Source organism: Vitis riparia, chromosome 4, assembly GCF_004353265.1.
Source record: "Vitis riparia cultivar Riparia Gloire de Montpellier isolate 1030 chromosome 4, EGFV_Vit.rip_1.0, whole genome shotgun sequence".
In the NCBI taxonomy this organism is placed as follows: domain Eukaryota; kingdom Viridiplantae; phylum Streptophyta; class Magnoliopsida; order Vitales; family Vitaceae; genus Vitis; species Vitis riparia.
This window is the reverse complement of record NC_048434.1, coordinates 18,065,839-18,209,452: the sequence shown is the minus strand read 5'-3', so window position 1 is coordinate 18,209,452 and position 143,614 is coordinate 18,065,839. Positions and strand designations below refer to the sequence as shown.

General features: G+C 34.3%; 12 protein-coding genes, 1 non-coding gene and 2 pseudogenes across 25 annotated transcripts; 10 read left to right on the top strand and 5 right to left on the bottom strand.

Annotated features, from left to right (window-relative positions):
- The first annotated feature begins 7,590 nt into the window (after window positions 1–7,590).
- On the top strand, window positions 7,591–10,202 carry LOC117912928 (BES1/BZR1 homolog protein 2-like). The gene is made up of 2 exons (XM_034827736.1): window positions 7,591–8,055; window positions 8,880–10,202. Exons 1-2 carry the CDS (start codon window positions 7,831–7,833, stop codon window positions 9,603–9,605), a joined length of 951 nt encoding a protein of 316 aa, XP_034683627.1. The 5' UTR covers window positions 7,591–7,830; the 3' UTR covers window positions 9,606–10,202.
- A 21,536-nt stretch (window positions 10,203–31,738) lies between these two features.
- On the top strand, window positions 31,739–34,579 carry LOC117912045 (anthocyanidin 3-O-glucosyltransferase 5-like). Of its 6 annotated transcripts, none has more exons than XM_034826472.1 (3): window positions 31,739–31,847; window positions 32,612–32,698; window positions 32,823–34,579. In XM_034826472.1, the coding sequence occupies exons 1-3, from the start codon at window positions 31,762–31,764 to the stop codon at window positions 34,219–34,221; spliced, it is 1,572 nt and encodes a 523-aa protein (XP_034682363.1). In that variant the 5' UTR covers window positions 31,739–31,761; the 3' UTR covers window positions 34,222–34,579. The 6 variants fall into 6 exon arrangements, with proteins under 6 accessions (XP_034682363.1, XP_034682362.1, XP_034682365.1 ...); XM_034826471.1 differs by having other exon boundaries at window positions 32,817–34,579; XM_034826474.1 differs by lacking the exon at window positions 32,612–32,698 and having other exon boundaries at window positions 31,763–31,846; window positions 32,814–34,579.
- A 3,431-nt stretch (window positions 34,580–38,010) lies between these two features.
- On the top strand, window positions 38,011–49,272 carry LOC117913561 (dolichyl-diphosphooligosaccharide--protein glycosyltransferase 48 kDa subunit-like). Its single transcript, XM_034828559.1, has 13 exons — window positions 38,011–38,392; window positions 38,464–38,600; window positions 38,692–38,817; window positions 39,322–39,375; window positions 39,520–39,633; window positions 47,026–47,081; window positions 47,168–47,209; window positions 47,623–47,698; window positions 47,854–47,925; window positions 48,013–48,138; window positions 48,229–48,333; window positions 48,755–48,838; window positions 48,937–49,272. The coding sequence occupies exons 1-13, from the start codon at window positions 38,125–38,127 to the stop codon at window positions 48,982–48,984; spliced, it is 1,308 nt and encodes a 435-aa protein (XP_034684450.1). The 5' UTR covers window positions 38,011–38,124; the 3' UTR covers window positions 48,985–49,272.
- Window positions 49,273–50,942: 1,670 nt separating this feature from the next.
- On the top strand, window positions 50,943–52,523 carry LOC117913533 (geranylgeranyl pyrophosphate synthase, chloroplastic-like). Its single transcript, XM_034828525.1, has one exon. The coding sequence runs from the start codon at window positions 51,238–51,240 to the stop codon at window positions 52,342–52,344; it is 1,107 nt and encodes a 368-aa protein (XP_034684416.1). The 5' UTR covers window positions 50,943–51,237; the 3' UTR covers window positions 52,345–52,523.
- Window positions 52,524–63,461: 10,938 nt separating this feature from the next.
- LOC117913294 lies at window positions 63,462–70,960 on the bottom strand (annotated as a pseudogene).
- On the bottom strand, window positions 68,311–68,382 carry TRNAD-GUC. Its single transcript has one exon. It is a non-coding gene; the product is annotated as a tRNA-Asp (tRNA).
- On the top strand, window positions 70,490–78,219 carry LOC117912285 (UPF0496 protein At4g34320-like). Of its 4 annotated transcripts, none has more exons than XM_034826815.1 (2): window positions 70,490–72,363; window positions 78,132–78,219. In XM_034826815.1, exon 1 carries the CDS (start codon window positions 71,209–71,211, stop codon window positions 72,349–72,351), a length of 1,143 nt encoding a protein of 380 aa, XP_034682706.1. In that variant the 5' UTR covers window positions 70,490–71,208; the 3' UTR covers window positions 72,352–72,363; window positions 78,132–78,219. The 4 variants fall into 4 exon arrangements, with proteins under 4 accessions (XP_034682706.1, XP_034682708.1, XP_034682709.1 ...); XM_034826817.1 differs by lacking the exon at window positions 78,132–78,219 and adding an exon at window positions 74,299–74,833; XM_034826818.1 differs by lacking the exon at window positions 78,132–78,219 and adding an exon at window positions 72,685–72,927.
- Window positions 76,499–80,288, top strand: LOC117912286. The gene is made up of 6 exons (XM_034826819.1): window positions 76,499–76,791; window positions 78,132–78,276; window positions 79,180–79,316; window positions 79,406–79,468; window positions 79,664–79,732; window positions 79,921–80,288. Exons 1-6 carry the CDS (start codon window positions 76,573–76,575, stop codon window positions 79,990–79,992), a joined length of 705 nt encoding a protein of 234 aa, XP_034682710.1. The 5' UTR covers window positions 76,499–76,572; the 3' UTR covers window positions 79,993–80,288.
- Window positions 80,289–80,358: 70 nt separating this feature from the next.
- LOC117912284 (pentatricopeptide repeat-containing protein At2g01390) lies at window positions 80,359–85,998 on the top strand. 2 transcript variants are annotated; one of them, XM_034826813.1, is made up of 4 exons: window positions 80,359–80,442; window positions 81,153–81,287; window positions 81,697–82,448; window positions 84,509–85,998. In XM_034826813.1, the coding sequence occupies exons 3-4, from the start codon at window positions 81,731–81,733 to the stop codon at window positions 85,513–85,515; spliced, it is 1,725 nt and encodes a 574-aa protein (XP_034682704.1). In that variant the 5' UTR covers window positions 80,359–80,442; window positions 81,153–81,287; window positions 81,697–81,730; the 3' UTR covers window positions 85,516–85,998. The 2 variants fall into 2 exon arrangements, with proteins under 2 accessions (XP_034682704.1, XP_034682703.1); XM_034826812.1 differs by lacking the exons at window positions 80,359–80,442; window positions 81,153–81,287 and having other exon boundaries at window positions 81,294–82,448.
- Window positions 85,999–89,507: 3,509 nt separating this feature from the next.
- On the top strand, window positions 89,508–91,603 carry LOC117912000 (calcium uniporter protein 2, mitochondrial). The gene is made up of 2 exons (XM_034826400.1): window positions 89,508–90,171; window positions 90,969–91,603. Exons 1-2 carry the CDS (start codon window positions 89,614–89,616, stop codon window positions 91,461–91,463), a joined length of 1,053 nt encoding a protein of 350 aa, XP_034682291.1. The 5' UTR covers window positions 89,508–89,613; the 3' UTR covers window positions 91,464–91,603.
- Window positions 91,604–96,817: 5,214 nt separating this feature from the next.
- On the bottom strand, window positions 96,818–98,207 carry LOC117912148 (elongation of fatty acids protein 3-like). Its single transcript, XM_034826638.1, has one exon. It carries the CDS (start codon window positions 97,998–98,000, stop codon window positions 97,092–97,094), a length of 909 nt encoding a protein of 302 aa, XP_034682529.1. The 5' UTR covers window positions 98,001–98,207; the 3' UTR covers window positions 96,818–97,091.
- Window positions 98,208–100,497: 2,290 nt separating this feature from the next.
- LOC117912158 (E3 ubiquitin-protein ligase RNF185-like) lies at window positions 100,498–102,049 on the top strand. The gene is made up of 2 exons (XM_034826648.1): window positions 100,498–100,682; window positions 101,104–102,049. Exon 2 carries the CDS (start codon window positions 101,135–101,137, stop codon window positions 101,813–101,815), a length of 681 nt encoding a protein of 226 aa, XP_034682539.1. The 5' UTR covers window positions 100,498–100,682; window positions 101,104–101,134; the 3' UTR covers window positions 101,816–102,049.
- A 9,303-nt stretch (window positions 102,050–111,352) lies between these two features.
- Window positions 111,353–112,856, top strand: LOC117912137 (probable galacturonosyltransferase-like 1). Its single transcript, XM_034826619.1, has one exon. The coding sequence runs from the start codon at window positions 111,527–111,529 to the stop codon at window positions 112,580–112,582; it is 1,056 nt and encodes a 351-aa protein (XP_034682510.1). The 5' UTR covers window positions 111,353–111,526; the 3' UTR covers window positions 112,583–112,856.
- Window positions 112,857–115,040: 2,184 nt separating this feature from the next.
- On the bottom strand, window positions 115,041–118,347 carry LOC117913624 (probable vacuolar amino acid transporter YPQ1). Of its 4 annotated transcripts, none has more exons than XM_034828642.1 (12): window positions 117,943–118,345; window positions 117,767–117,809; window positions 117,492–117,518; window positions 117,217–117,315; window positions 116,979–117,085; window positions 116,723–116,894; window positions 116,252–116,353; window positions 116,058–116,156; window positions 115,925–115,945; window positions 115,778–115,836; window positions 115,611–115,701; window positions 115,041–115,504 (listed from the first exon to the last, which is right to left on the bottom strand). In XM_034828642.1, the coding sequence occupies exons 1-12, from the start codon at window positions 118,164–118,166 to the stop codon at window positions 115,400–115,402; spliced, it is 1,149 nt and encodes a 382-aa protein (XP_034684533.1). In that variant the 5' UTR covers window positions 118,167–118,345; the 3' UTR covers window positions 115,041–115,399. The 4 variants fall into 4 exon arrangements, 3 of the variants coding, with proteins under 3 accessions (XP_034684533.1, XP_034684535.1, XP_034684536.1); XM_034828644.1 differs by having other exon boundaries at window positions 116,058–116,153; window positions 117,943–118,343; XM_034828645.1 differs by lacking the exon at window positions 115,925–115,945 and having other exon boundaries at window positions 117,943–118,346.
- A 15,100-nt stretch (window positions 118,348–133,447) lies between these two features.
- On the bottom strand, window positions 133,448–138,048 carry LOC117913293 (annotated as a pseudogene).
- Between the last annotated feature and the right edge of the window lie 5,566 nt (window positions 138,049–143,614).

Here is a 143,614-nt window from a genome sequence, read left to right as displayed (position 1 = left end):
TTTGAATTTGGGACATCCCCAATTCCATCCATTAATGTTCATCATCTTTATTATCATCTTCAAGATTAGGCTTCTCCCCTTTTTTTTTTCACATTACATCGCTAATTTTTCCGTGAGGGTTTCAATATTGAAAAAATTAGGAGGTCAAGAATTGAGAGCGTAAATGGATGCGATTGATAGGGTTAAAATAGTAAAATTAAGTGAATAAAGAAATGATTAAGATTGGAGGATGAGATTAAGGTGGAAAGAGGAAGGAGTAATGAAGTCACCCGTCACCCCCACGTGCTCTCACGTACCGATGGAAATGTACATCTTTGACTCTCTTCTCGAGGAATAATAAAATAAAAATGGTCCCCCGAAAATGGCACGTTCATCAATTCAAACGCACGTGTGGGGGGAAGGGAGTTGGCATTTCAATGGCATCTGTCAATTGCCAGCTGTCGCTCCCGTCGCATTCGATCTTAGCTGGATCCGCACGTGCCTTGGCCCCCCTGCTTTCGCTGTGAATCTGTGATTTGGTTGCACCCTTAATGCCACCGACCCAGTAATTTGACACAATAGCATTTTCGGTTTCCCATAATGGGACGGATGTGGGATTGATACTTTTTCTCACCACTTTTTGTATGTTCAGCAATAAGAAAGTAATGAGAATAAAAAATTGAAATTAAGATTATTTTAAATTTAAAATGTTTTAATCGATCACATTAGGTGATCGATGCCACCAGAAATGTTGAATTTGACATTTCTTTTATGACCTTATTAAAATAAATGTGATGATAAAAAATATCAAATTTACTATTTTGCCCATCTTGTATTGTAAATCATAATATTGTTCTATATACATAAAACTGAAAATTAAATGCTTTTTCGGTATTTTTTTTCATTTTTTAAAATCAAAGTAGAATTAATTTTTTATTTAAAACGTAATTAACTCTTAAACTTATTTTATGTCCTTTAAATTATGTCTAATTTTTTTAAAAAAAAATTAATACCTCATTTTTTCTAAAAATCATTGACTTATTTTTTAAAAGATAAGTCTTAAGGAATTCTTATATTTTAAACAATATTAAAAAATAAATTTTCATCTTTAATTTTATTATATAAATTATTTTAAAAAATAAGTATATGATAATAATTAATTAAAAATTCATATATTTTTAAAATTATTTAGATAAAAAATAAAAACAAAAGTAAAATAAGTTTAGAGTAATATATAAAAGAATTTATTAATTCAAAATATTTTTTTTTTCATTAATTTTTTTTTTTACCCAAATAGACTGAAAAACAAGGGATTCCCAAATAAAGAAAAAAGGGAGAGAGAGAGAGAGAGAGAGAGAGAGAGAGAGGAGAAGGGGAAAGAAGAAGATGGGAGCTGGGAGCTGTTTTCTTATATCATGCAAGACCTGTCAACGTGTGATTCGTGTGAAGGACGAAAAAGATTTTGATTTCCTTTTTTTTTTTTCTTTTTTTTAATGTTTGTCGAATGGTGTATGAACCTGAACGCGGAATGTCAAAAACAAGACCAGGTCCCAAGTCACGGCCAGCCGGGCCTCACAGTTGCAGGTTTTGTTCAACAAATAATGGGAAAAAGGAAAATGAAAGGAGCACTAAAATAAAGGAAGGAAGGGAGAGGCAGGGGAGGGGACAGGGGGGTAGGGGACCACATTCACGTGTTAGGCGCAGTGGCGGACACGTCAAAAGCGACGGAGTGCAGTGGTCCCCTGGAGCAGGTGGGGTTGGGCAAAACCCTGTGGGGGTTTGTGTGTCGCACGTGTGGAGCCGACTGAAGCTGCAAAAGTAGCGTCTAAGTGTAAACATGATTTTGAATAGTAGGGAGTGTGTGGGGGTGGGCCCCCCCGCCCCCCACCCATCTGACCTCTCTCGGTTGTCCCCTTGTGTACCGTTCAAACTGAACATCACGTCATATTTACCCCAAATACCGGAGATGCCATCTTGTAATCATCCCCCCACCTTTCCCCATAAATCATCACATGTGCCCGCCCTCATCACGCTTTCCCAACTTCCCCACCATCATCGCTCCACATACCCATAAATCCCATGACTATTCATTCCACTGAAATGACCCTCCTACCCCGTGTGGGATGCGACTTGGTAACGGCATTGGTGTAATTAAGGGGAGAGAGGGAGGGTGGTTTGTGATGATTATGATGTGAGAGCCGAGTTCACAGAATCAGGACCTATGTAGCATAATAATGATGATCGATGAAAAGAAAATAGTAGAAGTGAGGGGCGGAGGCTGGCGGTGATCCCTCCTAACTGATACATCGATGATCATAATAATAAGAGGGAGAGTAGGACCATGCTATGTCCCCGGTACCTAATGGTCCTTATCTAGTTGAAATAGCATTGGGAGCCTGCAATCTTGTGCAATATTTGTCAATAATGGTGGCGCCCATATCACCGGCCCCATTTAAAAGCGTCACTGTTCCCTTTTTGCAACCAGTTTTGTTTTCCACGGCTTAGGTTTGACTCATTCTCATCTTTCAGCACGACTCTGGGTCTACACGCCTCCATAGTTTTGCCTCACTTTGCTCCTTTTCTTACGACTCTTTTGTTTACTCATTCTTTCTCTTTCTAACGAACATTTTCCTGTTCAAATTTTGAAATCTTTTATGTTTCTAATCCACTCTTAAGATTAATTTCATTTATAAGTAAGCAATTTGCTGCGAAAATTTTATATTCTTTTTAAAACTGAGTCGGATATAAAAATACAGCAACGTCCTACATAGTTATTATGGGCACAAAATCTCAGCGTGTATTGTTAATCTTAGGATGCAGCATCCAGCACACTGTATGATATGATCCCCTGGACCCTTACATTATTGGAACAGTTGGGCACACAAACCAGACCATGCAGTCCTATAAAAAATAAAATAAAATTTGCAGACTCTCTAAGACTAAGAATTAGACACAACCCCACGTGCATTATACGTGGCGGCCAACTTATCTTAAATTGCTTACTATAACGCGCTTTTGTCAACTTGTATTTTTATAATTAGTTGCTAACAAAAGAGCGGTGGTAGCTCAACTTTATCTAATTTAATTTAACCTCAAGAAAAGACAAGGCAAATTTACAACTTCACTCAACGGGGAATTAAAATTGTAACGCCGTTTTTAAGTATAATTTTATATTCTTTAAAATAAAAATATAGAAAATATATTTGATAATTGAAAATTATTTATATTTTTTGTTATTAAAAATAAAAAACATAATTATTTTTAATTGTTTTTAATAATTATTTTAAAAAATAATTATACATATATATAAAATGATTAAAAATAAAATATAGAATATATTTTTTAAGATTATTTTTTGAAACAATTATCAACACAAACACGTAATTTTCTTCATTTTTTTTTAAAGATCAAAACTTGTTGGTTTTTATATTAAATATCATAAAATGTAAGAAATATAATTCTCTAACAAAAAATTGTTAGTGAAAGAGAGTAATTAGAATTCAAAATTTCTGAAGACTTTGATATCATACAATCAATGATGAGGGGGGTTCAAATAATGGAGGTGCTAGGTTCTCCATCTTATCGTGTATAGGTGACAGTGTGTCGCAGGGAATCTAGGAGGCATTATGGGGTTTCAGAGCTTTGTATATTACAAATATATTAACAAATTAATTGACAAATATTTTTTCAAATTTATGATATGAGAAGATAAAGGGAGAATTTTAATTTAAATATTTGTTTGCATGTATTTCTTGTGTCTATGTAGAAGTAAAATCTTTAAACAAAAATATAGATTAATCTAATATAAAAAAGATCGAGGTAGTGAAAACTTCTTAGTAACTCCATTTTTTTAAAAACATGTCTTATATAATTGTCATATTATTAAAATTTAAAAATAAAACACTTTAAAATAAATAATAATAATAAGTCAAAGTTAAATTAATGAAAAATAAATTAATATAAACACGGTAAAATTGTTATTTAATTAAAATTTAAAAAATAAAAATAACAATAATTGAATGTTAGAATAATAATAATAATAATAATAATAATAATAATAGTTGTCACTTAAAAAATAAAAATAAAAACCAAATAAAAATTATATGAATATTGAAAATTTTTATTTGTTATTTTTAACATTTTTCTTGAATTCTTAATATATAAATTATTATCGCTACTTAATTGTCCCTTCCCATAAAAAAAACCCTCTGAGGGTTATTTTGGGTGTTTTTAGTTAACAAAATGAGTTTACATCCTCTAACTCTTGAAACTAGCTAATATAAAAATTTGCATCTTTTAGGGCAATTATCAACACTATCTCCCCCTTAAACTTAATTGCCCCTTCATAAAAAAGGCTAATTTTACCAAGAAATTGATGGAAAATGTAAGAAAAAATCTACAGAAAATATAAATGGAAAGAAAAGGTAAAAAAAAAAATAAATAAATAAAGTTAATAATTTTTTTAATATAATTTTTCAAATTCATTTTATTTATTTATTTACTTAGTTTTATATAATGATTAAATAATTTTTAAATCATATAATTTTAATAATAATATTTAATTTTTTTATGTTTTTCACAATAAACCAAATATTAAAAAATTCCCCCCCCCCCCCTCCCCCTTTTTTTTCTTTTACTATTTTCCTCTTGTAACCAAACATAGCTAAAAGATATGTTGACAACAAATTCCATAGGTATCAATGAATTTTTGTCATTAGGCCATGTTTATTTATTTATTTTATCTGAAGTTTTAATAACTTAAGATGTTTTAAATATTATTTATATCTTAAGTTAAAACTTTTGAGATATTATAAATTTATAAATTAAATCATTTTTAGACTTTAATTTTTTTTCTTAATTTCACGATATAGTTAAATTAAATTCAATACTTAAATTTTGAAAAGTGTTTTTAATGCTTGTAAATTTTAAAGTTTATTGAGTCATTGTTAGTAGTATTTAAAATGTGTTTGACAGTGATTTTAAAAAACGTTTTTACAATTTTTAACATTTAATTGATAAAAATTTTCAAATGTTATAAAAGTTAGAAACGTTTTTTAGAATTATTACCAAATGAACTCTTAGTTTTCAAATATCACCTTAACAGTATTTAACATTAAGTATTCCATGATCTAAATCTCTTTGAGATAGACATATATGGATTGTTTGTTAAAATTGTATAGAGCCTATCTAGTTTGTATTGATTGATAATTTTCTTAGAGTGCGCTCACTTTGTGAAGTAGTTATTAACCAATGTAGCATGAAATGCGGATGAGGGAGAACAACATGGAGTGAGTGGGAGGAATGGGGCATGCGACAACCCTGAAGTCTAGTGTGGAGCCACATAGTTGTAGCTGCCATATTCATCCTCTATAAATTGAAATGAAAAAGAGAAAAAAGATTTAAGACTCTTAACACTTTGGTGTTGTTTGTGAGAAAAAGTAACGATAGGGATTTCAGCCCATGAGTTCTCCACAAGCCCAAGGCTTTATGGAAGAGAAAGAATATTAATAAATTGAAAGAGAAGTAGTACAATGCCTTCAACAGGAAATGGAAGGGCAGCAACAATACCTTGACGAGATGTTGATGTAGAGGAATGAAGCATTGACATGTGACAAGTAAGGAACTTAGAGCACAACTAACTAGGCAATATTTGCCTTTGTATTATACCTACTTCTACCAAAAATTAAAAGGCCCTCTTGAGATAAATGAATTGAAAGTAAAAATATATGCAATCAAGGATCGAACTACAAACATACGATGGATCGAATAATTTGAGGCCTCATTGGTACTCTATTTGTCATGCACATTGTGCAAGCTGAGGATCCTATTAGATTCACATTTCCAAAGTTCTAAGTTTATGATGGTATGAGAGATCCAATGGACTACTTAATGCACTTTCGTTAGCATATGACCTTGATGCAGGGTGATGATGCACTTCTCAAGGCCTTTCCATCAAGCCTTCAAGGCCCTATTTTGGTATAGTTTCTTATCTCTTAGAAAGATCCATTCACTTTTTTTTTTCCAAGTTAAGCACTGTTTTTTTTTATCCGTCCATGTGCTCTTCTCAATAAATAAGGGACATGGATTCTTCGTTTAATCTTAGGATGAGTTGAATAACAAAAGGAGAAAGCCTTAGAGAGTACTTCCATTGCTTCAATATTACTTTGGTCTACGTCCAATGCTATGATAATATTATTGCCAATATTGTTTTTGAAAGGGAGTTTATTAACAAGCTCCAATTTATATAAATCTCTTCATAAAAAGATGTTAGCTAGATGGAGGAATAATTTTTCGAAGGATTACAAATATGTGATTAACATTTGATTGGGATGCAATTAAAAAATAAAAATAAAAATAAAAAAGCGATGATTAGTGGGTGGAGTGAAGAGTAATTTTGTTATGGCTATCAGTTTCAAACCTGGGATCCTCTATAGAGGGAGTGGGTGAATCCTTGTTCTCCTATCCACCTCATATATTAAGAAAAACATCACTACTGGAGTTTCAAGGTTTCCAAGGTTTACTATCAATGTGAATACAAGAATAATTGAAGGAGATAAAATGCATAAGAATGAAAATACCAAACCAAAAGAAAGGAGTTGAGGAAAATGCAAAACCAAAATACAAAGAGAAATTTTCTTGAAATCTCCCTCGGTATGTAAGAAAGAAAGTGCTTAGTAGAACTATAGTAATGAAAAAAAAAGAAAAAAGAACAAGAACACTAAAAAAATAGATAACATCGCTAGGAAAGCTAAACAATCGGTATAAATGATAAGAAATGCAGTATTAATAATACATAGAAAATTATTTCAAAATTAAAAATCATCAAATGTATTGTGTTTTCTAGGATAACGATTTTCTTTAATAGGAAACATTTTAGCTCCAACTCAAAACTATTCATAAAACCAAAGTTTGCAACTTGCACAAGATAAAGAAAACATGTACAATCCATGCTTGTCGGGGAAGTAGTATAATAGTTGATCCTAAGTATTCCATAATTTGGTATTCTCGCTAATAGAAATATGTGGATTGTTCTTCAAATTTGTATTAGAGTTCGTTCAAATTACATTGGAAGATAACTTTTATAAAGAGCCTATCCATTATCTAAAACAATTACCCTATATATAACATAGGAACAAGAGAGGGAAATATAGAGTGAGGGAGCGAATGGGACATGTGGTGTCCTTAGAATCTAGTGTAGAACTACCTCACTTTACCACAAAAGGAAAAAAGAAAGAAAAAAGAGATTTAAGACCCTAAAGACCACCTATAAAAATTAGCAATTAATATAAATTACATTTTCATAAATATTAAAATAACATTTATAAAATAACAAATTATATACTCAAAACGATGAAACGCCGTGGATTTTAAGGATAATTTGGAGGCATAAAATTAGTTTACAAAAAAATTCACTAGAAAAAAAAGAAGGCAAGACATTAGTTGGCATTAATTAACTTATGATAATTTGTGAATTAAAAATATTAACTAAAATATTTAAAAACACTACATACATAATATAATAAAGAATAAAGATATTAAAAAAAAAGAATAAATTAGCCTAAGAAATTGCTGGGTCTTTATTGCCGGAGGCTGAATGTGATTGTGCGAGTGGGCGTGTGTGAAACTGAAAGGGGTCAAGAGAGAGAAAAATAAGAAGAGGAGCATCCAAAGGGAAAAGGCATTTCTTCCACAAAACTCACAGTAAACAAAGCGTTGTTCTCGTGAGAGACTAGTCTCTGCTGCGCTGTGCTGTGCAACGCAACACACCCCTCTTCCACAGAAAGAACACAAGAAAAATACCGAAAGGATAGAGAGCCTAGAGGGTGGAGGGTGGAGGGTGGTCGCCGGAAAATGGCTGGAGGCGGATCATCCGGGAGGTTGCCTACTTGGAAGGAGAGGGAGAACAACAAAAAGAGGGAGAGGAGAAGAAGGGCCATAGCTGCTAAGATATACTCGGGGCTTAGAGCTCAGGGCAACTACAAGCTTCCCAAGCACTGCGATAACAACGAGGTCTTGAAGGCTCTATGTTCTGAGGCTGGTTGGACCGTTGAAGAAGATGGCACCACCTACCGCAAGGTTTCTTTTTTTGCATCTTTTTTTTTTTCGATTCACGTCTTCTTATTTCTGGGTTTTTCTTCCTATATCATTTTTCTTTTTCAATTTTTTGGGGTGGATGATGAATTCAGATGTTAGATCTCCTTATTTGGGTGTCTTCGTTTCTTTTTGCCTTTCCATAGATCTACATGCATGCTTTGCTTTTATTTTGTTTTCTTTCCTCTTTCTTTGTCTTCATCTGGAAAATTTGTTGTTTTGATGTGGGATTTCAATCCCTTGTTTTTTTTTTAAAATTATTTAAGATGAAGTTGAAGTTTTCGTTCTTATTGATTGAATAGACGAGAGTTGTGATTTTTTTTGGCTATTTAGTTCTATGGATTCATTCCCTTGGTGGGTTTTGATCAGGGAAATCCCTGCAGATCAGAAAGGGTAATGAGATAAGGGATTTGAACTTCAGGAGGATCTGTATTAGGGATTGGGGATTTTCTCCTATAATCATCCCCTTCCTTTAATTCCGTGTTTCATTTTGATTTTTTTATTCTATGATTTGACGAGGTGGATTTTTGCTTTGCTGTTTGGGCTAGTTCTGATTGGAAAGGTTGAGTTTTCAATCTTTTTCTCTCGTATTGCTTTACATTCTTGTGTTTTAATCGGATACCGTTTTTGTTCGGCGTTTTCTGAAATTGATACGCTGAGAAACACTTTCCTCAAATCCAGTAATGGTACTAAAATCTGATCTATGTTAGAATCAATCTGGAAAAAGGTGATCGTGTTTTCCGTTTTCTTCAAAGCAATGTATATGCTTCTTCATGCTGATTCTAAGCTATATGTTTTATGTCTCACAGGGATGCAAACCACCCCCAACGGAAATTGCAGGCGCTTCGGCCAACATCAGTGCATGTTCGTCCATGCAACCAAGCCCACAGTCCTCATCCTTCCCAAGTCCTGTACCCTCTTACCATGCCAGCCCATCGTCCTCCTCTTTCCCGAGCCCAACTCGGTTTGATGGAAACCCCTCTTCATACCTCCTCCCTTTCCTCCGTAATTTAGCCTCGATTCCTACATCTCTCCCACCTCTTCGAATATCCAACAGTGCTCCTGTAACCCCGCCTCTTTCTTCCCCTACTTCGAGAGGTTCAAAGCGGAAACCTGACTGGGAATCCTTCTCAAATGGCTCCCTGAATTCCTTCCGCCACCCTCTATTTGCCGTATCAGCCCCCTCTAGTCCTACTCGCCGCAACCATCTTACACCTGCCACAATACCGGAATGTGATGAGTCTGATGCTTCTACTGTTGATTCTGGTCGCTGGGTGAGTTTCCAGACAGTAGCACCCCAGGCAGCTCCATCTTCCCCTACATTTAATCTTGTAAAACCAGTGGCTATGGAGTGTTCTATCCCCAATGCAGTTGATGAGCATGGAGGTCTGGGCTGGGGTGCAGCAGCAGAGAGGGGCCGGCCAGAGTTTGAGTTTGAGAGTGGCAGAGTGAAGGCGTGGGAGGGTGAGAGAATTCATGAGGTAGGAGTGGATGAACTGGAGCTTACACTTGGGAGTGGGAAGACTCGTGGTTAAGCTTTGTGCATGATCTAATCTGGTAATATAAGAACAAGAGGAAAGAACTTACCATATGTTCTGATTTCTTTGTGCATTCTCAAAAGTTCCTGGTGTTACTTAGCCACTCATGTGGCATTGCTGGAGTTTTTCCTGTTGCTTCTGCCACCCCCTGGGACACCTTGATTTCATATTTGGTGCATCCTATCTTTTCTTTCATTTGTACAGTCCTCTTTCTCATGGGCTCATTACAGGAATCTATACCTATTGGATTCTATGGCTGAAGTGCAAGATTTTGAGGCAAGCTTCATGTAGGGACTGCAGTTCTCAAATCTTCAGAGTGGGAAAGACTGGAGCTGAGTGAAATGGGAGGTTATAGTCTTACTTCCTTGCTTATGTTTTAGAGTTTCTTTCTTTGGTCCATTGATAATAGGAACCTGTTTAAATTATCATTGGTGGATGGTCTCACAAGCTTCAAATATAGAGATTGTGTGCTATTTCTTTTTTGGGATTAAGGAATTTTATCACTTAAGTAGACCCTTTTGAAGAAACACAAACTCAAACCATTTGAAGTTAGTTTGTTATTGGTTTATTAATACATTTCTTGTTGGCAAGCAACCCCTTTTCTTCAACTTTACTTTATGGAACTACACTGGTAATTGGCACAATCAATTCTCAGTTCATCTCCTCTAAAACTCCAAACCCTGGCTTGTGATGGGACACGCATCTGCCAGATTGAATTTATGGCTGAAATTAATCTGTTTGGATACTTGAGATGTTGTAAATAGCTAAGCTTTTGGAAGTTATTTGCCCATCAGTGGCTCTTCAATTGGGTTGTCCAAACCAAAATAGGAACACAGAGTGGTAGGGCAGGGAAAAGTGAATAGAGATTGAAATGAATTTGAAAGGGGTTTCCCCAGGTAGGGCCGTCTCATGCTGTTTGAAGTTTTGGTTTCTTATCGAGAGCTCATACTGAGCTTTCTGCAGTTTGTTGCCTTTTGTGGGTCAAAGAGCATCTTGGAACGAAACCTCCTTTTGGGCCCTCTCCCATGTGATATGTGTTTTCTGGGTGCATGTGACCTATGTCATGCTTGATGTTGTTATGTACCAACCAATATTATAGCTTCATTTTCTATATTTTAGTATTTTAATAGTTCTACTCTGACCATATTGCCCCCTTGACCAATGCTTTCATTCCAAAAAAAAAAAAAAAAAAACATCTGTAATCTTATCCTCTTACTTTACTCTTGTTTCACAAATAAAGGACCTGTGGCGTTTCTGTGCTGTTTGGCCTTTCCTAGAAACCAAGCTAGATGACTCCCAAGAAAGTGTTCAGAATTCACGTGAGGATACAGAAGTATAGACATTTCATTCAAAATGAGTGATGTCTAAAATGATGGTGAAACTATTCCACTAACTAATTTAGGGTCCTGTTTGGGCTGTTATCAAATATTTCTTAAAAATGATTTTTATCTATAACAAATTTGTATATTTTTTTTAAATAATCCCTAAAAAATAAGTAAAAATAGTTGAAAAGAAATAAGATTATGTAGAAAACTTCATAATTTTAAAAAAAGCCCCGTATCAGAAACAATTGATTATTAAACATGATTTTTTTTTTTAACAAGGAAAAACAATTTTTAGCAACACTTTCCAAACATGGCCTCAACTTAGGTACATCGATTTACAATTCTATGATTCTACATATCCCCCAGAGTCAACCTGAGATAGAGAAGTAAGCAATTAATTTTGCAGACAAAAATATCACGAGTGGAGTCGAGGACTAAAACAAAACCATATGGTAATTTAAGAGCTGGCGGTTGACCTACTTTTCAATATTCAGTTGTTATGAATTTCCAGAATGATAAGAGGCAAATGAGGTGAACTACATTTTCGAGTTTGCAGATTTGTTGGATTAAACGGTGTCAAAAGATTTCTTTTCTATCAATGCTTTCCTCTTCTACTTCTTTTAATTTACCTAACCTGTTGTGCTCTCCATGCGCTGAAATCTCCTATTAACTCAAAAACATCATGTTAAATGTTTGTGCTTATGACTTTTTGCCACTCTTGTATCATCTTCTTATGGATCACCTTATGAGATAAAGCCATACCCAAACTTGCCCGAACCTGTTTATCTTTATCCCAATGATGAGATGGGTATCCGAACAAATCCATCCCATTGTCATTCCTAAATTTGATACAATTCTTACCTGACTCATATTTCAAGTTTGTTTGAGCTTATATGGCTTATTCTTGGCCATAAGGGATTCAAATCTCATTTTTTGCAAGTTAAATTCATGCCAAAAACAGTCCCTTTTCTTAGTTGATTTCGTTTTGGAAACAATTGAATCAATATTAAAAATAAAAAAAAAAAAAAAATTCTTATTAAATGATTTTAAATAAGTTAGTTTAATTTCATAACTATTTGTTTACATAACTCAATAGACCCTTTTATTTAAATATATATACTTTTTTCAACCAGAAAGTTGATCTTTTGCTTTTATCTCTAATGCTAGAGAAAAGGGAAAGTTATAGGTGGGAAGTGGGTTTTTAACGACCTTAAAGTGATGTTGTTGGCGTGGTGGGCTCTCCACATGGGCTTATGTCTGGAATGATTTGTGGATTTTTTTGTGTCAAAACGTGGCATGAGCATTTTCCAAGGGAATGCTTGGCTAGGAGAGATAGAATCCTGAAAAATGGAATATATTTGGAAATTGGAGAAGACCTATATGAAAATCCTGCCTATTGTGCTACTAAAAGTAAAGGGAAAAAGCAGTTTGTATTGATGAAAAGGATATACATGTTAAGAAGAAAAAAGATCTATTGGTGAGATGGAAACATAAGAACTTGACCAAAATCAGAGTTTAAGATCATTTATGAGACCAAGAATGCACGAATATAAGGCATCTCACAATAATCTCCACCTAAACTTGAAATATTTCTTCAAGTCATCTCGTTGAGAGCCTATAATTTTTGTTACCTTACCGAGAAATAGTAGGGCGATCAATTAAGTCCAAGATATGTTTGAACATTCTTCTGTATTCAATTTTTTTGACAATACTTCTTTCCCGGGGTATACCAGCTTGTATTCACTTTCCAAGCATTGGCTTTATACCGTGCTTTCATCTTTCCAACTATGAATATGAAGGAAGCCTTATTACTCTTAAAGCCAAATCCCTTCTGTGCACTGGGAGCTTATTTCTCTTTACCTAAAGCTCCATGCTTCCTCTAATTAATGAGGTTTTAACTCCATTTCCATCATGTTTTCTACAGTACTTATCTCAAGTATTTGCTATCTTGTTCCGTTCCCAACTGTTTTTCCAGCAACTACTACAACTTATTACGTTTCAATGGTTTTCATGACTCCATTTTTTGTTGAACAACCGTAACCCCAAGAATCCAATGTGCCCGAAGGATCAAAGTGGGAAGACAGGGATCAGTACTGGTAAAAGAGAGAGTAGAAGAGAAGTTCACTATGGGTTATATCAAGATTAATTTAGCTCCAATGTTAACTTCAGGTGAGAAATAGATAACACCATCCCTACTTCGTAGTTATCTAAAATCTTGAAAGGGTGTTTGCCAGATCAACTTAATAACTTAAATTAATAAGCATATTAAACATATTTGGTAAAATATCTTATTAGAAAGTGTTTCCAATTCATATATATATATTAATAATAAAGTTATATTGTTACTCATTGATTATAGTATTCATTTTGATCATGTAGTTAGGGATGTATCATATTTGAATTTAATGGAATTCTTTGAAACTAAGTTGATTGTGCCTTTTTGTAATGATAATAATTGGTTTGGATTCTTTTAATCGTTGGTATAGCATGGTGATAATATTTTATTATATGATAAGAAAGATTTTCTTAGGGTTATGTGGAAAAATGGGCTAAAATCATCATGGGATTGAAAAAAATAACTCCTTTAGTGATATTTCGGAAACAAGATATTCTCTTGACATTTTTGTCCTTCTTTATTTCTATGGAAAACCTTGTTTTCCTTTCATTTCAAACTTTATTTTTCTCCCATTTTTGCTATCCATCATTCTCTAAAAGCTCACTTGTTAATTAAGAGTGACAAAATTTGACACGATTCTTCAAAACGACTTGGACTCAACATGTTTTTAATGACTTTGGGTTGAGTATAATCATGTTAGGGTCAAATTTATGTCGACCCACATAATTCGTTTGATAAACATATTAATTTTAGGTTAACTCGCATAACTTAAATTGACTTATATATTTAAAACTCGGGTTAATGAACCTGATTATAATTGATAACCTATTTAACCATATTTGACCTATTTAAAATTTGATTTTCAATAAATAAGTCAATTGATTTATAAACATATCAAGTTAGGAAGTTAATTATTATGACTCAAACAAAACTTAACTCAACTTGATTACTAAATGGGTTATATCATTTTAACTGTTTAATAATTAGGTTGTGTTTGGGTTCATTCTTTTAACTCTATTAGTATTCATGTTGTGTTTGTACTTGAGTTTTAATATGACACAAACAGAACCCACTAATATGAATTGCTACTCCTACATTTTGTCCCATCTCCCATGAAGCTTCTTATACTCTTTGTCACCATTGTCTCCACTATTAAGCCCCACCATGACTATGTCAATCTAGCTTGATCTTTCTCCCACCATCACAACTTTATTCTCATCTCAAGACTTGTAAATGATTGAATCTCTTGTATCCTCAAAATGAGAGTAGCCAAGATATCAAGATAAAGATAAACACTTGTGTAAAATTTCTCCTTACGATTACCATGAGTGACAGTGAATTTATTTATTTATTTCGTTGGTTTTTTGTAAGTGATGATTGGGCATGTAGAAGGTTGGTATTGTCCTCTTTTGTATAGTGTGATGTGTAGTATAAAACATGATTGTAAGTTTTATTCATAAAACATTTAACAATCTAAGTTCTCAATTCTAATTGATGCACTTGAGCTACACTATGATTAAGTTTCATTTATAAAGAACTTACTTCCATTTAAGTTGTCGATCATAATGGTCATTTGAGATGTATTATGGTTAAGTTTCATTTAGAGTAAGTTCTTAGTCATAGTAGTCATTTGAATTATGTTGTGGTTGAGTTTCGTTTACAAGGAACTTATTATGAAGTCAAACTAATCCACCTAAGATATTCACTTAAGAGGGGAGCTAAATTGAGTGGCGGTCAATTTTAATTTTCTTTAGCTTAACAAATGCAAGTGATTATAACTAGCAACAATAAGAAAATAAATAGACAGTAAAGTAACTAGAGAAAAGGGAAGAGACATGCAAACAAAAGGTTTTATAGTGGTATAGTCCAATCTCGGCTTACGTCTACTCTTCTCAAGATCAAACTAAGTTGAGGGTTCCATTAGTTTCCAAGGCTTCAACCAAGTCTTAAAAGTTTACACTAAGATTCTTGGTTCCAAGAGATTTTCAACAAAGTTCACTCAAGGGATGCCTCACTTGTGAACCCTCTTACAAATGTACAAATTAAAGAAATTATTTTTTTACAATATTTTGATAATAATTGAAAGTCGGGACTTAGAAAGAAATTAGTTAGGATTGAAAATGGTGCACTAAGGGAATGTAAGTTTAGCTCAAAGACATTCAAACTAGAGATTCAAGTTTGTTTTAGATGATGAGTGGTGATTACATAATGCTCTCTTAGCAATAAGTGCTCAAATGGAGTATATGAGATGAAAACCCAAACTAGTTGTTATATACAAAAGACCTCGACTAGTCGAATCCATTAATTGATCGGTCCCATATTGAAAGAGTATAGTAAGTGATTGTTTGTCACTAAGGCTAGGTTGTGGTTACACCAAGCAATCGATTAGTGTCATTAATCAGTCAAGACAATATCTCAATTGATGGTATTGCTAGAGCACCTCTCTAGGTCTCCAAAGTTATCTTGATTGGTTGCACCTAATAGTTGACTAGTCCTCCTGGCATTTTTCAACTCATTGCAAATGGAAAAATAGTCTACTATGCTTCTAACAATTTTGAAAACTTTTGGGCTTGAGTTTTGCTCCAAAACAAGATTCATCCAATTTAGAAAGATTTAACCTAATTAATACATTATTATGGATGAATATAAGTGTTGAATTAAATTCATGAGATGAAATTATAACTTAGTGTTCCAATTTCAACTTTATAAATATGTTCCTAAGGGGTCTTCAAAGCGCTAAAGTCCATATGATTCCATCTTGATCTTCATTTGGCTCTTGACTTGAATAATTTTCTTAAAAAATGAAACTTTTAAACCTAAATAAAAACATTAGTTCTTTAACCTTATTTTGTCATTATCAAAATCACTTTTAAGGAAACTGCTTAACTTGGATTAAATTTTCAGTCAACATGTACACCTACACTTAAATATAATTAATTTTACCAAAAACACCATAATTTTTTATAGATGAGATTCATTGTTTACCACCATTTGACTTTACTATAAATAAAACTTATGAACTATTTTTTCATAGTTAATAATGAAGAGTACTTTATTGTTCATCAATTAACTCCCTTTTTATGGTAAAGCAATGGTGAGATAGGTTTCAAATTTGTTTCTAGAGAAAAAAAAATGGAAGAGAGAGAGAGAGAGAGAGAGAGAGAGCAAAAAGGAAAAAAGTGTTAATCGTCTATATTACTTGATTCCTTTTCATGACCAATAATAGAAATTAGAGGAGCGAATAGTCGAGGCTTATTTTTCTTTATTGTAGATGAAAAAAAAAAGTGAAAAAGAAGAAAAATGATGTCTTAGAGGGAAATTGAAAGTAAAGGGATATTGTTGTCAAAGTGGGTCATGTATCAAGTTTTAAAAAGCTAGAGGTCGTTTTTAAAAATAAGAGTATCATTTGAATCCTTTTAACCAAATAACCCATTTTTTTTTTACCCTTTAGTGACATATTCCATTTTGTAAAGAGTGAGATTGCATGGGTATAGAATGTAAAATGAAAAAGGGGTACCTAAAGTCATGGTTTGAAATATCAGTGATATGAAAATTATTCAAAATTCATGAAAATATTTAGAAAAGCTTCAAAATGATAAAAATACACATTCTAAAGTTATTTTGTAAGTGTAATTGACATAGATATAATGAATAAGAAAAATATCTGTAAACAAATATATATCGGTCTTAATATATAATTTATTATTTATCTTATCAAATTAATTTTAATTTATAAAATATTATAACTTCATTATTATTATTTTTATATTTTAATATTTTTTGAATTAATTTATATTTTTAATATTTTAAAATAAAGACATTCAACATTAAAATCATAAATTAAAAAAAATTAAAAACAAAATGATAGTAATTTTTTAAAATATGATTAATGAGATAAATGATGATATATTTAATATTAAAACTATAATTTATTAAAATGCATTCAATAATGTAAAATAAATGATGATGCATATATGATTTTTTAATATTTATATTTTTTGTATTTAATTATCATATAAATGATATAGAAAAGACTTATTAAGAAAATTATAATATTGGTTTTTATATTTTTATTAATCAATTAAATTAAATTTAAAATAAAATAATTAGAATTATTATTATTTTAGTAATGAACTTTAAGAAATTTAAATTAAATATATATTTACAAAAAAGGTGTTGGCCTAGTGGTAGCTAGGTCTTAACCTCAACCTTTTTGGCCGGTTCGAATCCCCCACTGTGCAACAACAAAAAATGTGAAAGGGTTGACCACGTTGACAAGAGTGGGCTGTGAGTGGGCTTGTGGACCTGTGGTTGACCGTGCGTGGGTTGTGAATGGGCTGTACCGAGAGTGGGCTGTGAGATTGTGAGTGGCCTGTACCAAGACTGGGTTGTACAAAAAAATGGGAATTTTTTTGAAATATCGATAAAAATGTCGATAAATATTGAAATGTTGCCAATAAATCCATGGACCGATTATTGGTGACGTTTATCATATCGACCTTCTCCGATAACCAAAATTTCTTGACATTTCAAACCATGCCTAGAGTTTATAGATGAGAAAGGATGTAAACTCTCCATTCAAGCCTTCAATCTAGAAATAAAATTAATTTTAATACCCTTGTGTTATTGCTTAAATATACGCCCTATAGATATTTATAGTGGCACTAAGAGATTCTAGAAACTATTGAGTGTCACGATATAATCGATTTATTAAACTTTTCAAGTTGAGAGGTATCTTATAGGGCATTGACAATAGTAGTTGTTGGTGTAGTGCCAACTGGATTTGGGTCTGTCTAACTTCCTTGGAGTCAAACAGACTTCTTTCATGCACAGAATAATGTTCGGACAGGTGGTTTGGGCACACCCATCCGAAGCTTAAGTTTAGAAATCGATGAGGATGAGTCCAACTATTTTGAATGACTTTGTATGCGCATACATTTTTCGTGCTTCTCGAGGGGTTTTAATAGAACGGATGACACCATCGTCATAGCATTAATTGTGCATTCACACCTTTCTTACGATGATGATTGCCATCAGGGCATAAATCAAGCCTTATCATGACAGTCAACGCCATCGTCTTTGCACGGATTGGGCAATCATACCAAGCAAGAGCGGGTGACTGGTGCCATTTGTTGACTATTGAGCAAGAGTCTCAGACCATGTAGTTGACTATGCATTTATGTTAATCAATGGCATTGATTGCGCATAGTAATTAGTAAACATTGATTTTTAGGTGTAAATATCGTCTAGGTTGTCGCCCAAACACTAGGTGTGACTAACCATTTGTTCAATGCCTAGAACCTTCAGTTGTATTGGTTGGCTCATCTGGAAGTCCTAGTTGGCTTGGTATGTCCATTCCGTCTGGTATTGAGAAAGAAAGAAATTTCTTTCCTCTTATGCCATACGGAGCTTGTTTTAGTCCAAACGGATCATCTGCTTACCTTGGACGGACCAAGAAGTTTTGAATTTGGGGGAGGACACGTAGATGAAAACCGCCCATAATGCTCTCTTAATCTGTCTGCTTCTATCTAGTCAGATAGCTGACCAGTTGAGGCATGATGAATTATCTGTTTCTTCAAGTTTTTGGGCATCTAGAGACACATGTCATTTGGGGCTGTAATGATGGGTCACATCAATTGAAGCTGGCTATCAGGCGGTGCATCTCTTCATTTGGCTTTGGAAAGCGTTTCCAGACTGCTTGTCCCTTGGAGTACCTAGGTTTTTGGATCCCTATAAATAGCAAGGCTCTATACTTTTTAGGTCACCATTTGGCTTTCTCCCGCTTTGGAGTTTTCTTGCCCGCGTTGCACTTTTGCCGCCATTGCGCTTGCACTCAGTCGCTACTCTTCGTCTTCTTCGTCATTGGTTTTAGACTTGCTTCTGACAAATTTCTTCCTTGCTAGAGAGTGTTCAGTATTGACTTTGGTAAGTTTTCCATCGCTCGCTCTTCCTTTTGCAATGCTTGCTATTCTTTTTTGGGCTGCATTGGTTGTTGTTTGGTAAGAAAGAAAATGAACAAATCGGTGTCCAGATTTAGGGTTTCTCAGTTTCTTTGTTCATTTTGGATGCTTTGTTTGAGAGATGATGGGACTTTCCAATGGCTGGATTTAGGGCTTTTTGGTCTCATTTTTTGTTCCTATGTTGTCAATGCATTTGTGTTTTTGTTGTCGATTCATGTTTTTCACTGTCGTCACGCTAGAGTGATGGGCGCGATTTTTCCTTTGTCATTGGCTAAGAAACTTGCTTTGCAAGTTTTGGTAGCCAAATCCATCTAGTTTCGGATAATGGTCCGTCTAGGTTCTTTTTTGTATTGTTGAGGCAACGTTGAACGACGGATTGGCGGGTTGATTGGTTTTGATAACTACGTTGACCCGCGCAGGTTTCCACACAACCTATATCCACTTAGTATAATGGAAAAAAGAGGAGTCGTTTCTACCAGTGGAATGCCTCAGCAAAGTGGACGAAAAAAATACTAGAGTCGGCCACCTCAAATTGGAGCATCCAGTTAGTGTCCTATCCAAACGAGAATTCTAGGCTCGTTTTCATATTTCGGACAATATCTCGATTCAACTAATAGACGGCAAGGCTCTATCCTCCACTGAACTTTTGAATAACATGATGTATTTTACCAAAGAACAATTCATTGTTGGGCTTCGTCTACCTATTCCTTCTCTCTTTAAGCAATTCCTTTATTTCACATAAATCCCTCTAGCTTTTCTTTATTCAAATATTGTCTGGATATTGATGGATTGTAGTGTGTTGGACATGCTTTTCCAGTTGAATCTTTCCATACTGGAAGTCTTATTCATCTATACCATCAAGATGAGCTAGAAGAAAAGGTTTAGCCTATCTGCCCATATTCATTCATTCCAACTGGTGACTGATCTTCCAGATTCATGTAAAGGTTGGGCCAAAGGGCATGTTTTAGTGTTCGGCCCTTGGAGTGGTTCATCTGAGGGCCCAAATGGAGTTTTTTTTCTCCACAACGTTCATTGGAGATTCCAAGTAGGCCATGCTTCTATCACTTTCTTTATATCTTGCTATTATTTCTTCTTTATTGTGAATCTACTCACAATCTTTCTATTTGTGTAATGCAGGTAAGGTGAAGCGGGAATGCCTTGTAGAATGGATGGAAAAGGCTTCATTCGCTTGACTTAAAAAGTTGTTCGAGATATATGTTGCCAAATGAGCTCATAAGGTTATTTTATCAAACAAGAACTTGCTGGTGCAGATCGACAATCCCAAGCCATTTATCATCCCCGTGTTTTCTCGGCTAGCTTTCCCTGTCTCTAGTACCTGGTGAACACTTTGTGTTGAAGGATTTGTTTTTCTATGAGGTTGCTCGTTTATTGGATTCTGAGGCATACCAAACTCGTTTACAGGAACAGGAAAGAAAACGCTAAGAGAGGACATTGGGGCAAGCTCCGATTGCTAGTCAGCTATCCTTAAATTCCATTATCCGTCTTCCAGTTTCACTATTCGCCTTCCTACTCAAAAGAAGAAGAATTCTGTTGATTGTCCTGTCTAAAGGGTGAGGACTCCACCTCTTGTCTACTTCTCTTCTTAATCAATTTCGTCATTTTCATCTTCTTCGTCCTCTAGTGACAAACCAGAAGTAGGGTTGGCCGACTAGTGTCCCCTATTATCTGTGATGGAGAAGAAAATGATGAGGATATGACATTTAACATGAGAGTCGGATTCCACAAGAGGTTGCGTAAGTGCCTGTCCAAATCCATTGCTGTCAATTCTATCACTTCAAAGAAAGCTTGCCCGGAACCTGTCCCAAATCCTCCATCCATGCCAGCATTGTTGACTACTGTCATGGTCGTCACTTTAGAGTCGGATGAGAAACTTCCCTCTACTGATGACATTTCTTATCATGAGACAAAGAGAACTTTTGTCGTCCTGGAGAACTTCAGCAATGAATCATATGAGTGCATGAATTGTTTTTCTCCCTGTCCAAAGACTGCCTATGGCCCCAGTCGGGAGGAGATATCTAAGCTTTTGACCCATATCCCTTCTTTCACCGAAAAAGGGTTTCAAGTTCAAAACATAGGGGTGCTCTTTCTGGTTACTCAACAGATCCCAATCGAGATAGACAAAAACCCTAGTTAATCATTCATGACACGACTTCTATACGGTACTCCGAACACCGCTATTACCCATATTCTCCATATACAAGACTACATAGCTTTTGAAACAACAGAAGTGGTAGGCCTTCTCCCATTTTTTCGCTTGTGATTTTTTTCATTTTTGTCTTTGTCTCTCATCTTATAACGATTTCTCTGTTGCCCCCAAGTGATAGTCGGATTCCATAACCTTATGCGGCAACGTGCTCACCTTTTCCAACCACTAGAAGTAACCGAAACCATGAGGGCATACGTTGCCCATAACATGGATAGGAATGAGGATCTCCTCGCCAGCTTGGAGATGACAAAGAGCGAGGTTGTTGTAGTCCAAAATCTTTCTGAAGAAGGTGTCGGTCTACTGAGGAAAGCCGATGAGAAGAAAAAGGTGTCTCAAGTTGAAGCTTGACGGCTGACTAAGGAGAAAACGGCTATAGCAACCAACAAGGAGAAGGTTGAAGAAGAAGTTATCCGGTTGAGGCAAGAGTTGTAGGATCTCCGGGCGGGGTTTGCCGCTCAGAAGGAAGACTTGGAGGTAGATTACTAGAAACAGGTAGATGATGTGTTCTTCTACGACTATCGATGTTGTATGAAGAAGCATGGTATCACCTAGGATACTTTCAACTTTCCATTTGATGATGAGGACGAGTTTCAAGGCGGCCCTACCCAAGGAGACGAATATGCTTCAAGAAGTGGTTCATCTGGCAAGTGGGCTTGATATTTTGTATTTCTTTACTCTGGCCGGCTGTGGCCTAGACTTCCAAATTTGTAAATGCAATGGATGCTCTTATCAATTTAAGTATACTTGTTTTAGTCGTTTGTCTTTGCTACATTATTTTCTTTAGCAATCTATATTGATAGTATTGCTTTAAGTTGGTTACATTTCATGGGTGAAGTAGGGGTACATTGTCTAGTGTTTGAAGATGGTATGCCCTGAGTCTCCTGCCTTAGTTACAACATAAGGCCTTTCCCAATTAGGCTTGTAGCTTTCCGACTCCTACTTCGGTTGTGTTCTCAAAGATTCTTTTGAGAACTAGAGATCCTAGCTAAAAAAACCATGGTCAGCTTTTTTGTTGTATTGAGCGATTGCCCTCTGATAGTAAGAAGTCATCCGGATAGCTGCGTATCCTCGCATTTCGTCTGCCCAATCCAATTGTTTTATGAGTTCTTCATCATTGTCTCTTTGATCTTGCATGACTGTTTTGGCAGTAGGCATGCCAATTTCAGTTAGAATAATGGCTTCCATCCCATAAGTAAAGGCGAAAGGAGTGGCTCTCGTTGGCCGTTTGGATTTTTCGATAAGCTCATAAGACTCCGAGTAGCTTGTCCACCTATTTTTCTTTTGCTTCTTCCAACATTTTCTTTAGTGCATTCAATAGGGTTTTGTTTGTCACCTTCGTTTGTCTATTGCTTTGTGGATAGTGTGGTGTTGAGTATAAATTCTTGATGTTTAACTCCGAGCAAAATGTTCAGAAGATGGTACTGTCAAATTGTGGCCCATTATCTATAACAATCGCTAGTGGAATTCTGAATCGGCATATGATGTTTTTTTAGACAAACTTGGAGACATCTTTATCTTTGATGTTAACATAGGTTTCTACCTCTATCCATTTGTTGAAGTAGTCGGTTGAAACCAGCAAAAACTTCTTTTGCGCTGTTGCAATGAGCAAGAGGCCAACTATATCCATTCCCCATTGTGCAAATGGCCAAGGACTTGTGACTATGTTGAGAGCTTCTGAAGGTACACGAGGGATGGGAGTGTGTTGTTGACACTGATCACACCTTTTAACATAGCTTTTAGCATCCCACTTCATGGTGGGCAGTAGTACCCTTGCTTGTAGGCGCGATGTGCCAAAGTTTGTCTGCTTGGGTGATTGCCACATACGCTTTCATGGAGTTTGACCAGGACATATTTGGCTTTTGGCTCCCTTAAACACTTTAGGTATGAACCTCCAAAGAATCGTCTATAAAGTTTATCATTAATTAAAGTGAAACTTGCTGCTTGTATGGGGAGTTTGTGTGTTTGCTTCCTGTCTTTTGGTAATTCCCCACTCTAGAGGTATTTCATGATGTCATGCATCCAACCTAAGTCTGCCTAACTAGTATTGCACACTGGTTCGGGTGTGATTGAGGGCATGCCTTTGAGGTAGACGAGCAATATCACTGCCTCTTTTATGGGAAGAGTGGCAACTATTCCGACTAGTATGTTTACCTTCCCCTTCTCTTTTCATGGCACCCGTCTAATGATCCACTCGTCCAGTTTTTTCAGGCTATCTTCCATCATAGCGAGATAACGGGACATGTGTTCATCATTTGCTTCATACTCCCGTTGAATATGTTCGACAATTAGCTAAGAGTCGCTCATAATTTCCAACTTGGTTATAACTAATATTAGGGCAATATCTAGCCCAACTATGATAGTTTCATATTCTGCCTCGTTGTTGGAGACAAAGAAGCTGAGATATATAGTTTGCTCTATCGGTTCCCTAATTGGTGATTGTACTATTAGACCTACTCCGGATCCAAACACTTTGGATGCCCCGTCCACATGAAATGTCTACAATTGATCTCCGGGGTAATTAGTAGAATGTGCTTGTTTTTTAGGGAGTTTAGCTATAAAGTCGGTCATAACTTGCCCCTTTAATGATAATCTCAGCTGATCCTTAATCTTGTACTCACTCAACTTGATTGCCCATTTCAACATTTGTCCTGATAGGTCCGATTTGTGCAGGGTAATTTGGAGTGGTTGGTTTGTGAGTACGGTCATTAAATGAGCCTAGAAGTATGTGCGGAGCTTTTGAGTGATATCCTTTAGTACTAGAGCAGTTTGCTTTACCTGGGAATACCGAGTCTCAACGCCTACCATTGTCTTACTACATAATAGACGAGTCTTTGTTTTTTGTCTCGTATATGACAAAACAGGGATATACTGACAACATTGTCAAATACAACTAAATACATATAGAGCTCTTCGTCAGACTTGGGACTGCTTAGAATGGGCGGTTCAGTGAGGTAACGTATGACTACTCCAAATGCCTACTTATATTTGTTTGTCCAGCCGAACGTGCTTGCTCCCCTGAGTGTGAGGAAGAAATGTCTCAGCTTATCTATGAATCAGGCTATGAAATGATCCAAAGTCGCGAAACGACCTTTGAGGCGCTATAATTCTTTCTTGTTGTTTGGAGCGGGTGTTTTGAAGACTACTTTCACTTGAATCGGATTAACTTCAATTCCTCTTTGGGTTACCATAAATCCTAGAAACTTCCCTACACTGACGCCAAAGGCACACTTAGCTAGATTGAGCTTCATGTTGTATGCTCGCATCAAACGGAATACTTCTTCCAAGTGCTAGACATGCTCAACTCGAGTTTTTCTCTTTACAGCAATGTCGTCAATGTAGATTTCCATAGTTTGACCGATCAAGGGCTTGAAGATTTTCATTATTAGTCTTTGGTAGGTAGCGCCAACATTCTTAAGTTCGAACAACACCACTTTATAACAGTACAACCCTTATGGTGTAACAAAGGATGTCTTCTCCTCATTTGTCTGGAACATAGGGATTTGGTGGTATTTTGAAAAAGCGTCTAGAAATGATAGCATCCCATGCTCGATGATGGTGTCAACTATCTGGTTTATCCAGGGTAAAAGAAAACTATCATTTGGGCAAACGTCATTTAGGTTGGTGTAATCAACACAAACTTGCCATTTTTCATTCTTTTTCGGAACTATCACCACGTTTGCCAACCAGTCCAGATATTTGACTTATCTTAAATCCGGCTGCCAATAATTTGTCAATTTCTGTTTGGATAATTTTTTGTTTATTCGGATAAAAATGCCAAACCTTTTGTCGGATAGGCCGCAACGTGGGTGAGATGTTAAGTTTGTGGGATGCCACAAATGAATGAATTCCCAGCATGTCCGAGTGAGTCTAGGCGAAGATGTCTTTGTTGCGTTTAAGCATACTCTCTAGTAATTCGAATTCCTCCTGTGTAAGCAAGGAGCTGGCATAGGTGATTTGATCTGTGTCGTGTGAGAGACATAGTGGTTGAAGCTGGTCAACCGCATATGGATCTTTCTCTGTTGGGCTCGGTGATTGCTATTGCTCCCTTGTGTTTGATGATTCCGAACATGTTTCCTCACCGACTGGATATTCGGACTATAACGTCACTTGATAGCATTGGTGCGCGACTAACTAGCTACCAGGGAGATCGACTCGTCCTTCTTCGATAAGGTAGCTCACTATCTAATGGTACGTAAAAGGAATGGTTTTCATTTTGTGAAGCCATGCATGCCCTATAATGGCATTGTATGGGAACAAATCGTCGACCACCGAGAATTGTACATTTAGGGTGATTGGGCCAACTTAGACGAACAACACAACATCCCCTAGTGAAGTTGTTGTAACTCCTCACATCAAATCTGCCTACCACTAACGTTAGGATCAAGGCGTTTTCATGCGGTTGTAACACTCCATTAACATCTACCGAAGGAAATGTGATTGTGTCATCGATGGGATGCACACTTTCTTTTGAAAAGGTGCGTTGAACGGAGTTAATCCGTTCTCTTACAGAGGTCGCACGGAGCAACCTTCGCCTTTGCCGCTTAAAGTTGTGTTTATCGTCTACGAGACCTCCATGTATATAGTTAATGATAGCTCTAGAAGCTGACAAAGATGCAGGGGTTTGGACGGCTGCCTCTTAAGTCGTCTCTCTCTACTCGCTAGTTGTGCGGACATACTATTTTAGGTGTCTGACCTTAATAAGTTTCTCCACCAAGTAATGTAGACTCTTTCATTGCTCGGTGGTATGGTTGTGATCCTTATGATAAAAACACCTTCTATTCCAATCTCGCCTAGCCGGATCTATCTTGATTGATTCTGGCCATCTAAAGTCTGACAAATCTCGGATGAATGGGAAAAGTCTGTTGTAGGAGATACTAAGGGGGGTGAGTCTCACTTGCTACTGCTGCTAGCTAGCTTACCTCTTCCCGGCTTGCTTCAATTGGCTCGAAAGCTTAGAACTCCCTACCTCGTAGTTCTTGGTCGGACAGTTGTGACCAAGACCTATTGAGAAGTTGCTCGGACATCGTCTTCGAGTATAGAATATTTGTCCACTCTTCTAAACAGGTCATCCATCGTTGTAGACAGCTTCTTTGCGAGACACTCAAAAAATGGCGTGGTCATCCATCGCTTAAAAATTTGCAAGATGGCATCAAGGAGGAAAATATCGTATATCAGAGGGTATCAACACGATATTTCATGGAGAAATATCGGTCCGATGATATTTCGGGATAAATCCCGAGAAATCGGCGATATCTCGCGATATATCAACGATTTTGGCGATAAATCGACGATTTTTCTCGATATATCGCATGGTCAACGTGGGTCAACGAAAGTTGAACGTGTTACAATAAAGTCAATGTGTTACAATGCCTTCTCATTTTGCTTCCGAGGGGATTTGAACCCTAAACCAAAAGGTTTGGGGTACACTCCACTTGCCATCTGGGCTAACTTGCCCTTATTATATATTGTGCACTAAACTTATATATACTTAAGCTCATTATATAAAGAAAATATTAAAAGAATATTTTAAAGAGCAAATTAATTATAATTATTTTATAATTAAATGCAAAATTTTCTTTTAATTGATTACCAAAAATATAAAAATTATATAATTTTCTTCATAATGTTTTTAATATCGTTAATAATTAATTAAATATTAAAAAATTATATATATATATATATATATATATATCATAATTTATTTTATATTGTTTAACACAATTAAATTAAATGGATCATAATTTTAATATTAATATATATTTTAAAATTAAACATATTGTAATCAAATATCATAATATTAGATGTAATTTAATAATAAATGTACACTTATAAAATTCATATTTTTATCGATGCATACGATATTATTATCAAATATGATAAATCATGTTATACATATATCAAAATTTTCAATAAAATAACTTCAAAATGTCTATTATACTTGTAATTATATTATTATGAGGTTTTCCTTACATTTTCATGAGTTTTTAATAATTTTAAGTCTATCGATATTTTTTTCCAAAATATCCGCCGATATATTCGTAAAATCGAAGTACCAATATATCCGTGATTACCGATATTTTCATCCTTGGATGACATCCATACCACAAGATTTCACTTGGAGCACTGCTTGCCCGAACCACTTCATGAAGTCTTTGAGCGACTCATTCTCCTGCAACTTGATGTTCTACAGAGTGCTTATGTTCTGCTTTTGGCGAGCGGAACATAGGTAGTGGCCTACAAAGGCTTTCATGACATCTTAAAAAGTGTTCACAAAATTCTGTGGAAAATGGTGGAACCAAGAGAGAGCTTGTTCGTGTAGGCTAGCCAGAAAGACCTTGCACATCAATGCATCATTCCCTATGTCAAGGGTCATGAGCTGCTTGAAGTGCATGATGTGATTGAACAGGTCGCTCGTTCCATCATACATCGTGAATTTTGGCACTACAAACCCTCTAAGTGGCTCGTAATTAATAATATGGGGACCGAACGGCATGGAGAGCATGTCATCCAACCGTCGACTGATAGAGTCGAGCGGAGCTCGCGTCGACAATACTTCAATCCGCTGCCTTGGTAGCTAAGAGGGTCGTTCTAACATAGTTGTCACGGTTGGGGAACCTAAACGGGCCCTTAGAGTCTCTAACATTTGTGGCTGCCCCTCCACACCTAGTGCTTGAGATCCTAGTCGGGCTCGCATTGCATCAAATAAATGCGACCTTCTGCTGCGCCTCATCTTCCTTGAAGCTCGGGTAGAGCTGGTGCTTTCGTTCTGTTGTATTTGGTGATTTGGAGAAGATTTCTCCCCGAATTGTCTTGAGTAATTGCCAAAGGAGAATTTTGTGCCCCCGGGGTAAGATGCATCAGCAGTTAGTCTTGAGGTTGTTTGTCGGCTCTGAGTGTTTCGACTTTGAGAGGGGCTTGTTGCTGATATTTGAGTCTGTAACTCTTTATTCTCTTCTATGAGTCGCTTCGTTTGGCATAGCAGAGTCTACATTTGCTGATCATTTTCTCATTGACCTTTTTCCATCATTTCACGCCAGACAAAATAGTCTTTGCTACCCATAGTTGATGATTAACTTCTAGAGGGTGTTAACATCCTTAAATCTTTTCCACAGACGACGATAATGTTGGTGTAGTACTAACCAGATTTGGGTCCATCTAGTTTCCCTGGAGTCAGATAGACTTCTTATCTGCACAGAAGGATGTCCGGATAAGTGGTCCGGGCACGCCCCTCCGAAGCTTAAGTCAGAAATCGATGAGGATGAGTCCAATTATTTTGAATGGCCCTGTATGCGTGTACCTTTTTCATGCTTCTCGAAAGGTTTTTATATAACGGATGACACCATTGTCATAGCGTTGATTGTGCATTCATGCCTTTCTTGTGATGATGATTGCCATTAGGGCGAAAATCAAGCCTTATCATAATAGTCAATGTCATCATCTCTGCGCAGATTGGGCAATCATACCAAGCAAAAGCAGCTGACTAGTGCTATTTGCTAATTGATGTTATTTGTTGATTGGTGTTATTTGCTGATTGTCAAGCAAAAGTCTCGGACCATGTAGTTGACTATGCATTTACGTTAATCAATGTTGCTGATTGCGCATAGCAATTAGAATACATTGATTTTTAGGTGTAAATGTCGTCTAGGCCGTCGTTCAAGTACTAAGTATGACTAACCATTTGTTCAATGCCTAGAACCCTTGGTTGTGTTAGTTGGCCCATCTAGAAATCTTAGTTGGCTTGGTCTGTCCATTCCGTCTGGTATTGAGAATGAAGGAAATCTCTCTCCTCTTATGCCATACGGAGCTTGTTTTGGTCTAGACGGATTATCTACTTACCTTGGACGAACCAAGGGGTTTTGAATTTGGGGAAGGACACGTGGAGGGAAACCCCCCATAGTATTAGTATTGTATGATAAAGAAGTTGAAGAGATACTTATAAATCAAGTAACGCAAAGAGTAGGAGGATGACCATCATCAAAAGGATACTTAACCAAGTGGAAGAGTTGTATACAGGAACATTGTGAGATGTTGACAACATCTGTCAGGAAAGTGTAATGCCCTATTTATAATGGCATTGGGAAATTCTAGAAGGTACTAAGTTTCATGATATAATTCAAGAAGGTTAAGAAGTATTTAGTGTTATAATATATTTGGTTGGTAAAAAGGTTTTATCTAATTGGTTTTCAAGGAGACGACCTATGATTTGTTAAAATAGGGCTATACTTGATTGGTTAAGATGGAGATAGTGTATGATTGGCCGGACTAAAGGCAACATTTGATTGGTAAAAATGGAGGTAGCTAGGCAATTAGTTACCAGGCCATGCATGATTGGTTCATACATTGACACCTTTTTTTGATTGGTTGGTGTCTTATGTCATCATTGGTCATGTTTTGGTGGCATTAACAATTTTCTATGACATCATTGATTTTTTTTTTTTTAATTAAATTGTAAGATGCTTCTCCTCTTCATACAACAATCATATTTGAATTGGAACATAATCCCACAACCAGAAACACAGCAATGGTTAATAGGTCTTTATGACTATTTTGGTTCATATAGTGCCTATAAATATCTTATTTTGATCCCTGCCATCCACCTCTCACTTAAAATCTACATTACACTCATTATGCTTACTATTTTATTATGATTTTTATTTGAGAGTTGTGTTTAGCTGCAAATTTACTACTAATATTTCATAGCAGTACAAAATTTATTTATCAACATATAATCAGGCAATTATAATAATATATTAATATATGGGCAAGTCCTATATATTTCTATTATTTTGATTTTTATTAAAATTTAGACTTTATAATATTTCATAGCAGCTCAAAATTTATTTTGTAAAATGTCATGCACCAACGGTTGAATTAAACAATTATAAATGTGGCGCATTGGTTTTTTTTGCTTAAGCCTTTAGTCATAACTGTGTCTTTATAAATATTTTAGGAAGAAAGTGACCCTACTCAGCACAGCATATATAGATAAGGGATTTTTTACAAGAATACAACAGTTTTAAAAAATAATTCTTAAATTACTATAATGAGAAAAATAATTCAAATCTATAGTAATTTTTGCTAGATAGGAAAAGGGGAAATTATTATTATTTTTTAAAATTGTCTCTTCAAAAGACGATTAATGACATTTAAAAAAAAATTATATATATATATATATAAATCATCTTTTTAAGACACAATTTCTAAAATTTAATTTTTTATATGAGAATCGTCTTTTGAAGATTAAAAAAAAATTGAGAAATCTTCTAAGAGACAATTTCCACAAAAATAAAAAATAAAAAATAAAATAAGAAGTGAGAAATTGTCTCTTGATGAGACGATTTTCAACTAAAAGAAAACCTTCAAAATCCAGTTTTTCATTCCCTATTTTACTTATACAATAATATAATTATTATAAATATATATTATAAAATTAATTAATTTTATTTACTACATTTAATATATAAATAATATACCAATTTTAATATAAAATAAATAATATTTATCTATTATTTTTTTCTTTCACTTTGGAATAAAAAAAACTATTATTAATTTTATGTGAAAACGGAGTTTAAAAAAATTGTTATTAATTTATTAAAAAAAAAAGAAAAAATCACAAAAAATAAGAAATTGTCTCTTCAAGAAACAATTTTCACAAAGAAAAAAAAAACTTCAAAAATTCATTTTTCCATTCCTATTATACTTATACAATAACACAATTATTATAAATATATTTATAAAATTAATTAATTTTATTTACTAAATTTAATATAAGATATTTATCTTTTTTTTTCTTTCACTTTGGAATTAAAAAAAAAAACTTATTATCAATTTTATGTAAAAAAAAATTGAATTTAAAAAAACAAATTTGTTATTAATTTATTAAATAATTATTTACAAAATAAATAATTTTATTTTGTTTTAATTTTAAATTAATTTTATTATATAAATTTTAAAATTAAAAATATTAATCTTTTAAGTTAAAGAGACGATTTCTCAGTTTATTATTATTATTATTATTATTATTATTATTATTATTTGAAAATCATCTATTAAAGAAACAATTTCTTAAAATAAAATTTGACCAAAATTGTATTTTTAAGATATGATTTCTCATATAAAAAAATAAAAATTTATAAACCGTGTCTTGAAAAGATAATTTTATTTTTTTATAATTTTTTTAAAAGGTCACAAATTATCTTTTGTAGAAATGATTTAAAAATAAAAATTCTTTTTTCCTACTTGATAAAAATTATAATAGATTTAAAATTATTTTGTAAGACTGCCGTATTCTAATAAAAAACACTATAGTCTATAGATAAGGCGGGTGCTGGGAGCTGTGCACTTAGCTCCCACGTGCTGTAACAAGAAGTCAGAGATGATTGGAATCATGCTGAATGGGAGTTGAATGGTCAGTGTGGCAGCAGAGAGGGGAGGGCATCATGCTCAGAAGATAAGGAGTATAAATGCCCTGTGCATCTCCTCCCCCATTTCATAGGCCTCTTCTTGATCCTCTATTCTTACTTGAATGCAGCCATGGAGAGCTCAAATTAAGCCTCACGCAGCACTACTATCCGGCCCCGGTTTGGGTCACCTCATCCCCGTCCTGGAGCTAGCTAAACGCCTCGTAACTCATCATGGTTTTGACGTTACTGTCTTCGAAAGGAGTAAAAAACTAAAAAACTATGATATGTGACATGCATGTCGGTGAAAAGATTTTATAAAACTTGATGAAGTAAAGGTTATTGAATGTATAAAAACCTGCAAATTAGGTTTTTATGGGTATCATGATTTTGGCAAACAAACAATAATAAAATTTGAGATCGTATTCCATCCTATTGAAGGTATCTTAAATTGTATAGATCTACACAAAAGTTGGTACTTTATTTAATTGATACCATGACATATGTAATTTTAACCATAGATGATGATCTATAGTTGGATTTGATTAATATCTTATCAGCCTGAAAATTTTGAATGTATCAAAACAATATATTTTATTATGTATATTTGGCCTTATTTGACTATGGGATGTTGGCCTTAGCACAAAATATACACACGAATCTTTAAGTGATTTGTTGTGGAATTTAATAATGATAATTTGATTTTTTAATCGACTTAAATAATTGAATTTAATGTTCCCAATCAGGCATTATTATGATTATCCTAAATGACAAAATAAATAAATAAATGCATATAATAGTCTCGGCCAATAAAAGTCGTGCACAAAGCCAGAGTTGGTATGCATTAACATTTGATTTGACAAACCAACAAAAAATTACGAACATAAAAATGGCTCCATAGTGCGAGTGGGCCAGGTACATACCAGAGTTGTCCGCCGTGAGTCCCGTGACATTGATGCACGACTTTAAAACGCCAGATGACGCAGTTTCATATGTTATTTTCCACAACCCATCTGAGGCTAGGGCTGCCGGTCGGATAATCACTAAGCTCTCTATCCCCAGGTGGTGCAATTGCGATCCATCTTCATATAAGAGTACCCTTTGCGTATACTCCACCTTAATAATCTCTTTCTAAGGCGGCGTGTTTGCATTCTGTTGATTGTTGGTTCTTTCTTCTTAGTTGCAGAGCAGTTATGGAGAGTTCAAAGCCTCACGCAGCACTACTATCCAGCCCCGGTTTGGGTCACCTCATCCCCATGCTGGAGCTCGGGAAACGGCTTGTAACTCATCATGGATTTGACGTTACTGTCTTCACCATATCAGCTTCTACATCACCTGCAGAGTCCCAACTTCTCCAGTCGATTGCCAGTCCCCAGCTCCTAAACATGGTTGAACTCCCCCCAGTGGACATGTCCAACCTAGTTGACGCTGATGCTAAGCTAGTTACACGCATTGCTGCGATTATGAGGGAGATAATACCGAGATTCCGGACCGCAATCTCCGGAATGAAGGTTCGACCCACAGTCCTCATCCTGGACTTCTTTGGATTTGAAGCCCTCCATATCTTAGAATTCGACATGCCAAAGTACATTTACTTCCCTGGGACTGCATGGTTTCTGTCATTATCGGTATATGCTCCAATTTTAGATATGGAGGTGGAAGGGGAGTATGTAGATAGAACAGAACCGCTTAGTCTTCCCGGATGCAAACCGGTACGGCCAGAAGATGTGGTTGACCCGATGCTGGACCGGACGAATCAGGAGTACCTTCAGTACGTGCGCATGGGGGCCGGGCTGTCTAAGTGTGACGGAATTTTGTTGAACACGTGGGAGGATCTGGAACCCACCACGCTCAGAGCACTTAGAGATGAAGAAGCAATGGCACCTTTTGTAAAGGTACCGATTTACCCTATTGGTCCTCTGACAAGATGTCCAGGAGGGGTAGCTCCGAGGGAGCTGTTGGATTGGCTAGACCTGCAACCCACTGAGTCAGTTATTTACGTCTCTTTTGGGAGTGGTGGAACGATCACAATCGAGCAACTCACTGAGCTGGCTTGGGGATTGGAACTGAGCCAGCACAGATTTATCTGGGTGGTGCGGCCGCCCATCCAAAATAATTTATATGGGTCCTATTTTACGTTAGGAAACGGAGGTGATGATCCAATACGTTACTTGCCAGTTGGGTTCCTAGGCCGTACCAAAACTATTGGAATTGTGATCCCAAACTGGGCTCCTCAAGTGGATATCCTCCGCCATCCATCGGTCGGAGGATTTTTATCACACTGCGGGTGGAGTTCCACGCTAGAGAGTATAGTCAACGCTGTGCCAATGATTGCGTGGCCTCTTTTCGCGGAGCAAAGATTGAATGCGACGATAGTGACGGAGGATCTCGGAATTGCTGTCAGACCGGAGGTGTTGCCGACTAAGAGGGTGGTGAGGAGAGAGGAGATAGAGAAGATGGTTAGGAGGGTGATGGTTGACAAAGAAATGAGAAATAGAGTAAAAGAACTAAAGAAGAGTGGAGAGAGCGCTTTAAGCAAGGATGCGTCCTCTTATAACTCACTCTCTCTAATAGCCAAAGACTGAAATCAGCGTGCGTCTGCCAGAAAGACGAGGTTCAGTTAGGGTCCATGGTTGCTGATTTATGTGACAGTGTGTGTAAAATTTGGTGTAATGGATGAACCGTTCTGGAATAAGAACGTAATAAGTATATGGGGTAGGCCTATTTCCGACTCCGCCACCCATGGAATTTGTCCTTGTATTAAAGTGCAGCCCCAACCCCATGACAGTGTTTCCTTAAAGTTTGCTTGTTTTCCTTCTTATTTTGATTGTTGAAATCTTATGTATTGGAAGGTCCGTTGATCACTTGTTGGTCTTTTTAAGAACATGATGCGATGAATCTTGTTCGTAATACAAACCAGCGTGCAGCATTTTTCAACGTTTATTTTGACGTCTTGGATCGAAAAGCTAATATTTCTTTCGGTGACGCGTCTGAGGTAATCAATTCTAGCATCATATATTGGCATGCAAACAATTAGAAAGAAAGAAAAAGCCAAAAGCGAATCAGCAATAGACATGAAATCTGTGATGGAGATGTCACAAATAAATTAGAGTGATTTTAAAACAATATATAGCATCTATGAATTTTTTACATGATAAATTGAGTGATTCCTTTCCAAGACCTTTTCATTACCAATCAAATAGCGTCGCGGACCTCAAAAGTCATTAATATTTTAAGATTTGAAAGTAAGTTATGGTCATCCACGGAGTTATAGCAGGATGATATCACTATCGATATCTCACTCCAATAGTGACTAAATGAGATAAAGATACCATTCTAATCGGATTTAATTAAAGGGTTTTAAACCCCACCATGAAATATCAAAGAGTTTTCCGATTATAAATCAAAGAAACAAGTGTTTTTCTTTTCTTTTTTTCTTATGTTTTTAACCTAATTATAACCATGGGCAGATTCTCTTCTTTCTCGGTATCTTGAATTAGACAGCTATATCATCACTTGTCTTATCATTTTGTCCCTTGTTGATACTAGTTTGGATCCAGGGTTAAATGTAATATTTTGTCGTATTTTATACTATCTCCTTACATTTAAAATCGAGCATTTTGTCCTCTCTAAACTTGTGAAACATCACTTTACCCCAAATTACAAAGCTTTTCATGAACTGTTTTTTTTCAGTTTTTTATTCCCTACTTTAAACATTGGTTCAAACTTTGGATTGACAATTTTAAAGTAAAATTTTTCAAATGTTTTTGATGTATAACAACTACTAGCATTGATATTTTTATTTAGGGATACTTTCATGGCTAGCTATCAAAATTTTCACATGCAACTATAAAATGTGATGATTTTAAATTTGAAAAATATATATTTTTCTTAATTACATTTCGATTTTATTTTTTCATTTAGACTTTTTAACAAGTTTAAGAGTAAAATGTTGAGTTTTGAATATAAAGGATAAAGTGTAATGCGGATCCAAAATTAAAGGGATAAATTATATTTAACCCTACTTAGAAATTTATATATTTTAAAATTATTTCATCTTTATATAAAAAATGAAAAATAAGTAAATGGAGGTCAAAGAGGCATATAAAATATTTCCTTAACTTCAAATTTATATTTTCTTTCATTTTTTTAAGTTATTTTCAAAATCGAAGTTGCATATTCTTTTTCCTTCCAAATTCCATATATTTTAACGCAAGTAAATAAATAAATGTGTATTATCCCTAATTAATCATGTATGTAGTATCACATCTAACAAAGGATTCATAATCACTCCCTCAATAGGTTCACCATTTTTTTTATTGGAACTATTTTAGTGGTATAGTGTCACAGACTTAGTATTTTCCTAAACTCGTATAACACTTAGACAAGTCAAAATCCTTGATCTTACTAAGTCAATCTTATTCCCGATGCTTAACTTGCTAAGCTAAAATACACCCGCTTTAGAAGCTTTAGAGGGCGTAATAGGCAACACTTAAAGAATCAAAGTTTTATTGTTTCATGAAGCTTTACAAGTACTTTGGAACTCACTTGCTTTGGTTGGTTAGATTCTTGGATGGTACCTTGGCCAAATAAGGTTTTTACCTATTTATAAGCACCTTAGAAGTTTTTAAAACCTTGAAGGGTTCCTTATAAATCAAGAATAATCTAGAAGCTCATACTCTAGTCTATGTACAAGATGACTTTGGAAGATTCTAGAACACCTCACACTATTCCAATGCTCTCCTAGCCAAGTGTAGAGATGTGTGGACATCTCTAGTCCTCTTTAGAAGTTTCTATGCTCTTCCACTTTGTAGCTAAATGTAAATGTCTTGAGTGGTCTCTAGAAGCTTCCCACCTCCTATATAAGCTAATGGGAAGGGCCATTTAAAGCATATTGTGACAACAGGCTTCCAAATCAAGCAAAATTGAGTTAGTCCAGTAAAAAACAACCAACTTTGTGGCATGTAGAAACTCTTCTTTAATGAAATATTATAAATTTTTAATGAAATATTATAAATTTTTTACTAAATATAAAAATCAAAATATTTGATTTTTTCTAAATAAAAAATAATATATTGGTATTTATTTACTTTTTAATATTTAATAAAAATAAAATACTATAAAAATAACAATTTAATATTTAACACTATTAAACATTAAAGTTCTATTTAGAATTAAGTAAAAAAACAAACATCACCTTAGTATCCTTATCCTTAGTTAGCTATACTAAGGAATGCTCCATGACTCAATAGCCAAAATACCCAATAAAAACAGCACTTAAAGAAAAATAAAACTTTATATCGTATAAGGATGTTTTGTATAACACAAAGATATTTTAGAATGCGAGAAGCTCTTTAACTTGTTTGATGTCTTGACCTAATAAAATCACCTCTTATCTATAGGTATCAAAGGAATTCTCTTAACCACAAAGGTTCATTCTATCCTAAACTTTTTTAGAATTTTTTATATAACGGTTACATACAAAGTATGTATATAAAGACCTATTTGGTTGTTGTTTTTGAAAATTGTTTTGAAAAACCATTTTTGTTCTAAAAAAATAAGAGAAAATGTTTGGTTGAGTTAATAAAAAAGTTTGTTAGAATAAGTAAAATAAAAAACATATTCGAAAGTTATTTTTTTAATTAATAAAATGTTTTCTTTTATTGACTTAATATTATAAGTATATAAATAATTTTTATATGTATAAAATTAAATAAAGAATAACTTTGTAATCATATGTAAGTATGTTAATTTCAATAATTTAAGAAAAAAAAAAAAAAAGATTTGTTGGTGAGGGTGTGATGGTTGGGTGGAGTTCATCTTCGTGGAAATACAATATACAAGTAGAAAAACAAAAAAAAAAAAATGAAGAATAATCTATTATTTGAAATAGTGAAAAAATAATAAAAACATCTTTTTATTATGCTCCAAAAAATGATTTTTGAGAACATGAAAAATATAAAAAATAAAAGCGCACGCCTTTCACAAAGATGTTTTCAGTGGTTTTTATTTTCAAGAATATAAAACAGATCTTAGCAACCAAACAGACTCTAATATTAGAATTGGATGGAAATCTTTAAAATGCCTTACACATGCTTCCCTATCTTCTGCTTTTTGTTTAGAAATATGATTAGATCTTGGAAAATTCTATTGTGCTAAGGGAGGTAGCGTGCGTTGGTTTTTTTTTAGCTGTTGGACGAAAGATATTAAATTAAGTGGTTTTGTTTAATTTTTTTTTTAATTTTGCATGCCATGTGTCTCTACCTTATTAGCCTTAAAAAAGTGGGTATGGTACCGAAAAGTGCATTTCGGTACCCTAGCATAACCCTTAGATCTTTTAGGACTTTTCTGATACCATTCACACTCCACTGATGTGACACAAAGCTCGAAAGTAGGGGTGAAAGAGATTTTCTGCGCAATCGCATAAGGGAGGTCAAGTCAAAACCCGTATCTTTGCGATTCTGGACCTCCTAAACCCTACACCAGCAATGGCGAATCTTCCTATGTTCCTCACCCTCATCTCACTTCTCCCATTTCTATGCTACTCCTTCTCTCCCGAAAACCCCACTGATCGCCGCATTCTAGTCGTCCTCGATGACATCGGCCTCAAATCTTCCCACTCCATCTTCTTCAAATCTCTCCAAACTCGCGGTTTAGAGCTCGACTTCAAGCTTGCAGACGATCCGAAGATTTCTCTTCAAAGATACGGCCAATATTTATACGATGGATTGATTCTATTTTCCCCGACAACCGAGCGTGAGCATTATGAATCAGCATAATTTCTCGTTATTTCGCGGACTGTTTAGGCACTAATTGTATTTTTCTAGGGTTTGGAGGGTCATTGGACCTGGGTGCCATTCTCGATTTTGTTGATTCTGGTCATGACTTAATTATAACTACTGATGCATCTGCATCTGGTTTGATCCGGAGTATCGCGACGGAGTGCGGCGTTGATTTTGATGAGGTGAGTATGGAATGCATGAATGAAGTATTTCGTGGTTGTGTCTTGTTTTCTTTACGTCTATATTTGTTTTTATCTTCAAATTTTGCTTTAGGATCCGTCGGCTATGGTTATTGATCACACCAGCTATGCAGTGTCAGACACCGAAGGAGACCATACATTGATTGCTAGTGATGATTTCATTCAGTCCGATGTCATTCTGGGAAGCACCACAGTTGAGGTTAGTTGTGTGACGAGATTGTTTGTTGATTGCAATGTATGCTGGAAATTGTGTGCATGCATCTTATTACTTTGCCACAAGAAGCTCTCCCGCCTACTCTCATGGCCAATAGAAGCTTACTTTTAGCTGAAAACCTTGCTTCTTGCATTACTTCTTCCTGAGTGATAAAAAACCTTTCTGAAAACTTTATGAAATGACTCTTCAAAACTGAAAATTCAATAGCAGGGATGTGAGTTCTTGTTGTTTTCTATGCATTTCTTGTGCTTTCAATTTGTCTTGCATCATCCAAATGAATAATGAATTAAAATTCCAGTGATGGGTGCATTTTGCAGCTGTGATCCCAAATCAGCTTTTGTTTTTCTCATCAAGTATATGAAACACTGTTTCAAAGTTTGTGTATTGTTTTAACCTTTCATTTGAATGTCTTTAAGAGCTCTTTTCTGCAAGGTTTAACAATAAACTCAACATTCACATTTTTGAACAGTTTAGGTTTGTGTGAAACAGGCCCCTGTACTTTACAAAGGGATTGGACATTCATTAAATTCTGCCAACAGCCTGGTAAGTTGAAGGCCGTCTGTGTCTAACCTTTTGCTTTCTGTAACCCAATTGTGCTAAAGGCATATACAAGTCAAACTACTAGCCACTTCTAATGGTTTCACTCTCTTAATTTTTACTTATTATGAATACTTCTCCATATTGTAGGTTTTGAAAGTTCTTTCAGCTTCTCCTTCAGCATATTCTGCTGACCCAAACTCCAAGTTGTCAAGTCCTCCATTGTTGACTGGATTGGCTATTTCATTAGTTTCAGTTGTGCAAGTAAGCTGATTCCTCCCTGGTCCCTTTATTTCTCTATTACATCTTCCATTGGTTATTCATTTATTTGAGAAGGGCCAATAGGTTCAAATTGGTGATAGCCAAAATGATCTCCAAGGCCCAAAATGCCTTTGTAGAGGGAAGACATATTTTGGATGCAGTGCTTATTGCCAATGAAGCAATTGATTCAATTTTGAAAGCAACGATTGTGCGATTCTATGCAAACCTGATATAGAGAAGACTTATGATCATGTAGATTGGTCCTTCTTGCTTTCAATTATGGAAAAGATGGGTGTTGGAGAGAAGTGGATTGGGTGGATCAAGTGGTACATATCCACACCTAGTTTCATTGTTTTGGCCAATGACACCTCTTCAGGCTTTTTCCAAAGCTCTAGGGAATTGAGGCAGGGGGATCCCCTCTCACTTATTTATTTGTGATTGTGATGAAGGCACTTAGTTGTCTCTTAAAGAGAGCGGTAGCTGGAGTTTTTTTGTTGGGTTGCCAAGTGAGGAATAAGGACGGTGAAGGGATTTTGGTTTCTCATTTGTTGTTTGTTGATGATACGTTTGTTTTTTGTGAGGCCTTTTAGGATTAGATAACCTATTTATGTTGGCTGCTTTTGTGGTTTGAGACTATTTTGGGGTTGAGAATTAGTTTGGATAAAAATGAGTTAATTTCGGTGGGTAGAGCGGATATTGTAGAGGAATTGGCTTCTGAACTTGGTTGTTAGGTGGGAAGCCTCCCTTTCTCTTACTTGGGGCTCCCGTTGGGTGCTTCGTTTAAGTCCATGGTAGCTTGGGATGGCGTGGAAAAGAGGCTTCACAAGAGGTTGTCCATGTGGAAGAAGCAATACATTTCCAAAGGAGGGAGAATCATCTTGATTTTTGTATTATTTTGTCTAACTTGTCTATTTGTTACATCTCATTACTTTGCATACCAAGGATGGTTAGATTGAGGTTATAGATAGATTCAGAGGGACTTTCTGTGGGGAGGTAGGGCTTTTGAGTGGAAACCTTATCTAGTAAGGTGGATGATTTTTTGCTTAGACAAAAGGAAAGGGGGATTGGGGGTTAATCGTCCTTCTACTCTCAATAAGGCTCTCCTTTGCAAGTGGGGTTGACATTATGTGAACGAGAAAGGGGCCTTTTGGAATCAATTGATCAATGGGAAGTATGGGGAAGAAAGAGGGAGGGGGTGGTGTTCTCGAGAAGTGGAGGGGTATGGGGTTGGGTTGTGGAAAGCTATGAGGAAGGACTAGGACTTTGTCAATTATAGACTTTTATTCTTTGTGGGTAACAAGAGGGGGTCGAAATTTTGAAGGGATAAGTGGTATGGGGCTACACCTTTGTGTGTTTCTTTCCCTTTTTTGTTTTCTTTAGTTGTATCCAAGGAAGTGTGGGTGGAGGATGTTTGGAACTCTTCAATGGTAGGGGGGAGTTAGAGCCCTAGCTTCACTAGAACTTTTAATGATTGGGAGGTGGATGATGTGAAAGGATTTTTGTTGCGTCCACGGGGATGAAGAGGACAAGGTGCTTTGGAAAGAGACCAAGAGTTGCAAGTTCATAATTAAGTCTCTTTACAATGCCTTGGAGCTGGGCATTTCTGTTTCTTTTCTAATGAAAATCATTTGGAATTTATGGGTGCAACCTAAAGTGAGCTTATTTGCTTGGGAGGCAATGTGAGGAACAACTCTAACTTTGGACTAAATTCAGAAAAGAGGGTGGTCCTTAGCAAATAACGAATAAATGTTATCTATGCCAATTGGATGAAGAATTCGTAGACCACATCCTGCTCCATTGTGTAAAGACAAGGGTTTTATGGGATATACTCTTTACATGTTTTGGGGTGTTTTGGATGTTTCCTTCGTCAATTAGAGAGATTTTGTTATGTTAACATGGTTCTTTTGTAGGTAAAAAAACATAAGAAAGTTTGGAGAGCAGGTCCTTTATACATCTTTTAAACTTTTTGGAAGGTAAAGAATAAAATTGCTTTAGAAGATGGTGTGCTCTCCATCCAAAAGTTAAAAGCCTCTTTTGTTTGCTTTCTTTGGTCAGAGACTATGATGTTTGTGAATGATGGTCCTTCGACACTAGTTAGTTTCATTGACTGGTTGGGCTCCCGTTGAGGTTGGGGTTGTGGTAATACCTCCTTTTTTTGCAGCTTCTTTTTTGTTTGAAATGTTTAGGGGTAGATGTATCTATCTTATATACTTTGGGTTGCTCTTTTGGCGCCTTTTTTTAATACATATTCTTCTTTATTTATAAAAATAAATAAATAAATAAATAATAATAATAAAAAAACTTAACATGGGGGTAGTTATTTTTGAATTTGCTGGATGGGCCTTGCTTTTGTGTAAAAAAAGCCAAGGATAAAGTTTTTAATGAGGAAGCAGGAAAACATCCTTAAATATATATATATAAAAGAGGAGTTACAGAAAAAAAAACCAACAACTAAGGCAGTCCAAAGTGCACAAGGAGTATACAAAGGGTGTCAAGCAAAAAGAACAGAAAAAGAAAGACGTAGAACCTTCCCCCATGTACTTCAAACCTAACCAATTAACAAAATCGATCAAAGGCATAGATATTTCTTCTATACCATGCTTAATGCATTCCAAAAAATTACACATAAAAAGGATTTTAGTGATTTTTCTGAATTTTCCACATTTTCAGATGTCATCTCATTTCTCTCATGCTGAATGATTTAAAAAAAAAAAAACACACACACACACAAAAGGGCCTAATTGCACTCTTTTTTTCCTTTTCCTGACATAGAACCCATTCTAGTTTAACAACATTTGTCATATTAGAACAAGATTGGTTTGTTCATTATTCTACTAAATTAATTGTTGGTATTTTTGTTGTTTTTCTTTAGAATGGGTGAGATTGAACAAGATTGTTGCATCAGAGCAATGGAGGAAAATGCTGGTTCGGTTACTTTTGGAGGAAAATGTTGGTTTGGAGTGGAGTTGAAAACTTTTGAAATCTAATTGGAGTTGGTAAAAAGTAAGGTGATCGGGAAGATTGTGGAGAGGGGCAGAGGGTTTTCCTCTTGGATCAAATTTGGGGAGAGGTGTCTTGTTGCCCTACTAGAGGGGGTGGAAGACTGCTACAAAAGGAAGTGTAGGGAGTCTTTCAGAAGAGTGTGGAATGAAAGTGGAAGGGGCTACAAGTTGGAGCTGCGTAGCAATAAACCTGGAAGATTTCTGCTTTGCACAACTTTATGTGTAGAAGAGAAAATGTTCTCCTTAGTTTTCCCAGAGGGAAAAGATTTCCTATGGGGTTGGAAGATCCTTGCCACCAAACCAATGAGCACTGGGGTTGTTCCCGAGCCTAGACCTTTGGAGGCTTCAAAGAAGTTTGTAAGGTGTTAGGAGAAAAAGAGAGGAGGTGCTCTTTTAAACCAAGCTTCCTTTGCAGAGATGTTGAACAGATGCAAGAGGGATGTGAGGCAATGTGGATTGAGAGCGAGACAGAGGAGGTTTTGAGCAGCTTGGTGTCTCTCAAGAAGTGTCTGGTGGGGTGGTGGGATATTCCTTCAAGCTGTTTGTCGGTTTTAGGCTCGTTGAAATCTTGGGTTTGACATTCTTGGGGATTGAAAGGTGAGTTACATCTGTGTTTGTTGGGAGACCCTCTCATTTTATTTGAATTTGAAGATGTTTTTGAAGTTGGAAGGGTTTTTCTTTTGGGCTTATTCTGTTCGAGGGAAGAAAACTGCAATTGGAGTGGTTGAGGCCATATGTTGGCTGCTTCAGAGAAGGTGCTTACGTCAATGAAGTGTGGGTGAGGGTGTTGGGTTTACCAATGCATTTGTGGGGAAAAGATTTCTTCAAGAGATTAGATGATGCTTGTGGAGATTTCATTATGGTGAACATGGAGATAGAGGAAAGGTGTCACAACCCAAATTCTGGGCAACCTATGACCCTTATGGTCAAAGGTTTGACTGTTAGGATTAATCTTAATCTAAGCTGGCAGTCAACCTCAAGACCCTGATTTTTTATTTTTTATTTTTAATGAAATAACCACAGTTTAAATTTAAATAAAATACTCTGAACTAAGGTTTCATTTCACTGACTTATAAATATTATTAAAGTTTAGCTTGAGAAAAAAAAACATCAATGTCTCTACCCCAAGTTTATAACACAAGTTCCAACAATTAGTTCACAACCATTCAAAAATAAAATCAAATTACATAAGCTGAAATTAATTAATCAACTAGTACAAGTCCAAAAATTAAACAAAACAAATACTAAAAATTCTAGGTAGCTCCTAAACTTCTTAGGGCATTTTGGAACCCTCCCTGGTCCAGGTCCACTAGTCGGTCCTTAGGCACGACATCTACATCTAAAAAGTTTTGAGAAGGAAGGGTTGTGCATTTCCATGTTGCTCAGTAAGGTGTTTTACACCCAAAAAGGTTAATAGGTAAACACTATGGTTCAAACATATTAAAATAAACACACAAACATTAAAATAGCATTCAAACATTAAATAAACATTCAACCTTAAACCAAAACATTTTATTTTATCCAACTTCACAACTTATACGCATTTTAATAATTAAATAAAAATACAAATGGAAATATGACACACAATCATACAATGCATTGTTGTTCTCAAGCTTTCACGAAAGGATACACGTTCGTACCCAAATATACTCCCAATTCGGAGTCCTCTTGGGGTAAGTTTTTGTGTCTTTTACACTAAAGATCTCGTTCCCTTCTTGATTCACCCTCTCTCAGGCCTTCATTCTTCATCATTTTTTTTTTAATTTTTATTTTGTTTTTTTTTCTCATTTCACACAACATTTCATCATCATTATTATTTTTTTTCACATGAAATTGTACTAGAACCCATGCAACATAGGACAAGAACAAGAATGTCTTATACATGAAATCTTGTCTAAAGAAGAAGAGTCCAAAGGAAAGAGTATTTAAGAGCATGTTTTAATGATCCACATTTCCAAATGATCTATGAATTCTCTTACCATATAATCTGAAATAGGCACAGTGGAGCAGCTTTCCATGACTAGCAATGATTCTTCCCCACAAAATCCCCTTGCCAACCGATTAAAGTCTCTTTAACTGAAGAGATCAACACCCACTTTACATCAAAGCAAGAGAATAACAGATCCCATAAGATTCTTGTTTTATGGTAGGGTAAGAGCATGTGGTCTAGTTTTTCTGTACCCTTGCAAAGATAGCATTGATTTGCCACAACCCATCTTCTTCTTTTTAAATGATTTAGAGTCAAAACCTTCCCCCACATTGCTTCCCAAGGAAAGAACCTCAATTTTGTAGGGACCCCAAATTTAAAACTATCTTTATAAGAAAAATCCCTCCTACCTCCAACTTCAAATAGGAAAAGGAAGGTTTTGACCAAAAAATTTCCCATCTTTAGAATCCTTCTAAACTAGCCTATCCTCATCACATTCCTCATGATGGATCTCTCTTGAAGCCTCTTTAGAAAAACCTCTACACTTCCCAACTCTCAATCATGGAACTGTCTTAGGACGCAAGGGCTCCAAAGCTGTACCCTAATTGATTCGTTCCATATTTCTGTAAACCAAACATTCTTAATACATTAATCCCAGCCATGGAGAACCAAGGGGGAAAAAGATACTCGGGCAAATCCTCCATCAGATATCCTGCTAGAACTACACTTTCTTGCCATCCTCCACAACTAAACTGATCTGACTATTAAAGTCTTCGATATCTTTCCTTGTAGTCTACCTTACCCTAGCCCCCTCCCTTGTTTCACAGGAGCACTATCTGTCTGCTTCTTCCCCAAACTTCCCAACAATGATCTGCCTCCATAAAAGCTCCCTCTCTGAAGCAAGCCTCTAATATCATTTGCCCAGCAAAGCCTCATTAAGAATAGAGAAGGCTTGAATGCCTAACCCTTTCCTGTTATCCAAGCAAACAGGGTTGTATCCACATGTTAACTATGATCAGCAAGACTAATGACTGCTTGATTAATTCCTTTGGGAAACAAACTGAGTGGGATTTATTTCTTGAAAATTCTCCGTGATTAGTGTTGGCTTCTTGAATTTGCTTATGGGAGGATAATCTGGTGTCTAATGTTTACACAGTATTTTTTTGATAGGCTAATGTGTATGCAAAATTAGCAATGCAGTTGCATAGATTTTCTGATTAAGCAATCTAGATGGTAGCGGTGATGTGAAACTTCAGTTCTTTGGTGGTAAGTTCAAAATTTTCCACATATACCACTTTTGGTGGATTCATCAATATATGCTGTTGTAGTTTTCATTTGAAGTATTAAAGAAACTTCACTGATGGTGTTTCTTGATTAGTTGAGAAGAAATACTATCTTTGGAAACTGAAAAACTAGGGTTATGGATCCCTGATTATCAAATGCCTGTTATAGCTTTTGATCCTTTAATTGCTTTAATCTGAGCTGCATACTTAAGTTTTGCTTACCAATTAATCCAATCCATACATTTGTTGGGGTATAATTATTTTTACATTTTACGCTGGAAAAATTTTAAGTTTCTGCATCAAGTACTCTTAAGCCAATATAGTGAGTTTGTCCATGCTATTTTGACAGTGACCTAGTAACTAGCAAGTGGTTTTTGCATTTTTTAGGATTTATTTTACTTGGGTTATCATTAGTTTGAATCAACTTAAGGCTTACAACTAATTGTTATGAGAGTTTTTAGTTTATAAAAGGAGTTATTATCATCTCTTCTAAGTTACTGATGCTTGAGGATTGAGACTAGAAGCTTTAAAACTTTGCTTCGAAGATGCAGTCGCCTAAAACTCTCTTCCCCTTTCCCTCCCTTCCAATTTCCTCTTTTCTCCAAGCTTTTTGCAAATACATTGTTTTCTGTTCTAAACAAAAAACTGCAGCTAAAACAGTTAAAATGGCCCATAAAAATCCTTAGTTATAATTCCATTGTTATGTGTTGTAGTATGTGGCTCATATTTGAGCGAAAAGACATATGGAGAAAAAGGGGCAAAATGCCGGAGCGAGATAGAGATAGAGATAGAATGTCAACTTCCGATATATCGTGAGGTCTTGAATAACCTAATTCATTGGACTTTTGGACTGTTGGAGGGGAAGAGACAGAGTGGTGGGTTTGTTTATATTGCATGGTTTATATTTGCATCACAACTCTCTTCTCTAAATTGTTCTTAACTTATGCTTGGTTTCTATTACACTTGCAGGAATCCTTTTTTTTTTTTCTTGTGCCATTTTTTTTATATGTGGCTTCTATGTTTATGATGTATGTAGCTTGAAAATAAGACCCCCTTTTTTTGTTTTCATTTTGTTTTTTGTTTGTTGTTTTGTTTTGTTTTGTGTTTTTTTTTTCTCTAATATATAGTGGATGTGAACTTTTTGTCCAAGAGCTGTAAAAATGATTCTTCTTATATGACACAGGCTAGAAACAATGCTCGGATCATGATCTCTGGTTCTTTAGAAATGTTTAGTAATCGGTATGTAGTGCCTTCTGGTTGTTCTTATATTTCTAATAGTATTTATGGTTTCTCATTGTTAATTCTTATTTCCTTATGTAATTCAGACTGTTCCAGTCTGGTGCTCAGAAAGCTGGGAGCTCAAATAGGTGAGTTTATTTGCCTTTTCTTCTTTAGGTGTAATCCATAAGCCAACTTCTGAGGCTACTGAAACTTGGTTTTCCCACCCTCAGGAGTTTCTGATGTATGTGGTCTTTTCTATTTTTTAAAGTTATGGCTCATTTCATGTTTAATTTGAATTCAATGAATGGCCTGTTAAAATTTGTGTTATTGATTTTTTTTTTTAAAGAATTTTGTTTTTGTTTATTTTTAGTTTTAGAATTTTCCTATTCATGATTTCATTGATTGTGGAACATTGAGATGACCATCTCTATTTTCTCATTCAAAAGAACACATTTTTCTTCTGCCTCTTTCTTATTCCACGGGACAGTTTCCTAGATACTCTCTAATATTGTTCTGTTCTGGGCATGAATCTCACTCAAAATACAACTTCTCATGACAGGTATGAGAAATCAGGTAATGAACAGTTTGTGACTGAACTTAGCAAATGGATTTTCCATGAAAGGGGTCATCTAAAGGTGGGTGATTTTACTAGTTGATGTCTTAATCTTGATCTGGACTGTGTAGTCTACCAACTTTTAATGAAAGTTAGGATCAAAGAACATCCCACTTGATTTGCTTTATTGTATTATCAGCTGTTGCAGTAAAATTGAATCATGTTCTTGATCTTCAGGCTGCAAATGTCAGGCACCACAAAGTTGGGGAAACAGATGAACCTGCAATGTACAGGATCAATGATGACCTTGTAATGTTATTACTCATCAAAATCCATTTGCTATCTTGTTTAAAGAAGTACTGGTTGTCATTTTCTTACAGTCTGATCTGCTGGCAGGAATACTCTGTTGAGATCCATGAATGGTCTGGTAAGAGCTGGGAACCATACGTATCTAATGATGTTCAAATACAGTTCTACATGATGAGCCCCTATGTATTGAAAACCCTGTCAAGTGACCAGAAGGTACTCTCATTCTCAATGAATATGTGCATGTGATTTGGCTATCTTAATTCATATGAACATCTGTCTCCATATATATATTTGATTTGGCAGGGTAAATACTTTACATCATTCAAAGTGCCCGATGTTTATGGGGTCTTCCAGTTTAAGGTCGAGTATCAGAGACTTGGATACACTAGCTTGTCTCTCTTGAAGCAGGTAAGCTTTTGGCTAGAATAACCCAAGTGTTGGTTGAGTCCTGGAAGTCCCAGTCAAAATTGGCTCTAAAGCAATTCTGAAATGATTAGGTTCTTAAGTTTGATGAAACATTGTACTGCCTTCTGGCATAATTTGGCTGCCTAACATGATTTCTGCCTATTTATAAAATTATAAAAAATGCTCATTAGGGATTTTTTTTTCCAGAAAGGGAAACCCCATAGTCTGTACTTCATATGTATGTCACTATAATCAAACTCTTAAGAGAACAAAATAATATGGTATGGATTACCTCTTTAGTACAATCCTTAAGAGGAATCACTATTTCATGAAGATAGTTGACTTAGTCAAGTATTTGCTTTCCTGAATGGTACAAGTAGAGTAACCTGTTTTGATTAATGACAAGGGAAATTTTGAATGGCAGATTCCAGTCCGGCCCTTCAAACACAATGAATATGAAAGATTCATAAAAACAGCATTTTCCTATTATGGAGCTTCATTTTCTGCTGTATACTCTCTCTCTCTCTCTCTCTCTGTTGGTGTGATTTGGAGAGCTAATAATTCTTTTATAAAACTTGCACTAAGTATTTGTTCTAATGATTGCAGATGGCAGGGTTCTTCATCTTCACCATTGTCTACCTGTACTACAAGTGACACTGATGTGTTTGGAGAGAACATTACCAAGACATTGACATAGTTCTTAGATTTTTTTTTTTTTTTTTAATTTGCAGGATTGCTGACAGTTTTCATTCCCGCCACCAAAGACCAGTTATGAGGAAGTTAGCCGGGGCAAAGTTTGATCGAATTTTCTCCAATACCATTTTCATATTTAACGCTCTTGTAATGATCTTACATTGTCATCATTCATTGTTGGCCCTTGCTGCCAAAAGCTTCAATGGAGAGGTAGGGAGCTTTAAAATCCCGAGGTCTCACCATACCATATATTGTGCTGCGCAATATCATGTAGTTATAGGGAAAATTAGGAAGCTTTCCTTTTAACTACATAAGAATATCAAGAGATTTGAGCTCCTGTGTAACTCCTATCTAGAGGTTGAGGGAAGGAGAAGCCCCTTGAGTGATTCCCAATCAACCAGTTCCGCCTGTGAATCATTTTCCATGAAGCAGAGCCATCGTGGTTGAGGAATAAAATCATTCTCCTCATGAACGAGCGCCCGTCCACAGCCCTTACCACAACTCAAAGCCTTATCTTCCATTGCACAAAACCATACGCAACAGCAGTAACAGCAACGGCAACCTGGTGCTAAGGTCGGCTCACAGTGAAGTCTATAGCCCTGGCCCTGTCCCTGTCCCTGTCTCGTCTCTATCAGACCATCACCGGGCCCATCCGCTGCCATTCTGACTTTGACTTTGAAAATCCAGGACGAAAAATAAATATCGACAGACCTGCAGGATCATTGATCATTCAACGTGAAATGTGAGGGATGGTAGCCAATGTTGTGATGTCCGGATCTAGATCAACATACGTGATTTGCTTCTAACGATGTTACGGTGAAAACAGAAACGTGTTACTCACCAAAATAACGGGGTTGAAACACCTACCTGCTGGAATACCAACCAACTTTTAGAGAAACCGTTGAAAAAAATATCCGTGTATTAATTTTCTTAGTCATTTAATTAATACCGTTGACACAATCAGGTATAAAACAATAGAAAACAGTAGAATTTCATTTTTGGCTGTTGTTCAATCATGGGTGACTTGATTAAAGAAAATGTCTAAAATTCAAATTCTAAATCATGAACTTCACGTGTTTGGCCTTTTAGGTAAAAATTTTTCAATCTATAGATTTATTTATTTAAATATGGATATTATTTTTAATTTTTTAATTTTATTTAATTACCAGGGTCAAACAATTCAGCATGACTGGTCAGTTACAAATTCCTTTTATTACTCATTTTAATTTATTATGATCCCAGACAATTTTCTATATAAGGTCATCATACCATGCTTGGGAATACAATTGATTCTTACCAAATTGTTGGAGAGCTTGAATAAGAAAAATATATATCCATGGCTGACAATTCAACCATTTCCTAAATAAGCAATAAAATTTTATTGTTCCAGGAATTATAAATTGGTAAGAGAATTATTATTTGTCACAAAATTATGAAAATTATTTATAGAAAGGTGAAGCATGTAAAGTAATATCTTTTTATCCATTCTTTAAGTATTTGAAATCCAAGTTCCAACCCAATAACTAATAAGTGGAACTTCCAAATGAAGTTCTTTTTCCTTATTATGAAATCATAGGGATACACCCCATTAAGATGAGCCAGCTGTCCCACTACCTAGTGATAGTTTAAAGAAGAGAGAGAAACTCCCTCTTAATAATGGGCTATGTTCAAGGTAAGTTGCTTCCTCGTAACGGAGGCTAAATGTTCCAAAAATGAACAAAACGATGTTCACAAATCGAATCCTAAACGGAATCGACTTTACCGAGTATTGAATAGCCCCCAATTTTTATTTTTTTATTTTTTCTGTTTTTCTTGTTTGCGATTTGCTTGAAAGACTATAGAATTAATTGATTGAAAAAAAGGAAAAAGATTATAAATAAAAATAAAAATATAAAAGGTTGGATTCCGATTGCTGTGAAGCCGCCCGATCCAAAATCCTATCTTTGTCATGTGCTGGGGTTGGGTGGTGTGGTGTGGGGAGTGTCGTCTAGGCTCAAGCACTCGCTTTCATCTCCCTCCCTTCAATTCCTTTTACCCTTTTTCTTTTGTCCCTCCTTTATAAATCCGAGCACATACCAGGAATCAAAGAGTACAAGGAGATCACTGGGGGTTGCTTTGGAATGTTAACCAGTCTGCATTAAAACATCTCCATATTTAGGAAGTAGGTACTTTCCTCTTCTAAATTTCCGATATTAATAGCCTGCGTGGGAGATAATGAATACTGTGAATCTGGGCACATGGGTGCATACCTCTTATGTGTTCAAGCACGGGGGTAGATTAAAATCCCCGGTCTTGAGCCGTATGCTTCATCCTCTGAAGAACCCATCCTTTCCGATGTTGTCTCAGAGGTCTGGAAGACCCATGTCTCTGGTGGCGGTTCTCACCAAGGAGGAGATGGTTAGAGGAGGGGACACCCCGGAAGAAGAGAAGCCCGCTTTCAATTTCAACGCTTACATCCTTGATAAGGCTAATTCCGTCAACAAAGCTTTGGACGACGCCGTTCCCATCAGGGAACCTGTGAAGGTCCACGAGTCGATGCGCTACTCCCTTCTCGCCGGCGGCAAACGTGTCCGTCCCGTTCTCTGTATCGCGGCCTGCGAGCTGGTTGGCGGGGATGAAGCTACGGCGATGCCGGCTGCTTGTGCGGTGGAGATGATTCACACCATGTCTTTAATGCATGATGACCTTCCTTGCATGGACAACGACGATCTACGCCGTGGAAAGCCCACAAATCACAAGGTCTTCGGTGAGAATGTTGCCATTCTCGCCGGAGACGCTCTTCTGGCGTTTGCGTTCGAGCACATGGCCACAGCGACGGTTGGAGTTCCGCCGGGGTGGATAGTTCGTGCAGTCGGCGAATTGGCGAAATCGATTGGGTCAGAAGGACTTGTTGCAGGGCAAGTGGTCGATATATGTTCTGAGGGCTTGAAAGATGTTGGATTGGAACATCTCGAATACATCCATGTTCACAAGACCGCAGCTCTACTTGAGGGGGCGGTAGTTCTTGGGGCGATTCTTGGAGGAGGATCAAATGAGGAAATTGAAAAATTGAGGAAATTTGCCAGATGTATAGGGTTGCTCTTTCAGGTGGTTGATGATATTCTGGATGTTACCAAATCCTCCCAAGAGTTGGGGAAGACTGCAGGCAAAGATTTGGTGGCTGATAAGCTCACGTACCCGAAGCTTCTGGGTATTGAGAAATCTCGGGAATTAGCTGAGCAACTGAATAAGGATGCCAAGGACCAGCTCTCCGGCTTCGATCCAGACAAGGCCGCCCCTTTGATTGCTTTATCTAATTATATTGCTTACAGGCAAAATTGATTTGTTGTCTCAATGGTCTGAACAGTTGAATAAGTCCACTCTTCTTTTTCCTTTTTCTTTCTCTGTGCTTTACTGGTTGATTACCATGAACTTGTGTATGTATCAGTGTTGCTGGATTTCTGAAACATTCTAGTAAAGATTCAAGAAGGTTAGTCTTCTGAACCTGTGGCTTTTGTGAACTTCGGAATTTCTTCCATGATTAGCGGAGTTATGTGAATATGATAGCAAAGGGCAAACTAACGAATTCTTGGAAAACATTTCCAGCATATTTAGAAATTGTACCACAGAAGATGAAATCACTATGCTATTCCAACTGCATTCACAAACATTTCATAGCATTTTAAAAGCTCGTAACTTATTCTTGCAGTGTTTTGTGTCTTTGATGTGTTACTTTGCCGTGATCTGGATCATGTGTTGTTCATCCTCTGCCGACATGAGATAATCTATGAATTTTAGTTTCTTGAGCAATGCTATTGACTGGTTTTTGTATCACAGTACACTACTGCAGAAGAAACAAGGAATAAATTTAGTTTTCATTTGGTCCATGCTTCATACCTAACCATCTTTATTAATAAGCATGGGAGGAATTGGTGAAGCATGGGAGGAATAAATTTAGTGTCTTTCATTCTACCATCCATTCAATGCTATCTTCTCATTGATGTCCATGATTCATAAATGCCGTCAGATCCTTCCCCCCATTCCTCCCATGCTTCACCTATTCACAGAATTAATTTTCAATAAGATCAGTCTTGTTCTCAAGACATTGTCATTATGCCAAGGCAAAACCAGATTTCCATCCCAGTTATACTTCATTTGAAGAACCTATCCATAAACAAAAATCCACTTTCAATGTCAAGGCTTACATGCATCACAAGATCAATTCTGACGAGCTTGCATTTGTGAACTAGTAAGTGGCCAGGAATCCACAGTAATACCTGTTGCTTGTGCTCGCAATAGCTCTAATGCTTGACAATCTACCTTGCTTGGAAATTTTTAGCAAATATATGTCATTGTTCTTGCAGGAGATGCTCTTCTGCATTTGCATTTGCTCACATAGCCATGGATGCAACACATGATGATATTTTGTGGGTAATTGGCATGATAAATTGACTGTGAAAGGCATTCTGGATGTAATTTCTAAGGTTTATCTGATGTTGGATAGAAGATGCTTGAATTTGTCCATCTTCAACAGTACTAAGGGATCTGTTGTTATTGGCTTAAAATCATTGCAAGAGAAAGGTGTGGAAAGATACGTTCACTGAGGAGGTCATGCATCCAAAATTGATGGGTACAGAAATCAAGAGAGTTTGAGAAATTGAACAATGATGCTCAAAGAATGCTCTCTAGTTTTGCTTGGAGAAGGCATCCTCATTGATTCTCTAATGAATTAGACAAATCAGCCTTGTGTTTGGTGGTGTGCTTGTTTGGAATAATGGAATATCCTGCACGGCTTTTCATATATCAAATCTAGCAATGTTCTTCAACACGAATGATCAATCAATTTTCATCCAGTTTCATGAAATAAGTACATTAAATTCTTTTTTATAAAAGTGATTTTAGATCTTCACTATGAATTTGAATTACCCAATGATGTTTTGCATTTCTCATAATATATATATATATATATATATATGGTTTTCAGCAAAAACATTCCTTGCATATTGTCACTATCCCCTAGAATAAGTGAATTCACAAAATGGATCTACTGTCATGTGGTTTATATCTTTTTGTAGTTTGTTTATGGTTTATGATATTGGATTTGAGTAACTTAGAATTCATTCATGTTTATAAGCCAGCAGCACTCTGGCTCGTGCTTAATTAGGGGTTATTCTTAAAGGTGTACAAAATGAAACTTCAAAAAAATTGAAAAATTTGAAAAAATTAGATGCAAATTTTTTGTGTACAAAATTAAGAATAACTTAATTAGGGGTTATTCTTAAAGGTGTACAAAATGAAATTATTTTGCACAAAATTAAGTTGTTGGTTTAGTGGAATTAAACAAGTTATGAAGTTGATTAAAACCTTGCTCTTCTCGTACTCCAATGGTTCACTCCAAGAAATTGTGCAACATTCATTAATGTTACTAGTTTCCTTGATCACATTTTGGGATTTCTGAAGAATAAATGTAGTAATTAAATACCAAATCTTTTAAAACACATGGTAATTTTGCAGGGCAAAAACTACTCAATTCATAATTAGTATAACTCAAAATTTATGCAGATTATTTATAATAATAAATTTGAAGGTAAGACTATTAGGGACTTACCATATAGTGAAGTCTATCAATTTATTATAGACTGATGAAGTTTGCAAGATACAGAAGAGTGAAGGGTGGGGAAAGATTTGGTTAAAAAAAAAAAAAAAAAAAAAAGAATTTGCTCAAAAAAATGGGTGTCACAGACCCACACCTTGTAGAAAAGAGCCCTGCTTATCCCCACTTATCCTTACCTTTATTTATAATGGGTTAGTAATATCTAGGCCATGACTCCAACTGCTCTGGTATTTGGAGACAATATTGCCTAGGATGCTTCTTGAAACTTATAGGGATGGAACATTGTAGAATTCCTCAAGAAAAAGTATTCTCCAAGTTATGTGGGCAAAGTTGGGTACAAGTCTAACATTACAATAATATTATTCTTTTCATTACTTTTATCACTTTAATTCTTTTACCATACTCAAGCTTGCAACCTGTGTGTTTTTTTAAAATATATAAGTTGATTTTTTATTATTAGAATTCATGTTTCAGTTATGAATAAATTTTTAAGTTTTAAAAATCTTCGATGGAAGTATAAGAATGAATTCCAAGTATTTTAGAAGGTGAAAATAGGTGAATATGTGAGAAACCAAAAAATGAAAGAAAAAAAATAATTAACAAAAATAATAACAATAACAAATAAATACAATGAAAAAAAAACTGAAATTCTATGGTTGGGTATGCTAAATTAGGGTGCGTCGTTGAAAATGTATAAGAATTTTTATTTTATTTAAATAAGTAGTGCGCAACTTAAGTGGTGTACAAGTGTGTAACTTAAATGGTGCACACAATTATAAAAAATAAGGTGAGTGCACAATATTTTTAAATATAAAGTGTGCAATTTAAACCGTGAACAAAATCTGCCACATTTTATCTTAAATTTTTTTAAAATGATTTATTTCTCATACTTAAAATTTCTGCATGTTTGAAACAACAAATATGATGTATTTGAAAACACCCATGTTATCTATATTCCTAAACAAAAATAATATTTAAACTGGAAACTTGTAAACTAAAGTTGAATACTATTATTTTATAGAAAAAGATAATATGCAATAATAAATAAATAAATATTTTTTTAAAAAAAAATCTTTTGGTTGTTGTTACCTATATAATAAAACTAGAGTTTTTAAGTTTGAAAATAAATTATGAGTATATTATATTATAAACATTATATCATATTATCCATTAATTCACATTTTAAATTCTAGAATTATAGACCAACTTTTTAGTATTATTTTAGGTTTAAGTGCTAAATTTAATTTAATTGTTTAACTATAGAAACAACTAAAGTCTTAAAAATTATTCTTTTTTACAAGTTTAACCTTATAATTCTCGTAAGACACTCCTCAAAAAAATAAGCATCATATACAGCATGGAAATAATAATATATTAATTAAGTAAAGTGGTTAAATCCCATAACATAGGTTTTTTGTATCATATCCTCATAAGAGAGCAATCGACTCCATCTTCAATTGAATTTTTTTTTTTTTTTTGTCTTTATCTTGTATACTTTGTAATCTTTTACTCTTCCAAAAATCTTCAATCTGAACTCTATACTAGTTTGTTGTGTCAACATAAGATTTCATGCAAACATTGTTATATTAAGAGCATAAAGATAAAACAATCACACATAAAGTAGGTTTTAATGTAATTCGACTAACCATACTGATGTGCATAGATGAGAGATAATTATTTCACTATATAACATTACAAATGATATAATCAAATACAACTATTCTAACTCTACCAGATATCTCTCATTCTTTCTCACATCTCTATCGACCTCTTGTAATCTCTACAAGTTCATCTTCATCTCATGACTTTTTTCCATCAAATCTAATATTACAATGATATATCAATTTAAGAAATATTCTACATACTATTTTTTACAAAATGAATCTTTACTAGTTAGGAATTTAAGACGCTTCCCAATAACATATATCCACCTTTGACCAAATTTCATGAACTCAATCTTCAATCTCTTTATGACACAAACTTTTTGCATCATATCAACTCCACCTTCAACTAAAATTCTTTTTATCTTCGTCTTGTATACCCTGTAATTTTTTGCTTTTCCAAAAATCTTCAACTCAAACTCCGATACCAATTTATTATGTTAGTGGAAGCTCTGATATCAATTTATTAAGCCAGCGGAAGCTTTGATACCAACAATATTAGATAAAAACATGAAGATAAAATATTAAACAATGTTAGAGATATTCATAATAAATTTTCTTCTTCCGTAAGGAAATCTAAAATTACAATAATATATCAAACTTAAAAAATATTTTATACAATATTCTTTATAAAAAGCAATCTATGTTAATTAGGAATTTGGGAGACTTACCAAAGACCAATATTTCCGAGCGGAGCTATGGTTCTAGGTTTGAGGGGCTGAATGTTCCTATTCTTCACTACTTCACTTTCCATGGCCCATATGAGGATCCTATTGCTGGGTTACATATAATGATTTCAATCCAGTCATGTCTCTTGGTGGTTGATCAGGAGACCAGTGAATTGAACTAAGTTGTCCGTTAGCTCAGGTATTTGAAGTGCCTGCTTATTCAATCTTCTCACAGGAGAACCATTCAGGTGTATTATTTTTCTTTTCACGTGCAACTCGTTGTTTAGTGTGTTCCATCCTATCAGCCAACAACTCTACCCATCTCAGGAATTTCCTTGTCCTTGGATGTCAGCTGTCTCTGGGAGCTAATTTGTTGCCTTGATAGTAAACTTCAGTATACAACCCGCGACCGGGTATTGTTATTGTTTGTAGGCACAATTTTGTTTTGGAATCGGTTGAATCCAAAAATTAAGTTTTGGTACATATAAGTTTACAATTTAAGTACAAAATTCAGAGGTAGTATGAAAATTGAGAAAAATGATATGAATTTTTTATCTTTCCAAAAATGACATTTATTGACTATGAAAAAAAAAAAAGTAGAAAAACATTAATTTAAATTTTATTCTTTTTGTAAACCTCAATAAAATTTAATTTATTTTAGTGATTTGGAAAAAAATATAATATTTTTCAAAAAAATAAAAATAAATAATAATAATAATAATTATTATTATTATTATTTAAAAATCAAACATCTTAAAAAATATATTTTTTAAAATTATGTAGGTAAAAAATAACTAAAAATATATCAAAATTATTTTTTTTAAATGATATATTTTTAGAATATATTTTTTTAAAAAAAAATAATTTCTAAAAATAATGAATTTTAAGAATAATTATTAAAAAAAATTAAGATAAAAAAGTTTGTTAAACATTGTGATAGAAAATACTCAAAATAGTTTTGAAATGTATATTAATCTTTTCACATTTTATATTCTTCCAGTGCAACTTTTATGGGCCAAATATTAATTTTTGAATTCAATCGGGTCCAAAACACAATTTTCACTTGTTTTTATTCCTTTCACTTTTAGTTTATTTGCTTGCACTTCCTCGTCATGGATGTTTAGTAATGAAGTTGACAGGCACCAAAAGGGATTCCCCAAAAATACTTCTGGTTGGGTAGGCATGGTTTGAACAAACTCCTCAGCTTCCTCTAGCAAACCGGAGTGTCCAAGGAGATCAACCATGCAACTAAAATATTCAATCCTAGCTACGGTATGGTAAATCCTTGGTCATGTAATTGAACAGTAAACAACACCCTCCGTGATGAATCCTCCATAAGAACAAGCAGATGATACTGTGAGAAATTTGATTTTTGTCAAGTCTTATTGCTTGTTTAACATTGTTATAAACAATTATGGGGCTTCTCTGCATTGTCCATTCATGGCTAGTCCGTAGATCACTGATCCAAGGGACAAAGTTCCTCGTTCTTTAAAAGACCTCCAAAACCTTCTCCATGTTTCCACACTTCCATACATGTCTATCATTACAGTAAATTTTTATGTCAATCACAACCCCTTCTGTTCATCTGACAAGATTTACAAAACTACCTTCTCATCCTCAAAGCACCCAAATTCTCAAGTTCTCAGCTGTAATGAGTATGCTAAGTATGCTTCAGTAGGTCCAACAGTGCTAGCTGCATATGATGAAACATTGATAAACAATGATCAGACAAGCCATTGTAAGTACCCATTAATCATTTTTGTTCTAGAAACCACATCTCTTTTGGACATGCTGAGTTTCTCAGCAGCTAACATATCTTCTATTGTAATATAAGTTGAGTTCCAAGTTGTAGCATCCCCTGTAGACAGATCTCAGAAAGCTCTCCGCATCTTCAACCTAGCTTCACAAAGCAAGCATAAGCAGAAAGTAATACAGCTGTTTAATTTGGGCATCCAATCAAGTAAAATCTGGCCAAATCTCAAATATCCATAAATCATACAATTGCAAAGCTGGCACTTCTTTTTGGAATTTCTTGGAGAATTCTTGTTAATGAAAGGGATGTTAAACTTTTATACTGGTGGAAACAAATGATAACGAGTTATTTCCTAATATGACATTTTATATATTTCTGTTTATTTTAAGTGCTAAATCATGAATAAAGCATCCCATAAATCATGTCAGCTTGTCCTAAATGATCTGTACAAAGGATCCTGTTCTTTGGTTTTGTGTTTTTTATCACAAGAGTCCATTGTGTTGTGTAACTGGGTGGCTTTTTATTCAATCCTCCTCTATTTTCGTTCATGTTCAATGGTTCAGCCTACCTGCCAATGCTAACATTGATGCTTGATTAAGTCATATAGATTGAATTTACTTTGAAGGAGAGTTCATTATCTGATGCCCCGGTTCTTTGTCTGAGAAATCTATCTTTCCCTTACAGCTATGTCTCTGCAGGGGGCAGTCCCCAACAAGAAAGAACCAACTTCAATTTCAAGGCTTACATGCTGGGAAAGATTTGCAGGCTGACAAGGTCACATGCCTGAAACTGGTGGGTATTGAGAAACCAAGGGAGTTTGCTGAGAACCAGAAGAGTGATGTTTGGGATCTGCTCCCTGAGTTTGATCGGGAGAAGGCAGCTCCAGCTCCATTGTTTGCTATGGTGAATTTTGCTACCTGTAGGCAAAACTAATTGGTTGTTTTACAGAGCAGTGTTTGTTAGTGAATTGAATTTTTCTTCTTCTCAGTGATGCTTTCATGACTTCTAAATTTAATTTACATGGTATTAAATTTTAATTCTGTAAATACCATTTATAATGGCTTCAAATCTAAAACTATTTTGCAAGTTTATAATGGATTCAAATTTAATTTAGTAAATACCATTTATAAGGATATCGTTTACATTGCCCAAAAATTAATTTGAATAAATTTCGTTTATAACAGTATTATAGGGGCATAGGAGGGGAAATAAAAGCTTATTGATAAAATATATAATTTAGGTCATATTTAGTTGGCAACATAAGATATGATAAGTAGGGATAACAAAGGGGCACATTTGATATGGGTCACCTTATCTCGCTTATTTATATCTATTCTCATCCTCACTCGAAAGAAATTTTAAATAGAGCAAGGCAAGGTACTGCAAGTATAGGAAATTCTCATACTCGAGCCTAGTCCGCCTCATTTTTAAAATTTTTCAATTTTTATTTTTAAAATTTCAAAATTTGTTAAAAATATTTATAATTTATTTTTGTGAAAAGTAATATTTTACTTATGTTTAAAAAATTAAAAAATAGAAGAAAAAAAATCAACTAAAATAATTTTTTTATTTAAAATTATATTTAATCTGGGTGAGATAAAATGGGATGAAGTCATACCTGAACCCGCCTCTAACCTGTCTTTAGTTTTAAAAAACTTTCCAAACCCATCTCGGATATGTTTATCCCAAAACTTTCCCGAGGTGGTGGAGTACCTGATCTTATTATCATCCTTGATGATAAGAAAAATGATAATATATTTTATTCCATGTTTAATTGGTGATGAGATAAGAAAAATTATTTTATCATTTATCTTATGTTCAACTAAACAAGAGATAAAATAAGTGATAAGTTATATTATTTACCCTCCTCTTTATATCCTTTCTATATTCTAGATAAGATATGATAATCCTAAGTTAAGATGTAAGATATACATAAGTTATATATCATAATTTTTTTTATCAATTTTGTTTTTATATTACTTATTTTGTAAAATAAAATTGTTGATTATGAAATTAAATTTGTGGTTAAAAAGAAATAACTATAAAAATATTTATAAAACAATATTAATATCTATATTATTTTTATATATTGAATAACAAAATATAAAGTTTAAATATTTCAATCATAAACATTATAAACATAAGAGAAATTTTATATTTTTTTAAAATAGAAAATATTGAAATGCAATATAATTTTTATTTTGAACATTAAAAAATAATATATATTTTATATTATTTTTTATTCATTTTACAAGTTAAATATAAACATAACATAATTTATCTCATTAAAGGTTTTAATATGCAATTGAAGGTTTAGTATTAACAATAATACTCGTTGTTGCGCAATCGATGATGATTTAGAATCCACAGAAAAAGCTTAGGAGTAAATATAAGTATTAAATTAGTAGAAATGAAAAATATTTTATATTATATTATATTTAAGTACTAAATTTAATTTAATTATTTCTATAATCAGAAATCTTAAAAAATATTATTATTATTTGTCTAAATCTTCATCTAATAATATAATTTAACATGTTACAACTAAAATTTAAATACATACATATATATATATATATTATCATTTTAGAAAAAAGATTATAATTTTTTATTTTACAGATATATAACAACTATTTCTAACCATTTAATATAATTTAACATAAAAATATTATTATTATTATTATTATTATTATTATTTTATTCTTTAGAAATATACTGATTATTTTTTTTTTTACAAGTGAGTATAAATAATTAATTTCCTTTTAAGTAGCTACCTTTTGCTAAGGAAAGAAATGGTATTAAACTTTACACAATACTTGGATGAACTTCAATATCTATTATAAAATAAAAATTAAGTAAATGAAGTTTTCATTTATAGTTATAATTTTATTTTAATTATAACTTTTATTACCATATTTTTTTATTTTAATTAACGTAATTTAATTATAAATATTTTATAAACTATATATAGATTTATGATTGAACATAATTTAGTTTTACCTTAAAAATATCTCATAAATAATTAATAAAAACTATATAAAGTATTTTAAGTTCTCAAAAAATGTTAGAAAAAGGGGGAAAATACTAAGAAAAAACATTCTTCATGATATGGTGTGATAAAAAAAATGAAAATTTTAAGAAACATTTTAAAATATTTACTTTGATAATTTTCTAAAAATAAATAAAGAAAATTTTGGAAATACATTTATTAATAATTTAACTTTATTTCTCTCAATTTTTTATAGAATCATCGGACTATTCTAAAAAATATTCATTTACTTGTCATATCATTCAAATCAATTGACAAGTAGACTTCTTCTCCATGTAAATGTTTCCCTTCCTTTTAAATATTTTATTATTATTATTATTATTTTATTATTTGGAAAAAAAATCTTTAGAAACATTATAAAGTAGGGATTTGAAAGAAAAAAAAAGTTTATTCTAATATTAATAAATTAAAAATAAATTCATATTTTTTATAATAAACAAATCAATAATAAATTTATATTTATTATATAATATTAATAATTATTTAATATGATAAATCATAAAATTTGTTGTAAGAGTTTTTCAAATATAAAATGTTTTACAATATGGTCGTACTTTGATATATAGTATAAAAATAAATAAATAATTAATTATTTTATATTAAATAAATTAATCATAATTAAAATAATTATATATTATTACATTTATTATTTAATAAACAACCTTATTACTTTTTGAATTGGTAATTATAATTAAATAAGATTTGTTTGACAATATTTCCTTTTCAAATTCTAGGAAATAAAAAAAAATTAATCCTACTTAAATAGGATTTTTTTACACAATATTTTTTAAACTTTTAGGAAACTAAAATAAGAATCCTACGAAGTGTTTGCTTTTAGAAAAAAAAAAATCTCAAATAATAAAACAACAAAATAATAAAATAATAATAACAATAATAAAATATTAAAAGGAATGAAAACATCTATATGGAGGAGTTTAATTGTCAATTGATTTGAATCACATGATAAGTAAAATAACATTTTTGGAAATAATTGGATGAAGATAATACTAATTTAAAAAATTTAGGGTTTTTTTCCATATATTTTCATATTAGTGAATTAAATCTCACTCTCCCCAAAATAAATTATAGAGTAAAAGATTCCAACAAACAAATAAAAAAAGCTTTATTTAACATATATACTTCATAAATAGAAATAATGTATTACCTAGTTTATTTCATCATCATTTTTATTTTTTATTTTTATCAAAATCAAACAATTATAATTTTTTTTAATTAACCCTTTAATAAAAACTCATTCTTGTAAGTGGATTAAGTATAACTTATTTAGAGTTTTTATTTTATTTTATTTTATTAAATTACTAAAAATTAATGATTTTTTAAAAAAGAAATTCAATTCTAATATAAATCAATTAAAAATAGAGTTTGATTTAATATAATTCTAATAAATAAAATAGTTTTTTTTAACAATTTGAATTCTATTAATAATAAAAATTTGATATAAAAGAAGACCAGTTTTGATATAAAAATTATTTTACAAAAAGATAAATAAATAAAATAGGTTTTTTTTTTTTTTTTACAATTTGAATTCTATTAATAATAAAATTTGATATAAAAGAAGACCAGTTTTGATATAAAATTATTTAATAAAAAAATTTATTTTATAAAAAGATAAATAAATAAAAAATTTAATCTTGTATAAGAGTGGTATATAGATACAGTGTTACAGGAATTAAAACATAAATGTCCACAAGTATTTTTACCCTTAATCTTGTAAATATCTGCCAAAAAATTAGGCAAATAAATTCCAGCCACTTCAATCCTTAATATTACTAACAAGTATGATGGATGCCCTGTTTTCCTTCTTTTTTCTCAACCTCTTTATCATTAGCTTCATTAAATGGTCTGTGATACAACGATACATAAACTCACAATTGATTACAGCACCATTAAAAATGAAGAACTTGCCCTGGAAGAGCTCTTAATTTTGCGATGGGGTATAGAGGGAATTCAACTGAAATGTAGGCCGTTCATGTGCTGCAGGACAACCAACACCTCATATGTACATAGACCATTCAGAATTAGCTGAGGAACCCACTGCCGACTTGCTCATGAGCTCGGTGCTTTGAAGGATCACCATTAAAAAAAATTATCTACTTAGAAGAATCACCATCCTTAAGATTTTGGAAGAGCTCTGGAAGGTGGGCATTCGTGAGTTTGGTTCTCTTACTGATTTCATGCTTCTTCTTCTTTGGCTTAGGCTTGGAGGCAATTCCATGAACCTGAGCCATGGCCCTCCTCTTGGCAGTGTTTGTAGCAGGCTTCATCCCATTCTTCTGCAGATCCTTCTCTATATCGAGCATGTCACGGGGAAGTTCAATGCTTCAGAAGAACTGCTTGAGGTCATCGTCCACTTTGATGGGCACCCGGGGATCATTTGGATAAGCAATGTCCTCCTGTGAATCAAAGTTCGACAGCAGCCAAACCTGCCCTGCAGCTTTCAAAACCTAAAAAATTAAAAGGTTAATTTCACTCACCTCCATTGGTTTGAAAATTCGTCAAATATCTCCTTTATTTTGAATTAGAGGGGAGGTAAATGAAAATATCAAATGAGAAGAATATGGGAGACATTTGATGAAATTTCAAACCAATGGAAGCGAAGTGTATTTAACCAAAACCTCGGGGGAGATCAATGAAATTAACCCAAATTAAAAAGATCATTGTTAATAGAACAGTGTTAAGAGAACTTTTTATCTTATAAAGCTGATATCATAAGACGCACACATGCAATTTGACTATTACATCAATTAATGAAACAGGCCAAAAAACCTTCACCAACTAGAGGCAACAGAAGTTACACTAAGAAAGAATCAATCCTCTGCTTACAGCCATCGGATGAGGTATTATAATCATAGGCTGCCTTTGGATTCAATCTCACTTGCAACCATGTGGATTCAAGTTTAATTTACATGTTAAAGCAGACCTTTCCTCACAGGATGTTTAGAAATAAAAATAATGGCTTCTTCAGTGGGCAAAATGAATGTTGAAAATCGATAATAAAAAAACTTCTTTGGCAGACTTCAGGTGCTATGAACATGTCTCTCAGAACTTGGTCAATATTCATGTATTGTAATAAAAGTACGCATCACATCATACAAATTTTCATTAAAGGTTACGTATACCTGTAAATCCTCCAGTACACTGGGGTATGCGTCCTTAAGGTCAATGACTGCAATGCCCTCTGGAAATTTTCTTATTAAGACAAGCAGCTGACTCTTGTCCTTTAAGTCATGCTTGGACTGTAAGAAAACCAACAATTGAATGACTATCTGCTTTAAAAGATAAAAAGAAAAAGTATACTCATAAATTTATGATCCATAGTTCCCTTAGACATTCACTATCAGTGATCAATACTAAAACTAGATGCAAGCTTGTTTAACAGGGTTCACAAGTGTAAAATATTGGGAGTTACCTTGTACGAAAAGCGCTTCCCATCATAGTTCACTTTTGGATTATTCCTCAAACTGTCAAAGACAGCTTTGTTGGCATTCATATCAACATAACATGCTTCATTTATTTGTTCCGGTGTAAAGGCTTGCCTTGTCTGGCAAATGAATGAAAACAGAGTTAAGAGGTTTAGAGTGTTTGGCTTTTTTTTTTTTAACCAATTATCAGAAGTACTAAATGAATAAAGGAAAAGAGAGTCAGATTTGCACCTCTAGCAGCAAGTCTATAACACGTTTAATCTGAGCTCCAACAGGGGCTTTCCTTATGCTGTTAATATGTTGGAGTCTCTCAGTGTCATTGGAGAATTTTACTGCAGGTGTAGGAGGCTTTGTAGGAGTAGCTGCTGGGGTAAAGTTTTGAGGCAGTGAGGGCTTGGAGGATACTGCTTTGGCTGCAATGCTGGAGAATTAAATAGCATTCACACCAATATTTTCTTTTTCTTGGGGAAAGATAGGCCAATAAATAATGTAAGATCCAATAATTGATAATCAACCTGTCTGATAGAAGCTAACCCAAAGTGCAGAACTCATAGAAGCTATTTCGTTTGGCCATAGAATCTAACCTAAAAGGTAGAACTTAAACATCAATCTCAAACTCATGGGTCTACACACACAATGAACATGCATGATGCATCCAAAGGGTGCCAGCAAAGCAAGAAGACAAGGCTCATTGCTTATCCATGTAAGTTGTATTTTTTAAAACACTGTTCAACTTGACAATTACTGGCTAATCACAGCTGACAGGATGAAATACCTGATACACCAATTAGTTCCATCATTTATAAATGATGGAAAACATGAAACATGTTCCTCTATTTTCTTTAATTTTGAATTCTTGATTCCTATCATTGAATCACTTTTTCGTATTTGGGAATAAGAATGGAAATAGGATGGAAATGGAGGTGAGAGTGGTAAGATTTAGTTTCCATACTAATGGACTTTTTGTTCCTATTCCCGTTCAAAAAACAATCCAAACACAATAATGAATGGGAAATTCCAGAGTTCCAAACATGGCCTAAGTGCCTGGCTTCAATGGTGGATAATAACATTGATGCTCAATTTCCCTGTCTTTTTTGTCCTTGTAACTGAATGTTTTCATCATAGTTTCAGCACTTCATTCTCAAACCAGTTTGACTCATATGCTAATGTCATATTGGCACAACATGAAAGTTTGCCTTCTCAACCGTCTTAATCTAGACCCAAGGGAAGAAGGATTACAATTTAAACACTTTTAGTTCATTTATCCAAAGAAAATTCTTCTTGCAAAATTTCATTTACAGGCCTGGGATAATGTATTCTCTTTCCTTCCTCCATTGTCAGCAGGACCAAACAAAGATCCCCAACTGATAAAGCCCTTAGCCCTCCTACCCTTTCCTCTTTTCTCTCGACAACCCAAGCAAAACTCAACACACTCCCAACCAATTTCGAAAACCCTAGGACTGACTCACCCACCCAAACATCATGAAAAAAAAAAGGGAGAATTATTTTCTACTTTCAAGTGTCAAGACAGCCAAACAAGCATCTCAATTTTTCCGGGAAAAAGGAACAGAACAAAAATAACCCACTCTAAACTCGAACCAATCTCGAAACCTAAGAGTGAAAACGAAATTAACTGACTTGAGATGATAAGAAGGACGGTGGCGATATGTGGCAGCAAGATGGAGCTTCACAGTGAAAAGCTTTTATTGACACAGTCGATTGAGAATTTGAAAGTGTCTCTGAAAATGGATTAGGCGGAGTTTGGAATCAAAATGATTATTTTAAAAATAAAAATTAAATAAAAACAGCCAAGATATACACCAGTGCTAAAGTCTTCTCCAATCTCATATGCCTTAAATGCGTGTAATTTTTTCTTTTTTTCTCTTTTTAAATATAGAAATTGTTTAGTAAGTTTTTGCAAATAAACTTAGAAATGGAAGAAAAAGGTATCCATTGACTTAAAATTTTATTTTATTTATTTATCAATTGATTTGTAAATTCTTTTATTAAATATATAAAATATAGAAAAATAAAGCTTGGTTGAAATGCATTTTTTTTATTTTGAAGATAGAAATTTTTAAATCAAAAATAAAAATTCTTAAAAAAAATAGATTTATCTTATGTACTTTAAAATTATTTTTAAAAGTATTAAAATTTGAATATAATTTAAAATTACCATATCTATGGCTTAGGAATAAATAAGCATTTGAATATGAGGATAATACTGAATGTTACATTTTAATATCTATCAAAAAAATATTATCAATCAGGTAGTATCACATATACAATTCTTTTATACCATTATTTATCTTAGTTGCATTTATTTTTACCTTTATATCTTCGTCTTATTTCTTTATACTTTTATTTAACAGACTAGATTGCACCATGCCCTTTAGATTGTTTAAATCTTTTGTATGATAGATATTATTATAATATCTTAGCATTTTCTTAAATATTTTGATATATGACAAAGGTATATTTGATTATCTTCTGTGGGTGTAGAATGTGGATGTCTAATTGGTAAATACCTCAATCTCATGTCGATATGATTAAATTATTAAATCAAAGAAGACCTATTTGGCCTCTTGTGTAGGGTTTAGAGATATTTTCTTATATTTTGATTATTATTAAAGAAAATTAAATATTGTTAAAATCAACAAGCCCACCAAATTGGAGCTCAACAAATGAAATTAGCGAAGAGATTGTTATAAAACGGTAGCCAAAAAGGGATAGAGAATCAGATTTACGAACAGGGCTAAGTTATTTCATCCCTTTAAATCATATAACCTGTACAAAATCGCTCCATCTGTTGTTTCCCTTTGGACATTCCTCGAGAAGAAGAAAAGCCCACTTTCAACTTTCAATTTTATGGCCCTAGACAATGTCGTTCCACTCAGAGACCCCATGGGGATTCACAAAGCCATGCGCTACACTCTCCTTAATGGTGGCAAGAGGAACCCCCTATTATCTGCATTGCTGCATGTGAGCTAGTTTGTGGCCAGGAATCGACGGTAATGCCCGTTGCTTGTGCAATGAAGATGATATACATCAAAGACAGACGACCTCCTTTGCATGGACAATGACGATCGGCGATAGTTGGCCCAAAAAGAATGGAAAACACGCCGTTGCCGGGGATCGAACCCGGGTCACCCGCGTGACAGGCGGGAATACTCACCACTATACTACAACGACTTGATGTCTTATTGGAAAGACAATTTTAATATTGATTTTGAAAACAAATTTAAATGCAAAGCGCTCCTCATCCACGCGTAAAGAGCCAAATTAAAGCCTACTTTAGATATATTTTCTAATTTTTATTTTTTAAACTTAAACATTTGTATATAAAAGTAGAATATCCCATGTTAAAAAAATATAGATTTTATCCTACATCTTTAAAATCACGTAAAAAAATTTTAAAATTTGAGGTAGTGAAATTTTTTTAATGACTCAAAATTTTTAAATAGTTTTAAATTTTATTATTTTTTTAATATAAACCTTTAAAAAAAATTTATATTTTATATTTTATAAAAAAAAGTTATTATTATTTTCTAATTTTAAAAATAGAAATCCAAATTAACATTAAGGTTTTTAACATGTGAAAATGGATCAATATAAAAGTTTTTCCTCAGCATTTGAATATATGGAGCAAAAGAGTTTGTTTTGTTCCATTGACCCGTGGCTCAACATACAACAAGACCATAGGGTCATGGAGAACTGAATTGAAGGTTTTTGTATTGACAAGAATACCCATTGATGATGATTGTGAGGCCAGATTTTAGTTAGTATTGACTTTGATAATAACAAAATAGGGTTTAAAATTAATATCTTTTTCTAAGTATGTTGAAGTTAAAATATTTCTAAAGTTACAATTACAAAAACAAATTAAATTTAAAAAATATCAAGAAGAGCGAGAAGACATCAAAGAGAATATCAATTAAAATTAATTTGTCTATGATACTTTTGTAAGGTTACTGGTGCATTAGATTCATATTGTATTACATTTTTATTAAAGCATCTAAAATTATTCAAATGTCTAAATCAGTTTAAGTATTTTGTAAATTAGGTGGAGAATCTGATAAATAAAAATCATATTTATTTAAATGTTATTTATGGTTAAAAAGGTTTTTAAAATGATAATGAGCTTATTTAATCAAGTTTCCTTAAGGATTTTGTACTAAAAATGTACAAGTTATAAAGATATATATATTTTATATATGAATTTTTTAATGATTTTTATAAAGAAAGAAAAAAAAGGTTAACCATTTCAAAGATAAAAAAAAAATCATATTTCATATTATTAAAAAAGATTTTTCAACCTTAATTTTTATATTAAAACAATTCTCGTCATTAAAAAGTCGTTTGTATATCATTTTTCCATATTTTTGTATGTTTAATTAGGGTTTGATGGAAATAACTCAACCAATTACTGTTCAATTGGTCGAACTAGTTAATGTTCAATCAATTGATTGAATTGTTGACCTAATCGATAGAAAACCAATCAAATCAATGATTGATTGGTTGAACTCTTTTGACGTAACAAATCATTTTTTTTACCTTCTATTGTTCAATTGCTAGAATTAAGTGTTCCTCTTTTTATTTTTGAAATAAAAAAAAAATTCTATATAAAAGTAGATTTATAGATTTTATCTCATGCCTTTAAATTTTATTTTTAATTTTTTTGAAAGTTTAAAGTAATAAAATAATGTTAATATATTCATTTTGTAATATAAACTTTTAAGAATTTTTATATCTTATATAAAAGTTATTATTATTTTTTAATTTTAAAAATAAATATTCAAATAGATATTAAAAGTTTTAACATTGATCCACGGCTCGCCATGTGGCAAGACCATTGCATTCTAGATGATTTTAAAAACTATCTAAACAAATTGTGGTATAATTTTTTTTTAATTTTAAAGTTTAAAATTAATATTTAGTGTCAAATGGCATTATTGTTGATATTAATTGATTAATGATGATAAAGATTAATAATAGTACCATAATAATAATATTATTAATAATAGTAACTATGGTATTAAAATAAAATCTTAAATTTATCGTTAATTCATATTAAAAGTTGATGACAGTGTGAAAGGTAGGACTGTTTACTCATTGCTAACCTAAACGATATTTTTTTCTATCATTTTTACTTTTTTAAAAAAATTAATTGATAGTGATATGGATTAAAAAAAAAATATGAAGTGGTAAAATTTAGAATAAAGATTAAATATGTTTTTGATATTGAGGGGTGATCATAAAAGTGGAGGAAGCAAGAGGAGAAAGTTTATTTAGAGAGAGAGGAATAAGAAAATAAATAGAGCATAAGTATGGCAGTAAATGGGAATCAGCAGTACAGATTCTAGAGGTATTTTTAGAAATCCATGAAGCAGTGGGAAGGAATGGAGTCAACCCGTGGAATATTTTCAGCTGAATTTACTTGCTCTGGCGTCTTTTGTTAATTGTCATTCAAAGGTAAGGCAGCTTCGTCTTCATCGCCATTGTGCTCTCCTCCTTATCCTAAATCTTCTCCTTTTTAGAGTTGAAACCGTGTGGAAGAGGCTGCTTCCTTGCTTTTTCGTTTCTTGCATTTCCTCTTCCTTTCCGATGCGTGGTGAGCCGTCCTTCTACCTGCCCTAAGCTCTTCCTTCTGAGCTTTTAACTTCTCAGCTCCAGCTTTTGTTTCTCTACCGCATTGGGTGCGCTCATCTATTATTCTCTGGCTATTCTTGTTAATTTTCTGCTTCCAAGTGAAGATAGCTCCCTGGATCATCGAGATCTTTGCTAAAGTTTTCGCATTTTGGTATTTTTCTTGTTCATCAAGATAGTTTTGGCTGTTTATTTGTTGGGTTTTGCTTAGATTTGGTTTCTTCATTTTTTTTTAAAGGATTTTAGTGAAAATCAGCTGAAATTCAGATGCCCTGATTCATTAAAAAAAAAAGGGGGCTTTCCGGTCGGGAATTTCGAAATTTGAAATTCTAGGGTTTTTAGTTTGCTCTTGTTTGCATCGAATCTGCCCAGATGGGTGGTATATTCAGCAAGAAGAGAGATGATGAAGCCCCATCAGTACGTATCAATTCACAGTACGCGGCTGATCTGAGCTCGTATGAGGCAGCATGCCGACTCGATCCGGACTTGCAGTCCTTCGATACCAACGTTCAGGAGCGCACTAATCGTGTAATCAATACGCTTGCTGTGGGAGTTGAGGTTGGAGTCGAGGTGCGATCTCTATCTTTCGATTCGCTCAGAGAGGTCACCGATTGCTTACTTGAAATGAATCAAGAAGTAGTCAAAGTAATTCTAGAGCGTAAGAAAGATATTTGGAAGTGTAAAGAGCTTTTTGATCTGGTTGAGGAATATTTTGATAACAGTCTCCGGACTTTAGAGTTCTGTACTGTACTTGACAAATGTCTGAAGCGAGCTCGGGATTCCCAATTGATAGTTCAGGTCGCATTACAGCGTTTTGAGGAAGAGGAAAAGGATGGAGTTGGCGAGAATAAGCATTTGAAGACATTACAGGAATTGAGGAATTTTAAGGCTGCAGGCAAGCCATTTTCCGACGATTTTTTTGAGCTGTTTCAATCAGTTTATAGTGGACAAAAATTGATGTTAGAGAAATTGCGACAGCGCAAACGGAAGCTTGATAAGAAGTTGAAATCATTGCAAGGATGGAGGAAGGTTTCAACTATAATATTTGTTTCGGCATTTGTCTCAGTTTTGATATTCTCAGTGGTGGCGGCTGCCATTGCAGCACCACCCGTTGTGACTGCTTTGGCAAGCGCTTTGGCTGTTCCAATAGGCTCAATGGGTAAATGGTTTGATTCCATATGGAAGAAGTATGAGAAGGAGCTGAAAGGACCGGGGGAGATAATTAGCTCAATGCAGGTTGGCTCTCTTATTGCAATCAAGGACTTGGAGGACATTCGGGTTCTTGTCGAAAAATTGGAAATTGATATTGAGTCACTATTGCAAAATGCTGATTTTGCTATTCAGGAAGAGGATGCAGTAAAACTTGTAATAGAAGAGATCAAGAAGAAACTGCATGGGTTTATGGAAACCATTGAAATGTTGGGTAAAAATACTGATAAGTGTAGCAGGGATATAAGGAGAGCAAGAACAGTGATTTTGCAGAGGATAATCAGACATCCCAACAGCAACAACTGAATTATACCCTTGGTATGTTGTACTGATGACTGTTTCTGTGTTTGTGATTTTATGAGAATTTCTTAAATGAAGTAATATATGTATACTAACTTTATACCTTGGATCCACAATGGACTTGACCCTTTATGAAGAATAATTAAACATAAAGTTTTATTGTCATGAAAGCCCATACTTGATGTTTGGATATTCAACTTCAGTGAGGTTGTTTAATGTCGCTATTGTGTTTACATAAAATCATTGTGGATTCACTATGGTTATAGTTTTCAAATCTTATTTCATTATTATAAATTGTTTGTTTCCAATGAGAAATTTCCTTTTTCAAACGTGTATTAGGTTGCTTGATTCAAGAATTATAACAAATGGTTCTTGAAGAGGCCCCACCGAACCTAACCCAATTAGTTTTGCTTTTGTCCTTCCAATATTCCAGAGTTTAGCGCAAATTGCTAAGCTAAATTTTGTTCTACCCATGAAAACATGTGAAGAAATGAGAAGTTGGGAACTTTCTTGTGATGTATGTTTAAATGCTCTGGTATGTATCAACATATATAGCTTCCTGAGAAGTGGGTTTTACGAAACTGGATTGCTGTTGGCTGGATGATTAGGGAAAACAGTTTTGTTTTTTAAATAATTATTATTATGGGCATTAGAGATCTTGGTATAATTTCTATTTTTGTGGTGCAATATGTTGTTCTACCTGATAGTATTCTGATTGCTATTCAACAGGGTATCAGCTTGTTAGATGTATTAATATTGAAGGGAGTTAGAAGATTTTAATTGGTACTTTGAAGGAAGGGGTTCCAAACCTCCACTGGTACTTTCATATGTACTAAGGATGTTATGGCGATCTTAAAAAGTTTTGATTATTATTTTTATAATCCTGTTCTTAGAGAAGCAAATAGGTTAGCTAGTGCAGTAGCCAGGAAGTGTTTACTATTGAAGATCTTGGGTTTAAATTGTTAATTTTGTAGTGGTTGTAAGGAAGATGTTTACTATGTTTGTCTTTCTAGACATTGTTTGTATGTATGTATATATTTTTCGCCACATAGAAGGGAAAGGAATGGAACCAGAATTTGGCGGACTATATGGTTCTGGAACTCTCAGTTCAGGCAATAAGTTAAGACCTGAAATGACTCTGCCAAAGATTGAGGGTCCATATAGAAATCTCCACACTTAGAACACATCACCTAGCACTCAAGCATCCAAAAAGTGGCGTTAAGCATCTCCTTTAGGAATCATAGTCCATAAACAAAAAAAGAAAGAATAAATAATAATAAGGAAGCTACTGCAATAGAAAGCAATAATACATGCTGCAGACTCTTGAAGAACAGAGAAAACAAAAATATTTAAAAATAGATTTATACTGGAATGACAATTTTTATGGTGGTAAAATATTTTGCAGATCTATTGACACTTCAATGATTGGCCCATAGATAATAATTCATAGATTGGAATCTTACCTGATCTTGAAGTCATTAACTTGCTTTCATTGACTTTTCCAATGGGGCAAATACTTTGGGTGAAATGTTAGTTTTGTTTCTTAAATCCCGTTTCTTTGGTGTTTGGAGTCCTTAGGCAGGTTGTTGTAGTATGTGGCTCATATTCGAGCGAAAAGACATATGGAGAAAAAGAGACAAATTTGTGGCTCATATTCGAGCGAAAAGACATATGGAGAAAAAGAGACAAATTTGTGGCTCATATTTGAACGAAAAAACATATTGAGAAAAAGAGGCAAATTTCCAATCAAAAAGAAAAAGAGACAAATTTCATTTCTAAAGGTTAGTATAAATATCCTTTTATATAACCCTAATTTGAATGTAGTGAATATCCTCTTTCCTTGTTCCCATGGACGTAGGCAATTAGCTGAACCGTGTTAAATCTTCGTATTCTTCTTTCTCATTTTTTTTGTTTTATTTTTTGTCATTAATCATTGCACGGATTCCAACATAGGTTTATTGAGATGCATCACCGGATTGAGCATTAAGAAGTGGTGACCGTACAGACTCTGGGAGATTCTTATATTTGATCCCGATCCAGTATTTCAATGCTTAACTCCACAATTATTGTATTTCCCCCATCCCCGTCCCCACACCAAAAAAACAAAACAACAACAAAGAGTTTGCACACACTGTTTTTGCTGAGCAGATGAAGAGTAGAGCCTGAGAATCCAGGTCTCGTATAGAGGTGAAATTCTTTGTTTTCCAGCTTTAGAAAAAATGGAGTTTTGCTGCATCAGTCAGTCGTTTGGTCTTCCTGGCTAAAATGATGGGGTGATTTTGGACCTGGTCCATAGGAAATGGATGGTGCTGTTTAAGAATGTAACAGGATCAGAATTAAACATAGACTTCCAGTTGCTTGTAGTTAGTATAGGGTATAGAGTGTAGAACTGTTCTATAGTGTGGAAGATTTTTTTCAGGATAAAATCGGCGTGTTGTAAGTGTTAGACGCCCAAGGGAAAAGGTCAGTGGCAATCATTTTCTTTCCATCAAATTGTCTGTGCAAGTTTTTCCATTTTCAAGAGATGCAGTAGTCTCTTTTTAATACGACGAGCTAGGGCTATGGTTCCGAGAAGCTTGATATATTGTTGGCCCCTACCTAAAATCTCAGCTTTTAGCTCAACTGGCTGCCAACAACTGCACCTTGTGCTCTTTTTCAGCCCTGTGAATCAACAATATCCCATGGGACTTTGAAATAAATTTGGAGGTCTTTTTATTTCTTTACTTTTTCAAAAAAGGAAATAAATAAATAAAAAAGTTGTAATTTTTGCATGGTTGAAGTATGAAACTATGCTTCAGTTATGGTCCAAAAACGACATTTAATTAGAACACATGAAAGGATACGGAAGTGCCAGGCCATAAATACAAAGCCAACCCAGGCATAGGGGCTGAATTAGAATTGTGATATTGGCATTGACTCTCCTCCGGAACAAAGACAAGTGCGTGTGGTCTCATACTCAAAAACTGCAGAATGGGTTTAAGAGCGAGCCAAGTGGTAAATGAAAGTGACTTGAGGCAATATGCCACAACTCAATAACTGCAAATATACTCTGGGCAGTGGGGCATCACATGTGTTGACATCAAAGCTTGCTGCTTTTAGCCTCTCACTTTCGATGCTTGTTATTTTATTTATCTTCATTTTCATTTTCTTGGTCCTCCAAAAAGTTGGTCATGGGGGAGGGGGGCATGATTATAAATCTTGGTTTAATCATGAATAGTTGTGTAGGAAAAAAAACACACAGAAGCATGAAGTCGCCATATGCGGGGAAAAAAAAAAAGGCTATTTGATTAGAATTTTCAACGAGTCCAAAAATATGAGATTAATTTAGGTGCACATCCAACAGTTGTTTTGAAAATGGGTTGAGGTAACAGAGGGAAGGGGGTGGGGCAGGGTTTAGGCAGGAATTAATGGCGTGAAGTTGTGGAAAAGCAGACAGATAATGTGGTTGGTGGAGTGTAGGGCCCATGATAATAAAAAGACAGCAACAGGCGTATCAATGCGATCCACGTGGGCCCCTCGTTAGATTTCCAGCTGCCGTTACACTCTCTTTTTTTTACACTCCCGTCTGACGTTTCCTTTCCTCTTTCCTCACTTTTCTTTTTCCCTCTCCCACCCTGTTCTTTTGTCTTCTTCCTTTTGCAGAATTTTCGAGGCTCCTTTTGACTTTTCTGTCCTTCCTCAAATTACCAAATTCTCTCTATCTTCTTCGCATGAAGGCTGTCCGCATGAAGGGTAAATCCGCCTTTTAGAATGCCACTTAGCGCGTTTACTCCGGCTTGATATTGAAGAAAAAGATTGAGGGTGGTATCGTCATTTAAAGTGCCCCACTTATCCCGCCAATAGTCAAACCGTCAAAAACCAGGAGCCCCCACGCCTAACTGCTGAGGCTATCCGGGTGGAAACCGCCACACACCCTCGACTGCCGTCCAACCACTGCACTCCACGTCACTTAAAATCACGTGAACAGCACATGATTGCAACACCATGGAACTCGCCACATGATTTGAACTAACGTGGCGAACAGATGTTGGCTCCTTGTCTGACGTCCACACCTAAGTACGCAACCGGACCTCCAGTGTACGTACATGCGTGGCGACACCCTATTGGGTCTACTCTAGCCGTTGGGTTCCATCCCTGGAAGCAGCAAAAATAATGAAGAGAAAAAGGCAGTCACACACTGATTTCATCTCTGTGTCTCCTCTGGAAACAAAGGAGTAGAGAGTATAAATGCTGGAAGCAGTGGTGAATTCCAATTCCATGAATGGAGTTGATGATGGTGGGATTCCACAGCTGCATGGCAATGGAGAGAGCAGTGAAGAGGGTCTCACGGTACTTCCCCGTCACACCAAGGTTATTGTTACCGGCAACAACCGGACCAAGTCGGTACTTGTCGGCCTTCAAGGCGTCGTCAAGAAAGCCGTTGGGCTTGGCGGCTGGCATTGGCTGGTAATTTCTCCGTCGAATTGTGATTCCTCTGGGATCAATTTCTTATGTTGGGTTTTTCGATTCATTTTGTTTTTGGGATTACTGGCTGTATTTTCTTTGGGCAATTTTGGGACTGGTGCGTTCTTAGCAATGTGGGATAATTGGGCTGCTCATTATGTTTTGCCTTTTTCATTATTGGTAATTTAATCTGGTTTTAAGCCTCCTCCTGCTTTCAGATTTTATTTTCTGATGTTGTTAATTGTTATTTTGATGAATTTTGGGATATGGGTTTAATGTGCATGTTCACTTTTATCTCTTAATCATGGGTGTCGCAGCAATTTTCCCCCTGACTTTGATTCATGGATTTCTTGTTTGGTTATTGATTATTTTAGTTCCTAATTTAAGCTTGTTTAAACTCAATTCTCTTTGTTGTAATTGTTGGCCGAGTTCATTGTTTCAAAGCTCTGGATTTGATTTGGATTGAATTCATTACCAAATTGATGGTGATTGGTGATACCGTTTCTCGATGCAGTAATGACTTCCTTTCCTGGTGTATCTGGTTGCATGTATGAACTTGTTGTGTTCCTTTTCGGAACTCTAGGGTTTTTATTCTGACAATCGAAATGAGTTTCAATAGCATGATTGGTTCCTCTCAGTTGATCTGGTTTTGATTCTATTTTAAACTTTGTGTTCATACCCTAGTCAGATCCATTATTAAGAAAATGTGGAATGTTTTAACGGATTTCAAAATGAATTTCCTTATTATCCAGCTTTTGGTGCTGGATTTGTCATTAGGTTTTTTGTGTGTTTCTTCTGAATTTCTATGCGTTTGGCGGAGTTTTGGCGGAGGGTTTAGCAGTGTTCATCAGCTTTAATGCTGGATGTCCTTTAAAACCATGTCTTTTTTTTTTTATGTTGAAATTAAATTTCTCTAATATAATTATTAATGAATTATTTATATTTGCATCATAAATTCCTGATTTTGGAAGCTCTAGTGAAGCTTATATTTATTTCTATTCCTCTGGGTTTAACTGCAAAATATCTCAGTTTCTGATGATATTTATATGCAAATTTCGATTAAAAACTAAGACTTTTTTTACTCTCAGTTTTGTTTTTAACCGATGCTGCCAATTTCAACATCTTTTTGCTATTTTCTTTGAATTTGCCATTATCAACATGTATTTTTGGTCTTTTTTTTTTTTATGATAGGTAAATGAACAAAATATATTAATAAAGCACCAAAGAGGCGCACCCAAGTACACAGGAACATGTATTTTTGGTCTCTTTTGTGCAATGGTTGTTCATCTCTTTATTTCAGCAGTTTAGGGTTGTTCTTGATTGTCCAAATTTGTGAGTTTTAGGTCCTTACAAATGGTATTGAAGTGAAACTACAAAGGAATGCTCTTAGTGTTATTGAAGCTCCGACCGGCCATGAGGATGATGATGACCTTGAATGTGAGAACATACACTGGAACGATTCTGATGTGGGAGAGTTTAGTCCACCTGGTAAGTTTATTTTTTTGGGAATTTTATTTAGAAATATATTTGGCATGTGAAGAGGTGTTTTCTCTCCCAAAGGTGGATGTGGATACATGATAAGTTCTTGCTAAGCTTCTGTATTTTTCTTATACCTTGGATGTTTTGTGTCAGATCTTGTCAATAGGGTTGTCCACACCTTCATTTTTTATTTTTATTTTTAACTTACATTTGCTTTTTATTTATTTCTCCTCATTTTCATTTTCACTTTTATTGCGGGGTGGGGGTTGTGGTGGTGGTGTTTGGATCCTCTGAGAAATTTAGAAGCCCCTACATGTTATTCTGATCCTGATTCCTAACTGGGCTTTGGTAATTTTTGAATATTAATGATCTAAAATCCCATGGGTAACACAATTGATGGATGTTAATGGGGCTCACAGCTACTGTCCTTGTTACTTGCATATTTTTGAATAGGCCAAGGCCCAACAGTGGGTGGTCGGTTGAATATCAACCACGCATTAATCCAGTAAGCAATGTCCAACTTCTTGGAGTACCATGTGGTGTGTCCAGTCAAAGACTTAATTTTTTTCTTTTTTTTTGGAAAAAAAATGTTGTTCGTTGGGACAGAGGATTCATTGTGCCTGTACTACTTGATACTTTTTCCTATTCCCAAGTTCACTTTAATTTTCATTCTTTTCAGCCTGGGAACTTCTTGGCTTGTCGTTCAATTGCTGTTTACATACAACTTTCATACTACTTCTTGGTTCATCATTCTATTGCTTTAGGTTTGCAATACACTTCATGGGTCTCAGCAAATAGGTGTTACAAATGCATTCTTGCAGAAATCTAAAAAATCATGGAACCAGACTCTTGTGTTTTTGTTGAGCCAAATCACTTATATACGTTGCTTCTTTTCAACCTTGGTTCTTGCAGGTTCTGATGATACTCGGAAGTTTTATAGAGCAAGGAATCAGCCCCATAAATCAGTTAGATCACAGAGGGCTATGAGCAGGCCGCTTTCTGATGATTCACAGTCTAAAGGATCTTATTCACCTACCCAGAGTTCAACGGTGTGACATAAGTTCTTAGTAGTCTAGTTTTAATAATATTGTTCTTCTGATTGGTGTTGTTTACAACCTTATAAATGCTTGCTTGACAGAAAGTTGACTTCAGCAAACTAGAAAAAACAGCACTACTGAGATATTGGAGACACTTTAACCTAGTAAGTGTTATTTATGTCATTCCGGGTGCTTTGCGAGTGTGTGTGTTTTGGACAAATTAGATCATGTTTGGCATGGTTGAGGAGTGGAATTTTCTGGCATATCTCAATTGTGAAATATGGACAAATGTTTCCTCTTATTTCTGTTCTTGGAGCATCCCTATTTGAATTAAAAACCCAATTCTATTTGTTGCCCAGGTGGATTCTATACCAAACCCATCAAAAGAGCAGCTAATTGATGTTGTTCAAAGGCATTTCATGTCACAGGTACTGCAAATTTATTTTCTACTTTTCTTTCCGCTTCTTGTATAGATAGCACCAGGTAGAAATACCAAATTTTCAGACCAATAAGTAGGACTTCCTCTTTTTTTTCTCTATGGAGGAACTTGTTAAGAAGCCTGATATTTTTTTATTTTGTTCATTTGAAATCCAATTGCATATGTTCCTTCCTGTAGCAATTGGATGAATTGCAGGTGATTATTGGTTTTGCTCAGGCTGCAAAGAGGCTGAAAACAGTTTGCAATTGACTTTGGATGAAAGAAAGTTTCCATCTTGTAGGCTGTTCACTAACACTTGGTTTCATCTTCTGGTCTGTAAAAGTATATAGAGCCTTGTGCTTGTTTGACCTTGAACTACTGCAAGTCAGCGGAGAGAATTCTAGGGGTTCCTTGTGCATGTAGTTATGTAGATAAGACCTTGTTAATGCCTTGAGTGGATCTCTGGTTAGTTCCTCCTCTCACCTTCACCCCCATATCCAGTTATTTGATGTACTTGACTCATCAATTGAAGATCACCCCATGTTTGGGCTCTAACAATTTCAGCCCCTGAATATGTGGATATCCCGTCATTCTTCAATATTCACTCAACAAATTCAATCCAACAGTTCGCAGGAGATCCATGCTTCAGCTAAATTCCAATCCCACTGCCCACAGTCATGTGCGTTCTCATCTGCAACAAATGGTTTGAGCCTAAGACCTGTAAGAAGCAAAACTTTGATATCTAAACGTGCCTACAATCAACTCTAAATCTAACACTAATATTTATCAAGCAGCTTCCACTGAAACAATAGCAATATTTATCAGGCAGTTTACACTGAAATAATAGGCCGCATTCTCAACAGTAACGAGATCGGCATTGATGCGCCCAGCATGATGCTCCTGTGCCTTGAGCCCATGAACCTGGTTTAAAGCCGGTATTGTTACACCCTAACAATTCCTCCCCTAATATGATGCTCCAAGGGCGACCAATCCATAAGGCTTAAAAGTAGCATTGTTGTATTAACCTTTTTATCAAATATATTATTTTTAGATTTATAAGCCATACATGTATAATTACTATCCAATGGAAACATAATACTCTTAACAATTTAATAAATATTTATTTATGATAATTTAATAATTTATTTATTAATAATTAAGATAATAATTTCTTTCTATAGACCACAAGTATTATATTATAGGGTTTTACTCTAGTAGTAAGTCTTGATTTGCTTTATAAAAAAGAAGATATCAATCAACTTCTCAATTTTCATTTATGGTGCACTTTAATTTGCTGAATTCAATTGCACCCATGTGGTACTCGTGCGAAGACACTGAACTTGTTCGTCCATTTTTTTGGTTCCAATAAAATTAAATTTAATATTTGCACGACGTCACCATTTTTTCCTTTTTCCTTTTTGGGTTGCTAGACACAAACCTAGGTGGACCCAAGCCTCATTCACAAATCGGCTTAGCCTGATATCCCCGGCCCATCATTGATGCCATGGAGTGGACTCCTAAGATATATCGCCTCCCACCGCCCAACACGCCCGCTGCCAGGAGAGGTGAGACTCTTTGACAGAACTCAGTGCCCTTGCAACTGAGTCCTCACTCGCTGCTAGAGTTCTCTTTTTCATCTTCTTCATAAGGGTTTTGTTTTTAACAGTTGATTTGTTGTCGAAGAAATCGACTGATCTCTGAGGCAAAAATTAGTTTTTCGTCTTTTTTATTAATTTGTCTGGTGCCGTTATTCTGGTCCACATTAGGGTTTCGGTTTACATTGTGAATTATTGTGTCCGAACTACTGCAACTGAATTTTCAATTTTTATTGAAAATCTTATATCATTTTTATCTGTGATATATTTTCTTTTTCTGATATTTTCCATTAGGATACTTGTCTGAAAATGAAAATTCATGAACGTTGAAGGAAGAAAGTTAAACAGATAAAGAGTTTTGATGGTTATTTATGTTCAGGTTTTTGGGTGCCCATGGATATATTGGAAGAAGTATGCTTTTTGCGGCTATGGGGAGTGATCGGGCTTTTGGGTATTGGAAGAGCTCCATTAGAGCCTTACATTCCCTTCACCAATTCAGACAAAAGAAACCTGTTCAGAGAACTAGTCAAAAGTTTAGGAAACCGACTGAGAAAGAAAATGTAGACCATAAAATTTACATGAGGGATACCATTGGAAATATATCTAAAATATTAAGGTATTTGACTTGGGATTCTGCTCAAGAACAGCTAGAAAAGCTCTCCATAAGATGGGATTCTTATACTGTCAATCAGGTGCTGAAATCCCATCCACCAATGGAGAAGGCTTGGTTGTTTTTCAATTGGGCTTCTCGGTTAAAGGGTTTTAAGCATGACCAGTTTACCTACACAACGATGCTAGATATTTTTGGAGAAGCTAGGAGGATTGAGTCCATGAATTATGTTTTTCAGCAGATGCAAGAGAAAGGAATTAAGATTGATGCAGTTACTTACACATCACTGATGCATTGGTTTTGCAATGATGGGGATATTGAGAGAGCTGTGAGGGTGTGGAAGGAGATGAAAGCTAAGGGTTGTTGTCTGACTGTCGTTTCTTATACTGCTTATATGAAGATTCTATTTGATAATAAAAGAGTGAAGGAGGCAGCTGATGTTTATAAGGAGATGCTTCAATCTGGATGTGCTCCAAATTGTTACACTTACACCGTCTTAATGGAGCATCTAACTGGTTCTGGTGAGTGTGAATCTACTTTATATGCATATTGCCATTTTTTTCCAATTATTTTCTTCAGTACAGGTCTCTATTACTATTTTCTGTATGCTTTCATTCTGCTTTTCTTTTTCATTTCAGATATATCAGTGGTCCTCAAGCTTAACCATATTACTTTTGGGTTAAATGCTTTTGTTCTGATATTGCTTGTTTAGAAAACAGAATATTATTGTTTCTCCTAGGGTCTAATTTTCAAAAAGTGTTTGTGAAATGAGTTGGCTAGTGCTTGATCTCTGATATGAACTATTATGTCAATCCCCAAAAGTGAAGGCTTTGTCGTGAAATTTGGAATTTTAGTAGATAAAATTCAGGTTTGACTAGACACAAGCAATAAAAATTGGTTTTGTAAGGCAGAAATGTGGTAATACTCTCTTGCCTTAGAAAACCAGAACTGATTCATAATAATTCAAACTGATGCTCAACTTCAAATGAGTTCAACTAAATGATTTTAGCAATGAAAACTCCAAATGATCTTCTCAACACGAACACTCATATCTGAATTGTATATTTACTTTAAAGTCAATTCACTCAATTATCTGTATGTTTTTTAGGAAAGGTCCCCGGTCTATGACAGTATTGAAACTTGAAGCACAATAAATCAATTCATGATTACCATGATGAGATTACATTGAATATTGACTGCTCTCCCTAGTTGGAGAGGTTAGCCATTCATGATCTGCCAAGAACTCCGGTAATGGTGTTCAAGCTTTACAAAGGTTGAAAGATGAAGATTAAAAAGGAGAACAAGAATCTAATCTCTAACTAAAAATCTAACCAAGAGTCCAAGAAAATGTCTTTAGAAACTTCTCAAATGGAGCTATTTAGATCATCCTTATATGAAAAGAGCAAATATTGTTAAGCAATCTCTGGAAATCTTGCCTAAGGTTTGCTGGTGGTTGGCTCAGGCAAACTGCCTTATGCATTAAATGCCCTTCTTCTGCCTGATTTTGCACAATAGACTCACCCAGGGAGGGAAATCTCACCTGGATGAGTTTAGGTAATGTTGAATCATTGAGGCTCACCCAAGATCAGGCTAACTGCTCAATCTCATTCAAGCATGTTTAGGTAGTGTTATTCCTCAAATTTTGCTCATATACTGGCCCAACTCAGCCCACTTCACCCATGCACTCAACAAGGCGAATCTCAACTTACTTGAGCAAATTTCTTGACTTCAAAGCTGCAACTTTTATTCTTTTCAGCTTTCAAACACCATTGGATATTGAGCTTTCATTTTGAGGTGTGCAACTACCTGAAAAACATCAAAAACTCAAAGAAAACATCACAATTACCAGGATAAGGGCCTAACTCCAAACTTCATCAAAATGATATGATGATCTGTTATATTTGCTCCAAAAACACTTTAAATAAAACCTTATAAAATATCAATCTTGAGTAATCTCATCAGTTAGTTACTGGAATTCTTATTACTAACCACCTATACAATGAGTTGAATTGTCCAGAAGTATGGTGGAGCATTTCCTTTGAACATCATATAGAATCATGGGTAAGTATATCATAATTACTGTACTTTGATAAACTAATACAACCTGAGTAGTCTCAAGTTACCTGATGGATCAAGCTAGGAGCCTTTCAGCACAAGGCCATCAACTGGTCATACTTTTCACAGCTTTACTAGTCATTAAATTATTTGACTTCTATAAATTCAAATTTCGATGTTGCTACCATCTTTTCTCCATCACCCTTTTAAGAATTTGTTTTGCCATGATGTCTGCTATTCGTTGGATGCAAATAATTGCATTGTGAATTGTGCTGCTTCAGATGAAATCATGAAAGTACTTCTGTCAGCCCTTATGTTGGACCTAATTTGTGGTTGTCGTAGGCAAGCACTTGCTCCAGTTCAGCTGTATTGCCTGTCATCCCGTTTAAGACTCATTTCTATGTATTTGATATCTGAATCAACTTTTTTCTGATGTGATAGCTCATTTCTCAGTTGCCATTGTCATTGCTTGCATATGAATGTCTCCCTTGGACTTCAGGTTTTGTAATTTCTGGTCATGTTTCAGGCAAATATAAAGCAGCTCTTGAGATTTTTAGCAGAATGCAAGAAGCAGGGGTACAACCTGATAAAGCAACATGCAATATTTTAATTGAGAAATTTTGCAAAACAGGGCAGACATGGGCAATTACCCAAATTCTTCTGTATATGAAAGACAACTTCCTTGTCCTTCGGTACCCTGTATATCTGGAAGCCCTTCAAACATTAAAAGTTGCAGGTGAGAGTGATATCCTCCTCAGGCAAGTAAATCCTCATTTGAACGTTGGGTTGAGCAGCAAGGAGGAGATTGTTGAGTTTAAAGAAACTGTTGCTGATGTTCACTCCACCATAGATAGAGGATTTGTATTACTTTTTTTGACAAAGCAAAATTTTTATGCCATTGACTGCTTGCTTACTGGGATGATTCATAAGAATACTCAATTAGATTCTGTGATTATTTCACAGATCATTGAGGTAAATTGTGCTCATTGCAGAATCAATGGTGCATTATTGGCTTTTGAATACAGTGTGAAAATGGGCATAAACATAGAAAGGACAGCCTATCTTGCACTGATGGGTGTTTTCATCAGAGCGAATTCATTCCCAAAGGTTGCAGATATTGTTGAGAAGATGGTGAGGGCTGGAATTTCCCTTGGAATGTATTTGGGTGCTCTCTTAATCTATAGACTTGGTTGTGCTAGAAGGCCTGGTTCTGCTGCAAAGGTTTTTGGTTTATTGCCTGACGACCAGAAAGGCACTGCTGCTTACACTGCTTTGATCAGTGCCTACTTCTCTTCTGGAAATGTTGACAAAGGACTTAAAATTTACAAGACCATGCAAAGGAAAGGGATCCATCCTGCCTTAGGCACATACAATTTATTATTAGCTGGTCTCGAGAAAAAGGGTAGAGTACGTGAAGCAGAAATCTATAGGAAGGAAAAGAAGACATTACAGACTCATGGTCATTCCCAAGATATTGTTTCCATGGATGAAAAGATTTGTAACCTTCTATTTTCTGGAAATTTGGTATCATGACATACAAATTGGGACCATCCGTAGCCTGATATTAATACATGCCTATTTTATCATCCTGCTGAGAAAATTGGGGTATATGCCAGCGTTAAGGGAAGTGTGAAAGATCATGCTGCTGTTCCTGTAAGTTGCCAGTTGAATGACAAATCTGAGAGGGAATGCCTATTAGTTTGTCCATAGGCCAAACTCAGTGTGCATACTGCTCGTAAATGCAAGAGCATATGAAGCAGCTGTGGGGGTACGAAGTGGGTAGCAGTGTGTTACTTGAGACTCCATGCTTGCTCTAGCAAGTTGGAGCAGGAGCAAATGCTGTCATTTAGGAAGTTTTTCTCTGATGATTTGGGAAAATGTTGCTAGTCTGATTTGAAATCCTATTTACAATAGCTTGTAGACCTGTAAATCTTTCATTTCATTTTCCAATGATTATTGAATGGTAACTGTTGTATGCAACTCAGGAAATTCATGTGTAGTGGGAGATATTTTGCATTTCCATGTCTTTGGTTGTGGGCCAACAGCAGCAGCAAAAACACGCATCTTTCTTTTGAGTGTCTGGCATCTTCAAGGAATCCTCTCTTATAATATGCACTGTTGTTGTTGATAAGGGCGACATATAGAATTGGCATTTCCAACAGGTCCATTCTCTTAGTTCCCTTCCTTTGGAACACCGAGTAAAAGCTTAAAGGGGATTTCAAATCAAGATCATGTGGATAAACTTGTTATTGCTCCACAGAGTGAATTAACAACCCAAACATTTGTCTCTCTTGGTGATGCCTTCCAAAGAAACAAGATGGTTTTAGCTGAGAAGGAAAATGGGCAGAGGCTAATTCGAACCAAATGAGTCTTACCTTGAACCGTATGGACATTTTTCATTTTCTTTCATTTGAAAAAAAAAAACTAAGGTATTAAATTGGTACCTATAGATCTTGCACTCTCCACCATTGAAATCATACAAAAAAGTCTAGGCCATTGGATCCCATTATCGTATGAAAGGAATGGGAATCAAACGGTAATAAAGGAGGCAGCTCTTAACTCCTATGAAAGGAATGGGGATTCCAGGTGTCTTAGTAAACGTATGCTACGTATGGAGAATAGCAGAGTATTTTGGAGTCTTGTGTATGACGATCACCAACCTTTGACCCCTGATACACTAACGCATAAATTAAGGTGGAAGTTGGGTTGTATGCTTTACCCATCTTCACTAGCCATAACCTGCACTTGTCTGCCCTTCCATCCATTAAACAAAAGGGAGGTGCTATGCCTAGTCAGTTTCCACAACGAAGTAGCACAAGTTTTCTAAATGTTCTCTTTCTTATGCTTCACAGGTGACACAACCATAGCCATATTGTCATCCTCCCTGCAGGACATTTTGAACCTGTTTGGACCACTACATTAATTATCTTGGGGAATGGAAACTGCTATGTTTGGTTCACGCCACCTGGATTAGGAAACAAACCACAACATGAGCCTCCTTCCAATTCAGAAAAAGATGGGTGTGTTTCCCACAAATAATTGGCGCCGTCCGTGTCCATGCTCACCCGAATTTCTGAACCCCATCTTCTGTATTTGTTTAAGTCTCTGCTTTTCAAGCACAACCTCATTGACTGGTTGATGATGACAAATTCCTTTGGGAAGATTAGTTTTGACCTAACAATCCTTCTTCCATATTCTCTGCATGAGTGGATAAGCTACACGTCATGCTGTTCATAGATCTAATTATCTAGGTTCCATGTGCAAAATAAACAAGTCCATTAACAGGTATTAGCATCATTTCTTTCATTGAATGATGAAAATGTTCTGGCACCTTCCTATTCTTGACAAAATCAAATTATTATTTATTGTATCTTTTTCTTAGAGCAACTTTGGAAGTCTATCAAGCAATGTGTTTAAAACGCGGATTAAAACTTCTTAAATGGTCCCAACTATTGAAAATTCATTACCATAATCCAAGTCTGACACATGATGCCTTTGTCTTTGAAGAATAAAATGAAGACGTGGGTGGCATCCCCAGCAACAAAGCAAAAGAGAGTGAAATCTTGTGCTTCTCAGAGATGCTAACCTAAATCTGCTAGACCCTGTAAATGAAGGGCGCTCTAGGTAGCATGATTTTAGACGAATACTTCGGATGGCAAAAAACATTTGGGAATTTGCGTAGGCTTAATGTCATGGAGAATAAAAGCCAAAGCCAAAGCCACAGCCCCATCCAACATCATCACAAATCCAATAATGCTTCAGAATATATGCAATCCAATTGACTGATGAAAACTAGTGCATATGTACGATATTTCTTTCTTTTTTTTTTTTCTCTCTCTCTCTCTTTTTTAGTGGATGGATAGGGGATGTATGGATTATTACAGACTAAGAGGCTGAGGTTCCTTAGACCCCTTTGTCAACTTCACTTCTTTATCACACTTTTACATGTCTAAAGTTTGACATAAAATGCAGAAAAAGCAATATTCCAGGAACATTCCTATTCCCTAGTTGAGAGGAAGGAGAACCATGCCTTTTTAGCATGAAAAGGGCTTCATCCTTTTCCCTCCCAACAATTATTTACCATTTCCTTCTTTTATATATGCAGTTCACAAATTGCTAAGAAATGGTCAAGGATAAAACAAGTTCAGAGCATCCAATCCTCTAAATTATTGAAGGAGGCGGACATTTGAGTTTCGATGTCTGTATAGACCGATTCCTATGGTGTACATCAATACCCACATGCAAGCCTCACCATCCATCTTCACTTATTGCAGTGACCCCCCACCTCTATCCTCATACCATTATTCTTTAGAATGCCTATCTTTATTTTTTGGCTAATCTGTAGGATAATGGCCAAGCCTATGAATTAACTTTTAGATTAGTTTCTTCTTTAATAAATACAAACAAAAAACACACTCATTTGTAAAATAGATCATTTTGCATGACAATTTGGTTCCAACAACCATAGTTATTCCCCTACCCACCAAATCCATCATCACCTGGTGGAGGTCTCATCTCCAGCAATTACCAGTTACTGGGTTGACAAAAAATGGGAACCACAAATGGGAATTACCCTTTCGGAAATTGCTGGAGATTTCGCCGGTGGCAGTTTAAAGCGACTTCTGGTTCTGGATATGAACGAGGCGGCGTATGTGGCGACACGTTTGAGTAAACCCACCTCCCACATCTTAGTTGTTGCCAAATCATTAATTGTTGTACACGTCAGAGGCACCTAATTCCATGTAAGCCATCCCATTTTTTATTATTTTGACTCAACCCACCAGGCACATGTTTCATCACACGCGTTAATCATCGATCCGTTCCGGCCCCCACCAACTCAACCGTAATCCATTCTCCGCGTTCCTACACAAGTCCACATCATCGCCCTAGCTTTAGTAATTAACGACCAGATCGCTGTGACACGTGTAGCTTCGTTAGCATGGTTTACAATGTGATATTTGCTCTCGTGAATGGCGTTACCAATTTCTACAGGGAATATGCTGTGAATATTTCAATATTTTTGGTCACCGCCACATGCCATTGCACCCTCCTCGTGTCCTACTATCGACTAATCAGCCACGAAGATTTCTAAAATTTAGAAACCGTTTAAATAATTTTATGACTTTGTTTTTACTAATATCCTTTTTTATTCAAATTAATTTAACAAAAAAAAATTTTCGTACACAAAAATCTTATTTTTAAAAAATAAATTTATTTAAAATAAGAATAATGAAAGATGAAAGAGATGATATTTATTAATAAAAAATAGTTTTTAAAAAGATGATTTTTTTTTTTAATATAGCATTCTTTTTTTAAAAAGCTAATTTTGGAAGTATTTTACAAAATACTATTTTAGAAAAAAAAATAATATAATTGAACCGAAAAATCCTATGACTACGTCCAGACGTAGGGCAGAAAGTAAATCAGTGGTAACTTGTAACCTGTAACGCATTTCTCTCTTTCTAATTCCAATATATCTCGATATATCGGATTGTTTATAAATTTGAACGGCCATCTTCCGAATCCGCGGGAGCTATATATTAGGGAGGACAGGCACCCCATTGTTCATTCCACTCAGATTGTTGGATCTCCGAACGCCACCGCTTCTCTCTTTCTTTCTCTCTTTCATTAATGGCGTTCAAAGAAACCCTAGTTAAGAGGGTCTTCAACATATCGAAATCCTCAACTCAGGCCCTAAGAAATTGCCGCATTTCATCGCCTTCATCCTCAGTGCGGACCCTCATCCCTCCCACCAAAGCTCCAAATCCCGGTCATGATGGGATTCTCCGGCGGCTTCTTCAGAGAAGGGCGATATTCCAGGCGGCGATGAGGGCCCCGGAGGCCCTGTCTCTGCCGGTGGGTGAAAAGCTGATAGAGAAGCTGCGAGGGATGGACATTGCCAGAGAAAGGCTCCGGCTGGAGGGGCTGCGCCCGCCGGAGATGAAATCGGAGGCGGTGGAGGGGTTATCGGCGGAGGATGCTCGGAAGTTGCTGAGGTTGGCGCAGTTGGAAAGGGTGAAATCTATGCTAAGAGAGGTGCGTAAAAGCTGGATACCGTATTCGGAGTATGTTGAGATCTGCGTGGAAGGCTGTTCGGATCCAGGCCAGGGACCGAGGTTTGCAAAGATGCTGGATGAGTCTGGAACCGTTATCGTCCTCGGAAACATTGTCTTGCTCCGCCCTGAACAGGTTCATATTTACTCCTTTTTTCCTTATTAATTAATTAATTAATTTAATTAATTTCTATGAATTATGTTTCCAATTACATACGTTTAGATTTCAGAGAGGGCAAGCGAGTTCCATTTGCAAGAATTTGTTTTCAATTTTTTTTTTCCTCACACCACCGAAATCTGATATGTTTTTATTATGTTTTATGTGTTTTTTTCCACAGGAAACTGAACCCTTGTTTCTCCAAAAACGTGTTAAAGGGTTTCAAGTTTGAGATGGATAGCCTTAGAGGGCTTTAGGGCTTTAAAACAAATCTAAAATAGGAAGGAAATAAAGAAAGAGATCAAAACAAATCTGGAGAAAATCTAAGCCGCACAGAAAAAAAATTAGAATTAAAAAAAAATTAAGGTTTGTAGACAGTTCATCAACCTGTTAGAGAGAGACGTGTCCAAAATTCCTGGTTGAGTGTACAAACCGCGTGAAACGCATCTAAATTTTTGGTTCTTCATTGATCTGCTCGATAGGAGGCCCTAGTTGGGATGGTCCCCGTGAGATATGAACAAATCTAGCTTAGCCTCCACCATTAAGCTTTATATAGGAAAGGAAAACCCCAGATTCTGAGATTTCTTGTCTTTTATCTTGTTTTGTTGTTTGTGGGTTATGTTGAGCGAGGAGCATAGGTGAGATTGCAGGCCCAAGTTCATATTGTTGGCACTACATTTTATGTAATCATGAGCCAGAAAAGCCCAACATTCATGTAGACAAACGTGAAGTTGAGCCATGTTTTAAACCAAAGATTTCACAATTTTCTATTACAGGTAGCAAAAGCCATTCAAGGCCTAATTCCTATGCCAGTGTCCTTTCAAAATGATGAGAGAAAGGAGGAGCTCGAAGGGATGGAAAGACAGAAGGTGGTCATCGACAAGGAGGCGGAGTCGTTGGTCCGTAGAGAACTCTGGTGTGGGCTGGGCTTCTTCATGGTCCAAACACTGGGGTTCATGAGACTCACTTTTTGGGAACTATCTTGGGATGTGATGGAGCCCATTTGCTTCTTTGTTACATCCATCTACTTCATGGCCGGCTATTCTTTCTTCCTCAAGACATCCAAAGAGCCTTCTTTTGAAGGCTTCTTCCAGAGCCGTTTTCTGGCTAAGCAAAAGCGGCTTATGAAGAGCAAAAACTTCGATGTTGGCAGATACAACGAGCTTCGGAAAGCTTGTCAGTCTTACTCTTCATCCTCAGAGCAAGCTTCATCAACTACATCTTTGTTGTATGATTCTGAAAGGATGCCGCTCGGTTCTCTGCATCACTAATTCAAGAGGAAAATTTTGAAAAAAATAAAATTACAATTTTGTTTCCGTTTCTTAACATGTCTGTAGATTTGCGGCATCCTGTGTACTATGATGAGAGAGTTTCTAGCATTCATGAATGAATTACGAAAGTTTCTAGCAAATTCCTTGAAGCACTACTTGATGGTTATCAATTTCAAGCAAATCCCTTGCACCAGACAACAATTTGAAACTGAAAACAAGAAAATATGCACTGCTCTTGATTTTTCCACCTCTCATATCAAATTCTCTCCACAAATCAGGGTCCAACATCCATTTCAATGGTGCCACTCTCTCCACGTCATGAGGAAGTTGGCAAACTAATTTATGATGATCGTCATAAATGTAATGTTGTGGGAAATAGTAGCCAACACAACATTTTATGGCATTTCATGGTGAAATCCTAAAATCTCTTAATTCTTCAGTGTGAAACATCCAGCAACATTTCATTGATTGATTTGGTTGATCATCCCTGGGCCATCGCCCATCATTCTTTGCTGTTGAAGCGTGTACTCCTGTTTCGAGTTCTTCGGAGGTGGGAGGCCAGACTCTCAAGTCAGTATCAATCAATAGAATGGGCCATACCATGGCGTGTCATGGTGAGTATTGTGCCACTATCTAGAATAATCGAGGAGAATTATGCTCAGGACGTTTGATTTAGTATTAAGCTGGGGAAGGTTTTTATTGGCCAGGCCTAGTCTGCTTCTTTCACCGTACTTAGACTCCTAAGGATTGGTAATTGAAACTGTATTAGAAGTTGGTGAATAACGCCCGGTCCACATATCAGACTAACGTGGACACATGGCAAGGTCCAAGTTCAGTGTCCTCCTTAGGCACCACCGCCCATTAACATTAGAAATTTAGAACACGAAAGCCTCGAGGAGCCCCTCACCGGCAACTGCACTTGGACTTCTTGTTTTTTTACTATCATCCAAATCACTGAAAAAACACATGGATATATAATAAATATATGAATAACATAAAAGTAAGTAAAAAATTGAAACTCACAAGCAAAATTGATCTAATGCTAAAGTTTAACTTTATCCTCTTAAGATGAATTTGTCCTACTTAGATGTTTATAGTTTATTGGGAATCGTCTCGCAGAATATAACAATCACTTTTTTATAATAGTAACATTTTAAATAACAAAAAATAATGAATTACTTAGTGATTTATATTCTCTTGAATGTTAAGTATTTAATAAAAAAGAGAAATGACTAAACTTGATGTTTAAAGGATTTGAATGTTTTAAATGACAAGAAAAGATAATGAGTGAAGAAAATGAATAATTGAATGAATGAAAAATTAACGAGAAATGTTATGGGTTTCATTATTTATAGATTTATTGATGACTTATTAAAAGAGGTGTATCTTTAAAATATTAGACAAGTCCTTTGAAATTAGTAGTATCCACGGGAAAAAGATACATCTTAATTTCCATTCACCAATATAAATATTTCAACAGTAACTTTAATAAATTAATTTTTTCTTGTTTTGAACAATTATATATATATGGTCTAGATCATGTGTATTTCAGAATTCATATTTAGCCCATGGGACAAGATTTGTCCATAGCAGGCCGAAAAAAAGCAAATAATTGGGAAACATCAGTGCCCATCAGGTACATTCATTTTGTGTGTCCGCGTTTCTTTCTCGTTTTCTTCACGGCCGAGTTCAGACTTCATACACGTGTTTCAGTCTTTACTTGGCAGCCCATCTGCTTGCTATAATGCCTGTAAAAACAAGGATACAAAATAGCCGCGTCACTGTTATACACCACCCACCTACGATTTTCTCGTGTTCACCCACAAGATTTGAATTGATCGCTAGCGTACAAGAAATATGTGGCCTAAAAAAAAAAGCTAGTAGAGTAGGAAAGAGAGGAAAAAGAAGGTTGAGTGTTTTATGATTGTACGATTTTATAGGCTCTTTCAATCATCTTCTCTTCAATTGCCTCCATCATTACGAGGGTTTGATTTTCACTTGAAAACGACAATTAGCCCATATTGGATGGGATTTTGTTTTAGTGGCGAAAGGCTTCAATTGTAGATAAGATTGCATTTAATTTTATTGAAATCGATGATGAAAATTTTGATAATTACGAATATATAAAAAATATATCGATATTTTGAAAAAAAAAAATCGATAAACTTAAAATTAATCAAAATTTATAAAAATATAAGAAAATTTTCATAAAAATATAATTAAAAGTATAATAGATATTTTAAAATTTTTTTATTAAAGAATTTGATATATGTATAATATAATTTATCATATTTGATAATAATATCATATGAATCCATAAAAATATGAATTTTATACGTGTATATTTATTATTAAATTATATTAAATATTATTTCATAATAATATTATGATATTTGATTATAATATATATAACTTAAAAATATATATTAATATTGAAATTATGATTCATTTAATTCATTTGTATTAAATAAATTATGACATATGTACAATTTTTTAATATTTAATTAATTCATTAATGATATTAAAAACACTATGAAGAAAATTATTATGATAATTTTTATATTTTTGGTAATTAATTAAAAGAAAATTTTTTATTTAATTATAAAATAATTATATTTAATTTGCTCTTTAAAATTTTCTTTTAAAATTTTCTTTACATGATGATTTTAAATATATATTTTAAGTGCAATTTACTTAGCTAAGGGCAAGCTTGTCTTGGTGGTTGATGTGTTGAATCCCAAACCTTTTGTTTGGGGCTCGAATCCCTTCAACAACACAATTATTTACTTATTTTGTAAAATAAAAATAATATTTTAAAATGTGTACTTTCGTTTTAAGTGAATATAATATCCTAAAATATACATATCTTATGTTATTCTCTATCTATCAACCAATTCCGAAATATTTTTAAGAATTGTATATTTTTTTACAACGTTAAAATATTATTAGTTTTTTTGTATATTAGAAATATAAATAATTGTGCAAATGAAATATAAAATATGTAGCCAGATCGAAAGCCAATACAACCCAAAGCCCAGTCCAGTATACCTTGAGGCCTGCTAGTCCACTCAAAGGCCCATGAGATGAGAAAATGGGCTGTCCTTTCCTGGACTCGGAAAACTATACATATTACCTTTTTTTGAAAAATCGAAATCTTATCATGACTTTGCTGATTGCTGCTCCATTCCTTGACGATGGCCCATTCCAAGTTCCAAGCCACCAGGCATTCCCCAAACCCCCCCACCCCACCCCCCACAAAAAATCAAAATTGATGGGTCTTGAAAATGTTGCTTGCCCCCCTGTTTCTTGTATCTGACCTTTCAAATGTTTCTGGTTGTGATTCGAAATTACCCCCACCCTTTGAAGACTTACCCACAATTTCTGGAATTTCTTTTCTATCAACTCTTTCATGGGCACGGCCCCAATGAGGCCGACATTAATATAATTTAATTTACATGCCGTGCCTTAGGGCTCGGTCAGAATGAACTTATCCCGGAATGCATGACCACTTCATGTATTGGTTTTTCCTCCCCTTTTTCCCAAATTTTTTAGGGCCTGCTGACCTACACTTTAACTTCCCTTAATCGGTCATTTAAGAGCTCGTTTCTGGTAGGGTGTAAGCACAATTGAGAAAACTGATAAATCAATTTAAACCAAATCGATTATATTATCTTGATTTTTAATAATAAAAATATAAGTTTAATTTGAGAATTTTGAAAACCAATTTTATGTCAATTTTTTTTTGTATTTTAACCAATAAAAATTAAACCAAATTGACATTTTAAGACTTATATAATTATTTGATATTTGATAAGTTTTTTTATATTAGATTCTATTAATATAATTCATTGTTATATTATGATAAATTAATTTTAAATGTATTTAACATACTTTTTAATATGAAATTAAAGCTAATTTAATTAATTTTAAAAATAGATTAAACTTAAAATCTAATATAAACTCGAGTGAATGAGTTGGATTCAAAATAAAAACAAATTTACACTTGAACTAAGTATTAAAAATGGCTATTAATGGGATCAAAATCGATCTATAAAAATAAAACCAAACCAATATTAAAAAGTTTGACTTGAATAGATTTTTTCACTTGATTCGGTTTCGATGACGTATAAAACCAATTCTATTAGTTGAATTCATTTTTATTCAAAAACCGACAGAACCAAGGTTGTTGGTGGTTTCTAACATGGACACGAGAGGTGGTTCAAAGTTGAAGAGGTCGATGACCAAAACTTATGGATGGTCAAGTTAAAAACCATTAACATTCACCAGGAAAGAGTGGACAATGTGGAAAAAACATCCCATCATGAGACGACTCGGCTATCGGCTCGCCTTGTCGTTTTATCTGCGTGGGTTGACAACTTGACGCACTCATAGTATAGTCGGGGATGACATAAATATTCCATTGCATATGCCATTACAATTTAGTGGAGTGGGTAAAGTAGCTTTCATCGGACCACAACTTCATTGATTGATGGGAAGAAAATTAAGTAAATGATTGGTTTCAAAAAAATTTAAGAATATATTACAATGAAAAGAAAATAAAAAGATAAATAAAAATCCTTGCGAGCCTTTTGCGTCAAATCCTTAAAAACTATACCACCTACTATTTTGTGCAATTTTGAAATCATATTTCATAATTTTTTGAGAACTTATTCTAAAAGTAAAATAATTTTAGAAATTATATTTTAATTTTTTTTTGAAATTATTTTAATATAAATAAGTATTATAATTTTTTTAAAAAAATTTGGAAGTAAAGAAAACATTTTCAAAACATTTAAAATTCTCAAAAACTTTTATCATAAAAAATATGATTTTTTTTTTAGAATTAATTTAGAAATTATTCTTCAATCGACCCTCCTCAATGTGTATCTTCTTCAAAAACTTTTTAAACCATTTTCATATTTATTAAAAATAATTTGATTCAAAAGTGTAAATGTTTGAACAAGAAATAAATAAGAGGGAAATGGGCTCAAACATATATATATATATATATATATAGAATCATAAAATATAAATCAAGTTTATAAAATATAAATTTAAAGTATTTATTTAATAATAATTAATATTTCATACTTTTTTTTTTTGTCAAATATACTATTTTTAATCATTCAGATACTACATTAGTAAGGTACCTTTGACATATGAGAATATGAAATTTAAATTATTTTTAGAGAGGTTTTATTTTGTAATTATTTTGATACGAGGGCATGTAAATATAAATTTTTCAAAAAATTATTAAAATTCAATGAAAATATTTGTCAAAGTTTGACCGTAAAAGTCCATAAACTGAATATGAAATCTCTATTTCAAGAAAGAAATGCCTTCAATTAACTTCATAAAAATCAAGCTTGGGCCCATAAATCATTGCTAAAAAAAAGTTACATAGCAAGTGGATTTCTACTCAAATATGTAAATAAGTAAAAATAAAAGTATACACTTATTTAGGTGAAATTGATGTAACCTTTAAACTTTCATAACCTATTGTTGAACCATATTCATAAAAGATACACTACCTTTTTACACAAGAAAAGGGGACCTCTTGATTTTTGGCCCCATTAACATTATAGGACTAGGTAAAATAAAATCAAGAAAAAAAAAGCTCCCACCAATTCAAAGATTCTTATCTTTAATCTTGTTCTCCACCTTCGTCTGCTTCGAGGCAGAGCAGGAGTGGAGTACTGAATCATCATCTTCAACCTGTCTCCTCCTCAAATGCATCTTCCTGACAAAGGAGTTAACAAAAAGAAGCAAAATTGCAGCATTAAGCACAGAATTGAAGATCCAGGCCCCAATTCCATTACAGCCACCTTTCCTTAAGTGAAGTAAAAGGACCCCCGCATGGCAGAGGACATTAGAGCCCAGAAAAACCATCTGGCAGCTCAACACAAATGGGAAGCATGTACTGGGCAGCCCGATTGCCGTCCAGAACTTGTAGCCGTATACAACAGAGTACACCAGGGTGGCCAACATGATTTCCACTAATTGGAATGACTGTGAGAATTCAAGCCACAGAAACGACATGCATAGCAGCATTAAGTTATTGAAAATGTTGAGTAAACCTAGCTTACGATGTTCTAATATGGTGAAGTATGTGCGGAACATGTGGAGGAAGCGAGAGAGGTAGTAGGCGTATGACCAGAAGAAGGCCCGCCCCGACGGCCGTGTCCCCAGAGGGAAGCACAGCAGCCATTGTAATGGGGTCTTGGACCTCCGCCAGAACCACCGGGTGTCCCGGATCTCGGCGGCGGCGGAGAAAAGGGTCCCGGTGAAGATGACGGCTGAAATCAAGGCCATGGAGAGGCTGTAGACGGCGGGAATGGGGCCCAGAGGCACGGGTCTGCGGCGGCGGAAGAGGACCAAGATGAGGTGGAGGACGAGAGATAGAGTGAGGTAGAAGGCCATGGAGGTGAGGAGAAAAGACCAAGTGGAACCCCATGACTGGGTGGGGCTCCACCGGAATTTGATGATTGCTGGGTGCTCCGATAGCCAATAGACTAATCTCTGGATCATCGTTCCCATCGTCGACCGAATGGCTTGATGGGAACGATCAGACGTTGGCTGTACGTCCACCGACGATGATTATGAAGAACAAGAAGACCCCCCCTTTCCACAAATTTTTTTGTTGATCGTTTGGAGAGAGAGAGAGAGAGAGGGAGAAGGGGTGAATGGGGGTGTGGGCGGTGGGGAGAGAGGGATTATTAAAATAGGAAGATGGAGAATGGCTGGTGGACATCAAGTGTTGGAAAATCTGTTGAAATCAAATTAAAATTTATGGGTGCTACATTTCATCCAACAAGAGTTTTTAGATTTTGTGGTAATTTAAGCCGTTGCCTCAGCTCTTGGTATTGGAACTACTATTTTCCTTATACTCATCACACGTGTTGCTCGTGTCAGAGAATCCATTCAAATCTGTCGGGGACTGGGGACTGGGGACTGGGAGTTGGACAGCCATTTGATGGATGTAAGCCTGTAAGAAGAAAATGACACGTAGGTTAGAACAAAATTGAATCATTTAGGATACTAAAGACAATTTTTATTAACCATTCAAGGACTACAAACAACTTTTTTTTTACTTAAATTCATTCATATCCGTAGGAACTTCCTATATAACTTAATAAGCTTTGATCTAAATTATTTGAAGGTTTTGGCCTACAAATTTCAATTAATTTTTAAAATTATAAATCTATTGACTAAAAAATAAATATCTTATATGTAAGGATGGGATTACGTGAAAGGAATATGTATAATTTTTATAGTGTGTTAAGTACGGAAATGGAGCATGAGAATGAATATTTTGTTTTCATTCTTATTTCTTTTTAATTAAAAATGAATTTGATAATTTTGATTCTTACTTTTGGATGCATATCGAAATATAAGGTTAGTATGATAATTTGTTTCTATTTTAATGTTAAGTAAAAATGAGAATGAACACAAACAAAATAAAAATAAATTATCAATAATATTCATACACATGGTTTAAAATAATTTTTTATTTTTATTTTAAAAAAAATCTCACATTGTATATAGTTTGAAATAATTTTGTATTTTTATTTTAAAAAATGTTTGAGAGTTTTTTTTTTAACTAAATAATAAAAACCTATTTGGGTGTGTGATTTAAAAACAAAATTGTTTCTAAAAATTTATGCTAATATTTGGTTGTTATTCTTTATAAATAAATTTTAAAAACAAAATAAAATAGAAAACTGTCATTTCCATTTTTTTTCATTAGAAAAAATTAATTTCAAATCAAGTGAGAGTTTGTATTAAATTTATTAATAAATTTGATAATTTTAAAAAATAATTTAAAACTCAAAAAGTCTATATAATCACTACAAATAATAATAGACATAATTCATTTTTAAATTTTTTATAAATCTTGTCATTTTTAAGAATAATTTAAAATTCAAAAAATTGATTAATTAATTATAGGTTAAATAAAATAATTTAGAATGTTATCTTGGTAATTAATTAATAAATATATGCATATAATAAAATTTTTTGCTCATTTATACCTTAAAAAAATTAAAATTTATTTATTTTTATTTTCATTTAAAATATAATAATATTAATAATTATTAATTTTGAAGAATTATTCTTTATTTTTAACAAAATAAATCAATTAATGTTATTATATATTGTTATGATATTTATAAAAATATAATTTATGATTTTATTATATTATTAATATTCATTTTTTATATAAAAAACTATTTATTTTTAATATTAATTTTAGTTTATATTACATAAATTGGATTACAATTTATATTAAAAAAAATAAAATAACCAATTATTTTATTTTTAACTTTTAAAAAATATTTTTAAAAATAATTTATATTAAAGAATCAAAATATCTCATAATTAAGATGAATTAAAATCTCGTTTATAAGTAAAATTCTATTTCCATGAGAATTTTTCATATTCATATAAATTATTTAAACATAAAAAATAAAATAAGGAATAAAATATTATTCCCACTCCTTATTTTATATACCAAACCAAATTTAATAAAAATTTCAATACCAATTTTAATAAAATATTATGAAAATGTCGGCATTAAAAATTTGATACTAATGAAGGCAGGTGTGTTGGGTGACGTCACAAAATTTAATATTAATTAAAATTTAATTTAATTCCCGAATACCTTTTTCTTTATTCATAAAAAAGGTATGATGAGTCGCAATCATTGATCATACAACATTAAAAACACGTCGGAGTGCGTACGGTTGCAAAAGTCGGCTGCCTTATTGGGTGAATACTGGCCACAACTTTTATGAATCCCACAAGCCTCAATATTGTCAAATACCAACTATTTTAATTGGGCTGCCTCGACCTCAGTTCTATGGATCACTACAGTGGGCCCTGTTGGCCCATTGGTTGGTGTGGGTTGCCTAATTCGGCCCACTTTTGAAGCGTTTGCAAGACTCGAAAGATTTAGATTCAGCTGGCCATCCAAGTCTATGTGCCTCACGGCCTCAGCAATCCCAACCGTTCAATTTTTTTTTTTTTTTTATCTCCTCTGAGAGGCGAAATAAATCTTTCGATCAACGAAACCGGGAAACGTTTCCCTTAAAACTGACAGGAAACGCAAGAGCCTAGAATCTTCTGGGGAGTGTTAGGCAGGTCCAACATAAGGAATCTTGGGTGGGTTTACGATTGCGATCGAGTCATTGAACCATTTTATTTTATCTATCGGAAGAAAAGGTCAGCACCATTATTCAATTCTACCCCTGTCTTACTTTTACTGTTCTCAATCGTTGCTGTCTGTGCATTTGATGTCGGTTTGATTTATCTGTTTTTTTCAATTTTTTGGAAAGCATTTCTTTTCCGTGTCACCGTTTGGTTGCTGAGAAAAGGTAGGAAAATAAATCTTAGTTTTTCGTTTTCGGATTTCTTGGGAACAAAAACACCCTCGAAATTGTGGCTGATATAGCTGTTCTGGAAATCAAAGCAGCCTTAAAGTACATGATCTGAATTTCATGTTCCTTTGTTTCCACGGTTTTCTCGGCAGTCAAAAGGCGGCCTAAGGTTCTGGTTTTTGCCGTTGAAAAAGGAAAGGAAAAAAAAGGGCTGAATCCTTTATGAAGTTGCTGTAGTTTTGATTTAAGTTTTGTCTGATACGCAGGCATTTGAATCGAAGTTGATAGGGGTAGGAAATGGCAAGTGGGTTTGGGGAATCAGAAAGCATGTCACCCGCAAGCGGCGCTTGCGGGGGTAGTGGTAGCAATGATGTTGGTGATTTTGAATGTAATATCTGCTTTGAATTGGCTCAAGACCCCATTGTTACTCTTTGTGGTCACCTTTACTGCTGGCCTTGCCTTTATGAATGGCTCCATCATCACTCACATTCCCAAGAATGCCCGGTTTGTAAGGCCCTCGTACAGGAGGAAAAGTTGGTTCCTCTTTATGGCAGGGGGAAAACACCTAGTGATCCCAGATCAAAATCAATTCCTAATGATAGTATACCTAGTCGCCCAGCAGGGCAGAGACCTGAAACAGCTCCTCCAGTAGCAAACCCCGTTTCACATCTTGGGCTTGGATTGATGAGAGGGTTTGCACCAGTTCGAACTGCAAGATTTGGTAATTTCGCATTGTCTGCTGCTTTTGGTCATTTATCTCCCTCCCTGTTCAATATTCACGTTCATGGATTTCCTGATCCTAGAGTATATGGGGCAACTCCTGGTTATCCCTTCTGGTTTTCAAATGCAATGCATGGGGGCCTGGGGCATATGCACAGATTTCCTCACCCAATAAGTCAAAGACAGCGGACCAACTACTATCTGAAGAATCTCCTTTTGTTTATAGGTGTGTTGGTGATTCTTGCTTTGATATGGTAGGAACCAACACTCCCCTTTGCCAGTCATCTGTATCTTTTCAATGCCTTAGTTTCTTTGTTTTAGCATCTGCAATGTACATGCGTTTTTCATAAATGGCTCACAGAATCTCTCTTTTGAGTTTTACTCAGAAACTTTGTCATCTCTGTAATTATAATATATTGTTATGGACGATGATTATTTTTATGCTTCTTGAAGCTTATAAAAATAAGAGATGATAGTTAATTTTGAGTACAATGTTATCTTTTGTTGAAGATGTTTGATTTGTATGTCAGGATTCTGTTATAACCTTGTTCTATAAAAATTTTATCTGCCATACAAACACTATTGTGAATGTGTATTTTGTAGATTGTGGCTGTATGCTGTCGTTTACTTGTTTCTTGACTGCACTCTCTGCTGTCATAATAGACAATTCTTCATTGGCTTTACTAGAACTGGGATGCCTTGAGGTTTTGAATGGTAGGTTTGTATTCTAGGACTATAACTGAACAGATCATGTGTAGGATATGGAGTGTTGGGAAGAATTTAGAGTCCTGAATATATGAAATCACTTGAAAAGGAAAACCCATTATGATGCACTAGATCCAACTCTGTTCTTGATGGAGTGAAAAGATCTGTCATTTCTTGAAATGTCGCTTCTGATTTAGAATCATAGTGTAATAATTCAGAATCATGGTGTAAAGTAAATTCCTTGTTCCAATCATGGAATAGACTAGGCAAATTAAAAAACGGATTTTTGTTCAAGAATGAAATTTTGTTGGAACTATCCATATCTGTTTCAGTCTTTGAAACTATAGTACATCTAGGCTTTGATGAAATAAGATCAAAGAAAAAAAAATGATGTTAAATGTAAGCTGAGAAGATGATTCCCTCTTTATTTAGAAATAAAACACGGAGGATCAATAAACCTTTGGTTAGGTTAAAGATAGAGAGCTCATAGAGGGGAAAAAAGAGATGTAATTGCTTCAAAAATCCATTTAAACTAACCATCAATCCTTTTCTTTGGATCAAATTTTTTCTTGCATATTATCCATATAAGGAGAATTTCTAGATGGTAAAATTTCTCTTTCTATACATAATTGAAGAATGAACATGATTCTTCAAGAATCTCTCAGAAGCCAGAAGTGCATGATATGGTATTGCCAAAGCCCAATAAAGTGTAGAAATTTTCATGAAGTATTCCTGATTCAGAGTACGAAAAGGTGCTTACAAGTGAAGGGAAATTAGGGATATGTCAAACTGGTGGATGGTACCACTTAGCAGTCTCCTGACTAGAGTAATGGATATGCCATTCCACCAAAAGCCAAATGATGTGCTATTTGTGCACTCATGGGTGGAGTGTAGGATACCCATGTATTTTCCTGGGTTAATTTCACTGAGAACTATATAGAACATGGATAAAAAATAAGTGTTATGAAAATGCATATTGATCAAACATCTATAGCTTGCATCGGGTTTGCTTGGCTAGATTTAGGTATATGTGGTAACTTGAACCTGAGAGACAGTGCTTAAATGCTTAATTTGTTTACTATTTACTATTAATCTATAATCACTTCTCTAATCAACCTTGAACTTCATAGCAGACTTGTGACTTTACATATGTACCAATAGTACCTGATTATATAGGATACTTTTACATGTCCACATTTGGTGTGTTAATCATTTGTAAACATAACATCCATGCCTACATTCTGTCTAAACCAGTCTGGGGACTCATGAAAAGTGCATCTTTATGTCCTTGATCTGTGAAAACATATATGTATTATGTCTTTTTGTGATGGCACTCATAAACCAGTGGTGGCTTTACCTTTCTCTCTTTATAGTTTATGATGCATCCATTCAAAACACTTGTTATCAGCTGTATTATTGTGCGGATTCATGTTACACATTCAATAATTTATGGGCAATCTGGATGCCTAGAACATGAAACCTCATGAGAAACAGCTAGCAAGTTCTAGAAGTTCTTAACAGTCAAAACACTTCTTGTTGCCTGCTAAAAAGAAAAGCAAAAGTCCATCTATCATATTGGAGGGTACTTGTGCCAACCTTTTGTCTGTGAGACACAGAATTAGTGAGGGTTTTCCATTGATTTGTGGTATTTGTCTAGCAATTTGAAAGTTATTCTCAATACGTGAATAGAAAATGAGAAGGCATTCAATTGATTCGGGTTTTCCATGGATTCTTTGGTTTTTTCTGAAACAACACTTTTTCCTTTCCAAAGATGGAAGTGTACTGCACGCTTATGAGGAACCGCCCACCCATTAGGACGATCTTAATTGATTTTAGATTTGGTATGCCTTTTTGGTGTCTGGAAATTCCATGTTGCATCGGAAGGGATATATTGAGCTGAGCAGGGTCAGGAAACAAACCCACCAAACTAATCATTCGAAAGAAAGAATAGAACCGAGGCAATTTAAGTTCACGTTTTTAAATTTTTAAAATTTATTGGTTCCATTGATGTTTCACATTTGAATAGACATATATAGAGGGGCAATTGGGGTAGCTTTAACCCAATCCAAACTGAGTCTGGGCGGGTTTAGGCAACCCGATATCGGGTGGGCTATGACAACCTTCTTTTTATAGTTTGGGTTGGGCTTGGGTAACCTAAGCTTAATTGAATTAGGGTTGGGACATCGAGCAAGCCGAACTCAACCCAAACCCCAATTGAGTATTTTATATTTAATTAGAGAACTACATTATATATATATATATATATATATATATATATATATATAATAAATAATTAGATTTTATGTTATATTATTTAACTAGTGATATTTAAACAGTTTATCTTATACGAAATTCTTGTGTTAGATTGATAGATGATGTTGTTGAGATCAACATGTATGGCTTATCATGTTGATCTCGACAACATCATCTATGTAAACTTCCCTGAGTAAGCTTTCTTTCAATCTGCAAATATATTATGCAATTTTTTTTTCTTTTGTGCGAGTCAATTCGAGTTTTGATCCAACTAAATCACCCAACTTGAGCCTAACTTGTATATTTTTCTAACCCATACTTGAAAAAAAAAAATTCGTTTGAGCTCAAGTTAGGATACTTGGGTTGGATTTAAAATTGATGTGGTTCATTATTGGATTGACTACCAACCCGATCCAAACCGCCTGAGTCGCACCCCTAAAAATATATCTATTCTTTTATTTGTTTATTTTTTCGGAAGCTAATCTCAACTTATTTGTTCTTTATTTTTTTTTTCATTTTTTTTCTCTATAAATAATAGGTTTTTGGATTGTTAATAGTTATTTAAAATAATTTTATGTTTACATCATATTTTAGCTTGAAAGATCCAATTTTTGTGTTGTATTGTATAACTTGTATTAGGGTCTGTTTGACAATGATTATAAGAAATGTTTTTAATCCTTCTAATATTTGAAAGATAAAAAAATTTCAAGTGTTAGAAAGATTAAAAATGCTTTCTGTAATCACTATTAAACGCATTCTAAAGTGGTGTTTGTTTTTTTACTTAATTCTAAATAAAATTTTAATACTTAATAGTATTAAGTATTAGACTATTTGTTTTTATAATATTTTATTTCTATTAAGCATTGAAAGTAAAAAAAAAAAATTAGTATGTTACTTTTTTTATTTAGAAAAAGTTAAATTTTTTTAATTTTTTCTATTCAACAAAAAGTTTATGATAAGTCATGAAAAAGTAGAAAAACAAATGATTTAAAGTATGAAAATAAATTATTTTTAGTAAAAAGTTAAAAAAATAAACATTTTTTTAGTTATTTACCATAAAAGTAGGCTTATTTTCTTAGAAAATATATGATTTTAATTTAAACCCAAATGGATGGACCAAATCAAATTAATGGTAAATTGATTAGTTTGGTTTAATTAATTAAAGTGAATTTATTTGATTTTGTTAGTCCTATATATTCACATGTTTGAATTAAACACATAAAAATTGAATTTATAATTAACATAACAAAATTAATAATTGAATTTGATGTGAAAAGAAGTAAAAAATAAAAATAAAAATAAAAATAATAAAGAAGTTTAAAATATCATTTCTTTTTTGTTTTTACTTTTCAATTTTATTAGACTTTATATTCTTCTATAAAAAAATCTTTTCTTTTATAAAAGTAAACCTATTTTTTTATAACCTCATGGGTGATGGGTGGAAGTATTTTGTAATGATGAAGTGACAACGGTCTTAAATTCTTAATAGACTCTTGATGCATGCATGTAATTTGGTTCTGCCTTGAAGCCATTAACTTATTTTTTAATGACAGAGATGGGAGGCAAAAGAGTTACATCAAGTGTGCTAGAAATTTATACACGCAAAGGATCAATTAGGCTTGAGTTTGACTTTTTTGGGTTTAAAAATTTTACTAGAATTTAAGAAGACACTTGACTTGAGAGCTGAGACAAATATGAAGAGTGTGGGGATATTATATGCTTGTGGGATCCTATCAAGATTTCTTCCTCCTTTCTTAGAAAAATTCTCAAAATTCAAATATATATAATTCATTTGAATTTAAAATTTTAAAAATAAGTTTTAACCTTTCTCTAACTATGACGCGTGTAGTAAGGTTTGGGTCTAGCAAGCATTTGACTATATGCTCATGATTTATCATACAAGCTCGTATTTCAGTTGTGGTATTAGGGATTCATATGCAAGTTTCTCTAAATTCAAAATAAATAAAAAGATTATGGTCTTTATATTATTAAATTACAATCTTAAAAATAATATATATATATATATATATATATATATAATTTATTTATTACTCCAAAGACATGTTTGACAAACTCTTGGTACAAAATCATTTTTTTAGAATATGTTTTAAAAATAAGTTGTTCGCAAATTTTTTTTTCTTATAGGCCAAGGTTTTGTTAATTGAGTTTTGATGATAATATATGAAGGTTAACAGTATAAATGATTTATCAAGGTTATCATTTCAGGATTATAAGGAATTAAGCCAAGGTTAAGCACCAAGCAATGGATAATCTTGGATTGATGAAGACTTGAACACCTAGAAGACCTTAGGAACCTTGTGTAAGGTTTGTTTTATGGTGCATTAGGGTTTAACTAAAAATTTTCATTCACTTGACCTATTTAAACATCCATAACATACCTTAGATTGAGTTAATCTCCTCAAAAATGGATAAAATCATATTTTACTCAAAACCTAGGTTAAACCTTTTCAAAAATATGTTTAGACGATTTATAGGAGGTTTTAGAAGCCTTCTCATGGTTCCTAGGCTTTTGTTTCAACCTTAAAAGTTGCAAAATGGTCAAATAGGTCAAGCTGCAGGGGAACTAGTTGATTGGTAGATAAGGAAAGTTCTCATTTTGCAAGAATGTCATTTTAATTGGTTGAGGTAGAGTCTCAACTCTTCAAGGATCAGTTGAACTAGTTGTTAAATTAATTGAGCCTTTGAACCTCTAACAGTTACCTATCAAGACATTAAATGTTTATTGACTAGTGAACCGATTTAATCAATTAGTGAATTGATCAAACCTTAATTGTGTCAAATAGGGATTTCAAGTTCCTTACATATAAATATGAATTTTGAAAAATATATATATAGAGAACTTGAGTATCCGATGGCCTACCAACAAAAAATTTCTCATTAATCTTTGTTGAGTGCATTCAATCCAAACAACTTGCAAATCCATTAGTGTAGCTTGAATCTAATCCTAGGTTCTATTCTATTTTGAGAGTTTATGTTGTTTACTATGATTGTCTTTGTTTTTATCGCTTCAAACAAAGAACTAATAGTGTTATTCAAGTGAGATTAGTCACTTGAGAAGGATTATAAATGATGAATTAAAACTATAATCCAATTGTTTAAATTGAAGGCTTGGATTGAAGTCTTAATGATAGTAGAACCTTAACTTGATTAGAGCTTGAGGAAGGTTGATTTAGACCGAGTTTGGGTCGGGCCACTACAAAACTTGAGTTAGCATCTCTCTCCTCTTCTCTCTGACCATATTATCATGCTTTATTTGTTTATGATATATTGTTCTTGCCGTTTAGATGCACGAATTTGAAAATTTGTAAAATCGACCATCATCCAATCAAAGATAGGCTTCCATGTATGTGAAATTGTGGCCGGACTTGATTATTAAATGAATTAAAATATTAAATTGTATCCCTATTTCTCTAATTTACTCTGGTTATTTGAAAAGTAAATTTAAAATTAATAAATTATTATTTTTGATTTTTAAAAATTTATTTCATTTATTTTAATTTTCCATATGAAGATTAAATAACTTAAAATTACGTGGATTTGTAACTAATTTTAATTATACTTGATTTGCTTATATATATATATACACGTTTTTTTTTTTTTGCTTGATTCAATACTTTCTTGAAACTTAAATGTTTTGACCTACCAAACCCCAGTCATATCATCCACCCTTTGGTTCTTGGTGAGGCATTAACTATTAGCGCCCCTAGATGGAAGGCAAGTACACGGTACTAAATATTAAGAGTTAGTTGTTATAAGTTTCACATTAAAAATAAAAATAAATTAAAGGATGTCTAACAGAGTTTAGGTAGACAGAGAGTGGAACAGCATTAGGGTACCGATCCAGCACTTGATTTTTCAAGAGCCTGTTTGCATGTTGAGGCTTAACCCAGCACATAAGTATGCCGGGGTTCGTGTGGCTGGACAACAGAATCATAAGAGCAAAGTTTAAGCTGCATTACATTTGAACATTCCATGGGGTTAACATTGAGGGGAGGACAAAATCGGAAATGCTTGTATTTCGTATGATCTTGTCTGAATGATCACCAAATATGAAATTTCCCCGTGCTTTCAGAACCATGAAATGAGAGGCCTGTAAAGCCGGCTGCCATAAGTTGACGGGTTCGACTTGATGGTTCGTATCCAAGGGTAGGAAGTATGAATTAATAATGAATATTGGCAGAAGTGGCCCCAGTTCCATGCAAACCACCCAACCAAAGCGCGTAAAAGGTCTAAAACAGGGGGGCACATTAAGATGCTTCCAGTGTGACTGTGCCAGAGCTCTCATTTTTCCGTTCTTTTGACTCGTATCCCAATACTTCTACGCAGGCACTGTTCCACTTCTTTGAACGCCTTTAATAAGTGAGACTGAGACGACCAACTTCTAGTACACTAGTACTAGTGAAGGAAATACTCGTCCTAATCTTCAACTGGTACGGACTATTTATCGTAATATAAGACAGTTTCCATGTCATTACATCTTATGAGGCAGACGAGTACGAGACGACCATCAAGCCATGCAGGAGTACTTGGCTAAATCCTTACAAAGGCTTCAAAGTAGTCATTTATATCATATGTAAGTATGGATTAGGAGCACGAAGAGAACAATAATACAAAATGACTTAAAATTCATAAGAGCTAAAATATCTTCCCCTTATCTTCACCTCTTATAATTTAGTCATAAGCTTCCAAAAATTTGTACACCTTTTTCATATGCTTTTGAATTTTCACATACTTCCGGAAAAGGCAAAACAAAGGGCAAGTAAGGACTTTGCAACTTCAATAAAATAAAATAAATAAATAAATAAATAAAAAATTCAAATTCAAATCCTCCTAGGCTGGCACATTCCCTGGCAAGGGCTATGTAACTTCTAAGCTCTTTAGATTTGCATTTTCTTTCCCCCCATATTTTAGAGTATTTTGACTAAAAGGACGCGTTTGCATGTCGTGCAACTATGCGTGTACTCGTGTAACTTTTCCGAATACGGACATGCATGGTTGAAAAATTGAATCCTTATAATACTTGAAACCAGGCATCAGCACGCCTGGTTGACTGTTTGGCGGCTATTGAGTCGTTGACCCAACCCCATGTGTCGGTGGCATGCCCTGTCGTCAATGTGTAATGGGGATTGGGATTCTTCCCAGTGAAAATGGGAAAAAAAAAAAAACACAAAATATCCTTTCTTTTTCTTTACCGCGTTTCCTTTTCAAACAGCAGTGTGATGATGATGCATGATGACTGATTTAAATTTTCTGGGAAGATTGCTTTGTGAGTTTGTCATGTGTGGCACATGGTAATGTTCATTTAAAAATGATTGTTTGAGTACTTAATAATGGAGGGCCTCTCCTCTCCATGGCTTCTGTTAAGGCTTGCGAAGCTAAAACCACTCATTCTAGCTCATCCATGTGACCTGCACATGCCCCTTAAATGATGCAGTTGAGGTTGTATTTTAGCTATTAAATTGGAGGACTCAGCTGAGACTCAATTTCAGTGTTCAAAAAATCTATAATATTTGATCAAATATTACAGTGACTTCAAGACTAATCGGCCAAGTGTACGGGAGTGGAGTTGAAGGAAGAAATTATGGACGTGGGTGGCAATTTTCATATGAAAAATAGCCAGTATATTTCCTCCTTTTAGCTTGGTGATGAATTAAAGTGTTAGGTCACACGGAAGGAAAAGAAAATATGTCGCTATAAGAGTGCACTTTCTACTAGTCTCTAGTTTCGCTGTCTATTTCCATTCTCCGGGCCACCTACTTTTTTTTTTCTTCAATGTGGGTTGCTTGGCTCGGGCGACACATCTGGGTCCTGGCTCATAAGCAACGTGGCAGCCTTCTCTTTGTTTTTCGTCCCGCTAATTAAGTGCGGATGGATGACTGATCCGCTAGGGTGGCGGAGATTCTGGACAAAATTTGGGTAATTTAATTTCTCAAAGCGCCTGTCATGAAAGCTCAGTTCTATTAGGCCTTTGCATTTAATGTCACACGGAGCATCCGGAGCTAAGATTATAAAAATAAAATAAAATTATCAGCACCAGAGATAGAGGGGATCGATGGGGATTTCAGGCCTTTATTGTTACTTGCAAGTCCTGAAATTGCTCCCACTTTCAAGTAATTTTTGGGAGAAAAACAGGGTCTGGGGGTATCATGCACATTTGCAATTTTATGCTCGTCAAGATGAGTTTCGTGCCCTGTACAACATGTCTAGGACTGAAACCCAGAAATGGAGCAAAGGAAATAGGCACTAGGCTGCCAAATTAATTATCAGATATAAATATCCCTTTCCTTTTCCTTTCTCCGCCTATCTTACTTTGCTCACTGTTATAACATTGTTGGTTAGAAGTTGAGACGTAGTGTCTGAGGCTTCTTAGACGTGGATGGCTCAACTAGAGAGCCCAAGGAGAAGAGGGATAAACTCATAAATTGGTTTGATGGAACATTTAATTAAATGCCATTTAATTAATCCATGGGTTCTGTTGAGGAGTAGGAGGCCCCTCATGGGCTCTTTCCTTGGACATCAGGTATGGATTGAAGTTTTTCTAAACAAAATCATAGTGGGTTTTCTAATTTTCAAATAAATTCTAAATTTTCTTGAGTTTTGCATTACTATGCGGAATGCTAATATAGTAACAAAAAGTGGGGCACATTGGTCCCATCTGATAAGGCAACCTACCCATATATGGATAAACAACCTATAATTTGGCTTTGGATTGAGAATTTTGAAGGAAGATCTGAAATACCACTTGCATTTTGCATAGCTGTAATAGTTTAATGGTCAAAGGAATTACAGCTTAAGATTTACAAAGGGAATGAGCATGAGAATATGAGAGAGAGAGAGATTTTAATCAAATGTGAAGCCCAAGACTTGGCTTTTCAGCAGCCCCTTTCAAAGAACGTGGGTTCAAAGCCAAGCAGAACTCGGAAGTGCAGCGCCCTCTCCTTCTCTTAAAAGGCCAGAGAACCCAATAGACTTCTTCAGATTCTCCAGACCATGCCTGCAACTGCACCTCTTCTCCGCCTCTTCCTCTTCCTTTGTGGGATCATCTACTTTTTGGCCATTCATGCTACGGCTTACCAATTCAGAGAAGCCCCGCAGTTCTACAACTCCCCTGACTGTCCGTCCATCAACTACGACGACGCTGAAGGTTACAGTCATGAAACCAGCATATGTTCCGATGATGCAGTCCATGTGGCAATGACCCTCGACGCCGCCTACATCCGTGGCTCCATGGCTGCCATTCTCTCCGTTCTCCAACACGCCACCTGCCCTGAAAACGTAAACTTCCACTTCGTCGCCTCCGCCTCCGCTGATGCCCACCACCTCCGTCGCACCATTGCCAACTCCTTCCCTTATCTGCGCTTCCGAGTCTACCGCTTCGATGACTCGGCTGTCTCAGGCCTCATCTCCACTTCAATTCGCGCTGCTCTCGACTGCCCGCTCAACTACGCTCGCAACTACCTCGCCGATCTCCTCCCTACGTGTGTTCGTCGAGTGGTGTACCTGGACTCAGACTTGGTCCTAGTCGACGACATTGCGAAACTGGTAGCTACCCCACTCGGTGACCACTCGGTCTTAGCGGCGCCGGAGTACTGTAATGCTAACTTTACCTCTTATTTTACGCCCACGTTTTGGTCGAACCCATCTCTGTCTCTAACGTTCGCGGGTCGCAATGCCTGTTACTTCAACACCGGCGTCATGGTCATCGACCTCCAACGGTGGAGAACCGGAGACTACACCACCAAGATCGTGGAATGGATGGAGCTCCAAAAACGAATGCGGATCTACGAATTGGGTTCCTTACCCCCATTTTTACTGGTTTTCGCAGGGAATATAGCTCCGGTGGATCACAAATGGAACCAACATGGTCTCGGCGGAGACAATTTCCGGGGCCTATGCCGGGATCTACACCCGGGCCCTGTGAGCCTTCTACATTGGAGCGGGAAGGGGAAGCCATGGGCTCGATTAGACGCAAACAGGCCGTGCCCATTGGATGCGTTGTGGGCTCCTTACGATCTCTTGAAAACACCATTCGCACTCGACAATTAAATCCGAGAAGTGTTATAGTTATCACCAGATATATATTTTTCTTTATTAGATTTCATTATTTTAGATGTTATCGGAACACAATCCAGGTAGCGGAGATCTAATGTTACAGATGCTTCTCTCTGCCTGTGTGTCTTCTGTTTCCCTTCCACCAGAGATGCTGTTTGTAGATATACGGCCATTGACGAACCTCTTACCATGCTTCTACTTTTGTCTCTGTACCGACACCAGTAAATACTAAATACTAAAGAAAAAAGAGTTAAAAAGTTTGTTCATATGTCTTCATTTTTCCCTGCTTCTACTGTATCCATGCGTACTTGGTCTGGCAATTAAATTTGGATGTATTCCAATTCAAACTAGATTCTAAATCGACCATAAAATTGCAACCCAACAACCATATTTTGTTTGAAAAAAATTTTCTATTTCAACCATAAATTTGTGACTCGGCAACCATCTTAAATATTTTGGTCACATATGAATTTGTTTTGGGTTTTGATAGCTTTTAAATATGAAAGGCGATGGTTGAAATGAAATTTCCAGTTGAACAACAATTTGTACTCCACCGACTCAATTTGATACGCCCCAACTTTTTATCAATTGACCTCTAACATTTGTATCTACCCTGTTGAAGTTCAATACAAAATGATTTGGTTCTGTTGTCCTCGCAAAGTCGGACATTACTTTGAGATTTTGACCAAATGGTGAACCTTTAAATCATCATGGCGATAAAGCCACTCATTCCATAATTAAAGGTTGCATTGCGTGCAATAATTATGGTTCATTTCCTCTGGTTGGTGACTAAAAAGTCCTGGTGACGAAGTATTCTCTGAAAATATACGAACAAGGTAAATCAGTGAGAGATCTTTGGAGGAGCACTTTTTCATGTCTATCTTTAATATCTGAGCTTCTATTGGAGTTCTCTCTCAAATGGGTCTCATTCAAACGCAAGACGCGGAGTTGAAAGGCAAAAAGAATTCTCAATAAAGTTAATGGCATGTTTATTCTAGTTAAGGCAAAGCTGGAGGCTGTAACCTCTACTCTTCCCACGCGTGTATGGGGAGGAAAAAGCAAAAAGTTGCAGGTGAAAAATCATCATGTCTTCTCGAGGATGAGAATTGCATGGTAAAGAATCCGAATCTAAGATCCTTAAATGGTCTCACCCAATTTTGTTTTTTACCGAGAAACTTTTCAACACCATAAGAAAGAAAAAACCCTCGGATGATTCTAATAACTTCAAAATAGCTTAATTCATTAACTTTGTACGATCAAAATGTCCTATAAATAAGAAAAAAAAAAAAAAAAAAAAAAAAACAGATTCTCCGATTTAACTTTGTATGACTTCCATTCCTGTTGATGAAGTCTGCAGTGGGAAAACGTGGCCCTTGTTTGGACTTTGGAAAAACAATTGATTAGAAATAAGACCATATCTGCTTGGATCAATAAGCCTATACTGCTTGCCACTAAGCAACATATTTTTCTCCTTTAGCTTATAATTCTTTACCTTGCTTATTCATGTCTAACATGGGGACTATGAACAGGGATCATGCGGAAGAGAAACTTCTTAGATAGAGTAATAAATGGCGGACCAAAGCTTCCAGATTAAGTAGAAAATGATGGCCGAAAATGAGCACATGGTGGCGTTGAATAAAATTAAACGGTAGGTGACAAAACATTTGGCAGGAGATGTGGAAATTGAAGTCACTCCCTCTGGTTTATACAAGCTTCATTTTCAGGTCAACAAAAGTCTGCAGCATTTTCTTGTGAAACAGTAAGCATCTGCCCAAGCATATTCATCTAACTTGCAAAAAATCTTTTATCACCAAAAAAACCAATGAAGAAAACTTTGCACCTTTCGGGTAATAATGGCGAAAAAGGCCACGAGCGCATACCAAATCGATCCTATTTATGTTTCTGAATTTGGTTGCTATAAAATTAAGCGAAAGTGACGAATAGCAACCCCTGATAAATACCTTCCAACTAAAAGGGAAAACAGAGCATGGCGTCACATTGTAAAGCATACATCACAAGCATTTCTTCTTCATCTCCATTAAAATTGAACTAAGTTTCCACTTGCAGGTGTGACAACTCACTTTGCTCGATAGAAAATGATGGTGACCATTTAATATGATGCGAGATCGAATATTAATTATGGTTTTTGTTAGATAATTGTTTTTGAATCTCTCACCTAATCAATGCCACATGAAGGAACCTGACCAAGAATTTTCTCCTTCCTGCTTCCAACAGTGGATGATTAGTGCAAATTAATTAATCATTAAAGGAGTACCGCTCCTCCAGGCCAATAATAGGATGGCAGCGGTGGGCTCGTGCCATGGACTTTTACATGAAACCCAGTCCATGATACGCGGCAGTTGTCTGACCAACCCATTCCCTTTCCAGGCCAATAATAGGGACCAAACTGAATTAAATTGGGGTTTTGGCCAAAGCTGGATGTCTTCTGACATGTCTGGAAAGGTACAATGATTAATTCTCGTGGTATAGTTACAAGCAAAGCATAATATCACTAGCTCTTTCAACCAACTTTTCAGACATTCTATGTCTCTACTTGATTTTTCATAACCAATTCCATTAAGAAATACATACTAGAAGTTGACAATAATAAGAAAAGATCAATACCATATAAACTTGCCGTCATTCACCCAACGCCCACCTACTGCCTAATTGTGAAGGGACCTTTTCATGAGGTGAATGCAGTGGAGACTCATCGCAACTCTAAGCTTTCCCCCAAAACAGAGCAGATAGTACACAAACGATATTGACAGGGTAAATAGCAAAGACCCAAATATCAAATATAGTAAGCAGTCAAGACACAACTGCTTTATTTGCCGCAATATAATCTCCCAGGTCTTCTCCAGCACTTGAAATTTTCTTTCGGAGGTACTTATAATATATGTACTGCAATATAATCTGTTATGATTTTGGTTAAGGTGTAATGAACAATGAACATATGTGAGCTACCTGCACAGTAATTGGATAAAAAAGAGCTTTCCTGAAGAAGATTGGTAAAGGATACAAATAAGTCAAGCATCACACAAACTGCAGCATCCAGCAACCAGGGCATATTAGCTTTAATTTTTTCCCATTCGGTGGTTCTTACAAGAATACTGCATCCATCAATTCAAATAAAGTTCAGAGTTAAGAAATTTTCCAGAGAGAGAGAAAGAGAGAGAGAGAGAGTACCTTGCCACATAAGTTACATTGGCAATGAGTGCAAAAACGAACATGAGAGGATTCAAGCCCTGTATAATTTCAACAACTACAATATTAAATGTCGCCTCAAACATGAAGTACAAAATGAATTACTAGAATGTTATAAGAGCATCTCACCTCCACACTCCCCCTTTTAATCTGGTTGTCAAATGTAATGACTTTTATCAGAAACAAAACAAATCATAGAAAATGATTCATCTGAGAACAGGCAAATTTATGCATTGACTTTTGAGAACCAATCATCACTTACATTTAGCCATATCTGAGGGAGTCGACCGCCCATGTATATAGCAGCCATCAACCATCCTAGCCATTGCCCGAAGGCACTGTTCTCCATCCCACTTTCCTGCTATGTATAATTACATCTCGTGAGCTCTTTGAAAACACAAAGCAATAGATTTAATATCAAATGTAGCTTTTAATTTTTCCCAGTAGTAATCATACGTGTAAGAGTTTTCTCCCTGTAAAGCCAAGGGACACTTCCATCATAGCTTTACTTTGCCGAGGCAAATTGACGGACGTAGCTAAATATGCCCCATAGCCTGCCTGAAAAGATATGATAAAGGTAGCGCCACTAATTCGATAAATGTCATGTCATAAAACAATCATAAATAGTACATAAGGGTTAAACAACTAGTGTGATTCTCTTGTAGTTGGATATAACACCAAATTTTCTTTTTTCATTACTTTTCCTTTTTAGGATTTCCTTCTGATCATTGACTTGTAGGGTCTCAAATATGGTTCAACCCATATTAGGGAAAGAAAGTTCTGCTGATCCGAAAACAACCAAGTAGTTTGTATTGATTAACTTTAATTCACAGGGCAATAGAAACAATATCAAGAGAAGATCAACGGTCTGAGGTTGTACACATAAAGTGGAATATATAGTGAGCAAAACTGGAGATGGAGACTTACCGACCGTGGGATTGGCTTAGGCTTGCTAACAGTCTTATGGGATGCAACGTGGGTTGTGTCATCATCAGATGATGAGTCGTTGTCAAGCCCCACAGTCGAAGGACCACTTCGAGCCGTCCTGAGATAAGATCGAAATGGTGGAGTAGTGCTTCCTGCCAGTGACCTCGCTGACCTGCAAATGCCAAATTTTCGGACAGAAAATTTGTTGAAATGTACAAATAATAATAAAAACAGAGATTAATGAATTTGGACTCACGTATAGTAATAATCCCGAAGAGCGGATCCTGCTTTGACTGGAGTATTGGGTATGGGAATCCCTGACCCACCAGCTTTAGGTTTCAGAGGTTTTCTCTCTTCTTCAACCTAAGAAAATAACCTTAATCAATCTTTTTTTCTCTTGGTTTTGTTTGGAATAGTACTGTACAAGATCATAGTTTGTAGCAGAGTGATTAAAGTAAAACGAACTCAAGATTATGAAATAAGTAGTAGTGTACCACTTGATTAGAGTTGATCTGTCCGTACTTCCACCATGGATAGATGTCATCATAGTACACGCTCTGCAACACTAGTACTACAGTACTCGTGGTGTATAGCTATGAACAAAAATTATAATGCAATTTCAATTAATTAATGCATCCATATGTGAAGTTGTCGAGGTAGCACATATAGGAGCTTAATAAATGGTCATGTAAAAATTATAAATAAAGGAAATGGTCGCTTTGTGCTTCGATTGAAACCATCTAAACCAAGGCCAGAGAAGTGAAATTACCAGAGCTGTGTAATACTGGGTGGGCAGCTGCATTCAGAAGATAAATAGCATTCAGACAAAATGAGAAGAAAACAAAAGAGCGGAAGAAGAAACTAGTGGCTAAGCTGGTCAGGAGCATTTGATAAGAAGAAAACAGATGGCGGTTTAAACAGAGCCACCCAATCTGGGGCTGTTCCCTGGACCACCAGACCTCTATGGCTCTGAGTCATTGAACTTCCGTTCTAGAACATTATCTGCTAAGATAGGAATAAAGAATCCCAGACAAGAACACTCACTGTTGCTGGTTCGAGAAGGCAACCAACCAAATTGAAAACGTCGCTGCATTAATAATTTGAAGGACAAAAAACTTTACATTAAGAGTTTATTTTGTTGGAGATCTGTGTATTATTATGGAACAGCTCAGTTTTTGAGAGTATTTTAAGTGCGAGGTTCAATGGAGAAGAGAACAAACCCGGCGATCCAAGTGAGCAGAAATGCAAGAGAGACGCCATGGCTAGATTTTGTGCGGAAGTTGGTGATTATCTGAGGGATTTCTGCAACTCCCCAACAAACCAAACTGATAAGACCAAACCCAAAGGAGAACTCGTCTCTGAGACTGCACAGACAGTCCCCAAAGTACTTGTCAACCCATCCGACACAGGGCTTCTTCTCCTTGATACAGTAAGATGGTGACATAGTCGCTCTCTCACTCTCTCTCGCTACGCTGGTTACCAAGTTTCTAGGACGATTTTAAAGGCAGAGAAGGGCTTCAATTATTATCAAGAGGTAGATAAGAGGAGCCGATCCTCAATAGAGACTTGAAGAGATCCCTTTTCCTTTTCGCTATCCAGAGTGAAAATTAGAAGACAGGTTAAGTATTTGTAGTAGTACGCATATTCTTCTGTTTGATGCTCCAAATTTCTGCTACATTTGTGTAAGGGGTATTGAAGTAATTAATATTTGAGGGGTTGCGGCATATCCTCCTGGGTGATGCTTTACACTGACATGGTCACCCTCAGTTGACGGTCCAGATTGATCAGAGTAAACAATGATAGAAAAACAAAAGAACTAGCTGCCAAGGTCATTTAAAATAAAATGTCGAGAACATGACGACATTTTTCAGGAAAAATAATGTCACAGGCAGAGACCATTCTGGCTAAGCCATGCTGGTTGGATGCTTATGATTTAGGCGCAAGACAGATTTCAATCCTATGAAAATATGAGCGTGCGCTGTCACTCATCATGTTTGTTGTGCGTCGTCAACTTTTTTTAGCATACATGTGAGTTAAGCACATTAGTAAATTCCACAAGAACGTCACCCATTCTCCACATCACGCGTATAATTACTGCTTTTGAATCAACGTCTGCATCATTGATGTCTAAATCTATCTTGTAATTACACGTTTAGCATTACTGAATATGTTTATTGTCTTTATAATCTGAAATTCTGAATCTAAATCGATGCCATACTTGATGCGCAGGTAAGAAAAATGTGGAAGTCATCAAACTCAAAATGTTTACTCAACTCACATAAGTGGTAAGACAGCAAATTTGCATTAGGATCTTGCCGCAAATGATGTATGTGATCTGGATAATTTTTTTAATATGTTTTGCCGAATTCAATGACCACAGACTGTTTTATCACATGCTTGCTTGACTAAGAGGTATGGTGCATGGCTGTAGCCGATTTAATGCCCCTTTCATTCTATATGAAACGAAATTTTTAGGTATTATCACTTACCAATGGTCACCCATTCTCAAGACCTTGCCCTCCTGCAGCCCAGTTAAGGCTCCTAACCCAAACCCAAGAAACAAAACCCCACACCAGAAAAGGATAAAAAAAAAAGAAGAAAGAAAGAAAGATCAGTGTGACAGCAGGCGGATGAAGATACATACCACTGTACCTGAACCAGAGCCATGATACTGGCCAAGTTCATTGCTGAAACCGACAAATTTAGACCATGGAATGCAGATATGTTTATTAGGTCTTCTCGCTTTAATCAAATGAACCTGGTGCTCTTAGTCATCCAGGTTCATCCCTGAAGTATTACCACGGTGACGGGTCGCGTCTGTGTGCCTAGACTCGAAGCCTAAAATGAAATGATGGAGGGCATCACTGTCAATTTTAGAAGTGGTTGCCTATTTGAAACCTAAATCCTTGTTGTGACGTGTCGCCACCAGCACTTTTAAGTTTGAACGCTTCACACAAGTCACAAGAAGTTGACATGCTTGGAAGAAGAGTAAATCCTGAAGGTGAGGCCAAACGACAAAAGCGGCGACGGTACGCTGCAACCAGGTTACCTGGAGAAAGATTGAGATACACGTGTAATTGGTATTGGGCCATTGTTTCGTGTCTATCCTTCTGGATAACAATATCTTTATTTGGTGTGAGATCTTCTTTAAATTTTTGTAGTTTCGTAGTGTCGTGTAATAAATAAGGGCATCATCATCCCAAAGACTCAGTCTCGGTTTGTTGTAGTTATCTGGGTGAGGTTCAGACTGGAACGCAAAGGTGATCTGTGACCTCCACTCATCGCTTGAAATGAGATGGGGCTATGGCGAGGGAGACTCGGTTGTTTCATATATGTACGACTTCATGTTTATCCCTAGGAGTTTAGGATTATTAACACAGAAGCATCCTGACAGTAAACCTTTTTGGCGTTCCCACTTCTTTATTTCCTGATTTTTTTCTCCCGGTCAAATCATCCTCTGCATAAGATAAGATTATAAGGTTATCTTGAGCCCCTTTCCTTTTCCTCTACCCAAAATAAGATTAGGAAATGGTAATGGAAAGAAACTTGGATAACCTTTCTATGACTTGGTAACTTAATATTAAATATTTTTCTTAAAATAATTTAATACTATAACCTAAAACTTGAAAACAATTTAAAGTAATAAATAAAAATAATTAACTTTTTGTAAATCCCAAAATTTTTTAATTTAAAATAAAAGTAGGTTTGATAATGATTTTATAAAACCGTTTCAATATTTTTCAACACTTAAAATTTTTTATTTTTTAATTATTAAAAAAAAAGTTAAAACACTTTTTAAAATCACTACTAAACTTATTCTAAAAAATATGTTTGACAGTACTTTTAAAAAATGATTTTAACATTTCTAACACTTGAAAATTTTTATCATTTAAGTATTATGAAGACTAAAAATATTTTTTAAAATTACTATAAAATCACTGTCTAACAAATTCTAGGTTTTGCAAACCCATCTTAATGTTTTTCTCCCCAAGAGATTTGTTGAAGCTATGCCAAGTTTGAAGGGTTTGGAACTTGAAGATGCTAGATTTTACTACACGTTTTTTATGCTAATTTAAACCATGTTCTTTTTTGTTTTAAATTTTAAAAAGCCACCCACCATAATTAAACCATGGTTGGCTTTCCATTTTAAAAGGTAAGTCACCCACCATAATTAAACCATGGTTGGCTTTCCATTTTAAAAGGTAAGTCACCCACCATAATTAAACCATGGTTAGCTTTCCATTTTTCACAAGATGACAAGACCGCTTTCTCAAAATTTTAGGATTTATCCTTTTATAATAGAGTGCAGATGAAAGCTTCCTTCTTAATTATGGATATTTAATTTCATCTTTACTTTTTCCTAGGGGATCTTAGGGACTCATGTCTAGTAGTATGTTCCTGTCATCTTGTGAGAAAGCGCCCTCATCCTTTTATGTCTCAATTTTAGGACTCAATTGAGAGTGCAATTGAAAGTAGACTCTCATTGAGTGGTAAGTCATTCTCAATATCCTCAATAAGATTCACAACAAATTCGTATAATGAAACCATCTCAAATATTTTCAGATTTTTATCCACCTTTCATCTATTTAGAAAATTGTTATATAAGAAATTAACACCTCATAATATAATTTCAATTACATTCCCACCGAGTTCTTTACCAAATATATATAACTAGCATTTCTCCTTGCTTTTTCAAGATAATCTAATGAAACGTAGTTATTTGCTCTATGGTTCAGTTTCTAGTGCTTATTGGAATTAGTGTGGACATTTTACGTCAGTTGCAAGCATAGTTGCCATAATGTACTAACTATAAAGGAAATATGTATTATGACAGACCATCCTTCAATGAGGCTTATCGATGGTCCTTTGGTAGCTAAGTTAGGAAATAATTCATCTTAAATAAGAAGTCAAGTAAGGGACAAGAGCTCAAAAAACCATATGTAGCTACCATATTCCTTTGATTCTTCAATGTATCTAAGGAGTAGTTATTTGCTCTATGACCTAGTTTCTGATGCTTATTGGAACCAATGTGAACATTTTTACGAACTTTAGGTCTACAAGCCTACAAATATGCAAGATTTAGCATGTTGCCTATTTACAACTCATATGGGTTGTAGAAATTAATTTTGAGTGTAAATATGTAGCTGTCAAATGCACTTGGGTAAAGCTATTATAAGTTTAATCATATTTAAAGTGTATAATCTCTTTCCTTTGACACACTATTTTGTCAGAGTTCATGAAATAGTGATTTGCCTTTGGATTTTTTTTTTATCCGAATAATTCCTTGAATTTCCTAGTTCGAAACTTGTGTTACAATCTATCCTCAATATCCTGATGATTTTTATTTTTATTTTTATTTTTTTTATCAACCCAATATAAAAAGTCTAAAACAGATCAAATAAACATAATTGTATTAATGTATATAATCATCTATAAATGCCATAAAATAATAACACCATGCTTTATAGTCATATTCATTAGGCTATATTGTCATGATATACTAACTATAAAGGAAAGACGTTTTATAATAGGTTTCCAAAAGGTTTCTTTATGGACCTTCCTATTGAATACTTTTTCGATAAGGTAAGTCAATTTATATAAGAAGCTTTTTCTAACTAATCTATTTATCTTATCTTCCTCAATGTTGTTGATACCAACAATGTTAGTTCAAGAACACAAAGATAAAACAATTACACATATGGTACACGAGGTTTTAACGTGGTTCGGCCAACCATACCTACGTCCACGGATGAGAGAGAATGATTTCATTATACAATAGAGAATATTATAGAGGACAGAACCAGATACAACTGTTGGGTTCCCGAAACATCCCATGTTTCCCCACTCCTTGTATCCATACCCTACTACGAGCTCTCTCACTCCGCCAAGTACCTCCCGTTCTTCGTTACATCTCTATCCACCTCGTATAGTCTCTACAGATCCATCTCCATTTTATGACTTTTTCCCCTCATGACCTAGAATATTTATAGGGATATTTCCAACAACCTTCCTTATTCTATAAGGAAGTCTAATATTACAATAATATATCAACCTATAAATATTCTATATAATATTTTTTACAAAAAAGGAATCTATACTAATTAGGAATTTGGGACACTTCCTAACAATCTCTACCTTGGACCAAATTCTATGAAGTTAATCTTCAAGCTCTCCATGACACAAACCTTTTTGTATCATATCACCACGAAAAAGCAATCGACTCCACCTTTAGTGAAAATTCCTTTTGTTTTCATCTTGTGTGTTTTGTGATCTTTTACTCTTGCAGAAATCTTCAACCCAAGCTTTGATACTAGTTGTTATGCCAACAAAAGCTTTGATGCCAACAAAAGCTTTGATGCCAACAATGTTAGTTCAAGAACACAAAGATAAAACAATCACACATACGGTACACGAGGTTTTAATGTGGTTCGGCCAACCATGCCTACGTCCACGGATGAGAGAGAATGATTTCATTATACAATAGAGAATATTACAGAGGACGAAACCAGATACAACTATTGGTTTCCCGAAACATCCCATGTTTCCCCACTCCTTGTATCCATACCCTACTACGAGCTCTCTCGTTCCACCGAGTACCTCTCGTTTTTCGTCACATCTCTATCCACCTCGTATAGTCTCTACAGGTCCTTCTCCATCTCATGACTTTTTCCCCTCATGACCTAGAATATTTATAGAGATATTTCCAACAACCTTCCTTATTCTATAAGGAAGTCTAATATTAAAATAATATATCAACCTATAAATATTCTATATAATATTCTTTACAAAAAATGAATCTATACTAATTAGGAATTTGGGACACTTCCTAACAATATATGGTTTACACTAGGATTTAATCTAAGTAGCAATTTTACTATCATGAGGTGAACCTCAATTGAATGGTGGGAATGAGCTTCACAAAGTAGACAAATGGAGCATACCTTGGTTAATGGATTTCAGTGTGAGAAGTGTTTGTCCTTAGATGGTGGGTTGAATTCTTAGTGATGATTTCACTTCATAATTCGCATAATGTAGAGTCAATGTGCTAAGAAAATTAGAACTAATGTTTTGTAGATTAGTGACTTAATTAATTGAGAAATTTTGTGTCAATTATAGTGACTTGATTAGTTAATTAATAGAATGACTTAACTAAGAATTTGCCCTAGTAGTGGTTCATTGCGACAATAAATAAGAGTCATATTTCTCCTAGAAAGTAGTTGCATTAGCTATTGAATGTGTGGTTGAGAATGACCAACTATTGAAAGCCCCATGCAGTAATTATAAACGCCACCTTTTTGCATAAAGTTAATTTTAAAAAGGGATTGACCAAGTGTTCTCAATTTCTAATAGGGCTATTGTAGAGGACACCTAAAGATGGCATCAATAAGACATGTGGTATTTGCTTAAAGTTAACCAACAACTAGCTAAAGTAGTTCTTAAACCCAAAAAACTTTAAATTTTCACTACCTTTTACCCTATTATCTTCCTTGTACCAGACACTCTTAAGTTGCCAATAAAAGAGAGCAACATAAAAGGGTTAATAGTTGAACTTTACTGAACATCATAATAGGTAGAGTAGGTTTATCATGAAATTTAAATTTCATAATCATTTTGTTGAATGAAAACCTTGATTTCATGTGCTATGATTAAATCTCGATAGTTTAATGAATAGGAAATGGTTAGAATTATGATACTAATCCAACCTGAGTATAGACCTAAGAGGTGGAATGAATTGAATGTTGGTCTCTTTTTACAATTTTAACAAATATGAACTAGGATGAATGCAAAAAACAAGTATAAATAATAATAGGGCAATTAAAATGGACGAGCAATTACATATAAAATAGAGAACGAACAAGTAGACAAATGCAAAGACAAATTTTTATTGTAGTTTGACGTAACTTGACTTACATTCACTCTCCTCGAACTCCAATTAAATGAAGGTTTCACTAACAAAACTTCCAACCTAGGCATTTTAACTTTACACTTGAGTTATGGTTTCAAGGGCCCTTACAACAACAAAACTTCTGAAGAAAAAAGTTTCCAAGTTATAACCTTTGGATTTTGGTTCCACCATCTCAAGAAATATCCTATTCTTAAGCCCTTTAAGTGATCCCGCACTTGTTAATCCTCATAAGGTCTATAATTGAATGAGAATACAATCTTAGTTTACAAATTGACTTAAACAATTAATATAACTCAAATTAGGATTTATATGCATGAAAATGAAATGCAAATTTTTAAGTAAAATACACTCCTTTTAAGGCTCAAATGATATTCAAGAATAATTTAGGACTCTTTCCCATGAAATACAAGAAGTTTTGAGCTTTTAAATTAGAGTTAAAAACTTAAACTAGTTGTTAGGCGCAATTTGGGGCTAATCTTTCGATCAAACTGACTACTAGCCATTAAATTGACTATTATCAAACTAGTCCTTAACTGGATGAGATTTTACCTCAATTGGTTGAAACTTCCTTCTTGACCTTAGGATATTTGATCCTCATCAATTGATCGAGCCTAACTAGCTCAATCGGTTCTCCTATATTTTGTCCAATTGCACCAAAAACACACCTTTTAAGGTTGGATCAAATTTAGGAAACAATAACTATCAACTTTTTAACTTTTAAGAAATATTTTAACCAAATTAAAACCTAGGTTTTTCCTTAAAATTAGTGTTTTATTTTATTTATAAAGGAATTAACAAAAATTTAATAGTTGGATGAACTCAAAGGAGCTAGGTGTATAAAAAATGCAATGCATTATGATCCTAGTGCATTAACAATCTCACAAAGGTATCCTAAAAGTTGAGCTTTGAAATATCATCTCTTTAAAGTCTTCACTTTCTTAATTTCCTTTTTACGATTGATACATTTTCTTGATTGAATTTTTGAAAATCTTCCTCTCTAATCACACTTGAAAAGTAATTATTAGTTCAAACCTTATTTTATAATTATTAAAACTGAGATGAACTAAACCTCGTTGTAACATAAATGCCTCTTACATAAACTCTTATGGTACTATTGGTGTTATTATGAAAAATATACTAATACAATATTGTTAAAAAAATTAGGCTAATCCAACCTATAGTAATCACCCTAGAGGGGGGGGGGGTGAATAGAGTGATGGTCTCTTTTTGCAACTTTAAACTATGTGAATGTAAGAGACAATTATATGCAAGTACATAATAAGCAATATAAAGACAATTACATATAAATTAAAAGAGTAAGGAAGAGAGAATGCAAACACAAGATTTTATAGTGGTTCTACGCAACCCAACCTACATCCACTCTCCTCTAGCTTCAATCCCAAGCTTGAGGTTCCACTAATTCAAGGCTTCCAAACCAAGCCTTCAAGCAATACAATTGGATTATGGTTCCAATTCACCCTCTTGGACTTTTGGCTCCAAGCACCCTTTACACTTCTCAAGAGATATCCTACTCTTGAACAACCCCATACTTGAGAAACTTCATCTCAAAGATTTACAAATAAACGATCTTACAAAATCCCAGTATAAAATCTTTAAGCTCAAATGATACAAGAAAACTATGATTGAATGATGCACTAAAGATATGCAAGTTTTAGAACAATGGTGCACTAAAAAACACTCTTCCAAGGCTCAAATATATTCAAGAAAGGGGAATGTTAAGCTCTTGAAACAATGAAGATTGAAGCCTTTTTATAGAAGAAAAAAGTCAAACTAGTCGTTGGGGGTTCAACCGGTTGACAAGCCGTTAGCATTTAATGTTTGGCCGGTGATCGTTGGACCTTGATCGGACCTCAACCGGTTGAGGTTCAACCTTGACCGGTTGAACAACTGTTCTGGAAGAAAGAGAAAGTTTTTTTGTACCCTCGATCGGTTGAGCTGGGGGTCGACTCGGACCTCGACCGGGTGAGCTTGCGGTCAACTGGTTCCTCATCCGATTCAACCGGTTGAGCCATTTTTTGGCTCAACAACCAACTTTTTCAACTTAAAACCTTTTAAAACAAGTTTGAAAAACATTTAACACAAGGTTTTAGTTGAAAACATGAAATCATCCAATTCTTAAAATATTTAAAACAAAATAACTCTTGGATGATTTTGGTGCATAAGTAAAGAATGTAATGCATGAAAATCCTAGTGTACCAACAACCTTACAAAGAGATCTTATGAAGCTTGGGTCTTGAAAAACACTTCTCTTTGAGGTGGTCTTTTTCTTCATGATTTCTCATTGACTTGATTTGTCTTTGTGATTGCCACTTTGGAAATCATCTTACCTAATCACATTTGAAATATAATCATTAGTTTTAAACCTTGTTTTGTTATCATCAAAACCAAGATTAACCAAACCTTGGTTTCACAAATATGTTGAACTAAAATAGAAGAATGACAATGAAAATTTGAACCCAAAATATTCAAGCATGGTAAATAATGAGTTCTTTGTTGATATCTATTGCTCATTGGAATGGTTTGAAGTGTTGATACTATTGAATTGTGAGCTATTATGTTTGTGACTTAACACCAAATTACAACAAAAGCAGTATGGTAATGCTGCTTGAAGCGCTAAAAAAACACGATAAAAGGCAACATGAAGGGTAGCCTTGTGAAATTAATGGAAAGGAAGATATTTGAGTGAGAGTCCCAAAAACCAAAAAAAAAAAAAAAAGAAAAAAAGAAAAAAAAAAACCAAAAACAAAACAAACAAACAAACAAAAAAATGAAAGTGCTTTAGGATGAAAAATCCAATACATATTTTGAGAAGATCCCTATTGTGATGTAAGAAGAGACATAAACAAATGTCCATGGGTGAAAGTCTTTACATTTGAATAATCACACAGGTCTATGGTAAGATGGTATGATTGAAAAAATCTTTCATAATCCTCAAAATCCTTAGTCATAACTTGACACTTGCTCTTCTAGGGATCAAATGTCTCTAATTAAATCATTTCATCCTTTACCTTATGACATTAAAATTCATCACAAGCTCTCTATCAAGTATTGTTAAATAAAAATAAAATTAAGCTAAAATACATTCAATATTAAAAACAAAAACCAAGTCTTTTTTTTTTTTTTTTTTAAGTTGTATTCTCCTTATTAAAAATTTATAGCTCAATTATATTTATTTTTTTTTGTCATATCTTATGTTATTTGTTCATTTATAATAAAACCATTATTTGAATGTTAATTTTCATTTTTCTAATATCAGTAAATCATTTTTAAAACTCAATTTGTTTTTAGTTTAACCTTTTTTTTTCCTTTTTTAAAAGTAAAAAATTTAAATTTTATAAATTTAAAATCATTTTTTATCGTAATGATATAATCTTTTACCTATAATATTTTAGAAAAATCATGTAACCAAATGTTGGAAAAATAAAATAAAATTTTTGGAAGCCCAAAGTGTCCCATTTCATCAGAAGTACATAATGAAAGAAATATTTCTTCTCACATGTACTCCAATATGTCATAAATAATCCTAAAATTACCCTTTCTATTGCCACTAATCACCTAACCTAGTGTCACTAGATTTTTTTTTTTTAAATAATATTTTTGATATGATAAAGACAAGTACACCTCACATCATGCTTGTTATCTTCTCTCTGTTTTTTTTCCATCTTCTTTCACGTCACTTTCTCTTACTTACCCTTTGACACTTATAAAAACCTTTTTAATTTTTCATTTTTTATCATTTTTTTTAAACATATTAAACACAAAATAACAATATATAATAAATAATTAATAAAAACAAATATAATATAAACATAGGACAAAAATTTGAAAATATTAACCTACAAATAAAACACTGGATAATTTCAAACATTAATTATAATAATAGTTGATAATTAAGGATTTAGATTTAAAAATTATGTTTTACTTTTTTGAGATTTAGAATATAAGATTTTTTATGTTAATTTTATAAAATATTTATTGATTTTTTAAATTTGTCGTATAGAAATAAAATAAAATATCTTTATCATATTATTTTATTATTTATATTATTTTAAATTTTAATTTTTCATGTCAAAATCATAGTGAATAATCATGGTTTTAACATCTTGCTTATACTTTTAACTTGACTTTGATTCTAACTTTTTGATTGATTAAAATTTTTAATTTATATAAAAAAACATATGTATAGACTCCAAATTTCCCAATTTTATTTTTATATTGATATTGAGCTCAATTTTATCCTTAAATTTAAATCATGATTATATCTGAATTGTTTGGTTCACTTAAGCCATTTAATTCTTAGTTTTTATTATTTTATAAATTATTTTATTTTTATTTGTTATTATAATATTATATTATATTTTTATTTATTTTTTTTCTCTCTCCTTTCTCCTATCTCTTCCTCTTTATCCTCATCGTACCTACTCTCTTTACCCATTCCTTACCCATTCTCTTCTCCTATACGTCTAAGCCACTCCCTTTACCCTTCTCTAAGCTTTTTTTTTTTTATTATCTTTCTTTACTCTCCTCTCTTGACTTTTTTATCCTTCATCCCTTCCAGCAGCACAGCCACCAGACATGAACGACCCCCATTTTCTCTTCCAATTTTTCCCTCCTCCCCACAAACCCTCCACGACCACCCTGCTTCCGTTTCTTCTTCTTTCCTTCCCCATTTCTTTTGTATTTTTTTTATTTCTTTTGGTTTTCCATTAAACCCATCTTCATACCCGTAGTCGGTCAATCATCGTCGACGAGCTGCCACCGGCAACGCCATCTCCATTTCTGACACCCTTCATCTCCCTTCTCTCTCATTCTCTTTCTTTATTTATTTATTTTTGTTTATTTTTACCTTTATTTTTAATACATTTTCCGTCTCCTAACCACCAACTCCAATTTTCCCTCATGGTCTCCAAAAAAAAGTGTAAATTCATTTTGCTTTGATTTTAATAGTAATAGTTGTTTGTGGAAATTGGATGGTTGAATTAATATGAAATTTGAGCTTTTTTAATTAGTATAAAATTTGGGTTAATTTATTAATGGTAAATTAGTGTTAAATTTGAGCTAATTTATTGTTGGTGAGTTAATTTGAAATTTGTTAATTTGGACTAAATTAGTTGATAATTTATATGGTTGTACTTATTTGAATTATTCAATTTGGATATAATATAATATTGTGATATATTTTGGATGTAAGTTTACATATTAAATTGAGTTGATTTTGGTTGTGGATTTAGGTTTGCATATTAAATTGAGCTTGAATTATGAGATATTAAATTTAGACATAATGTGATTTATTTTAATTTATCATGTTTTGAGTTTGATTAATTGAGCTTATATTTTAGCTATTAATTTGAAAATTTTAGATTATTATTTATGACATGTGAAATATTTTTGTTGGGTTATATTTGTTAATTTAGACCCATTTTTAATTGGTGAAAATTTATTGGACTAATTTGAAGTTTGAATTTGGGCTTGAATAATTACTTTGAACTCTACATATTTTTGGATATTTACACTCTGGGTTATTTTTGTTTTTGCATGGATCTATTCTGCAAATTTGTTAGGTGAGTATGAATTTATGATGCCTCATGCATGAAATTTCATGGAAAAAAGTGAGACTAAAAAAGTTGTAAGAAAACATTGAGTTTGTTGTAAGCTTGTTTGAATACACGTTTTATTTCTCATTTTTATTTGGTTTTAATTTTATTAGTTCTTATAAATATTTCTTTGTATATATTTATTGAGTGTATATAGAATTGACTATCGAACAAATCAGAAATTTTGTTTAAATAAGAAGAATAATTTAATAAATATGTTTTAATAAAATAATAATTTTATAATATTCTTCTTAATAAATGAAAGTTTTTTTTATTAATAAAAATTTAGAAAAATAAAAAAAAAATGTTTTTAATAATAATTGTCCAAAAATTTATTTGTTTAATAAAAATTGTCCAAAATTTGTTTTGTGAATAAAGTTGTCCCATAAATTAATTTTTAATAAAATTGTCCAAAAAATGTTTTTTTAAATGAATTATTTTTCCTTAATTAAAATGGGATTACAAGTATTTTTTTTTTTTAGAAATAGAGGATTTAATTTTTTTTTCTCTTTTTTAATTAAAATTCTTTTTGCAAATAAAGTTATGTTTTTTTAAATAATTTATATAAATCACTTTTCTTAAATGAAAACAAATTGAAATACTTTTATAAATAAAATTGTAAAAATTTATTCATTTTTTTGTAAAAGCAAGTAAAAATAATTTTTTTTTGCCAAATTAAAATTTTGCAATAAATTCTTTTCATACAATAAGTGTAAATAACTTTTTTTTTTTTGAAAATTAAATACAAATTAAATTGAATCAAATCATTAATTGAAAATAAAATGAAACTTTTTTTTTTTGTAAATAAATAAATTTAAATTATTAATTCAAAAATCATTTTTAATAAAATTCTTTCAAATTTCTTGAAAGCTATTTTTTTAATATCATTTTTTATTTAGTTCAATAAATCATTTTGCATAATTCTCTTGTTATTTATTTTATGTATTTTTATAATTAGATTTCATCATTATTTTTTATGTATATTGATTTTCACTATGACTTGTACATACTCATTTGCATGATTATTTTTCTTAATGTTCATAATTAATTAATTAATTGTCACAATTCCTTTAATTCGTTTAGTAGAGGTCGTACGTATACTAGCTTAGAGGGGTATTATGACTCACCACCATACCTTCCCAATAGGTAACATGACCCCTGAATCCAGATTCTGTTTTTGTAGACATGTTTTTTCTAAATAAGGAGTCACACAGAGTTTTCTTTTTTATTTTGTTTTCCCTTTAAAAAAATAAAACAAAAATAAGTGACGACTCCAAGTCTTTTTCTAAAAATCAATTTTTTCACAAATAAATGAAAAGGGAGTCTCGCCATTCGAGTGGGAACGCATGTGAAAAACACGAGTTCACAATATGTTTTTATAAAAAAAAAAAATTGTATTTAAGATTTACTATTAATTTTTTCTTAATTTTATTAGGAATTAAAATATTTTATAATTTACTATTAAATTTTCACTTGTTGTAATTTCTTCTCTTCAATTAGAATACTCCATTTCCTTGACCTGTGGTCAATTTCTACTTGTTATGTAGCTAATAGTAGGTTGCAGATTTATTGAAGAATTTACCCTTATAAGGCATGTTTATAGAAAAGATATCCACTATTCAATCAAATACCAAATTCATCATTTTCAGAAAAAGAAGCCCATGTCAAAAAAATGAGTGGAGTTAATATCTCAATTAACATGGTTCTAGTCAATGATTTAAAAATCGGATTGAACCGCCCTGTTAAACCGCCGAACTAGATGAATAGTCCAATTTTCTATGAACTGGTCAACATGTGGGTCAACCAAAACGCCATTGGGCCTTAGCAACATTGGGCCCAAAATCTTCCTAGTCTTCCACCCACCAGGCAGGCCTTGCAGCATTGGGAGCTTCTCCCACCAAATTCATCATTTTCAGAAGAAGAAGCCCATGTCAAAAAATGAGTGGAGTGAATATCTCAATTAACATAGTTCTAGTCAATGATTTAATAACTGGACCAAATCGGCCAGTTGAAGCATCGAACCAGACAAATAGTCCGGTTTTCTATGAACCGGTCAACGTGTGGGTCAACCAAAATGCCATTGGGCCTTGGCCGCATTGGGCCCAAAATCTTCCTAGTCTTCCACCCACTAGGCATGCCTTACAACATTAGGGGTCCCTCCCTCCGGCAACCCACTCGTCACGCAACCCATTGGGCAACTTTCTTCTTCCTTCAAATCTAAGGTTTACAAAAAGAAGATATAACCATCATGCTGTAGAATCCCGTTATTAAATATGGGTAACAATATTTTATTAATGCTCTTTGCAATTTTTTATAATAATTATTAACAATAAATATAAAAATAATATAAATTAATTAATATAATATTTTTAAAATAATAAAATGCATAGATATGTAGATAAAATTAAATGTTATAATTTTCTTCTCATATGTAAATATTATACATATTCTATTTAATCAAATTTGATATATTATTAATACATTTATATTTATGTTTATCAATTAATAGACACATTAAATACAAAAAAAAATGAAATACTATAATTTTAATACTATATATATATTTCTTAAAATCATTCTTAATTTTAATAAAATATAAGTTATATATTTATGATATCACCAATTCGACCATTGATCCGACCAGTAAACCGATAACTTTTTCTATTCAATGATCGGACTGGTTCTACAAACATTGGTTCTAGTTGTATTGGGTGGCTAACAACTTTTTTTTTTTGTTGTCAATCATCTATTTTTCATCACCTAGTCACGCATGTATGACAATTAATAACCTCAAATGTTATTAGAATGAAATATGTACATCCTTCATAATTTTCGGTACATTGTTAACAAAAAAAAACATATGCATCTTGAAGAAAATCTAATAAATTATTTTGAAAAAGAGATACATTATATAAATGCTAGTAGAAACATCATTTGTTCTTAATTGATTACAATCATTCGTGTTCCTTATCCTATCATGCATGATTAAGGGTTATCATCCTTAAATGATATTAGAATGAATTAGATATACCATTCATAAATTTTGATATATTTATAAGAAAAATAGGTATATTTTGGATTGTACCAAATCTTTCTAAAGAAAATCTCGCATATTATGTTGAGAAAAAAAGATATATCGTATGAAGTAGGATTGGCAACGGGGCGGGTTTGGGCCGGGCCTCCCCTATCCCATTCCTGTCCCAATTATCTGAATCTCTTTCCCATCCCCGTCCCAAACCTGGGGCGGGGGCGGGTTAATGTGTCCCGTTCCCGTTTAGAATAGACTTGATAATCCCATCCCCGTACCAAATGTGTTTTCGGGGCGGGGTGGGGCGGGGCGGGGCTCGGGCTTGGGTTCAGGTTCGGGTATTGGGTTTTTCCCAGTTTGAAAAATTCTGTGACATAGGTTCCATGGTTATTTTCCTGTCTTATTCAACATCACAATGATATAGATTGAACCTCTTAAAAACATCAACAATTAGCATTTTCTTCACATACTATTCAGCATTCAGTCAATGTGGCAAAACACAAATTTATTTTCAATAAATATACAATCTTTTGAATATGTTTTTCTATGGCAAAAAACACAACCTAAATAACAAACACAACCACTACATGTGCCCACTCAGCAGCATTCTTCCAGTGATAGTCCCTTCACTAACCCATACAAAAACCCATTTGCAAACAGGTCCCCTGCTCCGATGGCAAACAGTTCTGGTTGATCTCATTTCAACAGGAAAGGCTTAGAGACTATTTAGGGCTTTAACTCTTTTTCCTGAACACCAAGGATTCAAAATATTGAGATAAATGTCTTGGGTGGAGAAACCTGCCCAACCCTGACTTGTGGAGGATTTGGAGCCTTCCAAGGCACCTCCCCATCATGAGCATGCCGGAAGATGAAAGTTGAAACTCAAAGAAGAGTTCCATGCACCTTTCGTCCATTAAGAGTTCTAGTCTAAAAAGCATTTATTTAAACAAAAAAAAAAAAAAATCAGATGTCTAATAAAATTTGAAAAATATTATTAGAAAATCCAAAAATCGCTCACTTATCCTCCTTCAGGCAATTTTTTAGAATTCTACTAAAAGAACTCGTGCTCGTCCTTTCTTAAATAGACGAGTTTTCCAGGTTATAAACCACTTCTCCAGGTTGGCACAATGTTTTTTGGGAGTACTCGTAGACTCAGCCCCATGAGAAAGTTGGGACGAGTAATTAAAATTTCTGAAAGAGATTGTTTGAGCCACATTTCAAAGTACAAAAAACTGCAAGTCCTTTATGCTAAAATTCCACTGTCACTTGATAGACAATTAACGAAATGGCTAATTGTGATGTTGCCATACCACTTCAAACCTCTGAGATATAAAATAGTCAAGTAATTTAACTTCCAGTGGCCATTCGAATGGTGACCACAATGGAGGACTCTGTAGCAACTACAACCCACCTCTGTTATGCAGAAAATACTTTAGAGTTGGGTAACATTGGAAATCGACATCACCTACATCCTTATACGATTACTTGTCCATTGTGCAACATCCACCAACAGCAATGTGCAGAAGATGAGCATAAAGCTTCATATGCGTAATGTACATGTCTACATCAATTTGCCTCTGGGAATTGGGAAAAAAGTGCAGCCTTAACCAAAGACATTAAGTTTATGGTTTTTTTGTTTCTTGTCCCAGAATATATGGCTGGAACTTAGACCATCTGAAAGAAAAATGGAACATTCTATACGTTACTCAAACTAACAACAGAATGCAGCTAATTCTCCATAGGGCACATCTGAATACAAGTAAAATGCATTTTATTTGTGACATCAACAGAAGTGCAGTGTAGCTACATTGTACTAACCTCTCTTCTGCATTTTGCAAGGCATCTATTAGAACTTAGTGTCACCACTGCCCATTGGCAGTGCTTAGCAAGAAATTCAAGAGCAGCCTTAGGACTAGCATTTTCGTCATCTCTACAACCATCATAAGAGAAATTAGCACCATTTACCACAAATTGCACCAAAATTTTTAAGCTGGATGAGGGGGATTAATTCTTTTTCATCACTGATTGTTTTAGCATGATAGGTTAGGAAAAATCAATTGGCAATCACCTTAACAACTCTTTTGTTTCATCCTCATTGGCAAAGCAAAGATCTATATCCCCTTATTGCAGTAACTCTAGAAAAGGTCCTCTAAAGTTCCGAACCATCTGGCCAAGGTAAAAAAAAAAAAAAAACAATGGTTAAAAGAGACAATTCCTCACCCAGTAATTAGAACAAGTCTGTTCCAGTGCATGAGTAGGATATTGCAGTCAAAGTACAACAACCCCTCATTTTTTTTTTTGTTTTTCAAACATGATATTATGCCACTGGAGGACTAGTGAGTCCTTTAATTGAAAAGGGCATAAAATTCTATCTACAAGGTATGATCATTTTAGGGAGTGTAGGGGAACTAATTATAAAGATTATGAAGCTCCATTTTTTTTTTCATTAACATTTTGGTGATAATTTCATTCTGTTTATCACAATGCAGAAAACCAAATGGAAGACCTTTCAATCACATGCAAAGAAACTCATACCTCAAAACTGGCCAAATCCAAGGATACAAATATGCCCTCCTCTTTGGCCATCTGAATTGCAGCATGAATAACTTCCAAATTATATATCCCATGTCTCATTACCAACCACTGTAACAACAGATGGATCAGCAATTGCTGAATGATATGTTTTTCAGAAGCTATGCACTACCAATAACCAAACAGAGCAATTACATTGCATCTATGTATTTGAAGTTGAGCTATAAATTAAACGTATAGATGCACTTTTATGCCTATAGTTTAGATACTTACAAAGTAGCTAATATCATTTGTTGGAATAAAATTTTAATCCAACTAGTTAATAGTAAGTTAACCTACCATGTCAAAAAGAAAAAAAATAATAAGATAACAGTAAAAAGAAATTCCATGGTCACACTTGATTCATGATATCCTATTTCCATCTAGAGATGCCTTACCTTTACCCCTTTAAAATCCTCTTTAGTTAATTCCTCTGCCTGCAAGGGACAAGACAATAATAAGACTCCATGTATGCTCATCTTAATAAGAAAACTGTATGAAAAGAAAGACTTGGAGCCTAAACTATTTTAAGTGAAAAGAAATAAAACCAGAAAAGTAGCATGCACCTGAATCTTAACAACACTTGAGAGACAGGGCCGCATAGTACGATTGCCCAATGCATCAACCAGGCAAACACACTGTGATGTACCAGTGTCAATAAATTTCCAGCACTTATTATCCAGAATTCCAATGAGAAAATGTCAAAGAGCTAGTCCATTTATATAGAAGAAATATGAAGCTCACTTGAGTTGTTGGCCCCTTCTTTATCCTTAATGCTGAAAAGTTCACTCCACTAGAGCCCATGTTACTTACAAACAAGCCGCCTTGCTCATCATCCCCACACGCTCAGAGTATTCCACAGTTGACCCCAAAGCCTGCAGAAAGTCCTCGAATAGTATTGGCAACACTGCCCTCAGCCATTGTCCTCATAGGAGATGGATCAGGAGGAGAAGAAATGATGTGGGTCTTCACCTCATTTAAGATATGCTCCAAGTCTTCAATTGCAACCTAATCAGAATACGAGTAGAAAAACTACAGGGTTTAGAGAATAAAAATTAAGTGAGCCTATTACCATCCAAAGCACTAAGAGCACACAAGCCTCTCAATAAAGTTAATGTCTCAGGTTTTAAACCCAATCCAACATATTAAAGCACATTTTTACAGTCATATTGAAATCATTCCATCATAAATTATTCTTCAACAAAATTGCTTCTGAAAACAATGCAAACAATAAAATAAAATAAAATAAAAAATTCAACCTGATTTGTTGTTGCTAGTGCTCCTCAAAGATTCTTAGGTGTTATTTCAGCAATAAAGATTGGTACCTGTTCATCCAGAGGAATAGAGAGATGTTTAATGCTTCTTAAGTTGCATAATTATTGGAACTTCATATCCAAGAAGAGAAGCTTCTCATAAAAGCATACCACATAAGAAAGAACACCAATTCCATATAAGATGAAGAAATCTCCTAAAATAAAGGGAAAAATATCCCTACATTGAAACATCCAGAGGGTAAAACATGAAGAAAAACATATACAAATATATCAAAATTATAATTGAAAATTGGAGATATCCTACAAAAGATAAAGTAGACTGTGAGCCATCATGCTATACAGATCATGGATGACATCCCCATGGCCTGATTCCACCCACAAAGAAAGCAAGTTGTGAGAGAAGGTTTGTGTAGGAAAAATGCTCAAATATGAACAATCTCGACAGAGTATCCTCCATCTTACCCTTTTCGACCAATAAAATCAGCAATCTGCCCACTTGTGATAACACCAATCATTACCCCTTTTTGACCAATAGAGTGGGTTAGGATTCGAATGAACAGGACATAGAAAATAATAACAATAATGCAGTCACTGAAACGAAAATGATTACAAGTTCTTACCTCAGGTGCCTGGAAGCCCTTGGTTCCAACACAAGGGCCCTCTCTCTTTTGCTTTCCATCTCCTAGGAACAAATTAAATGTGATTGACCCTAGAAGAAAAAATAGATTTATCAACCCAAATCATCCAAGTTATTTAGGCAGTATACCTTTGTTCTTTAATAATCTAGCACCAGCAACAACAATTCTGAGAGGCATTGGAGAAAAATAAACATTAATGCCCCAACAAGCAGCCCCAACGTCTTCATTTACTGCAATTAGGTCAGCACTAATGCCTTCTTTGCCAAAAAATACAACTTTGATGCTTAATACCATGGATATAACAATATAAATTATAACATTAAGATAAAAATGAAAAATAAATAAATATCACAACTACAACATATAAAAATAGAAAATCTCCATGGATATGGCAACATTAAAAAAAAAAAAAACATTAAACATAAAGTCTTCCCAACATATTCATACATATAACCACATTAAGATTAAAAAAGAGCATTAAAATAAAAAATGTATCTTGGGTCCCAAAATATATCTCCAATACCAACTTCACTTCAAGAAAAGAACCTACAGCAAGAGTGATTCATCATCTTCATCCATGATTATGAGTTTGCCCCCTAGGTTAACAAGCAAAGAATCACCCAATAAAAGTAAGAATAACAAGAAACAACTTTATTAAAAAATTCAACATAGTTGTTTCATAAGATTGAAAATATTTTAGATTAACTACCTTCCATTTCATTTCCCAACCAACTTTGAGCACACATTAAGGCCTCCAAAGTATTTGGATGGAGTCTACTACGATGTTTTGATACCATTCTACCACCCGTACTGAAGGCTAACTCAGATGCAACTGTAGATACTAGAATAGCATAGATATCTCGAACAATCATCTGTAAAGTCGGATACTTAATACCATTTGTTTTCCACCAACTCAAAACATCAAAATCTGAAATCCTTGGCAAAATAGTTTCTTCTAAGTAGTAGTCTAACTCCGACTTCGCATGACCTTCTTCACTGGTACTATGAACAAATAAGTCAAACTTCGAAAGAGGATCTTGTTCGTCATAGGTCAACTCAAAGAGATTTGAAACTGATGAAGCACCATGAGATGAAGTTTGTTGACCCATCTTAGACTTTGATTGGTACTCAGAAAGCAAATCATAACATAGTTGACGAATTTTTCCAATCTCACTTGAAGCTTTAGACCCATACATTATCGGAAAATAAAATTCTAAAATCTTCATCTTGTATCTTGGGTCTAATACAACTGCTATTGCCATTACAATATGACATCAACTCCAATACTTGTCAAATTTTTCTAACATACTTGATGCCATTGTGCTTACAACTTCATTTGAGCAAATCAACCAATCATACAATGCTTCTTTAATTTCACACACTTTGATGAAAAAGGTATTCGCAGTGGGATAATTTCGCCCTGAGAACAACTTTGTTATATTATAAAACAATTTCAGTCTTTCACATATTTCTCTTGCTAAATTCCATTCTTCCTCTGATGGCACTGTGGTGTAGAGCTTTTCACGTTGCTTCAAACGTGGGAACACATATTTATAAGTTATAGCTATTGATAGCATCAAGTATGTAGAATTCCATCGTGTTTTACAATCAAGGCATAGCTTCTTGTTGCATAGAAGACGCAATTGGCAAGCTGCATCTTCAAACTTTTCCACTCTTGATGGTGTTGCTGACCAATATGCAACACTCTCACGAATTTTTTCAATTTCTACTCTCATGACATCTAGACCTTCCTTCACAATCAAGTTCAAGACATGTGCTACACATCGCATATGAAAGATTTTTCCATTTAATAAAAGTGAACCACTTGAAGATAATTTCTCTGAGATGATATCAATCATGTCATCATTACTTGAGCAATTATCCACGGTGATTGTAGATAGTTTCCTATCCATATTCCAATCCAATAAAAAATCCAATAACACATCAGAAAGAACTTCTTTTGTATGTGGAGGAGGCACATAAACAAACCTACATTAAACGATATATAAAAAACATATTATTAATATAAGTGACATCATTAAATGATAATAAAATAAAATAAAAATTGAAAACTTGAACAAATAACATATCTAACCTTACAATATGATGATGTAGTAACCAAGACTCATCAATGTAATGCACAGTGATAGTCATGTAACCTTTCTTCTGATTAGATGTCCACATATCAGTTATGATAGCCATTCTAGTTTCAAGCTTTTCCAAGTAGCTACTCATTTTCCCTTTCTCAAACTCATAAATCTTCATTATGTCATCCTTAATTGTATTGCGGGAAACCATCTTAAACAAAGGTTGAAGGCTACTAGCAAAATCTCTAAAGCCTGCATGGTCAACAATTGAAAGAGGGTACTCATGCAATATAATTGCACGTGCAAGCTTCTCTCTTAAGATATCTTGATCAAATGTGAAACCACCAATTTGCACTTTTCCATAGCCTTTTCTCTCTATTGCTAAAAATTGTTGCTTAATATCAACATTTCTCCGTTTGATGCACCTATCTAAATGTACATGCAAATGTTTAGTCCCATTCTTACTATCGGCCATGAGTTTTGATTTACAATGCTTACAAATAGCATAATCTTGTCCATCTATTATGACTTTCTCAAACTCATTCCAAACAATTGAAGTCAGCTTTCTTTTTTTACATGTCAATGATCCATCAGTAGTTGAAGTACTACCTGTAGCTGGATTAGAACCAGTACTTGGCATGAAAAAATTTTCCTCCCCTTCTGATGTCATTTTGCTGAATCCTTAGGATATTTTGAAATAGTTTGAAACCAATTTAACCACAATAAAATTCTATTTGTATGTTTCTAGAAGCATGAATAATATGTTTCCAGAAGTTGTTTAGAAAAAAAAAAATAGGGTTTTCATCTATGAAATTAGATCATTCTCTTATAACAACTTGTTTATGCAAAAACATGAATATCAAAATTAAACCCTAAAATAATGAAATTATAACAACTTGTTTCTGCAAAAACGTGAATACCAAAATTGAACCCTAAAATAATGAAAACCCCATAAATCATCATTCTTATTTGTATAAACCCCAAAAATCAGTTTATATGTGGATGAAATTGATTTGGACAGGGTGAAAAATAATGTCAGAAACATGAACAATAAGAGCCAAAGACAAAAATTAATTCAACTGAAAAATACATATAAGACGAAGACCAAGAGTGCATATAAATTACAAATCTACTGATAAACAATTGAAAAAACCTCAAAGTCATAAACTAAAACCAAAAAAAAATTGAAAAACAAGCCAAATTTTTAACAAAGCTTCAAAAGTTGGGGTTTTCTTATCTGGAAGGAAGGAATCCACAAGAACTCTAATAATCACTTGTTTACGAGATTGAAAATCTGGTTTTTAGAGTAAAGATTTTGATTTTAGGGCCGCTCGAATTGAGAAGACGAAACCTTTCTTCCGAGAGAGAAAAACCCTAAACCCATAAACTAAAACCAAAAAAAATTGAAAAACAAGCCAAATTTTTAACAAAGCTTCAAAAAATTAGGGTTTTCTTACTTGGAATGAAGGAATCCACAAGAACTCCAATAATCACTTGTTTACGAGATTGCAAATCTAGTTTTTAGAGCAAAGATTTTGCTTTCAAGGCCGTTCGAACTGAGAAGACGAACTCTTTCTTCCGAGAGAGAGAAACCCTAAAAATCTAGGAAGAATAAATTAAATATACAGAGGAGATTTTGGGTATTTTATAATATTTAAGGGTAAATTGGTAATTCTAATTCCGGGGCGGGGCGGGTAACTACAAACCCATACCCGCCCCGAACCCGATTCGGGTTTCACAAAGCTTTCCCATACCCATCCCATACCCGATTAATTTATCCCATACCCGTCCCAATAGGGGCGGGGCGGGGCAGGTGACCCAATTGACCCGCCAAATTGCCATTCCTAATGAAGAGTATATAAAAGTGTCATTTGTCATTAATTAATGACAATCATCCATATTCCCTCCCCATTATGCATGGTTGAAGGTTTTTACACTTGACTAATATCAAAAGGAATTAGGTACCTCATTCATAAATTCTAGTACATTCTCAAGAGAAATTGGATAAATCTTAGAATGTACCAAATCTTCCTATAAAATGTACCACATTTGTTTCAAGATATACCAGTTCTTTTAAAAATGCATAAGAATTTAAGAAACATGTATCTAATTCTTTTTTATATTAATTGACATTAGTAACTTTCAGCTGTGCATTATGGGATAAGAAATATAAATTGCTGTCATTAATTAATGTCAAATAACTCATGTACATAACTTTTATACAAATGTGCCATATTTTCTTCAAGATGCATTAATTTTTCTTAAGTATGTATTAGTGGGTGTACGCACAAATTTCTTAAATTTTCATCATGCAAAATTAGCAAAATAAAATAGAAAAATAATGCGTGTATGATATAATAACTTGTAGGAAATCTTGTAGGAAGTTTGATCTTTGCCTCCCGACACCAATTGAGATTAGTAACTCTCAACCATGTATGATATAGTAAGAACAATTATTTTCAAATGATTTTTGTACAGTGTATAATTCAAATCGGGCATTCATTGAAGCGAAATGTTCTTCTATTTGAGATTTTTCCTAATCACTTTTTGATGACATGATTGGTTGTTGTTTTGTGTGTGAATTTTCTTTCTTAAAATAAAATAAAAATAAAAATAAATTTTATTTATATGATGACCATAGAGATGAGTGCACGAAGACCGCACTTAGATTCCCATGGGCTCAAAAGTCAATGCAAAGCTAATCTAAAATCGAGTGGTTTCTATCCCTTCCTTCTTTTATTCATTCAGACAAAAAAAGTTTACCTTTCTATACTTTTGGCGGTTGGTTGGAAAAAGGGCATCCCATCTTTTTATTTTTATTTTTATTTTTATTTTTATCTTTTAATTTTTTAAGGTTGGGCTGGACCAAGACAATTGGACGAAGACTTGTAGAAAAAGCCAAGATGCGGTGGGGCCCGTAGGCTATAATAAAGCTTCTCATAAATATAAGGTATTGTATAATATAAAAAAATTTCAAAGTATTTCTTTTTTCAATTATTAATTACAAAGTCTATACAAAAAATAATTGTAAATATCTTAAAATTATTCTAAAAAAACTTATTTTGATAATATTTAAAAAAAATGTTTTTTATTAAATGTATTTTCAAGATTAGAAAACATTTTTTTATGTTGGGTTATTGGACAACTAATATGAAAATATTTTATAAGATCTCAATATAGTACTCAATTGGTATATTAATAAAAAAAAATTAAGACCAAGTGATATTTGATTTTTTTCTATTCAATTGAAACAAATTCGTTGATATCAATCAATATAATTAAATTGAACATATTAATAACAAATTTATTTTAATTATATTAATTAATATTAGTATAGAAAAAGTCAAATATTTTACATTTTTCTATTTAATTGAGAAGAAACAAACACCACCCCATCACAACAAACTACATATGTAATTTGATTTCATTTATTTGTATTCAACTTACGATCCATTCATGAATACCTTAGTTAATTTTTTTATACTTTAATATCATTTATTTGTATATTTATTTTATATATTTGTAGTATTTTTTAATAACTTAAATTTCACAATGCTAAAACTTGTTTGAAAGTGATATTAATTAAAGAGATTTTATCTTCCATTTAATTACTTATTTATCTATCTAAGTATTATATATGATCACAAAAAATGTGACAAAGAATATATTAAGAGAGCAAAGCCTTGGAAAATGATATTTCAAATCTATCATATTTGCACCATGTAGTAAAATTAAAAATATTAATAATCTAATAAATTTGCACTTGTTATGAT

Coding starts and splice junctions, on each gene's coding strand:
- LOC117912137 (XM_034826619.1), top strand. CDS start 111,527: ATGCCTGCAACTGCACCTCTTCTCCGCCTCTTCCTCTTCCTTTGTGGG.
- LOC117912000 (XM_034826400.1), top strand. CDS start 89,614: ATGGCGTTCAAAGAAACCCTAGTTAAGAGGGTCTTCAACATATCGAAA. Junction 90,172..90,968: donor TCTTGCTCCGCCCTGAACAG/GTTCATATTTAC, acceptor TTTCTATTACAG/GTAGCAAAAGCCATTCAAGG.
- LOC117912158 (XM_034826648.1), top strand. CDS start 101,135: ATGGCAAGTGGGTTTGGGGAATCAGAAAGCATGTCACCCGCAAGCGGC.
- LOC117912928 (XM_034827736.1), top strand. CDS start 7,831: ATGGCTGGAGGCGGATCATCCGGGAGGTTGCCTACTTGGAAGGAGAGG. Junction 8,056..8,879: donor ATGGCACCACCTACCGCAAG/GTTTCTTTTTTT, acceptor TATGTCTCACAG/GGATGCAAACCACCCCCAAC.
- LOC117912045 (XM_034826471.1), top strand. CDS start 31,762: ATGCAGCCATGGAGAGCTCAAATTAAGCCTCACGCAGCACTACTATCC. Junction 31,848..32,611: donor CTCATCCCCGTCCTGGAGCT/AGCTAAACGCCT, acceptor CTTTAAAACGCC/AGATGACGCAGTTTCATATG. Junction 32,699..32,816: donor ACTAAGCTCTCTATCCCCAG/GTGGTGCAATTG, acceptor CTTTCTTCTTAG/TTGCAGAGCAGTTATGGAGA.
- LOC117913561 (XM_034828559.1), top strand. CDS start 38,125: ATGGCGAATCTTCCTATGTTCCTCACCCTCATCTCACTTCTCCCATTT. Junction 38,818..39,321: donor TGGGAAGCACCACAGTTGAG/GTTAGTTGTGTG, acceptor TGTGTGAAACAG/GCCCCTGTACTTTACAAAGG. Junction 47,699..47,853: donor ATGAAAGGGGTCATCTAAAG/GTGGGTGATTTT, acceptor CTTGATCTTCAG/GCTGCAAATGTCAGGCACCA.
- LOC117912286 (XM_034826819.1), top strand. CDS start 76,573: ATGCTGGAAGCAGTGGTGAATTCCAATTCCATGAATGGAGTTGATGAT. Junction 78,277..79,179: donor GGGAGAGTTTAGTCCACCTG/GTAAGTTTATTT, acceptor TGGTTCTTGCAG/GTTCTGATGATACTCGGAAG. Junction 79,469..79,663: donor ATTGGAGACACTTTAACCTA/GTAAGTGTTATT, acceptor TTTGTTGCCCAG/GTGGATTCTATACCAAACCC.
- LOC117913624 (XM_034828642.1), bottom strand. CDS start 118,166: ATGTCACCATCTTACTGTATCAAGGAGAAGAAGCCCTGTGTCGGATGG. Junction 115,837..115,924: donor TTAAAAGGGGGAGTGTGGAG/GTGAGATGCTCT, acceptor GAAATTATACAG/GGCTTGAATCCTCTCATGTT. Junction 115,505..115,610: donor GTGTGATGCTTGACTTATTT/GTATCCTTTACC, acceptor AAATCATAACAG/ATTATATTGCAGTACATATA.
- LOC117913533 (XM_034828525.1), top strand. CDS start 51,238: ATGAATACTGTGAATCTGGGCACATGGGTGCATACCTCTTATGTGTTC.
- LOC117912285 (XM_034826815.1), top strand. CDS start 71,209: ATGGGTGGTATATTCAGCAAGAAGAGAGATGATGAAGCCCCATCAGTA.
- LOC117912284 (XM_034826812.1), top strand. CDS start 81,689: ATGTTCAGGTTTTTGGGTGCCCATGGATATATTGGAAGAAGTATGCTT. Junction 82,449..84,508: donor GGAGCATCTAACTGGTTCTG/GTGAGTGTGAAT, acceptor GTCATGTTTCAG/GCAAATATAAAGCAGCTCTT.
- LOC117912148 (XM_034826638.1), bottom strand. CDS start 98,000: ATGGGAACGATGATCCAGAGATTAGTCTATTGGCTATCGGAGCACCCA.